This window comes from Lathyrus oleraceus, chromosome 6 (genome assembly GCF_024323335.1).
Source record: "Lathyrus oleraceus cultivar Zhongwan6 chromosome 6, CAAS_Psat_ZW6_1.0, whole genome shotgun sequence".
NCBI lineage: Eukaryota > Viridiplantae > Streptophyta > Magnoliopsida > Fabales > Fabaceae > Lathyrus > Lathyrus oleraceus.
This window is the reverse complement of record NC_066584.1, coordinates 417,451,954-417,596,132: the sequence shown is the minus strand read 5'-3', so window position 1 is coordinate 417,596,132 and position 144,179 is coordinate 417,451,954. Positions and strand designations below refer to the sequence as shown.

The 144,179-nt window shown below is 39.2% G+C and overlaps 2 protein-coding genes, 1 non-coding gene and 1 pseudogene across 4 annotated transcripts; all 4 read left to right on the top strand.

Moving 5' to 3' along the window:
* The first annotated feature begins 17,152 nt into the window (after positions 1-17,152).
* Positions 17,153-17,259, top strand: LOC127099811 (small nucleolar RNA R71). Its single transcript, XR_007794279.1, has one exon. It is a non-coding gene; the product is annotated as a small nucleolar RNA R71 (small nucleolar RNA).
* Positions 17,260-41,500: 24,241 nt separating this feature from the next.
* LOC127091131 (histone-lysine N-methyltransferase ASHH1) lies at positions 41,501-46,922 on the top strand. Of its 2 annotated transcripts, none has more exons than XM_051029690.1 (10): positions 41,501-41,809; positions 41,889-41,953; positions 43,085-43,241; positions 43,797-43,883; positions 44,035-44,119; positions 44,201-44,294; positions 44,434-44,632; positions 45,114-45,148; positions 45,529-45,979; positions 46,517-46,922. In XM_051029690.1, the coding sequence occupies exons 1-10, from the start codon at positions 41,807-41,809 to the stop codon at positions 46,541-46,543; spliced, it is 1,203 nt and encodes a 400-aa protein (XP_050885647.1). In that variant the 5' UTR covers positions 41,501-41,806; the 3' UTR covers positions 46,544-46,922. The 2 variants fall into 2 exon arrangements, with proteins under 2 accessions (XP_050885647.1, XP_050885646.1); XM_051029689.1 differs by having other exon boundaries at positions 41,503-41,809; positions 46,512-46,922.
* A 153-nt stretch (positions 46,923-47,075) lies between these two features.
* On the top strand, positions 47,076-49,089 carry LOC127091132 (phytosulfokine receptor 2). Its single transcript, XM_051029691.1, has one exon. It carries the CDS (start codon positions 47,076-47,078, stop codon positions 48,384-48,386), a length of 1,311 nt encoding a protein of 436 aa, XP_050885648.1. The 3' UTR covers positions 48,387-49,089.
* Positions 49,090-56,091: 7,002 nt separating this feature from the next.
* LOC127091130 (NAD(P)H-quinone oxidoreductase subunit K, chloroplastic-like) lies at positions 56,092-132,075 on the top strand (annotated as a pseudogene).
* Positions 132,076-144,179: the final 12,104 nt, after the last annotated feature.

The window sequence follows — 144,179 nt, the reverse complement described above, 5'->3', positions numbered from 1 at the left end:
AGTTGCAAAGATCACTGCTATGAGAACATTGTTTTCTATAGCTTCCATCAATTCATGTCATTTACATTAGTTAGATGTAAACAATGTCTTCTTGCATGGAGAGTTTCATGAAGAAGTGTACTTGTCCATTCCTTAAGGAGTTACAAGTCCCAAACCAAATTAAGTGTGTAAACTACTAAAGTCACTATATGGACTGAAACAGGCAAACATGAAGTGGTATGAGAAGTTATCAGGTTTCTTAATCACTCGATGCTACAAACTATCCACCTCTATCATTCTTTGTCCATTCTCTACAAGGTAACATTTTTCACTACATTCTTAGTGTATGTGTATGATGTAATTCTAGCTGGTAACAGTTTGGAAGAGATTGAGATGATCAAATCCACACTTGATCATGAGTTTAAAATCAAAGATCTTGGAAAGCTCAAATATTTTCTAGGCATATGAGTTGTATATTCTAAAATTGGAACTAACATATGTCAAATAAATTATTGTTTGGATCTCTTAAAAGACACGGGTCTCCTTGGTTGTAAAACTGCCAAAACTCCCCTTGATCCATGTGTAAAACTACACATAGACTCATCTGCAGCATATGAAAACATACTTGGCTATAGGAGATTGGTAGGAAAATTGTTGTATATGACAACTACCAGGCGTGATATCAACTTTACAACATAACAGATCAGTCAGTTTGTATCAGCACCAACAATTACACACGATGACACATCATGTAGAGTTGTCAAATACCTCAAAGGATCGCATGGTAAAGGCCTCATATTCAGAAGAGATTCCAATCTCAAATTGCTTGGTTTCATAGATGCAGATTGGGCAGGGTGCATTGACACTCGACGGTCAACCTTAGGTTATTGTTTTTTCGTTGTATCATCATTGGTTTCTTGGAGAGCAAGGAAACAACAAACGATTTCTAGTAGCTCATCAGAAGCAAAATATAAGGATTTATCTTCTGCTAGTTGTGAACTTTAATGGTTGATTTTTTTGCTACAAGACTTGGGAACTCAATACAACAAACCACATATGATCTATTGTGACAACCAGAGCGCCATTCACATTGCAAACTAACCCAATTTTCCACTAACAAACAAAGCACCTTGAAATTGATTGTCACTTTGTGCGAGAAAGAATCATGCAAGGCACCAAGTTTCTCCTTATCAAGTCACAAGCTCGGGTGGCTAATTTCTTCACTAAACCTTTGCCACCAAATAACTTTAATTCTTTCACTTCCAAGCTTAACAAGAATGATATATATCATGCTAAAACAGAGGTGGGTGTTAAGGCTATTAGTAAAGCAATAACTTAAAGGTCAAGTAATTGTAATCCCACAATTATTGAGGTGTACCTCATGTAGTGTATTATGGCCATCTGAAGTTACTTAGTCGGTTAGAAGGTTGTTAAGGTCAGTTATAAAGCTTAGCAATTGTATAAATATCAAGTGTAAACTCACAAAGTAGATTCAATAAGAAAGTTTCCACCTTTACTCTCTTCTTCTCCATTGAACTCTCACTTTTTCTTCACTTTCATCGTGTTCATTCAAAACTTCACGAACTTGTTTTATCCAACTTTATTTTTCATTCATTGAACCTAAAATTACATTAAACATTAAGTAACATAGAACATCAAGTTCTATAGTAGGTACATCTAAAAAATAACAAAATAAACCCAAGAACAAATAATAACTAGGATGAGAAACTTCATCTCTTCGTCACGCTCTCAACCTTCTTTTTTATCTTCCCAATCTCTTTTGAACGCATTTGTTTCCCAAATTCATTTCCAAATTCCTTTTCAAATCATTGTTGAAACGCCTCAAGTAATTTATCATTATGTCACACCTATTGCATTCATCATCATCTTTTGTAGTAAATGTTTTTCTTTCATTTACACCAAATAGCTCGTCATCTCAGTGAAACAATTCAAAATCTTCTTCTTTCTGCAAAAAAATAAATAAATTGAATTCCACATAATGGAGATGAAAATTTAGAATTGATTTATGGTAGAAAATAGAGAGAAAAATAATGACACTCGTTAGACAACTATTCCCCAATACGTGTACTTCCAATATTCCCTTTATGGATTTGCATTAGGCCTAGAGGCTAACAACTTCATCGAAAGTCCATGTCCGCATTTGATAGTGATTCGTCCATTTGAATGCACGCTTAAGGTCGAACTAGCTCCTATTTTCTTTCTCAAGCAAATGAAAGGTTAAAGGGCGTGAAGCAGATACAAACACGAGTAAAGTTGGAGGATGAAGGTCCAACAATGATGCGATATAGAGATTTTAGGTATTCGTCAATGATAGGGGTGGAAAGTGAAGAAGTGAATGTGTGTTTAGGTGGATTTAGGTTTTGAGGGAGAAAATTATAATTATAGTGTGATTAATCTAATTAATTTTTGACTAATAATGTTAGTGTTATCGCATAATTTACATTTAAATATAAACTAATAAAATAATATAATATGTCAACGTTACCTTGATTATTTTAATGATAAATTAAAATTTAAAAAAAAAAACTTCAAAAGTCATATAAAAATATGTTTTACCCATTTTCTTCTAAAATGACTCAAATAACATAGAAAAGTAAATATTAATTCTATTTAATTTAATCTAGGATATATATCTAATAAAAAAAAGACGGGGAGTATTAATTTTTTATATGTAATTGTTGCCATAAAAGAATTTTAGCAAACAAGAAATAAATTTAGAAATATTTTACCACATAAATTGACATTAATACACATGCCTTTAATTGATCAACTATCTACATTTTTTTTAAAATTAAATAAATGGCATATTAAAAATATTAAAATTATTTGTTTAAACATTATTTATTTAAAAATTATTTTATTTTATTTTTAGCCGTGATCAAACTTTAACAAGAAAAATTAATAGTGATTGGAGAGAGAGTAATACATGTAATTTATTCTCTTTTTATAGGTCTCCTTTTCTTAGATTTGGTTTATAACTTTATATCACCACAAGCTTTTGTTTTTTCTCTTCTTTCTAAATAAATTGTTAGCTTCAAAAAAATCAATTAATTATAAACTAGTTTCTATTCACAATTAAAAAAAAAACTACTGGCATATTTTATTTGTACTATTTTTTTTTATCAGTATGATTTTCCTTTTTAGATGAAATCTTATACCTTTTTGTAAAAATAAAGAAAATAAATAACTATTTGAGATGGCAATAGATGATGGGTCCAGAAAAAAAGCAGAAGAGGCAATGGACAAAAGAGAAGTTCCAACCTGGCTTAGCTTGACTGTGGCAGATTTAGATGCTTTTAACGTCCTTCGCTTGCCAAAAATTGTTGCTTTTTCCTCGTAATAATAATCCTTGTCCAACAACTTGTTGTTTAAAGCATTACAAAAACCAATGTATTCTTCTCATACCAAAGTCAGCTTTTTTAAGCATAGCAGATCTTCCATTCTTAATTGTTCCTTTCTTGTTCTCTAATCTGGATACAACACTCCTATACAATGCTTTTCCTTTTATTTACGTTACTAGTAGATTTTTGCATCAAGTTAAAGAAGTCGTGAAAAACCAAATGTAGTCAAATTGGTTTCTTCTGTTTCGGCACTAAGCATAATTGGTGTTACCTCTTTCAACAGATAAGACAATATGGCCAAAATCCAATAATAAAGAAGATTTGTCTTATTAAAATATACTTAGTAAACAATTGTCTCCGGGTGGTTGTTGACACTGTGGCACTTCATCTTCAAATAGATGGTGGATATGAGTGTGTACATGGCAAAAAGTATATGGGTGTCAGGTATTTCTATGCTCTTAGAGAATACTCAAGAGGCATTTGTAATTAAAGGTAGTTAGGATTTTCTCACAATGCCGAGAAATCTTGTTTAGTGATATTTATAGTGATAAGAGAGAGTCAGCTCACGTAAAGTGAGAGACTATGTGTATAAATGTTATGTTGAAGATATTATTATATGTTTTCTCTCCGGTTAGATAAGAGATATTTATAGAGGCCTTTGGACCTAAGATTTTCTAAGGACCGATAATCGCTCACTTTATCAATGGGAAACCATTGAATCCCTATTTCTTAGAGAGGGAGAGATTAATCAATTGACTCAGACTTCCCTTCATTCGAGAAATATCTTTTCTAATGTTTCCCCTAATGGGGCGAGTATGAGACTCTTAGAGCAAAATATATGTCGTCCCTCTTGAAGGTCACCACTCTCATGTCCTTACTAGGTCCTTCACAAATATAACACTACACAGTTTCTTAACCACAAGGGTTTTAACAAAGGGTGAAGTGATTGAAGCTACGGAGACTTAGGGCATCACGAGTTCTTGAATTTCTCAAACTAGTTATACATTGGTCATGATTGACTAGACTACAAGTCCCACAGGCGCGCTGGACCTCTCGGGCGGAACTTCTATCAAGCTTTTAGACAAGACTTTAAGTTAAGTCTCTTGGTTAGACTTCAGCTGCGTCTGTCGCGACAAAAAAAATACCTAAGCGTAACAATCGCTCGAAATACAGCAGAGTCGTCACCGAAGTTTATTTATTCCAAAAGGAACGAGAAAATATCTATAAAACCCTAAAAATTAAAAATTAAATGGTCATCAAAACCAAATCGAGTTCGGGAGTTAGTTATGCGAAGGAAAGATACTATCACCCATCACATACTCAACGAGAACCATTTAGTCAGTTTTGCGAATAAGTGTTAGCGTGATGTTATTTGTTTTCTTCTAGTTATTATCATGCATTATTTAAATAAAGAAAGAGAGACTAAATATATATATTTTTATTAGGGTGCTTGACAAGATTGTGAGTCTTCCTCCTACGCATCCTCAGGTGCGATGGGGAATTCAAAGCTATCTAGTTCTAGCAAAAAAAATATTTTTAGATTTTTTATTATAGTGTTTGACAAGACGTTGAATTTCGCTCCTACCTATCCTCTTGTGCGATGAGGAATTCAAAATTATGTAGTTCTTGGAGAAAATGTATGTTTGTTGGTTGATTTTAGTGAACAATGTTTAGGTCGCCTTCTAGCGGTTAAACTTTGCTTGTATGCTTGTGTGTGAGAGACTTAAGCGTTTGTTTGTATTGCGTTAGAATGGATAAAACATCATTCGTTTGTGAAAATGCTTATTTTTTTATTTGCATCGGGGAAAAATGAGTTTGATTGGTTGGAGTGATTTTTTAGATGAAAGACGAGTATTTGAAAGACAAACTATACAACAGGTATCCGAATACTCGGGAAAAAAAGGGGCATACGCCTAACTAGTCCTTTTTCATCCAAACTAATTGTGAAAAGGTTGGATATGATTAAAGTATTTTGAAGATGATAAGAACTTGAAAGGCAAGCTATACAACATGTATCCAAGTACTCGAGGAAAAAGGAGGCATACGTCTAACTAGTCCTTTTTCATCCAATTTAATTGCGGAAAACATTTGATTGAATTACCATATTTTAAAGATGACAAGTACTTAAAAGGCAAGTTATACATAAGGTATCCAAGTATTCAGGAAAAAGAGGGACATATGCCTAACTAGTTCTTTTTCATCTGATTTAATTACGAAAAAATTTAATCAAATTAGAGACTTTTAAATATGACAAATACTTGAAAGGAAGGCTATACATCATGTATCCAAGTACTCGGAGAAAAGAAGAGCATACACCTAACTAATCTTTTTTCATCCAATTTATTGCAAAAAAGATTCTTGAAGCGTTTTTTTTATTAAGTTTGCAAAAGACTTAATTTGATCGAGTATTTGATTCGCATTTGATTGAAATTTATTTGGTTTGAAATGATTTTAAAAAGTTTTTGATTTGTTGGTGAAGAGATTTTGAATTCGATGAAGGATTTATGAAATATTTTTGTCTTAAAAATTAACTTGATGTTGATAAAATATTTTTGATTTTGAAAATTAATTGACTAAATTAAAAATTAATTAAGCTAAAAAAGAAAAAACGAAAAAAAAAGGGTTGTGTAAAAACACAAGTGTGATGATGAAGTAAAAACCTAAGTGGGCTTGAGCCCCCCCCCCCCCCCCCCCCCCCCCCCCGATCGCGACTTTATGAGTCGAATTTGGGGTACAAACTGCAAGTGCACAGTTCTATCGCGTAGTTTTAAAAGATATCGATCCCACAAGGACTTATGAATCGATATACCGTTATCTAAGGTTACTTCGTAAAGCTAAGGCGGATGATACTTTGATTGTTCGGGGGAAAAGTTGAAACTAAAATAAGATCTAGATTAAATATCAATTAAGCGGATATCAGTATGTAGTTCGTCGTAATTAGGGAATCAAATCTTCGTTGGTTTCTTGGTTTTTTAAAATAAATCTTTTCAGTAAATACTATTGATTAAAAGTCTTTTCTCAAACTCTCGCTCTGTTGAATAGACTATGACCTTATATTAACGCATCTGTCACTTATTGGTTAAGTCCAAAATCACCTTTTGAAAACAACAGAATCTATAGAAACTCTTTTTAAGAAAACACTAATCGTTTAAATACCCTCGTCTCAAACTCTCGCTCTGTTGACTTAGATTATATAATTAAATTCAAATGCTTAACTCTCGTCCTCACATTTAACTTTAAAAAATACTTTTTGAAAAATATTAGAATTTAATTAACTCTAAAAATTGCTTTCGCCATGATTTAGAATTAATGCTCAATTTACTATGTCCAGTTAAAAACTCAAACTCTCGTTCTATTGAATTTAACTTCTTTATGTCTTTTACTCTCGTACAAAAACTTTGTTATTAAACCTGTAAATTGAGACCATAAAAAGAGTGACTTTATTTTTAAACGTAATTTAACCAACTTAGTTTTGATTCCTTCATTCCGCTTACTTTACATACCGATACTTAAATAAATTAGCCAGACATGCTAAACAGATCTAAACAATCATTATGCTTAAATAAATTCATCTCAGGCAAATAATATAAATAAACAATATAGCAGGGCATATATAAATTCAAACAATAATTAAAGAACCTGAGTAATTAATAGCAGTCTTGAACACTCCACCACAGACCGGTTGGATTTGTTCTTGAATTCTTCAATCGGACAGGAAAATAAAAATGAAGGAATAAAAATCTAGGATCTAACGTAAGGTTGGATCTAGTAAAAAGGTACACAATAATTTCCGGTGTGGAAACTATTGTGTGAAAAAGTAATTAAGTGCTTAAAGGAATTGCTGGAAAAGAAAATAGGAATTGCAAATAAAAGTAAAAACTGTAAAAACAATGCTGTAAAATATTGCTTGCACGGCTGGAAAAGAAAAATTGAACGAAGCAGAGAGACGGCGGCGAGAGAGCTCCAGGGTTTTCCCAAAAACCACTATTTATATTGTTTACTTTTTGTAACGGTCTCCAAAGGCTTTCCGTGTAAAGATCCTCACGTTCCACTAGTCAAGCGTAACAATAGGCTTCAACGTGTCTCTGTTGCGCTTCTGAGGCCAAAAATATAGGAGAATGGTGTGACGTCCGTCACACCATGTGTTACGCTCGTAACACAAGTGGGTAGGGCGTGACGCTCGTCACACCTTGTGTGGCGCTCGTCACAGGTGCAACGCCTGTGCTTTTGGGCTGGGCCTTGGCTTGGTGGCTTTTGCTTCTTTTCATTTCTTTTTGCACCTCCTTTTCTTCCTTTTTCACTTGTGCTTCAAATAAACTACCTGAGATAAATTGAAGGCAAAATACCAAGTAGTATCGAATAAAATGAAATAAATTAGAGTGAATAATAATATAATTTAATTAAATCGAGTCCTAGAATGTGATATAGTTTCATGTTATCAAACTCCCCCAGACTTAAACCTTTGCTTGTCCTCAAGCAAAATACAGTATATAAATCGTTTAAAAATTAGCCAGATGAAATTTCAAAACACACATCAATTCGTACTAGGCTGCAAGTAGATTTTGTTTAGGAGTAACTTGAGTTTAATCTTGACATCAACAACCACCGTTACAACCTCAGGTAACCTCTCCTTATGCAAGCCAGTTCGAGTCATGCCATTATAGCTAGCCTAGTTCTTTTACTCTTATTTCACCCGTTTTCATTCTAGCGAAATCACATTAAGCCCTTTATCGTTTCGCGCACATAGTGGAGTGACCGGTTAGTGATTCTGATCCCCTTTTTAGCTAGAAGTTCTGGTACATTAGTCAGATAACTTCGTTATTTGGTCCATTGCAAATTGCGGGGGATCGGACCGTAGTCCGCCCTACCAAGTTCAGCACCAGATACCTGCTGAACCAACTCATAATGGATCTTTCGTATTATGTTTTGTATGATCTGCAACCTTTAGATTAAATGATCTGGTAAGGGTCACCTAACTTAGTTAGTGCATTTCCTGATATATATATATATATATATATATATATATATATATATATATATATATATATATATTTTATTTTTATTTTGGGAATCATTCACTTATATTCATCAGTCATCCACGTAGTTTGCTATTAAGATGGTGCTGACTTCTTGTATAAACTACTCGGGGTTACTATAAAGTTAAAAGTCCAGGGACTTGTATAACAGGTACCTTTCTGATCTAACATGTTGAGGTTTGTTTAGAGTGTTGGGGCGGTAATAATTTTTTTGTCTTAATTTTTCTCAAGTTTGATGAAATAGGCAACCTTTATACTTACTGAGTGTGTTGAATTTTTGTTATGGCTCATGAAAATTTGAGGGAATAGATAAATAGAAATTTCTCACACTAGGGACTTAATTTAGAATAATTATAATAAGTATTTTTTTTTATAATAGAAAGGGAAATAACATTGAAAGGAAAGATAACGTACTTGAAAAGGGGAAGTTTAAAGAACAAGGTTTTCCCCCCCACACTTAAATGAAACATTGTCCCCAATGTTTCGGAGAAAACAAAAGAAATACAAAAAGGAAGAAAAGAAAAGGAAACTAAAGTCAATGCTGCTTTCCGCCTCGTGTTCTTGGACCTGGTGATCTTTGACGTACTTCCAAATCATCAAACCTGCTGAGCAACTGAGCGAACCGCTGATCGGTGATTGCATTCCTTGCTTCCTGTTGTTGCTGCATCTGGCGCATCATCTGCATCACTTCGAGATTCTGCGCTTGCATACCATCGATAGTATCCATGATGTCGTCGTTGGTTGCTGGCCTTCTTCGTCGACGACGTCGTGAGGATGGACCAGTTGCATTATCGGAAGGGTTGAGCGGGACTGATTGTTGTGCAGGAACTTGATCACCCTGCTCTATTTCGGCGAACTCGTCTGAAGGCGGGTTGGCTTGTGTAGGTTCGGTGGCTTCGGGAGCATTCAGATCATAGATGTGGCGGTTGGGATTGGTGACATCTGTTAGGGCAACGTTTGGTAGGACAACACTTGGGACTTCCTGGTTGTTCACCATAAGGTAATACCCTCCGCCTACTCTGTTTTTGATTAGACGGCTGGACCAACAGTAACTTATATCCATAGATAAGGGAGGTAAAGATTCTAAATTTTGTAGTCGGTCCCCTAGGTTTAAGCCAAGTGCTATGGTGGTTATTAATCCGCCTATTACAAAAGGTTGACGGCCTCTAGCACATAGGGTGCGGATGTGATGAAATAAGAAGGAGGCAGCGTTTACCTGAGTGTCGCTTTCAAAGACGCATTGGAGGAAGAATAATTCCTTGGCGTTTACTTTGCTGTTGTTCGGTCTTCCAAAAACTGTGTTTTGCAGGATGCGGATAAAGTACCGGATTGTTGGGTTATGTATATGGGAAGCAAGGAGAACATCCCAGTTGTTGGTTTCTACACCGGATATTTTCCTAAAGAGGTCGAAGGCGTGTATGTGCCACGGGGAGTTCGGAGGTATCCTAGGGTGGACTTGACCTTCTACGGGGAACTGTAGCATGGTACTCAATTGGTTTTGGGATATGGAGTACTCGGTGTTGAACAAACGGAAGGTTGCGGTACCGGTTAAGTACTCGTCGTCACCGGTGGGAGTGTTGTACGAATAGGAACTTAAAAATTCTAAGGTTAGGGATGGATAGGTAGGTTGGTCGTGAGTGCACAGAAAGGTTAAACCAGCAAGGCGGAGCATCCATTCTATTCCTTGAAGTAATCCTAATTGTTGTAAACAAGTTAAATCAGGGTACCTGGTGGATTGGACGCCTCGCTGTTGGAAACGTTCGAATTGCTCCCTTTGATAATTATCATCTTCGGATCGGAAGATGATATTTCCGAAAGCTTGGTTGCCCGCCATATCGATAAGTGGTTTGAAAGAAGTAAAGGTAATAGGAAGAAATGTAGTTTATAGAATGATTTGTGGTGTATGAAGAAAGGTATGGTGGGTTTTTATAGGAAAAATTTGGAAGTTGGAAAGGGAGTGGTTGAAAAGTGAATAAATATGGGTAAATGTGAATAAACGGGGAAGGTAAAAAGGTGAAGTGATGTAACGGTCGGGTCTCCAACGGTTGGTAACGTTCACATAGCCAGACGGTGTCACGCTCGTGACAGGGGCGTTACGGGCGTCACAAGCACTTGGTGTGACGACCGTGATAGCGTGTGTGACGTTCGTCACACGGTAAGCTGCAACGGTCAATGCTTGCGTTCTTCATAATAATTTATAGTAATATATTTTTATTATTTTGTTTTGCTTCAGTTTATTTTATTCTGCTATTGTGATATTTTTAGATTGCCTTGCATACCATTCTACTACCATAATATTGCATAAATATATTTTTCTCTAAAAAGTTATGTAAGTAGCATACAGTAGAGAGCATTATTGCTAGATATTGCATAAGCCATAGTAAAGTAAACTAATTCAATAGCTTCATAAAATAATCATAATGTAACATTGGAAGGCAAAAGTAAACATGCGAAAGAAAAACAAATACTAACATAATTTGAAACAACATTAATGAATAATCTAACTAAAACTAAATGACTAAGAAAAACAACTTCTATCCCTCCGCACGATCTCTGGCCGGATGAGCAAAGGAGTTAACATGGTTTAGCAAATCGTGGAATTGAGTTGTCATAGTGCTCATGTATCCCAAAAATTCTTGTCCCATATTAGCTAGCTCTTCTCTGAGGGCGTCCTGTTCTGACATCAAGGCTTGAATGATGGTGTTATAATTATCTCCAGGCATATGATGTCTAGGATCAGGTATTGCCGACTCTTCGGTCGGGACAGGTTGAGGAGGAGGGTCGATATCATAATAACCAGATGGTGTCTGAGGGTCAGATTCAGCATAAGGGACCTGGTCATCACAAATCTCATAATCCTGGATGGATTCAGTGGATCTAGCAGGAGAGGGTGTTCTGTTCAGGTTGTAGAGCCAGTTACTGCGGTTATGAACACTAGTCCTCGGACTAGGCAAGGTGAATAGGCAAAGAACTTGGTTGTTCATTATAAGCTCAAACTCTTCAGACCCTAGGTTTGCTATAAACATAGTGTTGAAGAGGAAGGGTATACTCATAGTCGCAATGCCACAAAAAGGGCTTAAGTCAAGCATAGGCTGACGTAATCCGACCAATCATGGTTATTAAACCGCCTATTTGAATTGGTGCTCGTTCATCTTGGATAAGGTGGTCAAAGTTTGCCAACATAAAAGTGGCACCGTTTACTGGACGGTTCTGGGAAGCACAAAATATGATGAAGAGTTCATCACGTGAAACTGAGGTACTATTTGACTTCTTCCCGAAAAGGGTGTGGGTCAGGATCTTATGGAAATAACGAAAGGCCGGGTTATGTATGTTTCCAGAAAGAAACTCATATTCCTCGAGATCGTCATTTTCAGTCAAGCTTCCCCAAAAAATGTTCAAGTTTTCTATATTCAAAAAGGTCTTCTTGGCTCACTGTGAATGTATCAAGGGAGGTAGGGAAACCTAAAAGGTTGGTAAAGTCTCGGATGTTAAATTGATACTCCATGTTGAACATTCTGAACTGGATGAAACCTCTGCTTATTCCTTTTCCATGGCTGGGTAGATAGATCAGAGAACTAAGGAATTCTAGAGTCAGTCTCCGATAAGTGACGAATTGTCTACGGATAGGAGTGGTTTCCCATCCTATCTGACTCAGCAAATACAAGACACTCTCTCTTAGTCCAAGGGCAGTCATTGCCCAGTCATCAGCATACAAACTAGGTAGCATCTCTCTTTCTGCTAGTTCCTCAAACTTTTGTTTCTGAGCTTTCCCTCTGAATTTGATACCCATACGATCAATTTGTCCCATCAGGTTAGTGTTAGCTAGAGAAAACAAGAGTTTTAGTCAGGATTTGGCCAAATGCCGAAAGAATAGAAGAAGAAAAATTAAAATAGATTAAGAATGAATACTAAATAAAATTTTAAAAGAATAATTAAGTAAGAAATGAAAATATAAATATTTGTGGGTTGTCTCCCACTAAGCGCTTTGTTTAATGTCGCAAGCTCGACAAAAACTATCAAATATAATCTATAAATTCTGGAGGCACTACGTCTAAATGCAGGACTTGTGAGTCTTCAATGTTCTCTGTATGATGATAATGTTTTAGACGCTGCCCGTTTACGATAAACGGTTCAATGGATTTTCCTTTAATTTCCACCGCTCCACTGGGGAAAACATTGGTAATTTGAAATGGACCTGACCATCTAGATCGTAGTTTTCCCGGGAATAACTTTAGTCTAGAGTTAAATAACAGGACTGTATCGCCTTGTTTGAAGATTTTTCTTGCTATGCGCTTGTCATTCCATTGCTTTGTTCTTTCTTTGTAGATTCTGGCATTTTCGTAAGCGTCTCGTCTGAGTTCCTCTAGTTCGTTTATATCAAGGATTCGCTTTTCACCGGCGGCCTTATAGTTTAAATTTAGATTTTTAATAGCCCAGTAGGCTTTGTGTTCTAATTCTACCGGGAGGTGGCAAGATTTTCCATAGATAAGCTTAAATGGGGTTGTCCCTATGGGAGTTTTGTAAGCAGTTCGATACGCCCATAAAGCTTCTGGTAATTTCAATGACCAGTCTTTCCTTGAGGTGGCGACTGTTTTTTCCAATATTTATTTGATTTCTCTGTTAGACACTTCCACTTGCCCACTGGTTTGAGGGTGGTAAGGTGTCGCTACTCTATGTCTCACACCATACTTAAACAGTAGTTTTTCGAGTATCTTAGATATGAAATGCGATCCACCATCACTGACTACTATTCTCGGGACACCAAATCTTGGAAATATTATATTCTTAAAGAGTCTAGTTACTACTCGCGTGTCGTTTGTTGGAGAAGTTATAGCTTCAATCCATTTTGATACGTAGTCAACCGCTACGAGTATGTACTTGTTACCGAAAGAAGGTGGAAAAGGTCCCATGAAGTCTATTCCCCACACGTCGAAAATCTCTACTTCCAAAATGCATTTTTGTGGCATCTCGTCACGTCTAGATATGTTTCCTGTGTGTTGACATCTATCACATTTCTTGATAGCCGCATGCACATCCTTCCATATATTCGACCAATAGAAACCGGCTTGTAGGATTTTGGAGCAGGTTTTGGATGTACTTGCATGTCCACCATAAGGAGCGGAGTGACAGTGTTGGATTATATTTTCTACCTCTTCTTCGGGTATACACCGACGAAAAATACTGTCGGGGCCTCTTTTTAAAAGTAAAGGGTCATCCCAGTAATAGTGTTTTATGTCATAGAAGAGTCGTTTCTTTTGCTGGTAGGATAAAGTAGGAGGAACTATTCCGGCAGCTAAATAATTGACGAGATCAGCGTACCATGGTGTAACAGATATAGCTAAGGTGGTTTCTACCTGTTTATCAGCTTTATTTTCCTCCAAAGTAGCTATAAGTTTATCGTACGAGAAATCATCGTTGATCGATGTTCTTTCCGGTTCCAGGTTTTCGAGTCTAGAGAGGTGATCTACTACTACGTTTTCAGTTCCTTTCTTGTCTTTGATTTCCAAATCGAACTCTTGTAGCAGCAGGATCCACCTTAGGAGTATAGGTTTAGCATCCTTTTTTGTTAAGAGGTACTTGATAGCAGCGTGGTCAGTGTAAATGATTATTTTGGCTCCGACCAAGTAAGAACGAAATTTATCTAGCGCAAATACTACTGCTAAAAGTTCTTTCTCGGTTGTGGCGTAATTCATTTGTGCTTCATCTAGAGTTCTACTTGCGTAGTATATGACGTGAAGCTTTTTATCCTTTCGTTGTCCTAAAACAGCACCCACAGCGTAATCACTAGCATCACACATTATTTCGAACGGTTCGTTCCAATCTGGTGTCTGCATTATGGGCGCAGAGATCAATGCTTGTTTAAGCGTTTGAAATGCTTCTAAACATTTATTATCGAATATGAATTCAGCATCTTTCATCAATAGTCCGGTTAAAGGTTTAGTTATTTTAGAGAAGTCTTTAATGAATCGTCGGTAAAAATCGGCATGTCCTAAGAAGCTTCGTACTTCTCTCATAGTTTTCGGAGGTTGAAGGTTTTCGATTACCTCTATTTTGGCTTTGTCTACTTCAATTCTTCTATTTGAGATGATATGTCCTAAAACAATTCCTTCTTGTACCATAAAGTGACATTTTTCCCAATTAAGTACTAGGTTTACTTTTACACATCGCTCTAGAACTCTTTCTAGGTTTTCAAGACATTCTTCAAAGCTTTGTCCGCATACGGAGAAATCGTCCATAAATACCTCCATGATGTTTTCGAGAAAATCGGCGAATATCGCCATCATGCACCTTTGGAAGGTTGCAGAAGCATTGCACAAGCCAAACGACATTCGTCGATAAGCGAAGGTACCAAAAGGACATGTGAACGTTGTTTTTTCTTGGTCATCAGGATGAATTGGTATTTGAAAGAAGCCTGAATAACCGTCTAGATAGCAGAAATGAGAATGTTTTGCTAATCGTTCTAACATCTGGTCAATGAATGGTAAAGGGAAATGATCTTTTCGGGTTGCTTTGTTTAGTTTCCTATAGTCAATGCACATTCTCCATCCCGACTCGATTCGTTTGGTTATAGTTTCTCCTTTTTCATTTTCAATAACTGTTATACCTCATTTCTTCGGTACTACGTGTACAGGACTAACCCATTTGCTATCAGATATAGGATATATGATACCTGCCTCTAATAACTTGGTTATTTCCTTCTTCACTACCTCACTCAGGATCGGGTTTAGTCTCCTCTGGTGTTCCCTAGAAGTTTTACAGTCTTCTTCTAGCTTGATGCGGTGCATACAAATAGAAGGACGTATTCCTTTAAGGTCGGTGATGTTGTATCCTAGTGCGGTTGGATATTTTCTTAAGATATGCAGGAGTTTTTCTGTTTCGAGTTTTCCTAGGTCTGCATTAACTATCACTGGTCGTTCGAGTTCTAAGTCTAGGAATTCATATCTCAGATTTTTGGGAAGTGTTTTCAGGTCTAGGGTTTGTTTCTTAAGGCATTGCGTAGGATCCGGTGTTATTGCCAAACATTGACTAAGTTTGTCTTCTACAAGATAGTCAGATGATTTGTGATTTTCTAACTCTGTTTCTTTTATGCATTCATCAATGATATCCATGAAGTAACACGTGTCTTCTATTGCAGGTGCTTTCAAAAATTGGGAAAGAATGAACTCAATTTTCTCTTCTCCCACTTCGAAAGTGAGTCGTCCTCGTTTTACGTCTATGATTGCACCGGCAGTTGCTAAGAACGGTCTTCCCAGTATAATGGGTGTAACTTCATCTTCTCTAATGTCCATAATTATAAAATCAGTTGGAATGTAGAATTGACCTATGCGCACGGGAACGTTTTCAAGAATTCCTACAGGATATTTAACAGAACGATCCGCTAGTTGCACAGACATTTTAGTTGGTCTTAATTCTCCCATTTCAAGTTTCTTGCATATGGATAAAGGCATAACACTAATACCGGCTCCTAAATCGCATAAGGCCTTGTCTATGACAAATTTTCCTATGTGACAGGGTATAGAGAAACTACCTGGATCTTTAAGTTTAGGAGGCATATTCTGGATTATAGCGCTACATTCGGCAGTGAGTGTAACGGTTTCGCTATCTTCAAGTTTCCTTTTATTAGAAAGAATTTCTTTTAAGAACTTAGCATATGAGGGCATTTGCGTAATAGCTTCTGTAAAAGGAATTGTGACGTTTAATTGTTTCAGTAGGTCAACAAATTTTTTAAATTGGCCCGCATCTTTGGTTTTAATAAGCCTTTGAGGGTAAGGAATAGGTGGCTTATAGGGCGGTGGAGGTATATAAGGTTCTTTCTTTTCTACGGTTTCCTTATTACTCTCTTCCTTTTCCTTAGGTTTATTTTCTTCCTCAGTTGACTTTTTAGAGTTTTGGTTCTCAGTTCTTGGATCAGACGGTCCTTCCACTTCCGTTCCACTTCTTAGTATGATTGCATGAGTGTGGCTTCTCGGGTTAGGTTGGGGCTGTCCAGGAAATATACCAGTTGGGGCAGCAGTAGGCGCTTGTTGTTGAGCTACTTGTGATATTTGTGTTTCCAGCATTTTGTTATGAGTAGCCAGGGCATCTACTTTACTTGCTAGTTGTTTGATTTGTTCGCCAGTGTGTACATTCTGGTTTAAGAAATCTTTATTGGTTTGCTGTTGAGAAGCTATGAAGTTCTCCATCATGATTTCCAAGTTGGATTTCCTAGGAACGTTATTGTTAGGTGTAGATGGGATCGGCTTTTGATATCCCGGAGGTATAGTTGGGGCTTGATTTGGAGCTTGTCCAGGCGCGTATAAGGCATTATTACTCTTATATGAAAAATTAGGATGATTCTTCCAGTTGGAGTTATAGGTATGCGAGTAGGGATTTCCTTGAGCATAGTTTACTTGCTCTGCTTGGATTCCTGTTAGGAGCTGACAATCTGCAGGAGTGTGACCTTGGATTCCACAGACCTCGCAATTCTGAGTTATGGCAACCACGGTGGCTGGAGGTGATACATTTAAACTTTCAATTTTCTGGACCAGAATATCCACTTTTGCATTAACATGATCAAGGTTACTTATCTCGTACATGCCACTTTTCGTTTGAGGTTTTTCTACCATTGTTCTTTCGCTTCCCCACTGATAGTGGTTTTGGGCCATGCTCTCGATAAGTTGATAAGCATCAGCGTAAGGTTTGTTCATAAGTGCACCACCTGCGGCGGCGTCTATTGTTAACCTCGTGTTGTACAAGAGACCATTATAGAAGGTATGAATCACTAACCAGTCCTCTAAACCATGGTGTGGACAAAGTCTCATCATGTCTTTGTATCTTTCCCATGCTTCGAAAAGAGACTCGTTATCTTTCTGTTTAAATCCATTTATCTGGGCTCTTAACATAGTTGTTTTGCTCGGCGGAAAATATCGAGCAAGGAAGACTTTCTTCAACTCGTTCCACGTGGTGACTGAGTTGGAAGGAAGAGACTGAAGCCATCTTCTAGCGCTATCTCTTAACGAGAAAGGAAAGATACGAAGTCGGATTGCCTCTGAAGTGACACCATTAGCTTTAACAGTATCAGCGTATTGGACAAATACGGATAAGTGAAGGTTTGGATCCTCGGTAGGATTTCCAGAGAATTGGTTCTGTTGCACTGCTTGCAATAGTGAAAGTTTAAGTTCGAAGTTGTTTGCTTCGATTGCGGGTGGAGCAATACTCGAATGCGGCTCATCTTGCGATGGAGCGGCGTAATCTCGAAGAGCACGAGCTGGTTCTGCCATCTCGGGTATCGGTGAAGGAAGAAGATTTTTGAGGTCAGGAATTTCAATAGGAGGGAGATTGTTTGCAGCACGATATTCCCGAATTCGTCGTAAGACTCGGAGATATAGTTCGATGTCGTTGATTCGTAAATAGAACGGCTCGCCTTGTGAGCGAGTGTGTGGCATACAAATCAACGAAAGAAATATAAAAAAATAAACCTTAGTCTCTACAGCGTAACAGAAGAGTTACGATATCGACTAAATAAAAATCCCCGGCAACGGCGCCAAAAACTTGATCGCGACTTTATGAGTCGAATTTGGGGTACAAACTACAAGTGCACAGTTCTATCGCGTAGTTTTAAAAGATATCGATCCCACAGGGACTTATGAATCGATATACCGTTATCTAAGGTTACTTCGTAAAGCTAAGGCGGATGATACTTTGATTGTTCAGGGGAAAAGTTGAAACTAAAATAAGATCTAGATTAAATATCAATTAAGCGGATATCAGTATGTAGTTCGTCGTAATTAGGGAATCAAATCTTCGTTGGTTTCTTGGTTTTTTAAAATAAATCTTTTCAGTAAATACTATTGATTAAAAGTCTTTTCTCAAACTCTCGCTCTGTTGAATAGACTATGACCTTATATTAACGCAGCTGTCACTTATTGGTTAAGTCCAAAATCACCTTTTGAAAACAACAGAATCTATAGAAACTCTTTTTAAGAAAACACTAATCGTTTAAATACCCTCGTCTCAAACTCTCGCTCTGTTGACTTAGATTATATAATTAAATTCAAATGCTTAACTCTCGTCCTCACATTTAACTTTAAAAAATACTTTTTGAAAAAGATTAGAATTTAATTAACTCTAAAAATTGCTTTCGCCCTGATTTAGAATTAATGCTCAATTTACTATGTCCAGTTAAAAACTCAAACTCTCGTTCTATTGAATTTAACTTCTTTATGTCTTTTACTCTCGTACAAAAACTTTGTTATTAAACCTGTAAATTGAGACCATAAAAAGAGTGACTTTATTTTTAAACGTAATTTAACCAACTTAGTTTTGATTCCTTCATTCCGCTTACTTTACATACCGATATCTAAATAAATTAGCCAGACATGCTAAACAGATCTAAACAATCATTATGCTTAAATAAATTCATCTCAGGCAAATAATATAAATAAACAATATAGCAGGGCATATATAAATTCAAACAATAATTAAAGAACATGAGTAATTAATAACAGTCTTGAACACTCCACCACAGACCGGTTGGATTTGTTCTTGAATTCTTCAATCGGACAGGAAAATAAAAATGAAGGAATAAAAATCTAGGATCTAACGTAAGGTTGGATCTAGTAAAAAGGTACACAATAATTTCCGGTGTGGAAACTATTGTGTGAAAAAGTAATTAAGTGCTTAAAGGAATTGCTGGAAAAGAAAATAGGAATTGCAAATAAAAGTAAAAACTGTAAAAATAATTTTGTAAAATATTGCTTGCACGGTTGGAAAAGAAAAATTGAACGAAGCAGAGAGACGGCGGCGAGAGAGCTCCAGGGTTTTCCCAAAAACCACTATTTATATTGTTTACTTTTTGTAACGGTCTCCAAAGGCTTTCCGTGTAAAGATCCTCACGTTCCACTAGTCAAGTGTAACAATAGGCTTCAACGTGCCTCTGTTGCGCTTCTGAGGCCAAAAATATAGGAGAATGGTGTGACGTCCGTCACACCATGTGTTACGCTCGTAACACAAGTGGGCAGGGCATGACGCTCGTCACACCTTGTGTGGCGCTCGTCACAGGTGCATCGCCTGTGCTTTTGGGCTGGGCCTTGGCTTGGTTGCGTTTGCTTCTTTTCATTTCTTTTTGCACCTCCTTTTCTTCCTTTTTCACTTGTGCTTCAAATAAATTACCTGAGATAAATTGAAGGCAAAATACCAAGTAGTATCGAATAAAATGAAATAAATTGGAGTGAATAATAATATAATTTAATTAAATCGAGTCCTAGAATGTGATATAGTTTCATGTTATCACCCCCCAAAATAAGTAAAAATAAAAGGAGGGGGGGTATAACACCTAAAGGGTCCTTGAGCCCAAATTAGAGACCCAAAAGCTCCTAGTCAACTGGGAAGAAAAGTTGACTCCAATCAGAAGCATCTAATGAGTTTATTAGCGTGAGTCAACATGATCTGGTGGTTCATGGGAAGAGTGTACGCATGGTACATTGGGGACTCCTATGCAAGAGTCCCTAAGTCAAACAAAAAGTAGAAACATTACACGGATAAGGGATTGCCACATTACTTAATCAAAGGGCGAGATGAGAGAGTATTTGAGGGGAAGTCTTCGCTGACTCCGTCATTTCTCATCTTTGTTTCTCTCTCATCTCTCAAAACCCCCCTCACTCTCTCTGATCTCTCTCTTTTATAAACAACAACTATTTCTCATTTTTTCGGATCTACAACCCCTTTTTTCACAAGAACATACATGAACATCTCGAGAACACTCAAGAACACTATAAGTGTTCTTGAGTAAATTTCCAGAAAACCACCAAAATTCCTCAAAATAAAAAATAACAAACGCTAACCACAACTAAAAATATCTCCTAAATATGAATACAACATAAAAACAACAACATAAAACACATATCAAAACTTACCCCACATCTTACAAGCAAATTGATCAATAAACATGAGGGAATATATATTCAAGCATAATGCGACATTCAGCAAGCAGAAAACATGAAAAAAGAACTATGGAGATACCAAAATAGAGCTCCCACGACTTGTTCGAACTCCGATGAGCTGAAAAAATCAAGGTAACTTCTTCCTAATTCTCTCTTCTTCGTCTCTTTCTTTGCTTTCTTCTTCTACACTCTATTCCTTCTGATTTTTGCTTTTGGTCTTCTACTTCTCTGCTTTGATATGATGCGCTGCTGCTGAAGGTGTTATAGGAGTTGAGCTCAGCTAAGTTAAAGCTTCAATTAGAAGCTCTAATAACTTATGGGAAATGAGCTTTGGGTGAAGGTTTTTGAAGAATTTTGTGGCTGCAAATTTTCTCAGGGTCAGTGCTAATTAGTGGCTACCTCATTTTTGTATAAATAGGTGAATTTAAATATGGATAAATTAGGATAAATAGGTGAGTGTGTGAGTTGATGTAAGTGTGTGAAAATGAGAGTGAAACTCGTGTGATTAGTGAGATATTTTCATAATTTATTTGTAAAACTCGTGTAAGGCAATGTGAGGGAAATGTGAGATTGATGAGCTGTAATTGAGGATAAGAATGAAAAATTATGTGAGGTTTTGTTTTGAAGATTTTCCCCTAATTTTGTGGGATTCAAGCTTGAGGGATTTTCATGAGTGAAAATGTGTGAGCAAGTGCACATGGGAAAAACAATTTAATACAACTAAAACCATATAATTAAGAAGAATTATCTTAATTATTTTTGTTGATTTTGTTGTAATCAAATATGAACCAAAATCATATAATGGAAGATCAAATTTTTGATGGTTCGTTATCAAGATTGAACTAGGTGCATCCAAACAAAAGCACTGAACTAGTATAAGTTATATATATATATATATATATATATATATATATATATATATATATATATATATATATATATATATATATATATATATATATATATATAGCACTACTACTACAAATAGAAATGTCATGTCGGAGGCGAAATAGATTTCATATGTGTGTATTCTTACTCTAGGAGTAAGTTATTAAAATTTACTCCACATCTTACTTTAATAAATTAATTTGTTTAAAAACTACATTGTTTACATAAAATATTACATTATATACATATAATATTAAAATAAAAATATTGTTCTTCATCATCATCGTTGTCAATGAATAACAAATGCTGGATATCTTGGAGAAGAGCAAATGTTGGGGGATCCTCGTTTCATTGATCTTGAGAAAGATCAAATGCCTGATATAAAACAAAAAAATGTTACATAATAAAATAAATATTCAGTTAAGAGATTATGTTAAAACACAAACCTTTGAACCGATTTTTTTCTGTACTTGCAATCAATCACATAAATCTTTCGCAAAGTAAATACACCCTCATAAACCACATATTAAATAAACCTATTTTTATTTTGTTCTTCCAATCTATCACATTGATATTGTTACTTTGTAAAATCTCATGGCGCTATGATTAAACATAAAGGGGTTGACAACAATGTTTGGGTTTGTTGTGGATTCAGTACTATCAAGTTTTAATATTCAGAATGCTTTTATAATGAAGGTTTTAGGTTTCACGAGGATTACTAATGGTAGTGTCTTGAGCGTTGATACTCATTAAATGGATGACAAATATTTGTTTAACGACAGTGAAAAAACTGAATAAACGCGCTTATGTTTTACCTCGATTATTACTCAAAATCGAGGTAAAATGTGTTTCTTTTTAAGTAAAAAAAGAAGAAGAAGAAAGGTATCATTTGAGCTTCTCTGATTGTTTCACTTCCCCTTTTCCAATTTATTTATATACTAATTAGGTCTCATTTCATTTCCATATCTTTGCGTCTTCAAATCTAGTTTTAAAGTCTTTTCTTTTTATTCAAAAGATGTCTACAAAAACCTTCAACTGAGATGTAAATCTTTTGTTCATTATCATTGAAAAGTTTGTTGATTTCAATGAGTTGAAAGACAAATATTTTGATCTAATGAAGACTATTTCAAACAAAAGTTAAAAGGTTACTCTGACATGCTACATAGATCCATCTACACTAATCTCGTAATAGAGTTCTGGTTAAATGCCTCGGTTAGGCAATCTGGTCAGACAATACAATCCAATGTATATGACATGACATTGATATCAACATTACTCCACACCTATTTCTTAGACAATAAAATATGAAGATAAAGGTAGTTGTGTTGAACATTATAAATTCAACAATGTCTTCTCAACCCACTTTCGCCTAATTTATGTCAACTACAATAAGCTCACCAGTCTCGCTACTCTCATCCCAATTACAAAAGTTTAGCATCAACTTCTAGTGTCAAATCTTTGTCCAAGAGAGAAACAACTAGAAACATTTACTTTAGATGACAAACATCTTTTGTACTTCCTTATCCATAACATCAAAATTAATCTTCCTCTTACTATTTTTAACTTCTTAATAGAAATGGTTGCGACCTCTCGCGAGAAAATAACTTTCCTCATACCATATGGAAGAGTTCTTTATGAACTTCTCTCTCAGTTAGGGATAATTAAAAGGATAAAAAGAGCACGATTAGCTGTTGAAGTTGACTGAAGTCAGAAGTGTGAATATGTGGAATAGTTAATATTGTTCTGTTTTTTGTAATCTGTAATTGATTATCAATAAAAAAATCCTTTTCTTTTCAATCATATTAATGCCTAGTATTTTTTATGATAACAAAGATCTTGAGTTTTACTAATTAACTTAGAAAAAATGAAGAAAACAAATTTAACAAAGAAAAAATGGAATCTGGAAAGGCGTCAAGTGAGAAATACTAATTAAACCATTGTAAAAAACATAAAAATGAAGTAACCGGGATTCGAAGCGACCTCTCTAATATTTATATTCTATCCGTTTAAAAAAAAGGTAATAAGTTATATTAAAAATAAAATAACGCCCCCATATAGATATATTCCCTCGGTTTTATGGAAAATTGAGGTAACCGGTTGTTAGCTTGAAGCTACCAAGAACTATACTCTGGGTTTTTATAGTGATTAATTTTGTAAGCTTAGGTTTTATTAGATTTTTCTTTTCAAATGATCTTTGTGTTAATTAAACTGTTAAATTATGATTCTAAATTGTTTAAAGATTGATTAATCCATAAATATTGTTTCTTTGATCAAATTGTTTATTTGATATATTAAAGGTTAATTAACATATTATTTCTCATTATTTCCACATCATTGATTTTTTTTTTATAAGCAAAGATTCATTCAAAGCTGAGCATAATAGATACTCAAACCCAACAAACAAACAACACAGTTACTTCCTGCTCAAACAATTTAAGGGGGCAGTAAACCAATCGTAAAAGTTACAAAGTGAACTATATTTTGAACCTAAAACAGACCAGTTGCAAGTAAGAATTTTAATGGAAATTAAAGTCTATTATACATTGATACCTTGTTTTGAAAAAGAGTGTAGTTTCTCCCCGATCAAATATTCCAACGAGAAGCTATACAAATCGAGACCACCTTATCAGAACAAAGCGCTTTCCGCAACATTTTCTAATTCCTGTTGAAAATATCAATACAATTGGCATAAATATCCAAAGTAATTACTAACCATAATTCCACTCCTCTCCAAATTTCTTCGAAATTGGACAGTCGAAGAAGAGATGAGACAGATTATCGTTAGCTGCAAAACATAATATGCAAGACAAACCTCTACCGAAATTAAGGATGCCTCTTTTAAACAATTGATCTTCCGATGCAATGCGGTTCAAAATAATTCTCCACACACAAATATTTTTTTTGGATGGAATCTTGGTTTTCCACAACACAGTAAGAGCTGCACCTAAAGCTTCGTAAGAGGAGTATTCCTACACCTCTGATGACAACATCATGTAACACAAATTAACCATGAATTGGCCAGAATCTTCACTCATCTAGCCAAAGGTGTCACTCTCTACTGGATCTACAACAGACTCTAATAGAGAAAGTAAGAAATTCAACATTTACCAATCGACTTCTGCAGTCTCACCAACATTATTGATATGGAAGTTCCAAATTCAATTACTACCATTTCACTTTCCCATCTCTGCCACGCTACCATTAGGAAGACTAGAAAGAGCAAACAAATATGAGTATGTCTCCTTGATAATTTGGTTCCCTTCCCATTTGTTGGACCAAAACGCTATCTCCCAGCCACTACCAAGACCCTACGTAATGTTGTTAGCAAAATAATATTTGTTCATAATAGAATTATACCCCCAAATTAATGTGGTCCATTCACCATATTGAATCTCCTTTTCTCCCATTCAAACCTCCATTGCTCATCATAGTTACCCGTGATTGCGATACTTATGCTTTAAGATTCCTGCCCAAATAGCCTATTTTCTTCCAGTATTCTCCACTTCCATTTTAGTAAAAGAGACTTGTTGAAAAGCTCAATATTCTTAACACCTAAACCGCCGTTTTCTTTGGACATACAAACCTTGCTCCAGATAACCCAGTGAATATATTTTTTAAGATCTACACCATTCCATTGGAAATTACTCTGAATCTTAGTAATTTCTTTAAGAACAATCGTAGGTTCTTTATAGAAATACAATCTATAAGTAGGAATTGAGTTCAACATTGCATTAATCATGATAACCCTCCCACCCATTGACATACTCCTACTTTCCATCTAGACAGTCTTTTACGCATATTATCGATTACTTTCTTCCACTAACTAGCTCTTCTAGGACTGGAACCCACTGCACACCCAAAAAATTAAAGGGAAGATTGTCTATACAGCAACATAGAAATGCAGAGCCCGCTTGAAGAAATTTGTAATTCGCGTTAATTCCATAAATATTGCTTTTGAAGAAGTTAACTCAGAGGCCCGAGACCAACTCAAAACCTCTTAAAATAACCTTTACACTCCATATATTAGACCAACTACTTGTTAATTGAAAATTAAAATTCTGTTATTTTCCCTCCCAAAATTAACAGATTTTATTTTCTTTAGAGTCACTTTAGTTGTAGCTTTTATTCCCAATGTATAAATACATTTGTATCATTCCAATTCAAGGTTAATGCAAAAATACATACTCATCCAAATATTACTCTATTCTCTCTATTTTTCTCTCTCAACTTCATCTTCCCCAATCTTCTTTTCTTCCACCATTGTTGAACCTTCAATTTTCAGTATTATGTTTTATGTTCCAACATTTGGCATCAAGAGCCTTGGTTATCGATCCTAATCCGCTGCAACAATGGCAACCATTTCCAATGATCGAATTCCCACCAATCTCCCGATTCTTGATTCGAAGAGCTATGATAAATGGGCGAAACAGATGAGGGTTTTGTTTGGTTATCAATAGGTGCTTGAGATCGTCGTCAATGGAGTTACACAATTAGGGGCAGAGGCTACCGACACTCAAAGAGCTACACACAAAGAAGAGAAGAAGAAGGATTGCAAAACCCTATTCTTGATTCATTCTTGTGTGGATAACGACAATTTTGAGAAGGTTGGCAATTGTGAATCGGCGAAGCAAGCATGGGAAATCTTGGAGAAAGCATATGTACCATCAAAGCGAAGGTGGTAAGGTTACAAACTTACAAGCGACAATTCGAGTTAACACAAATGGAAGATAAAGAAACGATCAACGACTACATTACGCGCATTACCCGGTTAGTTAATGTAGATGTTTAATTGGCTGCATTGTATGGTAAAACACTAGCTGGATTCTAATATCTTGACTGATGTCATGACATGCTATGGAGATGTTTGTGTGACTGCATTGTATGTTAGAATATCTAGTTATACTCTGATGTCTTGGCTGATGTCATGACATACTTGAGTAGTATACTGCAGAATTAGCTAATACAGGATTTATTGAATGTCAAACTGGAAGTTATGACATTCATCCCTGTCAGCAGATACTGAGGAATAGAACAATTGGTGTTCTGTTAGAACTCAGTATTCATGTTCAGTCTGGTTGTCAAGGAAATACCAGACCTGGCATAAGGCCTTCCTGTCTGAATGTCAAACTGGATGTTATGACATTCATCATTGACAGCACATACTGAACAATAGGCAGAGTGGTTTTCTGCTACACATCAGTATGTATCTCAGTCTGTTCGTCAGGAGGATAACAGACCTGACATAAGGCTAATTGTGTAAATGTCAAATTGGATGTCTTGACATTTATTATTGTACGCTGATACTGAGGTATGGACAAATTGGTCCTGTACAGTTCAACAAATTTGTACAGTCTGTTTTCAGGAAAAACAGATTTAGCATATGGTCCTTGATTTGGATGTCAAACTGAATGTTGTGACATTCATTCCTGACAGCGTATGCTATATTGTAGGTTGTTTAGTTTTTCTGTTTCAGCATTTTTCTCAGGCTATTCTTCAGGGATTCAACAGCTAAGAGAAAATCCAGGAAACCAACAACCAAGCTACATTTAATGAACCTAACAAATAGCCTATTTGTTAGCAACCTAGATGTGGAATTTAGGGGAACTCGCGTGACCTTAAATTCAGGAGAATACAAGTACAAGGCCCAAGTGCTGCAATATAAAAGGATGGCAATCCTTCATTCAGAACTAGGGTTTTTAGGCGTGAAGATTTTATTTGTCCAATATACTTCACTACTGTATTTTTGTGAGTCTTGTATTAGACATATCTTGTAAGCCAAGTTATTATCACGTAGATGATTGCATTGGTATAGGGTGTTCATTGAGTTGTAAGTGTTATGTCACTCTAAGCTTTTAAGCGTGAGTGCTGTGTATCTTGATTAAAGTTTTTAAGCACAATCAAGAGTTGTTTGAAGTGTGACTTCATAATTGTCTTTAATATTGATTAAAGGTAGTAATCACTGAGGTGATTGAGGGGGAGTGAGTAGGAACTCTGATCTTAGTGTAAGGTTGAAATTGCATTGGGTAGGTATTAAGTGATAGGGTTAAACAGTTGGTTTAAGGTCTGAATTAATACTACTAATAGTGGATTTCCTCCCTGGCTTGGTAGCCCCCAGACGTAGGTCATGTTGGACCGAACTGGGTAAACAATTACTTGTGTTATTTACTGCACTTACTTTTTAAGTTCTGCATAATTCTTGTCCGCGCAGAATTGGATGTCATAACAACCCTTGTGACATCGGAAGTCTGTTAACTAGAATTTCAATTGGCATCAGAGCAGGCACCCTGCCTGTTAATTTCTGGGTGAGATCTAGGGAAGTTACTTTCTAGTACCATGGACAAGGATATAGGACACTCAAATAGACCACCCATGTTGGATGGCTCTAACTATGATGACTGGAAGCCTCGTATGATAGCCTTCTTAAGGTCTCTAGATAGCAAAGTCTGGAGAGCTGTCAATAAAGGATGGGAACATCCAATGAAGACAGGTGAAGATGGAGTCAGTGTGCAAATTCCTGAAGAAGAGTGGGACAGGGAGCAAGAGGCATTAGCCCTTGGAAACTCTAAGGCCTTGAATGCATTGTTCAATGGAATCAGTAAGAACATCTTCAGGCTGGTGCACCACTGTGAGCTGGCTAAGGAAGTTTGGGATACCCTCAAGATAACTCATGAAGGTACCTCCAAGGTGAAGATGTCCAAACTTCAGATGCTGACCACCAAGTTTGAAAATCTGAGGATGAAAGAGGATGAGACTATTCATGACTTTCACATGAATATTCTTGAGATTGCAAACACCTCTGGTGGCTTAGGTGAGAAAATGGCTGAAGAGAAACTTGTAAGAAAGATTCTCAGGTCATTACCTAAGAGATTTGCCATGAAGGTCACTGCAATAGAAGAGGCTCAAGATATCTGCATCATGAAGGTGGATGAGCTCATTGGTTCTCTCCAAACCTTTGAAATGGGCATGTGTGAGAATGTTGAAAATAAGAACAAAAGCGTAGCCTTTGTATCAAATACTGAAGAGGAGTCAGAAGCAGGATACACTGGAAGTGATGAAAGCATATCAGAAGCCATAGCCATGCTTGGGAGACAGTTCAACAAGTTCGTGAAGAAGATTGATCAAAGAGGTAGACCAAATGTCAAGAACATCTTGTCTGACATCAGGAAAAGATCAACTTCTGAAGAAAAGTTCAACCAAGGCAAGGGAATCCAATGTCATGGATGTGAAGGCTATGGACACATTAAAGCTGAATGCCCTACTTACCTCAAGATGCAAAAGAAGGGGCTAGCTGTCACATGGTCTGAGGGAGATTCTGAAAGTGAATCTGAAGGAGAATCTGCTAAACATGTCACTGCACTAACGAGTGTTTGTGCCACTGATGATGACTCAAGTGCAGATGAACTGACCTTTGATGAACTTGCTGCAACTTATAAGAAGCTATGTGTTACCAGTGCAGAAGTATGTGTACAAGGAGAAAAGCAGAAGAAGATCATCAAGGAGCTGGAAGATGAGAGACAGAAGCATCTGACAGTCATAGAGGGTCTAAATGGTGAGATAACCTTGCTGACCTCCAAGCTGGATCAAATGACTAAATCCATCAGAATGTTGAATAAAGGAACTGACACCTTGGAAGAGATCTTAAAGGTGGGACAAAAGTCTGGAACCATATCTGGATTAGGTTTTGTGAAAAAATCCTCAGCTGAACTCAAACGCCCAAAGGCTAAAGTTCAGAAATTCAAGCGGAGGTCACACCCAATGTCTCAACATCAGGGAACCAGGATGAATAATCATCAGAAGAGGAAATTCCAGAAATGGAGATGTCACCACTGTGGTAGGCTTGGCCATATAAAAGCCTTCTGCTACAGGCTTCATGGTTACCCTAACCAAGCCCCTCATGTCACACCTAAGCATAAGACATATATGCACTATGTCCCCCATCAAGAAGCGACAATGGTATGCTAGGTTAGCTCACACAGCTCTAAGGGCATCTACCAGAGAAGACTGGTACTTTGACAGTGGCTGCTCAAGACATATGACTGGTATGGAGAATATATTGGTGGATATACAACCTCACACTACCAGTTATGTGACCTTTGGTGATGGTGCTAAAGGAAAAATAAAAGGTGTGGGTAAGTTGGACTGCTCTGGAGTCCCAGAACTGAATAATGTACTGCTAGTAAAAGGACTGACGGCCAACCTCATCAGCATAAGCCAACTATGTGATCAAGGATACCATGTTCAGTTCACTAAGGAGCTATGTGTTGTGACAAATGGAGATAATCAAGAAGTTATGAGAGGATCCAGATCCAAAGATAATTGTTATCTGTGGGAACCTAAGCTCTCAAACTTTTCCACAATGTGCTCCTCTGCCAAGGAAGAACAGGAGGTGAAGCTGTGGCATAGACGCCTTGGTCATCTACACTTAAGGGGAATGAAAAAGATCATATCCAAGGAAGCAGTTAGAGGAATCCCAAAGCTGCTTATTGATGAAGGAAGAGTCTGTGGAGAATGCCAGGTGGGCAAGCAAACCAAGATGTCACATCCGAAGCTGGGACATCCTACAACTTCCAGAGTTCTGGAACTGTTACACATGGACTTAATGGGACCTATGCAGGTTGAAAGTCTGGGTGGAAAGAGATATGCATATGTGGTGGTTGATGATCATTCTAGATACACGTGGATAAGCTTCATCAGAGAGAAGTCAGATACATTTGATTCTTCAAAGACCTGTGCATCAGACTTCAAAGGGAAAAGGACAGTTGTGTTGTCCGAATTAGGAGTGATCATGGTACGGAGTTCAAAAATTCCAAGTTTGATGAGTTTTGCTCGTCTGAAGGAATAAGCCATGAGTTCTCCTCTCCTATAACTCCTCAGTAGAATGGGATAGTTGAAAGAAAAAATAGAACTATTCAAGAATCTGCCAGAGCTATGATTCATGTAAAGAAGCTCCCTATGCACTTTTGGGCTGAAGCTATGAATACCGCTTGCTATGTTCACAATAGAGTCACCTTGAGAAAAGGAACCTCCTCCACTCTGTATGAAATATGGAAAGGCAGAAAACCCACTGTGAAGTACTTTCATATCTTTGGAAGTAAATGCTACATTCTCACAGATCGTGAACAGAGAAGGAAAATGGATCCCAAAAGTGATGAGGGTATATTCCTAGGATACTCAACTAACAGCAGAGCGTACAGAGTGTTCAACTACAGGACCAATGTCCTGATGGAATCCATAAATGTTATTGTGGATGATAAAGAGGAAGGAATCAATGTCATAGAGGATTTTGGAACATTCCTTGATACTACAACAGACATACCAGTCAAGTCTGAAGAAGTACAGGAGACTCCTACTGAATGTGAGGTAGAGGCACCCACCAAAATGCCATCTATCAGAATTCAGAAAGACCACCCTAAGGATCTTATCATAGGAGATCCCAATAGTGGTGTGACTACCCGATCAAGGGAAATTAGTTCAAATTCCTGTTTTGTATCCAAGGTTGAACCAAAAAATGTGAAAGAAGCCCTGACTGATGAATATTGGATCAATGCCATGCAAGATGAACTGGAGCAGTTTAAAAGGAATGAAGTATGGGAGCTAGTTCCACGACCTGAAGGGACTAACATAATTGGTACCAAGTGGATCTACAAAAACAAGTCTGATGAGAAAGGAGTAATTACTAGGAATAAAGCAAGACTAGTAGCTCAAGGATACACTCAAGTTGAAGGGGTTGATTTTGATGAGACGTTTGCACCCGTTGCTAGGCTTGAGTCAATCAGATTGTTGTTAGGTGTAGCATGCATTCTGAAGTTCAAATTGTTCCAAATGGATGTGAAGAGTGCATTCTTAAACGACTACTTAAATGAAGAAGTCTATGTGGAACAACCGAAAGGGTTCTGTGATCCTAACCAACCTACACATATGTACAAGTTGAGGAAAGCCTTGTATGGGTTGAAGCAAGCACCTAGAGCTTGGTATGAAAGGTTGACTGAATTTCTGACCTCAAATGGATACAGAAAAGGTGGGATAGATAAGACCTTGTTTGTGAAGGATGAAGATGGCAAAATCATGATTGCTCAAATCTATGTGGATGATATAGTTTTTGGTGGAATGTCAGAGCAAATGGCAAAACATTTTGTTCACCAAATGCAATCTGAGTTTGAAATGAGTCTGGTTGGGGAACTGACTTATTTTCTTGGAATGCAAGTCAACCAAATGGAGGATTCTATGTTTCTCTCCCAAAGCATGTATGCCAAAAACATAGTTAAGAAGTTTGGTATGGATAATGCTAGGCACAAGATAACTTCTGCACCTACTCATCTAAAGTTAACCAAAGATGATGGAGGGCCTAGTGTTGATCAATGTTTGTATAGAAGCATGATAGGTAGTCTTCTATACCTAACTGCAAGTAGACCTGGCATTTCCTATGCAGTTGGAGTGTGTGCTAGATACCAAGCAGAGCCCAAAGTGAGCCACTTGAATCAAGTCAAGAGGATTCTCAAGTACATCAATGGGACTTGTGATTATGGGATGCTGTACTCACATGGTTCTGAGCCTGTCCTATCTAGGTACTGTGATGCTGACTGGGCTGGGAGTGCTGATGACAGAAAAAGTACATCAGGAGGATGTTTCTTCTTGGGAAACAATCTCATATCATGGTTCAGCAAGAAGCAGAATTGTGTATCTCTGTCCACTGCAGAGGCTGAATACATAGCAGCTGGAAGCAGTTGTTCCCAACTGGTTTGGATGAAACAGATGCTCACTGAGTACAATGTCTCTCAAAATGTCATGACATTATTCTGTGATAATCTCAGTGCCATCAATATTTCCAAGAATCCCATCCAACACAGCAGGACCAAACATATTGACATTAGACATCACTTCATCAGAGATCTGGTGGAAGACAAAGTGATTACCTTGGAACATGTAGCCACTGAACTCCAACTGGCTGACATATTTACAAAGGCTCTGGATGCTACTCAGTTTGAAAACTTAAGGGGCAAACTGGGAATATGTCTCTCTGAGAACTTATAGCAACCAATGATGTTTGGGATGTATTGTTTAATATCTCTGCCTATTAAACAATTGGAAGTGTGCTATGATTGGTCAACAAATCATAGCTATGTCACTTGCAACAAGTGTGGCAACAAGAGGTTAAGGAGATATCCTAACTTGAGGCAGCCTATGCACCTGCAGGAGTTCAAGGACAATGTTCATGCAGGAGTGGTTCTGGATGTCAGACACAAAGTCATGGCATCTGATATGGTGGTACCTACTGTAAAGCAAGAGTGTGTGACTACTTGATCAAAGCTGTGAAGCAAGATCAAGTGGGTGTTGACTTGGTTGAAACTGTGAAGTAAAACCAAGTCTATAATTCTGTCTTTTGTGTGTAATTCTGTTTATGTTATGTGGATCTGTAATTTAAAGTGTTGCTTTGGCAACATTTTTGACAAAAAGGGGGAGTAACAGGTGATACCCCAGGACAACAGATTGTTTTGCTTATTGCTAAACAGATATTCAAGACAGTTATTCAAGATCCTCTAATCCAGAGGTTGTGCTGCAGCTGTTGTTCCACTTCTAATGAGTGTGAGTATGTATGTGTGTGCTGCAATTAGAAGTATTTATTTAACTTCTGTATGTGTGCTGATATGTGAAGTTTTTATTTAACTTCCATGTGTGTGAGTGTGCTGCAACTCTGAGTGTATTAGCTAGGTTAATTTCCTGCTAGATGTATGTTTTCCGCTGCTATGGACTCTGTTGTGAGACCAAAGTGTTTTAGCCAAAAATTTGCCAAAGGGGGAGTTTGTAGATGTTTAATTGGCTGCATTGTATGGTAAAACACTAGCTGGATTCTAATGTCTTGACTGATGTCATGACATGCTGTGGAGATGTTTGTGTGACTGCATTGTATGTTAGAATATCTAGTTGTACTCTGATGTCTTGGCTGATGTCATGACATACTTGAGTAGTATACTGCAGGATTAGCTAATACATGATTTATTGAATGTCAAACTGGAAGTTATGACATTCATCCCTGTCAGCAGATACTGAGGAATAGAACAGTTGGTGTTCTGTTAGAACTCAGTATTCATGTTCAGTCTGGTTGTCAAGGAAATACCAGACCTGGCATAAGGCCTACTGTCTGAATGTCAAACTGGATGTTATGACATTCATCATTGACAACACATACTGAACAATAAGCAGAGTAGTTTTCTGCTACACGTCAGTATGTATCTCAGTCTGTTCGTCAGGAGGATAACAGACCTGACATAAGGCTAATTGTGTAAATGTCAAATTGGATGTCTTGACATTTATTATTGTACGCTGATACTGAGGTATGGACAAATTGGTCCTGTACAGTTCAGCAAATTTGTACAGTCTGTTTTCAGGAAAAACAGACTTAGCATATGGTCCTTGATTTGGATGTCAAACTGAATGTTGTGACATTCAGTCCTGACAGCGTATGCTATATTGTAGGTTGTTTAGTTTTTCTGTTTCAGCATTTTTCTCAGGCTATTCTTCAGGGATTCAACAGCTAAGAGAAAATCCAGGAAACCAACAACCAAGCTACATTTAATGAACCTAACAAATAGCCTATTTGTTAGCAACCTAGATGTGGAATTTAGGGGAACTCGCGTGACCTTAAATTCAGGAGAATACAAGTACAAGGCCCAAGTGCTGCAATATAAAAGGATGGCAATCCTTCATTCAGAACTAGGGTTTTTAGGCGTGAAAATTTTATTTGTCCAATATACTTCACTGCTGTATTTTTGTGAGTCTTGTATTAGACATATCTTGTAAGCCAAGCTATTATCACGTAGATGATTGCATTGGTATAGGGTGTTCATTGAGTTGTAAGTGTGTGTCACTCTAAGCTTTTAAGCGTGAGTGTTGTGTATCTTGATTAAAGTTGTTAAGCACAATCAAGAGTTGTTTGAAGTGTGACTTCATAATTGTCTTTAATATTGATTAAAGGTAGTAATCACTGAGGTGATTGAGGGGGAGTGAGTAGGAACTCAGATCTTAGTGTAAGATTGAAATTGCATTGGATAGATATTAAGTGATAGGGTTAAACGGTTGGTTTAAGGTCTGAATTAATACTACTAATAATGGATTTCCTCCCTGGCTTGGTAGCCCCCAGACGTAGGTCATGTTGGACCGAACTGGGTAAACAATTACTTGTGTTATTTACTGCACTTACTTTTTAAGTTCTGCATAATTCTTGTCTGTGCAGAATTGGATGTCATAACAACCCTTGTGACATCGGAAGTCTGTTAACTAAAATTTCAGTTAATCAAATCAAATCTTGTGGGGAAACGATTCTTGAGCAGAATATTGTATCGAAAGTATTGCATTCGTTAACGCCGCGTTTCGACAACATAGTTGTGGCTATTGAAGAATCAAAGGATCTAACAACTTTGAGCAAGGATGAATTGCAAAGTTCGCTAGAGGCACATGAATAAAGGATGAATGAGAGAGGCGCCAACAAAGCCAAAGTGGAGATTGCTTTGCAAGCGCGTTTCAATGAGAAGAATAAGAGGTCGAAAGGAAAATTTGCAGCGAGAGGTAAATCAAATTTTCAGAATTTTGGTTCAAATGATTCGCAAAATTCAAATAATTTGACGAGTGAAAAGGGTGAATGTAGCTCCAAGGATAGTGGTCATAGCAACGGTTTCAAGAAGTGTGATGTGAGTAAGGTGCAATGCTATAAGTGCAGAAAGTTTGGACACTTTGCAGATTCGTGTCGTGGTAAATCGAACGAGAATCACAATAATGAAGCCAAGGTTGCTAGGGAAGAGGTAGATGATGAGGACACACTTCTAGTAATGATCACGGAGGGGAGTTATGGCATTACGGATGTTCCGGGCAGCAGCTACAACAGTGAAAGTTTGCGGGACAGCAACTGTACCGTTCCGGAAAATAGCGAGAAAATGCATTCGGATCGAAATGCGTTGGTTACCGTTCGTGATGCAGTCTAAGGGAGAGATGAGTGGTACTTGGATTCCGGTTGTTCAACATATATGACGGGTCGAAAAGATTGGTTTGTGCAAATCAATCAAGCGGCAAAAAGTAAAGTCAAATTTGCCGACGACACCACTTTAAGCGCCGAAGGGGTAGGAGATGTTTTGATCGGAAAGAGGAATGGTGGAAATTAAAGGATCAAAGATGTCTTGTATATACCGGGAATTAAGTGTAATCTTTTAAGTATTGGCCAATTACTTGAAAGAGGATACAAAATTCGGTTGGAGGACAAGATTTTACGCGTTTTGGATTCAAATGGTGTGTTGATTCTAAAAGCGCTGATGGCTGCCAACAGAACCTTTAAGGTTGAGTTAAAGGTTATGGAGCATCGTTGTCTAGCTACCGCGGCAAGTAGAGATGAGTGGTTATGGCATTACCGTCTTGGTCACCTTAATTTTAGGGATCTAAGAAAGTTGCAACAAAGTGAAATGGTAACGGGGGCTGCCACACATTAGTATTCCAACTGAATTGTGTGAGGAATGTGTGAAGGCTAAACAACACAAGAATGTGTTTAGCAAAGATGCAGGTCGAAGAACCAAAGGCTTACTTGAGGTGGTATGTTCCGACGTTTGCGGACCGGTGCAAGTAGAGACTTATGGAGGCAATCGATGTTTTGTTACGTTCATTGACGATTTTAGTAGGAAGCTTTGGACATATCTTATCAAGAGAAAAGATGAGGTATTTGGAGTTTTCAAGAATTTCAAATCCATGGTGGAGCGCCAAAGCGGTCAGAAGCTCAAAATTCTCAAAATGGATGGTGGAGGTGAGTATGCCTCTAGTGAGTTTGGGAAGTTTTGTGATCTTGAGGGAATTGTACGTGAGGTGGTGCCTCCGTATACACCTCAACAAAACGGGGCTACCGAGAGGAAAAATCGTACAATAATGAACATGGTGCGTAGTATGCTTTATGGGAAGAAGTTGCCTAAGGAATTGTGGGGTGAGGCCATGTCTACAACCACCTACTTATTGAATAGGTGTCCCACTAAGAAGCTGAAGAAACTCGCACCGGAAGAGGCTTGGAGTGGCTTCAAACCAAATTTGAATCATTTACGCGTTTTTGGATCGATTGCATATCGTCATGTACCAAACCAACTTCGGAAGAAATTGGATGATAAGGGTGAGAAGCTGATATTTGTAGGATATCACTCTACTGGAGGGTACAAGTTGTTCGATGGAAGAAATCGGAAGGTCGTCATAACCCGGGATGTGACTTTTGATGAAGTAAAAAATGCAGAAAATGCTGAAGTAACCGGTTACCCAAATAGCAGTAACCGGTTACTCACAGAAAATGCAGCAGTAACCGGTTACCCAAATTGCAGTAACCGGTTACATAGAGAAGATTTGCAGCAACAATAGTTTTTTGAATTCTCTGATCCTGAGGCTAATGACACAACTGTACCAGCACCTACAGTAGCGCAAAATGATGTTGTTAATGATGGTAGACCAGTGAGGTAAAGAGCCTTGCCTCATAGACTCCGAGATTACGAAAGATTCCAAGATAACAAAGTGAATAACGATGGTGACTTTGTTCATTTCACGCTTATGGCCGAATCCGAACCGGTAAATGAGGAAGAAGCCTTAAGTGATCCTAAGTGGATATGTGCAATGAAAAAGGAGCTGGAATCTATTGAGAAAAACGGTACTTGGGAGTTGGTCGATTTACAACTTGGAAAGAAACCGATAGGTGTGCGATGGGTCTATAAGGTTAAAGCAAATCCCAAAGGTGAAGTAATTAAGCACAAAGCTCGATTAGTGGCGAAGGGGTTCTTGCAACGAGAAGGTATAGACTATGATGAGGTATTCGCACCGGTGGCTAGATTAGAGACTATTCATTTGGTTGTTGGTATTGCGCTTAACAATAATTGGATGGTTTACCAAATGGATGTCAAATCTGCGTTTTTGAATGGTCTTCTTGTTGAGGAGGTCTATGTGAGGCAGCCACCCGATTTCGTGATAAAAGATCAAGAGATGAAGTATTACAAGCTACATAAGGCGTTGTATGGTTTGAAACAAGCTCCAAGAGCTTGGAACAAACGTATTGACGAATTTCTTATTGACATTGGTTTCAAACGATGTGTATCCAAACATGGAGTTTATGTGAGATCGGATACAAATGATGGTGTGATTATACTTTGCTTGTATGTTGATGATCTCTTGATTACGGGCAGCCATGACAAGAGTGTTTCAAGGTTCAAAAGTGAGCTCATGAGAGAGTTTGAAATGACGGACCTTGGTGTCATGAATTACTTCCTTGGCATAGAGTTTCACAAGTCAAAAGTGGGGTTGCTTATGCACCAAAGAAGGTATGCTCTAGATATTTTGAAGAAGTGTGATATGGAGCATTGTAATGCTTGTATTACACCTTGTGAGGCTAGAGTGCAGTTGTCCAAAAGTGATGAGGATGATGATGTCGATCCAACGCTTTACCGGAGCTTGATTGGATCGTTACAATATTTGTGCAATACACGACCAGATTTGGCTTTTAGTGTCGGTATTGCGAGTAGATTCATGGAGAGACCAAAGGTGTCTCACTTGGCGGCGGTCAAGAGAATCCTTAGATATGTGAAAGGTACTCTTGGTTGCGGAATTCTCTTTCCCGCATCGGACACGGGGCGTAAGTGCAATTTACTTGGCTACACCGATTCCAATTGGTGCGGAGATAAAGATGATCGAAAATCGACGGCGGGGTACATCTTTTTGTTTGGTAGTACACCAATCTCTTGGTGTTCGAAAAAGGAACCTGTTGTAGCACTCTCTTCTTGTGAGGCCGAGTACATTGCGGCGTCGTTAGGTGCGTGCCAAGCTATGTGGCTTATGAATCTATTAAAGGAATTGGGATGTGGTGATGATGATGCCACCACACTATTTATAGACAATATTTTCACAATAAATCTTGCGAAGAATCCGATTGCACACGGAAGGAGCAAGCATATTGAGATGCGGTTTCATTATTTGAGGGAATTGGTTGGTGATGGAAAGCTTAGATTGAGCTATTGCCGAAGCGAAGACCAAGTTGCGGACTTGTTGACAAAGGGTGTGACAAATGATGTGTTCAAGAGGCTAAAGAAGTGCTTGAGCATGGTGGACTTGGAGCAACTAAAGTGAGGTGGTGTGTTGATTGAAAATTAAAATTCTGTTTTTTTCCCTCCCAAAATTAACAGATTTTATTTTCTTTAGAGTCACTTTAGTTGTAGCTTTTATTCCCAATGTATAAATACATTTGTATCATTCCAATTCAAGGTTAATGCAAAAATACATACTCATCCAAATATTACTCTATTCTCTCTATTTTTCTCTCTCAACTTCATCTTCCCCAATCTTCTTTTCTTCCCCATTGTTGAACCTTTAATTTTCAGTTTTATGTTTTATGTTCCAACACTACTCGCCCCTAGAATGAGGGTATCGTCTCCAAATTGGAGAATGTAAAAAAGAATCTCTTCATTGACAGAAAACCCTATAAATTTGTTCAGGTCTACTGCCTTTTTTACGAGACCCGTGAGGCCCTCCATAACCAACACAAAAAGAAAAGGAGACAAGGTATCTCATTGTCTCAGGTGTGCGTCCTGTTTTGAAATCAATTTTCACCAGAAAGGATTCCACAAGGTACTCTGATTTTTTGAAAATAATATAAGAATTTTTGTTGTCTATTCAACCCGTATTATAAATAGTTAACACCATATTCAACCAACAATAGTTTCATCAAAGAGTTAATTGAGTTATCTTTAAAGGCTTTTAACCATGTCATGACAACACTTTTGAGGTTTAACACAAATGTTTTGCATTTCACGACACTCTTAGCTTGATGATAGTAAAGTACGGTATCCACATGATCGCCGTGTTCATCAGGATCTCCAGTCCCTTCATATGTCTCTAGCTTTTGGGGCTTATCAAAATACTTAGGGTTACGACAGTCAATGACATGCTCTGTGAACAAGTTTATTTGACTGTGTGAAAAGGCATGATCCATGTGGTCATGCTCGTGTCCGTTCTAAAAATGGTAACAGGAAGATCTTTTAGGAGGATGATATTATTGTAATGTATATATTCTATCTCTGCTCCTATATTTATGGGGAATGGAGTTGTTACCATGGTGATAACAATGATGCCTCTTGGGTAAATCTCTAACTCTTGATAGTTGTGACCCAATGTTGAAAGGAGCATTCCTTGGGAGGGCTCTGAAGTGGTCGTGTTGCAACACTTCTAGTTGAGTTTCTATTTGAGTTGGAATATTTTTTTGGTTCTCTTCGACACGGAGGAGCCTCATATTTTGCTATTATATTGAAGATGTTTAACATGAGTTCGTTCACATCTAGTGCTCTGAACAATGCTTGTAGTTGTTAAAGATCACACAACAATGGTGAAACTAACCATTAAGAAGGAGGAACTTGATGTTGCGGAAGAGGAATGGAAAATTGAGGAGGAGAAGTGTGATGGTGTAACGAAGGTATTGAATGAGATTCTTGAACAATCAGTTGAGAAGTAGTGGCGAGGTTAAGGAATTGCGATCAATTGAGGAATTGTGATTGAAAATGTAGATCTTGGTGTTCTGGAGGATTTACATTGACTGGAGCGATAACTAGTGAAACATTGTTGTGGAGGATGGAATCGTTGATCAGACAATGGTGTTACGATTACAAGTTGCTTTAGAATTGACCATCGAAGAAAATATCAGAAAAAGTGTTTGCGAAACGGTTACAATTGTCAGAACGGTACCAGAAAATGGACGCAGAGGCGTAACAATGAAGATTGAAGAATATTAGTGAAGAATTCGTGAGAATCAGAAGATAATTCCTACAGACGACACCGTTATTCCGTACCAGAACATGAGTAGATGAAAATTTGAAGAAGACCACCATAATAAGACTTCTAGTACGATGATTATGTCTCTGATGATCATATAGGGGATGCGTACCTACAAAGTTAACACTCTAACGCTCAAGTAAGTATTGTGAGACATATAACTATTACAAGTGTGAATGAGGAGAATACCTTGACCTCACTCAGAGCTATATGATAGAAGATTGGAAGTCGATGTGGGCAACAACTTGCCATTCACTTTGGTTTTGGAGGAACAAGAAACTCTATGACGGGAACTATGGCATGCCCATAGTGATGGTGAATGATATCAGAACTCGGACGATGCATTACAACATGAGCATCAAGCCTTATAAGTGTTTCAATGTCAGATGTCAAATCTTGCATCATATTAGTTGGATGCCGCCTCAGGAGGGTTGGAGAGTGAGCAGTGTTGATGGAACTACTAAGAAAAATGGGAAGGCTGGTTGTGAGGGCCTTATTAGGGACTATTCATGCATTTGGATTTGAGAATTCTCCAAGAACATTGACCTTTGTAGTAGTCCGGTTGATGAGTTATGAGGTGTTCTTTAGGGTCTCAGATTTGCTATGCGAAGTGGTTGCGAGAAAATCAAGCTTCAAACGTATAACTAGATAATTTCGGAGATGGTGAAATCCAGAAAACCAATCATCAAGGAAGAAAGTGACATTATACACCAAAATAAAGAGAGAGGATGATAATTAGGAGGTCATCATAAAGCATGTGCATAGAGAGACCAATCAATACGAAGATGTTATGACTAATATGAGCTTACACCACGATCTCGGCCTGCAGATTTACCATGAGTATCCAGATGATATTGTAGGTCTTCTTGTTAGGGACAACTTTGGGCTTGCAGTCCCCAATGTTTTTGTTGTTTAATTTTGTTTTCCTTTGGGCCTTGCCCTCCATTTTCTAAAAAAACCATTCACACCCGACATGGAGTGCAAATGACGTTGGATGTGATCAACGTTAAAGATGAGGGAGAAAACCATGCTCTTATGCGATATGGCAAAGTGAAAGTTCACCTATTCGTTAATGAGTGAAATGCTTTTTGCTGAATTGAATCTATGAATTGAGCCGATTTTAATATCCTTTAATCAAACCCAAAACATAAACTAAATCTTATTCGGATACACTTTCTAACGACTCTCAATCGTGAAAGATTTCTGATTATACTAATCTCACGGTGTTTTGAATATATTTGATTTTTCTAAAGACCAAATTACCTATAATTCTAATAATTATATATTTAAAATTAATTTTAATCCATCTTTTTCAACCACCTGAATTTATAAAAAATTAAAAAATCTAAATCTAAAATAATTTACATTCTTTTTTTATTGTTAGGAATAATTGTTCATTTTTAACGGTGCTGGGATTAAGTTATTTTATTTATGATGTCAAAATATCATTTTTCATTTTAAAAATACAAATCAGCATAATTAACCACAATGATCAAAATATAGGGGTTCATTCTTCGTCTAAAAAAATTGTGTTCTTTGTGTTAATATGACCAAATTGGGTCTCCATTACTTTCTTCCAAAGAACCAGAAAACTGGATATTTTGGTCCGTAGAAGTTAGAATTTGAACTAATTAAAGCGAAGTGAGGAAAGTGCCGCAGTCACTACAGTTACAAACGCAGTGGTTTAGTTTCTACCGGAAATCAATTTCTCCTTTGAAATTGCTTCGATCATTACCCGTTTCGGACCTTTTCTCACCGGCGGCGAATCTAGCCCTATCCTTCACTTTCTCAGGTTATTCATATGGTAATTTCCTTTTCCTCTTTATTGCAATCTTTTGTTCATCTTTGAGTCAAGTTCTAACAAGTTCTTCATTGATTTGAAGGATACTCATCCTGAAGGTTTGCCTCAATTCATTCACATAAATCAGAATGATTTTTTCATGCGAAGGTTAGTAATTTTCTTACTACGTGTTTGTTTTCAACTCCATTTTTAGTGGTTAACTGGTTACAGTATATTTCAATGCCAGCTGATTATGATTTAGGTCATTCAATCCATCTTCCTTTTTTGTGGTAATTATAAGGTTAGGTTTATTCAGCATTGTTAAATAGCCGCAATACTGCGGTAGTAAAGTGGAATTTGGACAAACCGCTATTGTTCTGCGAAATGCTAAAAGTCCTTATAAGCTCATATATGTTTGTAGAGAAGGTAGATGCAGCAAACTCTTTGTAGGACCATCAGGATAGCTTTATAAAGTTAGCACCATCTTTCTTATGGGCTATCAATTTCCCCTCACTTAGGCTTGATCTATGGTGAAACCACTTTGGAGAATTCTACATTTTTATAGGACAAATACAACTAATTGTTTGTGCTGAAATTTCGGTTTTTTAGCTTTTAATTGAGTTAACAGGCTCTCTAAATTTTCTTGTTTATAATAGCCATAAAGAGTAAACTCTCTAGAAAATGCAGCTGACTTCGGCCTTGTGGGATATTTTGTAGTGAGTTTGAGTTGGATAGAATGAAAGGAGCTCTGCCGTATATATTTGTATGGATATTTAACACTGGCACGGAGAAAAGTTTTCATTTCATTATTTGGAAGTTGTAGTGGAAGTGAATGGAATGGTACAACAATAACAACAACCAACTCTTATCTCACTAAGTGGGGTTGGCTACATGGATCAACTTCCGCCATAGTGTTTTACTTAGGACCATGCTTCTATTCAAATCGTTAATCTCTAGATCTTTCTTATTAAATTTGTTGCTTCAATGTTGTTCTTATTCCCATTTTTCCCCCTATTTGTTATCTTGAGATCTTTCTTAATAAATTTGTTGCTTCAATATTGCTTCAGTATTGTTCTATCCAAATAGTTAATATCCTGATCAACTTCTGCCATAGTTGTTTTCATATCGCCATTTGTTTTTTAATAAAATGTTGACATATTATTCCTATTTTTTTAAAAGTATAAAATGAATACCAGTAATTCATGAAAGTTTTCCAATAATTTGCTTTATTGTATCCAATATAAATTAATGTCTAACAAGTATAGTGATGCATTTGCACTTCACTTTATTTCTTGTCAGGCATAAGAAGCAGAAGGAGGAGGATATTGCTGTATGTGAATGCAGGTATAATGAAGATGACCCTTACAGTGCCTGTGCAGATGGGTGTCTAAATGTATTAACCAGCACTGAATGCACCCCTGGTCATTGCCCTTGTGGCATCCTCTGTAAAAATCAGGTGAGTTAATGGTGGGTTTCTGTTTAATGATATATTTTTATCTTTCTTACCATAACCATCCTGCAGGTAATTGAAAGTTGATTGAGAGAAGTTATTAGTTATCACTATTTGTTTTAACCTGCGTCTCCGAGGGAACTTGTCATAATTTGTTGCATATTTATATTCTGCTTTCCACAGTTATTTTGTCCTATAAGTTTCTCAGTAGCATTCAAGTTTGCCTGTCTTGAGTTTTTTCATTTCATATTCTCATTGCATATGTTTTTTCAACCTTTCACCTACTTAAACTTTGCTTTGCATTGCATGTTGAAGCTTACAAGCTTAAATCAATTCAAATATGATATATTCTGAAAGAGTATTTAACTGTTGGTACCAAGAAAGGTTTCTATTAGGTTAAGTTAGCTGGCATAACTGACATTCAGTTATCAATGAACTAGTTAGTAACTTGCAGTTGGTAGTTACAGTTCGGTTTCTCTGTACAACCTTTTGAAAATTTCTCATTTTCTTTCTCTCTTTTCTAGATTAAATATATTCATGTCCCATATCTGCTGCCTGCAGAAATTTCAAAAGTGTGAGTATGCAAAAACAAAGTTATTTAAAACTGAAGGCCGAGGGTGGGGTCTTTTGGCTGATGAGGACATTAAGGTAATCATATTACGAATTCCTGTGAAATTTAGAGAAAAGGAACTTTCTAAAATTGATGAATGTCATTGAATTTTCTGCCTTAATATGGCTATTTTTCTAGTAATTTTTTTATTGCAGTAGTGCCACTCTTTTATTTATTTATTTCATGCAGGCAGGACAGTTTGTCATTGAATACTGTGGAGAAGTAATATCATGTAAAGAAGCCAAACGCAGATCCCATACATATGAAACTCAAGGTCAAATGTCAATAAAATCAAAGTTTCTATCTGATTACTAGTATTTAACTCTTTTAATCAAACTTTTGTTTGCTTTTGCAGGTCTTAAGGATGCATATATCATTTCTCTTAATGCGTCTGAATCCATCGATGCAACTAGAAAGGGAAGCATTGCCAGATTTATTAATCATTCCTGGTAATCACTTAAAACAAAAATGCTATGATTAAGTGAAGTGGACCTGCTTATATATGCAAATATTGTAGACCTGCTTTGTTATCCTTCTGTTTCCCACTGCCCAAGGTTTGGCATCAACTGAACGCTTTTATATTTGCAGTCAACCAAATTGTGAAACAAGAAAATGGAATGTCATGGGCGAAATAAGAGTTGGTATATTCGCAAGGCATGATATTCCTATTGGAACTGAATTGGCATATGACTATAATTTTGAATGGTTTGGAGGTGCAAAGGTTCGCTGCCTCTGTGGTGCACTCAAATGTTCTGGATTCCTTGGAGCAAAATCTCGTGGTTTTCAAGTGAGTTTTAACCAGTGGTACTAGTAACCTATAAAAGTCGAAGTGCTTGAATGCAAATTTAATGATCTTTTTTATTGGCTAAACCTTTCAAATGCACGGGCATGGTGTGGATTGTTGTAGACCGTGGGTTTTTAAGATCCACCAATAGCTTGAAAGATGATGACTAGGTTTTTTTAATTTATTTGATTTTTTACTGTTGAAATTAATCCATAATGAAAAACGAAAATTTTAGTGTTGATAAATAGAGAGGCAGGCTCTTCTATTTGATTTAATTATGCAAGTTTAGATACAGTGGAATGCATGCCGGAGTTATTTTTATAATGTGAAAAAGAGCAGTTGTTATAATTGAAAATAGCTTGCAGCATCCATGTTCGGCTTTTGTATTTGCTTTTACCCCCCTTTTTCATTTCATTCTCTTTTTCATTGATTATTATTGGTTTTAATCATCTATTCTTCCTCATGTTGGGAAAAATCTGAGCAGGAGGATACTTATCTATGGGAAGATGATGATGACAGGTAATTTATAATTTATTTTTTTCTGGGATGTATTCATCCCTAAAAGGCAGCTTTCATTTTATCTGTTACAGACACAACTTGGATATCTTTGTCTATCTCCATCCTTCCCCACTCCTAGACCCCACAATGATGAAATCCTTGCGCAGGAACCTGTGCTTGATTGAATATGACCCCATTTTTGTGCTTAGTCTTTTTGTATCAGATCATTGTATCAAACATAAAAGAAATTCAAAGTCTTCTAATTAATCTCTTTCCTTCCTCTTTATCCGAGATACCAAGCTTTATTCTAATTTTACTTGGTCGTTTTTGCATGGTTACTTCAGTTCCTATTTTTTGTGATATCTCGGTTTATAAGTTTTTGTTTATTTTGTTGACTATAGATACTCAATTGAGAAAATTCCTTTATATGACTCTGCGGAGGATGAACCGATGTCAAATGCTGATGAACAAAGTGAACAATCCATGGATATTATACTTAAAGTTGAGGAACTATCAGAGGCCACTGCTTTTAATGTTCAACCAGTCGATTCAGTTGAGTTTAAGGATTTAGATGTTCAAAAAATTAAAACTGAAATAGTAAGCGAGGACATGAAGTTGTACTCCCAAGATACTGGACACGACCTTCCACAAAAGAACGCAATGATATCACGCATTCGAAGTAACACTGCAGGAAGAAACTATCGCATTGGACCTAGGTCCATCTCTACCAAAAGATCAAAGGCGCAGAGTGGGGGAAAGTTTAAAAATCGCATCCAGAAGAAAGTTGATGCAAAGTATGCAGCTGGCCTTTTAGCATCAAAGGAAGCACAAGAAGAGATCTTAGATTATGAGGTATGATGTTCATATCTATTTCTATTAAGTGCCTATTGCTGAATATCACCACCTAGCTTTAAATTATGTTACTAGTGAACTAAATCATCTTTACCTTGGTATCTTAACTCAGTACTTTCAAAAAAGATGTTTATAAAATGTAGTTATCATTTCATTAGGTCAATATGGAGGACCTTTATTATCATTTCTAAAGGGACTTATAATATGGGAAGAAAGAGTAATTTGTAGGAACATAGACCTGTTACAATTTCTGCATAATGAATACATAATTTTACCTTATCTGTCACAATTTCTGCATAAGGCACACATCATTATACCCTTAACTGTCACAAATAACAGAACATCAATTGTAACATTATAACCAAATTAATTTAATTATCAGGCATAGCTTGGATATGTCAGAAATCACCATCGTTGTTGCTTAATCTGAAAATGCTTCATTGTCATTTCATTATATGGAGCATGTGAATGTCATTTATATATCTCCATGTCTGGTTTATGTTCATCTCACATTTGAAGACTTTCCATGTAGAAAAGAAAAGACAACGCCACAGACACTCTTGATTCTTTATACAACGAAATACGGCCTGCCATTGAAGAACACGAGAGGGATACCCAAGACAGTGTATCTACAACCGTAGCCGAGAAGTGGATTCAGGCATGCTGTCTAAAACTGAAAGCGGAGTTTGATCTTTACTCATCAATTGTTAAAAATGTTGCTTGTACTGCTCAAAAGGCACCTGGTCCAGCAAAAGCAACCGAAGTAGATAACGAAAACAAAAATAAGCTTTTGAGTGATTGAAATTCCTATCACATTTCACCCTAATCTAATCTAATCTAATCTGTAATCGACGATTTACATAACATATGGACAACTTTGAGACAACAAATCATAATCTTGTTCATTACAGTATAATTTTGACATGTTATTGCTAGTTACAAATCCTTTTTTGTTATGCTACTTGTAATTTTGTCACTTTCATGAAATTCTATCAGTACTTACAGGGAAATTCACCCATTCCCTCTTCCAGTCAAGTTTTTTTAAATATTTTTTTATAAAAGAAACATAACAGAGTATGGATGATTTAGTCTAGAGATGCAAACAAAATCAGTTGACCAGTCAGGTCAACTCTCTCACAAATATCACCTTCCACGAAACCATCTCTTATTCTTTCCACTTAAATTACACCATTCAATTCAATTCATTTCCATTCATGCCCTTTTTTTCTTTCTCTCAATCATTTCACTTTTTCTCTTTGCTTTTATGGATCACGTCACCGAAGCTCTCCTGGCTGCCATAGGCAGCTTCATCGTCGTCACAATCATATTCGCCGCCATCATACTCGTCTGTCAGCACCGCAAAACCACCCAATCCCGCCGCAATAACCAGATTCGAACCCGACCACTTCGAAACCCAAATCATTATCCTACCAGCTCAAACTCCCTCCCGGTGGACGCCAGCTGGTCAGAAGACCCCAATCTCAAGATCTCCATGGAAGAACTCTCCCGCGCCACAAATGACTTCTCCCCAAACCTCATCGTCGGCGACGGCAGCTTCGGTCTCGTCTACAAAGCTCGTCTCTCCAACGGCGCAATCGTCGCTGTAAAAAAACTATCCCCCGACGCCTTCCAAGGCTTTCGCGAATTCGCGGCGGAGATGGAAACCCTAAGCAAGCTTCGTCACCAAAACATCGTCAAGATCATCGGTTACTGGGCCTCAGGACCTGAACGGTTACTCGTTTACGAGTTCATCGAAAAAGGAAACCTCGATCAGTGGCTTCACGAATCTTCTTCCTCTACTCGCCAAAACGACAACGTATCAACTTCAATCGATCTAATTCGTTCTCCTTTGCCTTGGGAAACAAGAGTCAACATCATGCGAGGCGTTGCTCACGGGCTTTGCTATTTACACGGGCTAGAAAAGCCCATTATTCACCGTGACATCAAAGCTAGCAATGTGTTGCTGGACTCTGATTTTCAGGCCTATATAGCTGATTTCGGGCTCGCACGTAGGATGGATAAATCACATTCGCACGTGTCAACGCAGGTGGCGGGTACTACTGGTTACATGCCCCCTGAGTATTGGCAAGGGTCTAATGTAGCATACCCGAAAGTAGATGTGTATAGTTTTGGAGTGTTGATGATTGAAACTATGGCGGGCCACAGGCCCAATTTGTCAGTGAAATTAGAAGGAACCGATATTGGGCTTGTTAATTGGGCCAGGAAGATGAAGGAACGGAACACTGAAATGGAGATGCTGGATGTAAATATTCCAAGAGAAGAAGGGTTGAAGGAGGAGAGTGTTAGGGAGTATGTACACATTGCTTGTATGTGCACTAATGAGTTACAGAAAAATAGACCCCAAATGGAAGAGGTTGTCAAATTATTGGATTCAATGCCCCTATAAACAATCCAATCCTACGTGCCATAGTATGAAGCATGATTTATTGAGAATTGATCATCATCATATTCATGTAAATATATACATTCAGGCCAAATACTATGGCAAATAGGATTGGATTGATGTAATTAAATTGTATTGCTACAAAATTAATTAGATTAGTTTTCATTCGGGTGAAGCACATTTATTGTTGTTGCCAATTAAGTTGTAAGTTTTGCGTTAGGTTTATTTTAGTAAGTTTTATCTAAATATGTACCAAGATAAATATGGAATTTCTTTCCTCTATTTATTTTTATACTTACTGATGAAGTCTCTATTGTGTGACGTGTATGGTATCAGTCACCTTTTTGAAGATACTTGTGGTATGTACATGCGATAAAATCGATACAAGTCCCACATCGATTGATCTAAAACTCTTCCAAGGGTTTATATATAAGCAGTGAGGGACGTTGAGGTACCGGGCATGGTAACGCGTGCTTGTTACCCAAGTGGGGGTATTAAAGTGTAGGAAGCTATCCACGATTGGATTGAGCGTGATGTCAATTTGGTCGAAGCAGCGTTTAAAGAGAGAGCCCTAAGATTGGTTTTGAAATAATTCGGACTGTAGGCTTAGGGTGTATTGACCTGAAGTGTTCAGGTTAACGTTGGCTTTATAGAGCAGCGCTCTCAATAAGTGGAGGTGATTCCAGTTGCGTCGGCCAAATCTGATCTCTCTCCCAAACCCTTCGTTGGATATTACCTACATTTTTTTTATAATTAATTATATAATAATAGCTAGCTAAAAAAAAATGGCTTCAAGTGAAATTTGGAATTTAGCCGACGCAACTGGATCATATCCATACGATTCCAAATTTCAAATATAATTTGTTTTTTTTTTTCAATTCCAATTCAGTCATTCCTGGAATGGAATTGAATCATAAATCAATACAAGCGACGGAGATACACGATTTAAATAACGAAAAATCCAGTATTTAAAAATTGTATCTAAAATGGCTGGCAAAATAGAAACAAGAAAAGATATAATATGATCATTCGGAATAAATCCAAAATCTTTATACACATACCCAATCATTAGTTCCCAACCATCAGTCGAATGGTATCCTACACAGAACTCAATTAAGAAAAGAATAGAAAAAGCTTTGATTGTGTCACTTAAATTATATAGAAATTCTTGAACCCAAGAGTTAAGAATAATGAGTTCTTGATTACCCCTAATAGAATAAACACTTAGAATAAGGAAACATATTATATTTGTACAGAAATGCAAAATCGTATGGATATGATCTTGGTTGTTCGTCTGGATCAATCGGATGGTCTCTTTGTAGATTTCGATACGAAGGTTTTGTAAACGTGTTTCCGAGATCATGATAATATATGTATATATTAAGGTTATTTTACTAGGCTTCAGTGATGGAGATCATGATAATATATAATAATATATGTAGTATATATATATATATATATATATATATATATATATATATATATATATATATATATATATATATATATATATATATATATATATATATATATATATATATATTAAGGCTATTTTACTAGAGAAGAGAGAAGGCTTCGTTCCCGAGTGGACGAGAAGAAGGAGCAAGCCATATTAAGGTTAAGGGCCTCAAGACAACTTCGGCAACAGAAAGTCGAGCTGAGGAATACGGAAGAGAAGCGGATTCAACTCAATCTAAGAGCTGTTCAGAGAAGAGAATCAAAGGTCAATGACCAATGGAGGATTTATCCCTCCCCCAGATTCATCTTAAACCGACCGATATACCGAGATGACATCCAACACGAGAGCAAGAAAAGGAAATGGTCTCCGTGCAGCTTCAAGTCACGACACTCTCACCAAGATAGAATCATGGTCACATCTGTAGTGTATATAGAAGAGGAATGCCAATCGACACTGGTAGTCATCGGGATTGAGTTCAGTTGCTTTGACGATACTGACGAATGGAAGAATGAATGAGTCAGACGAGCTCCAGTCTGGACTCTCATTGGTCAAATAGGCGCAACGGGCCAAGAGATAATAAAAGGACACCAGAAGAGCAAGAAAAAGAGTTGTATGATAAGAGTCCTTATCCTACTACCCACCCAATTTATTTAGTTTATGGGAGTAGCAAGAACAACTCCATTTAAAAAGGTTAGCCACATACCAAAGAGCTCGATCAGCTATTCTATTTTTCAGTCCGGTTGACGCCACTCGATAGGAAGAAAAGAGCATAAAGGTTTTTCGAAGGCTTCAAGCCTCGTTTCAGCTGAGAGCATTGATTCCCCTGTCACCTCTCTTCCACAACTTGGCACGTTTAAAGAAGGTGCCTACACTAAAGTGTACAAAATGCCATAAAGTTATTCTTTTCGGGTTCGGTCAGCTGAGATGCTTTCTATCAGTCAAAAGCGGATATTGCCCCCCTCATGCTCCCACGATCCGCTTACCGAGGGAGGACCCGGGGCCAGAGCAAGTTGGGTTGGGTTATAGAGCCGTAAGCGCGGTGGGGGGTGGGGGGTTATAGAGGACGTGCTCGTACGGTTCAAAGAAGGGTATGATCAACTCGTTGTTGGGAACTTTAACTCCTCTATATTCGAAATATGCCTTTCTAGGAGCATTACGATCTGCAGCTCAAATGGTCTCTTATGAAGTGTCTATTGGTCTTATTCTTATTGTGCGCCTTGTGAGCGCGTTTGGATCCACGAAGGCAATCGCTCGGATGTTCCCCTAACCCAACCCGGAAACGGACCGGAGGGAACCGCAACATGGGGGATGTCCGCGTCTCGTCGCAAGGCTCATTTTAGTTTTTGGTTTAAGGGCGGATTTATCTGATCAAGGGCCGGGGCACAAAGGTCCTGGTACTATCCAGGTGCGAAGACCCCGGAGGTGACTGCAATGAGCAGAAATCTCACTCACCGACCTAAATGATGAGCAAACACTCGAACGTGAGAGCAAGGGATCACCTAACGAATGGACGAGCTCCAAGGAGGGAGGAAAGAGGAAGGCAAGAACCTGCTTTCAGAGAAGTGGCAGTCCGAATCTTATCTGAACTGCAAGAATAACTGACTAAGCCATGCCATAAGGGTCATTCTCCAAACGGGACGGGGTCAAGCCTTTAGATTTTTGAGTAGGTCGGGTGACAAATCGACCATAAGAGTACTCCGGGATATAAACTTGGTCAACCAATGTCGAGCATACGATGATGCCGCCCGTTTTCATTTTGTGGAAGTCCCTGGCAGAGGAAAGGGCTGTAGGTGATGTCGCGTTCTGCTTCATATCTAGATAGGGGCGGTGAAATCGTTCCTATTGGTGCGTGGGGCAGCTGGTATAGATTAATAAAGGTGGGCCGCTTGAACGAGACCTATTCTCTTAATAGGCGACAAAGTTGAATAGGAAAGGGGCCGAGCTGACTGATGAGTTTTTAGCCTTAAAAAATGGCTCTCTCATGTGAAGCTAACATGGTTGGCTATATACAAGTATAGCCAAATCCAGATGAGACGTAATGGACGGTCAGAGGCCGCAGTGGGACTATCATAGGAAAGCCTGCCCCCACTAGCTAACATAGAAAGAGATTCCCGGACAGCAAAAGTATTTATGTGAATCTCTTCCCGACCAGGCCAGGCCGAATCAGGCCACCACTTGGGGTGGGAATATATGCATCATTTGATGAAAGCACTCCAGTCGCTTCCTCGAAGTGGCTTGTCAACCACATTTTCCCTCCCTCAAAACCATGCTCCTCACCAACCTTAACGGCCTTGGGTTGGGACAAGACTGCAATGAGTAGTTACCTCCAGGATCCCACCCCCTCGAGAGTTGGATGTCGGCCGAGATTGAGCTGGGAGCCAGACTTTTCTAGGGCTTGCCTTTCCCCTACATCTAAAAAAAATGCGGGCGCCGAAAAGGAACCAGCCTCTTCAAGAAAGCTTTGCTTGGTAGGCGTTGCCTATTCACTCGGACAATGCTCTAAACACGAAAGTGTGACGTGACGCCCTCTTATCCCATGCTGAGTCACATGCAGCGCCTCAGAAAGCGCGGACAAGCCACATGCAGGGAAACTTGCACGTGTGGTTCTGGCCAGGGACCCCGGTATACTGTACTAATATGTGTAGGTCCCCGTAATTCGAGTGAGATTGTCATGGCGCAAAAGCAAATATGGTCTGATATTCCCTTGTTCCCTATATTGGTTATGTTCTTCATTTCTCGTCTAGCAGAAACTAATCGAGCTCCGTTTGATCTCCCAGAAGCGGAAGCTGAATCAGTTGTAGGTTATAAACCGGAGTAATCAGTTGCATCAGTTGCAGTCCCAGAAGCGGACCGAATCGGTTGGACCAAGAACCGATGATGAATTAGTGGGTTAAAACCGGAGTAAAATCAGAAAAGTCAGATTGAACCGTCTAAAACCATTCGAACCAAAGAATTGAAGTCGGTTTTGTTAAACCATCCGGTTCAAAAAAATACATCAAATTGACCATTTTATAATTATTATTTTTAAAATTAATATGTCGTCAATATTAAAACTTAACATGCATTCCCCAATCACAAAAAAGAATTACATGTTTTTTACAACCATACAAATTTGTAAGTTTTGTCACACCGTTATAGTTTTTCTTTCAACTGCACTCCATCATCATCACGTCGTCTCTTTCAAACATAATCATGATATCTAGCTCAATGTTAATTATCGTTCAAATCAATATTGTTTATTGTTGTCAATTATGACTTGTTTGTCGTAGTTCAACTCGATTTTTTAATTAAGTATATTGTATTCTTTATTTTTGGTATTCTATCTTATTTAATTTAATTTATGTATTCTTAGATATTTGAACTTTATTTTAGTTATTATCTTCTATAATTTTAATTTTGATTTGAATTAGTTTAACTTATTTTATTGTAATTTTTTAATTTGTTCAAATCTTTCTTAAATGAAGATTGAAATTAAGTATACAACTATATTGCGTTATTATATGTGTTATTGATATTGTTGTTGTATTAAGTTTGTAATTGATTTTTAAAATATTTATTTTATTAAGTTGTGAGTGAACATATGATTATGTATGACATATCTATGAATATTAGTTTCATATTATTAGTTTCTTTAATAAACGGTTCGACTGTAGATTTAACCGATTGAATCAATTGAATCTTAAATCAAAAGTTTCACCGACTCGATCTTTGATTCGGTTTTTAAAATATTGATTTCTTCGTCTTTAAGAAATAAGCAATTTACTATGAGATTATATCATTTTCTTTTTTTTAGAGATTCTATATTTTTAAAATTTTGAAATATAAAATATAAGAGAAAAAATTCATTTTTTAAACAAATTATAAGAGGAATAATTAACAACTATGACACGAAAAAAATCCTTTTGTAGCTAATCATTTATTAAGAAAAATAAAGAAGCTTAACACAAGAGAAAAGACAATAATAAAAGCTTGGTCTAAAATATCTACCATTATACCTATAATGATTGAACATACCATTGCTAACCATAATGGAAAGAAACATTTATCTTTTTATATAACAGATAGTATGGTAGGCCATAAATTGAGAGAATTTTCACTTACTCTAAATTTTAGAGGCTTTGCAAAAAATGATAATAGATATCGTCATTATGATTTTTGTTAACCTATTGTTACCCTTCATTGATTTGATGATTGAGTGGTTCTTAATCACCAACATGAATGTTGACCTATATTTTGTAGAATTAGTAATCATCATTAATGATGATTAATTAAGAAATTACTCAATTTGTGTCGAGTCACCACATAAACAAAGCGTGAATGATAATTAATATTAATAATATTAAAAAATTGAAAGAGTTATGATAATTGAATTTATGTTTTATAGAGTTGGGCATCTTATTCTATTTTTTTTGAATTGTTTTATTTTGCAGCAGAAAAAAAGAAAGATATAGATTAATAAAAAAATAGACAAATAAGACAAATCATTTAATATAGAGCAGTGAGGGGTTATGGGGCAAAAAATACATCCGCTTGGTTTTAGACTTGGTTCAACTCAAAGTCATGATTCTATTTGGTGTGTACAACTAAGAATTTATTCCAAGAATGTAAAAGAAGATAAAATGATACGACATTGTATCGTGCATTATATACTAAACACGATATATGTATCCTTGGAATTCGATGTCGATATCTCTGGCTATGGAATTAGACGATTAAAGATTAAAAAAAAAAGCCGATCAGATTCAAGTGATAATCTATATGGGACTTTCAAGCTTATTAAAAGAAAGGTTAAGGTTCAAAGAATCGAAGAATTAAAGACTCATGTGCAAAAAAAAGTAAAGTGTGTGATTATTCCGAATTTCTAACGAAATAAGGATCTTACTTTGATATATAACGAAATAAGAATACATATTTCATTATATATCAAAGCAAGACTCAAAAATTTATAGTAGATCGATAGATTCTATTAAATGTCAAAAAATCCCGCGATTATATTCTATTTCATTTTCTATTTTATTAAACATATGTATCTTATTGTATATTATTTTAATTATTTATTTTTTATCGAATCAATATTTTTCAATCGATTTATTTGCGAGGAGCCGTATGAGGTAAAAATCTCATGTACGATTCTGTAATAGAGATGTAATTGAGAAATAATCATCAACTATAACCCAAAAAGAATGAGATTTCACAAACATCATAGAGGAAGAATGAAAGGAAAAGTCTCTCGCAATAATAAAATTTGCTTCGGAAAATATGCTCTTCAGGCACTTGAGTCCGCTTGGATCACATCTAGACAACTAGAAGCGGGTCGACGGGAAATGTTACAAAATGTTCGCTGGGGTGGACAAATATGGGTACATATATTTCCTGACAAACCTGTTACAACAAGACCTACTGAAATGCGTATGGGTTTGGAAAAAGGATCGTCCGCATATTGGGTAGTTGTCGTTAAACCCGACAAAATACTTTATGAAATGGGAGGGATCCCAGAAAATATCGCTAGAAAGGAGATTTCAATAGCGGCATCCAAAATGCCTATACGAACTCAATTCATTATTTTCAAATAATCATTAGAACGAAAGAGGTCTTTAGTATGAAAAAAGGCAATTCTCTGTTTTTTTTAACATATAATATTTTTTTACTTCAACTTTTTGACTCAAAGATAAGAAAAAAGGATATGATTCAACCTCAAGCCTATTTAAATGTAGCCAATAATAGTGGAGTGCGTGAATTGATGTGTATTCGAATCATAAGAGCTAATAATCGACGATATGCTTATATTGGTGACATTGTTGTTGCTGTAATAAAAAAACCAGTGCCAAATTCATCTTTAGAGAGATCTCAAATCATCAGAGCTATAATTGTATGTACTTGTAAAGAACTAAGACGTCGTAATGATATAATAATAAAGTATGGTGATAACGCAAAAGTTCTCATTGATAAAGAAGGAAATCCAAAAGGAATTCAAATTTTTCTCGCAATAGCCCGAGAATTGAGGCAGTTAAATTTCACGAAAATAGTTTCATTAGCATCCGAGGTATTATAATAAGAGATCATGATATAGATATATTATTTATAACTTGAATGAATAGGAAGGAAATAGATTAGAATACAAATGAAATATATATTCTATATTCAAAATAAAAATTAGAATTCTATTTGTATATAAAAAAAAATTGAATTCGAATTCAATATAAGATTATTTATATAGTTTCGAATATGTATTCTTACATTTTCTTCGTCTTAGTACTTATCCTAATTGTTGGTTTAGTTTATGCATGACGAAATGGAGCATTAGGATGATCTTAATTCTTGAATATTTAGACAATTAAACAAAACATCGAGACAATTATGAATTCTATTGAGTTTCCCTTACTTGATCAAAAAACCAAAATTCAATTATTTTTACTACATTAAATGATCTTTTAAATTGGTCAAGACTATCCCGTTTATGGTCGCTTCTCTATGGTACTAGTTGTTGCTTCATTGAATTTACTTCATTAATAGGACATCGATTTGACTTCAGTCGTTATGGACTGGTACCACGCTCTAGTCCTAGGCAGACATACTTCATTTTAAAAGTGAGCACCATAACTATGAAAATGACTCCTTCTTTAGCAGTGACGGAACTGAGGGGGGACGTGGGAAGGCCACAGCCACCCCTCAATTTTTTTTTAATTCATATATATTAAATTACTAAAACATCCTTATTTTAAATTAAAATTAATTTTTATTTTTTCTTTTTCATTCAAAGTTAGGTTAAAATACAGATAAGGTAAAAAGCTCATACCTTTCCTTTCTTTCTCATATGGGTTTGCTACCGGTACGGTGACACCGGAATCGAAACAGATTAAAGTGATCGGCATCTAACAGGTAAAAAACTTTATTCATTCTTCTTTTATAAAAAGTAACAAATTAAAGTGATTGCTTGATTTGTGTTTTTGAGATTTTTAGGGTTCTTCTTTCTTGATGTGTTAAAATAATCTATATGAGGTTTATTAAGCCAATTCATAACACTGTCATTTACAAATATAGTTATACACAGTAATAAGGTTTATTTAATCATTGTTGCTGCTAATTTCTAATAGTGAAGTTAACGGTATTTGAAAACGGATTAACGGTGATTAATTAAGTTTATTAATTTTTTTCTCTTTTAATTTTTATGTTCTCTAAATTGATTTTTGGATTTGATATGATATTATAGGAAGAGTAAAGATGAATAATAGGAAAATTGATTCTTTTTTCAAAAGGAAAGCATGTGAAATTGAAAGAGAAGAGAGAGATGAAGAAATTATAATCCTGACATCCGAATCTGAAACAGTTCTTGAGAATCCAACAATTGAAGAGCATCATGGTTTTGAAAATTCTTTGGAACGCGATCCTGGAAAGCGTCCTCTGATTTGGCAATATCCACCAAATCAAGTGGATGCAATACGAAAAGCTTATCTAAAATGGGGTCCATATCAAATTCATTTAGAAAACTATCCTTTGTCCGGTAACGAGGATCATCCGAGAAGGTTTCAACATACTTGGTTTAACATATTTCCATCATGGTTAGAATATTCACCATATGAAGATGCCGCATATTGCTCACCATGTTACCTTTTTAGCAAAAAATTAAGTGGACGTCCCGAATCACTTGTCTTTATTTCTATGGGTTTTAGAAATTGGAAGAAAGTTAGGAATGGAAAACATTGTTCCTTTCTTAAACACATAGGGAAGGATCCTTGCTCACCACACAACAATGCAATGAAAGCTTGTCAAGACTTATTAAATCAAGAGTGTCATATTAGAAATGTTATTCAAATGCAAAGTTCAAGTCAAAGAATGAATAATCGGTTATGACTCAAGACTTCAATTGACACTGTTCGTTGGTTAACACTACAAGCTTGTGCTTTTAGGGGTCACGACGAAGGTAGCAAATCAAGAAATCAAGGTAACTTTCTTGAGTTATTGAAACTTTTAGCATCCTACAATGATGAAGTTGCAAAAGTTGTGTTGGAAAATGCTCCACAAAATTGCAAGTATACTTCACATCAAATTCAAAAAGATCTCTTGCAAATTCTTTCTAGTAGGGTGAAAAAGAGTATTCGTAAGGAAATTGGTGATTCCAAATTTTGTATCGTTGTTGATGAAGCTCGTGATGAGTCAAAAAAGGAACAAATGGCTCTTCTATTAAGATTTGTTGATAAAGTTGGTTTAATACAAGAGAGATTTTTTGATGTGGCACATGTTAAAGACACCAGATCTTTAACTCTTAAGGAAGCAATATGTGATATACTTTCTCGGCATAACCTTGATGTTTTTAACATTCGCGGCCAAGGGTATGATGGTGCTAGCAATATGAGAGGAGAATGGAATGGTTTACAAGCCCTCTTTATGAAGGATTATCCTTATGCATACTATGTTCATTGTTTTGTTCATCGATTGCAACTTGCATTAGTTACATCATCAAGAGAAGTCAAACATGTTCATAAATTTTTTGAGAAGCTGATTTTTATTGTGAATGTTGTTTGTTCTTCTACAAAGCGTCATGATGAGTTACAAGCTGCCCAATTAGAAGAAATTGCTTATTTGTTAGAGATTGATGAGATTGTAACTGGTAAAGGTGCAAATCAAGTTGGTACATTGAAACGAGTTGGAGATACTCGTTGGGGATCACATTACGATTCAATTTCTAGCTTGATAAACATGTATGAAGCAACTTGTTTAGTTTTAAAAAAAATTGCAAAAGATAGAGGGAGTTATGCTACACGTGGGGATGCAGATAGTTGTTACAATTACTTGAAGGCATTTGATTTTATATTTATTTTGCACTTGATGAAAGAAATCATGGGAATAACAGATATGCTTTGTCAAGCCTTACAAAAAAAATCAAGATGTAGTTAATGCTATGAACTTGGTTCGTTCAACAAAACATCTTATTCAAGGTTTAAGAGAAAATGGTTGGGATATATTGTTTACTAAAGTGATATCTTTTTGTGAAAAACATGGTATTGAGATTCCTGATCTTAATGATGTTCATTCAACAACAAGATTTGGACGCTCCCGTCTTGAAGAGAATCAAGTCACAATTCAACATTACTTTAAAGTTGAAATCTTTTTCACTATCATTGACAAACAATTACAAGAGTTTAATAGTAGATTCAGTGAGCAGGCAATGGATTTGTTAACTCTTTATTGTTCTTTATCTCCTAAGGATGGATATAAAGCTTTTAGCATTGATACTATTTGTTCTTTAGTTGAAAAATATTATCCTATGGATTTTAGTGATCAAGAGAAGAATAATTTGCAATTTCAACTCCAACATTTTCTATTTGTTGCTCGTCAAACATCAAACTTGAATAATTTATCAACTATTCAAGAACTATGTTCATGTTTGGTTGCATCTGGACAGGCTGAAACTTACTTCTTGATTGATAGACTACTTCGTCTTATCATGACTCTTCCCGTTTCTACGGTCACAACTGAGAGGTCTTTTTCAGCAATGAAAATTATTAAGACTAAGTTGAGAAACAAGATGGATGATGGGTTTCTTGGAGATAGCATGTGTCATACCCCAAAATTTGCCCGTTAACATTACAAGGCATTTTTTAAGGCACCCAACTTATTTTTCAAGGCATTAATCTCAAAAGAACAAAGGCCCAGCACCCAGATGGCCAAATCCAGAAAATGGCCCAAACTGGCTTGCTCGCTAGGCGAGCAAATCCTTCGCCTAGCGAACCCTTCGCTACAATACTCGCCTAGCGAAGCTTGCGAATACCAGAAAATTCTGGGCTTCATTCTGAGCCCATTAGGTCACAAAAACTATTATAAATACCAAGGACTTCATTCAGAAAGAGAAGACGAAAACAAAGAAAGGAGAACCCTAGCAAGCAAACCCTAACGCTCACAAACGGCAAACCCCGGAGGCAAACCTTGAAGGAACTCAGCGGCATCAAGGTTACCTCTGCCCAATTCAATCCGATTTTCCAATCCAAGGTCGCAATTCAATTTGCAAACAGGTTTGCATCGCTATTGTCGCGTTACGCGAAAAACCGGCGGGAAAACAGGACAACAGAGCCGCCACCGTGCGTTATTTATCCCAAAAGAGGGAAAGGAAACGCTCAGAGTAAACCTGGAAAAGACATGGTCTCGCGACCAAAGAGAATGGGATCGGGAGTCGGTTACGCAAGGGGAAGGTATTAGCACCCCTCACGTCCGTCGTACTCGACGGGATCCACGCTCTAAGAAAGAAAAGGTTGCTAAAACAAACACCACACACACACACACTGGCTGAAAGAGACACAAGAAAACAAACAAGACTGAAACTGACTCGGCAGGATATCGCATCCTGGGCCTACTTAGTCTATCAGGCATAGACATCAGAGTCGAAGTAGTTCGGACTGGGGAAACGACACGTGCTCGCTAGGATGTCGCATCCTATGCATACGTATCTCCTTTGGACGAAGGAGAATCAGAGCATTCGTAGCTCGGCTGACACGCACACAAACAAACACAGGCAAAGGCAAATCGTGGAGCCTGAATGCCAATCACTGGACTTACATCAGCATCCAAACCAACACACGCACACTGGAACCCAGATGCCACTTGATGGACTTATACCGGCTTCCAAGCACACGACAAGAACAAACAGACAACAAATTGCTAAGGAGTCGGGAACTCGAGCCTAGCAATCGTCAAACAACACACACAAAAAGAAAAAAGGTGCCCGGAGAGACCTCGCACGGTCTCCTGCCTACATACCTCGTCTGGAACGAGGATCAGGGCGATGTAGTTCCCCTACAGAGGGGAGAAAGACTAGCCTAACCAGATAACAGAGGGAGACACAACTAGGGAGACTACGACTCGAGCCTAGATGTTATCATGCAAATCATCCCTAAGTTAAGGTTTCTAGCTAACTTGCACAGGAAGCAAGCCTATCCTAACCCTGACTTGCACAGGAAGCAAGCCAAACTAAACCTAACTTGCACAGGAAGCAAGCTAAACTAAACCTAACTTGCACAAGAAGCAAGTCAAACAAACACACAAGCAACAGTAGCACACACTATTGTCGCATCCGCGAAAAAACAACCGGCGGGCTGAAACAAAAACAACACAGAGCCGCCACTGCGCGTTATTTATCCCAAGATAGGGAAAGGAAACGCTCAGAGAAACCGGGAAAGGAAATGGTCTCGCGACCAAAGAGAAAGGGTAAGGGAGTCGGTTACGCAAGGGGAAGGTATTAGCACCCCTCACGTCCGTCGTACTCGACGGGATCCACGTTCTAAGAAAAGAAAAGGTTGCTAAAACATCACACACACACACACACCGAAGACAACACAGGTGGGGTTAAGGGGGAGAGAGCTCGATAGGACGTCGCATCCTATGCCTACGTATCTCGTCTGGAACGAGAATCAGAGCTGCCGTAGTTCGGCTCACGCACGCCAAACAAGCAAACAAACACACCGGCAAACATGGAGCCTGAATGCCAATCACTAGACTTACATCAGCATCCGAACCAAAACACGCACAAAACGGCAAACGTGGAGCCCGACCGCCAATCACTGGACTTACGTCGGCATCCGAACCAAACATACACAAGAAGATAACAAGCAAACGCACGCAAAAAAGAAAAAAAAGTGCCCGGAGAGACCTCGCACGGTCTCCTGCCTACATACCTCGTCTGGAACGAGGATCAGGGCGATGTAGTTCCCCCTCAAGGGAAAGAAAATCTAGCCAGAAACCAAGGGAAAACACACTACCAGGGAGCTGTACTCGAGCCTAGTGTTGTCATGCATCATTACCCTATGTTCAGGTTTCTACCTACTTGCACAACTGCAAGCTAATCCTATCCAGGAAGAAAGCAAGCATACAAGCATCAACAGATCAAAACAAGCATTTCAAGCAAATATTCACATAGCACACACTATAACCAGTCAAGTGAGGCTCAAACAATGGGTTTGACTGCCGAAGCAAGTCATCTGTACATGGGTAGTATTCGCTCTTAACCTTGCCATTGCGGGGCTAAGGTGAAGCAGATGAAAGGTGAGTGAAGATTAGACTTCACAGCTCTTATCCCTGTCCAGGGAGAGCTTCAGACAAAGGAGCGTGGGTCCAGAATGGAGGGACCCTTCTACGCTCAAAGACTCTGACTCGATTGTGCAACAGCACAAGATCTTGGGTTTGTGTCCCAATGCATCAACACACAGCCGTGTGAGCAGAGGGACGACTCACTGAATAGTGGGGGATAGATTACATATCCCTTTGATCCACCAATTGCCTCATAGAGGTCTTTACCTGCTTGGCACAAATGTAAACAACCACAAACATCGCCTCTTAAGGAGGACTTCAGACAGTTGCCTGGCCAAGTAACAGGCCAGGTCTTCCAGACTACATGAAGATTAGAAGTCCTACCTCAAGTGGTTTAAAAACCAAGCAGCAGCAAGCAAGTTCTTAAAGAACTGTAAGCAACTTAATGTACCTGAAATCAATCAAGTATCATCAGTACTCAGACAGACAAACAATAAACAGCAAATGTTAATCAGTTAATCTGTACAAACAACACAAATTAATGCACACAAGTGCAAGCTATAATCCCAAGCTCAAGCTTTAATCCCTACAACACAAAGTCAAGTTAGTTTATAAACATCAACCAACCTCAATTCAAATTGCCTTGAAGCAATCTCCTTAAGCATTGTGCACTTCATCCTGAAAATCCACACCAAATGTGAGAAACTAGACCACTAGGCCAAGCCTAGGGTCCAAAAGGGAGAAAAAAATCTAAACAGCAAGCAATACCAATCCAAAATCAACTTAAAACAATTCAAAAGCAAATGCAATTGGTCCCATGCTCATACCATTCACCATTATCATTTCATGCACAATTTATCATCAATCATGCAATTTGCAACTTCAAAAGACCAAACAGAACTATTTCACTCAAAAGCATACCAAAACAATTCCAAAAATCCTCAAATAATTCACACCTAAACAGGACACAATCAACAAGTAGCATGTAAATTTTCAGCTCAATTGGACAAAAGAAACTAGGTCAATGAAAATCAAGAAATCCAGACACAATTATTCAAGCCAATTCATAGCACCAACACATGCATTCACTTCAAAAATTCACAAAACAGTGAGAACAATTAAGAAATGAATGGGACCAAAAGCATGATGTCCTACCATGTGTCTATAATCAGCATACCAAATTTCATCTTCATCCAAAACCATATGAGAATTTCACAAAAGATATACCAACATGTGTCACACAAGCTTGTAAAATGAGCATACAGTGAAGAAAATTATCAATCAAATGGAAAATGTCATAGAAAAATTCAGAACAATTCACATGTTATCTTGACAAATCGATGATCATTCATGCAAAATTTCAATTCAATCCAACAATCATAGATCATGCAAATAAATTCATGAAGTTGACCTAGCTAGGTGTGACACAAATTGTCACACCTAGATTCAAAAAATCATATCTCAATCATCAGGTATCCAAAAATCATAAACTTTACATGGAAATCACCATCAACATGTCCAGAATAAGCACACAAATTTTCAATCATTTCTTTACAAGTATGAGCATTTCATGATAGATATGGTGAAACATGCAAAATAGGCACACAAGTCAAAGATCAATAGGCCAGGTCAACATTTCTCCATGCACAACTTATGGTATCATACCTATAAAAAATTAGAGAGAATTTGGGATCTATCAAAAAAAATCTCACTATTTTTGGATTAATAATTAATTTTTTATGATTTTTCTAAGTTTTGTTAATTATTGAAAAAATTATTAAGTGTTTTAATTAATTAAAACGGATTCAGTGGCATAATTGTAATTATGCGCTCAGGATGCAAAACGCCGCGTTTTCATTTTTTCGCTGGCACGCTGTGAGTGGCTGGAAACGGAGGGAAACAAAGATTCAAATTGGCACGCGATACAAATGGATCAAACACCACAAATTTCCAGAAATCTTCATCGTTCTTCATCTTTTTTCCAGAAAATCTCAAGAACACAAGAACAACAAATCTCAACAACAATTAACATGCTTATAGTCATTGGAAAGGTCTGAGCATGAGGATCACAAATATGCTAACGATTCATCCTAATTCTAACTGTAGCTCACGGATCGATCAATTAAAGTTTCGTATTCAAATCTTAAAATCAACATATCTCTTTCTACAGTTCACTAAATCAAAAACTACCTACATCATGACGATCTACATGCAACGATCTTTCAAACGCATATAATAATTTAAGAAATCATGAGATTCGAAAACTAACCGATTGATGAAGGCAACAATGATTCTTGATGATTCACGATGTAATTCTCCAAAACAGGTGAAGAAGAAGGTTGAGGAAGGTGATTGGAACAGTTGTAGTGGCTCAGCAACGCTTCAATTGCAAAAAATCACAAAACTCCATGAATGCACATGCCTTGGACAGTCACGAATGGGAGGTTTTCTTGCACAATTTCCTCAAAACAGTTGGAGAGGAAGATGATTGGAGCACGAAGCAAATTTTTTTTTGGATTTTGGTGGAGAATTGGTTGAGTTTTGATCCAAAATGTGAAAATGAGATTCTTGAGATTCTTGAGATTTGGAGGGAAAGTTTGTTGTGAATTCTTGCAAATTGTGATTCTCATCCAAAGTTAGTTATGATTAGGCTCTTATACTTCCCTTTAATCACATCCTTAATCATGAATTAGCAAAATGCAATGTGATTAGCAAAATGTGACTTTACTAAGCAAGGGCAAATATGTCTTTTCACACAGGCCCTGTGACAGCTGTATGACAGCTCACACACTCTCCAAATATCAGTTATGATGAGTTGGCATTGGTCTCATGGTCATTGGACTTGTAATTCTCATTTTCACCATGTCATGGCACTTTATGCATTTTCAAGTGCAAGTTCAAAAATGAATTGTTCAAATATTGCACCTTGAATGTTTATGACCATTCAAACCATCTCTAATTGTCATTTGTGAGGTGTTGCAAAAATCCCCATTCCAAAATTCTCATTATTTCTCAACTTGGACCATTTTGCCCTTGGGTCTTTAACTGTACACTTGAAAATTGACTTTTTGCATTGACCATTTTTGATGAATTCCAATTGTGCACCATGAAAGTACATGTCAAATGGAGTTTGCTCATAAAAAGATCACTCAATTTGGACACTCCATGTGGAAGTTATGCCACTTTGATTATGGGTCATTTTTGAAATTGAATGGACCATAACTTGCCAACCATACATGGGAATTTCAAGTTCTTGGACTTTTTGGAAAGGTGAGACCAAGATCTACAATTTTCATGTTGAACAAATTTCCATTTGAAGCTTCCTTGGACATGTAATTTTGAGGTCAAAAACTTTCCATTTTTGGAAACTTCCAATACAAGTCACTTTCTATTTTTGACAATTTCTGTCCTGACTTGATTTTCTCCATTCTTGAGCTTTGACATGTCCAATAACACTTGTTTCAACATGAATGAAGTGTATCCAACTCTCTCCCACCTCCAAATCCATAAAATCAAGCACAGTTGACCACAATTGACTTTTTCAACTGATAGATGAATTTGGCAATGCATTGATCAATCTGAGCCCCAATTCTCTGATGAAATGGCCCAAGGACGAAACCCTAGCCTCCATAAGCTCAATAAAATCATGGAATGATCCTCATATCCATCATAGACCCCATCTCCTAGCCATGCCCTGATTGGCCTAATGCAACTGATTAGGGTTGACCAGTGGTCAAAACCCTAATCTCAAGGAATGTGCTTCAACACTTGAATCTTCTGATGATAAACCATGATGATGACAATGAATCATTGTAATCAAGATGAAGACCAATATCCTTTGAGAATCACAAAACCCTAAATTGGACCTCCACATCCTCAGATGATTGATGACCAGTCCAATGAAACCCTAGCTTGCACATGACCTCCCATCTTCTGATCAAGACTTGTGAGGATGACTTGCACAATGTAACCACATGATATGCAATATGCAATGCCTAATGACCTAAAAATGTTATGCAATATGATATGCTAGTCCCAAGAGAGGAGGGCAAATTTTGAGGTGTTACAACTATATGCAAACAATGGGCTCAATCAAGGTTAGGTTTTAGTCGAGGGGTCATATCAACCTCAACAAACAAACCTCTGTAACTGGGTTAATGATGCTCTTAACCTTGACATTGAGAGCCAAGGTGAAGCAGATGAAAGGATATGAGGGGTGTGCCTCATTGCTCTTATCCCTGGTCAGGGAGAACATTTGAATATCAGAAGGTGTGGGAGTTCAGAAAGTAGGAACTCTCTCCACAGATTATTGACTCGATAGATCTTGGGTTAGGATCTCAATGCTACAACCATGTCATGGGAGCAAGGAGAAGACTCACAGAATAGTGGGAGATAGACTACATATCTCTTATATCCACCAATTGCCTTATTTAAAGGACTTTTCCTGCTTGGGACAAATGTAAACACACACAAGCATTGCCTCTTAAGGAGGACTTCAGACAGTTGCTTGGCCAAGTAACAGGCCAGGTCTTCCAGACTACATGGAGTAAGGAATTATACCTCAATGCAAATTGCTTATCAAGCAAAGCAAAGCAAAGTTCACAAGGAACTAAAAGCAACTAAAGTACCTGAAATCAGTCAAGCACAGTTAGTATATCAGACACAAAGTTAGAACAAACAACATAAACCAAACAGATAATACAGTCAATCAGTTGTGCAAAGCACAAGCTCAAAGCAAGTGAGCTAAACAACCTACAAAACACACAAGTTAGTCCATGATAAAACATCAAACTCAAGCAACTGGTATTAATCTCTTTGAAGCATTTGTTGCTTAACCTGAAACAACAAGCTTAAACATGAGCAACAAGACCACTAGGACAAGCCTAGGGTCCAAAAAAAGAGATAAGAAAGTCAAAACAGCAAGTGGCAAGTGTCCAAAATCAAGTTCAAACAATCAAGAAACAAACTCAATTGGTTTCACAATCATATCACTCATCATCATCATTTTATAAGCAAAAGAAGTCAAAGCATGGCATATGGAAGCTCATAGAAGTCAACAGCAAGACTCAACTCAAAACCAATCATAAACAATTCCAAAAATCATCAAATAATTCATGCTCAAACATAATCCATAACATGATATGCATATCAAATTTCATCTCATTTGGATCAAAGGAAGTTGGTCAATGAAAATCAGAAAGGCAAGGCAAGTTCAAGCATACTCAAAGAAGTCAACCAAACATGCACCAACTTGAATAATTCATAAAACAGTGATAGCATATGAGAAATGAATGGGATCAAAACCATGGCAAAACTTAAGATGTCTACTAATCACATGTCAAATTTCATGTTCATCCAATAAAGTATGAGAATTTCACAAATGAAATGGGAACATGTGTCACAAAAAGTCAACATATGACTAAACAGGGGAGAAAATCCCAAACAATTAGGAAATGCCACAAATAATTCCAAGAAAAATCACATGTAAACTAGACATACTCAAGTGCATTCATGCAAAAATTCAAAGCAATTTGAGGTCAAGAAGCATGGTAAAGAAAATCATGAAGTTGCACATCAATGGTGTGACACAAATTGTCACACCCTGCTTCAAAAAATCATAACTCTCACACCAGAAATGATAAATTCATAAACTCTAAACCAAAATCACCATGAATGTGTCTAGTTTGTGCAGAAAAAATTTGGAAGCCATTGGACAAAGCATCATCATTTCACAAATGTTTTGGAAAAAGGTACAAAAAATGGTCACATGTCACAAACCCTAATACCAATTAAAAACCATTTATCAAAAAAATCAGGAAAAATTATGACAAATAAGTAGAGGTCCAGATGAATCAAATGCAAAAAATCCCATTAAAATTGGATTAAAACTGATGATGTTATGAATTTTGCAAAATGATGTATCAAATTGAAATAAATATTAAGACATAACATGAAAATAATGGGACACATGCCACGGCCGATGGCAATTTTGAAATTACTGAAGCCACTAATCAAAACGCAGTGTTTTGGCAATGCAGATGAAATGATTTGATTGGCCAATATGAACGTACAGTAGCATGCACACGTGAATGAACAAAAAAAATCTGGGCAGCTACAATGAACATTAGGGTTTATGTTGAACAGTGCTATCATCTTCATCCTCAAGAAATCGCGAAAATGAAATTGCCCAAAAATACAAATTGGACACACCATCATGACCAGCAAACATCCAGCATGCATAATCCAAACATATTTTCCATTGAATCAACTTAAATAACACGAATCAAACCAAAACAAATTTCAACAACAAACTTAAAAGCTAGATTTCTCAGCCAATATGCAATCATTTTCAACCATTCAAAGTTCATTGTGACCAGGGTAATGAGATCTACATATTGCATAGCATGATTTTGGAAAAGGATGGATTCGAAATCTTACTTGTTTTTGAAGAAACTGATGCAACAGTGATGATTAGGTGATGTAAGTTCCAAACAGATGCGCAAAAGGCTTCCAAATGATGAATACTTGAAGACCCTAGCTCAGCAAGGCATGAGATGACTCAAACAAAAATCTGCCATGGATGAATGCTTGAAGAAACAGAGCTTGCTCCTTGGTTCCAGTTGGTTTATGATGGTTGGAATCAGCTCAAAATGGATGTTGAATGATGAAGCAACAATAGCCAGCTCGTGTGCTTTACAAGTTTGCAAGGAAAAGTTCAAAAATGCAAAAATGGAAATTTGAGAGAGTGAGAGAATTCTGTGATAATGTTGGCTGCTAGGGTTGCAAATGAGCAGAAAATAAGTCTATATACTTCTGTTTATGATTGCTAAGCATGGTGCTAATCACAATTTGGTTTTAAAATGAAATTTGCTAATTGGTCATTTTTGTTCAAATGGTGAGGTGCAAGGGCTGTAGCACGAAAATGGGCTTTGTAACATGACCAAAATGCAATTTCAGAACATATTTGAATGGCCAAATGGATTGGAATTGGTTAATTCAAAAAGTCAAATTTCCACTTCACTTAAAATTAATTCAAGTAAGTCAAAAAATGCCATTTTGATCTATGATGTTTTGGTGCATGAGGGTTACATTTTTGGAAAGAGGAGGTCAAATGTGACTTGTTGCAAAAAAACCCCACCCAATTTGGCCAAATGGTTTGAGAGATATGGCCTTTTGAAGTTCAAGAATTTTTGAAAATGAATTGATCATAACTTGCCAACCATACATGGGAATTGAGTGTTCTTGGACTTTTTGGAAATGGGAGAACAAGATATTCAACTTTCATGTTGGGCAAAAATTTATTTGAAGCTTGTATCATGATGTAAGTTTAGGATCAAGAAGTTTCCATTTTTGGCAAGTTTCAATTACAGGTCAAGTTTCTATTTTTGGAAATTTCTTGTCTGGCTTCAAATTCTTCCATGATGATGTTTGACATGTTATATGAGGCTTATATGGACATGAATGAGCCTTCTCAAACCAATTCCCACCATCCAATCACTGATTAAATGCACAGTTGACCAACAGTTGACTTTTTAGGGTTTCTGGTGAACTGAGCCATGACTGATGACTTATGAGCAATCAAACCTTGACCAAAACACTTCAAAAGGACCCCTAGGTCATGTGAACATGTTGGACCAACCCTAGGGCCTTGGCTCAATGAAAATTGCACTTGTTTGCTTGATTGACTGATCTCCTGACCAGTTTGACCTAACTTGTCAGCTGAACTTGCACTTGGGCAAATGGACAATGCAATGTTATGCAGTGGACTATATTATGTTAATGAACTAATGATGAAAATGTATGTACAAAATGTAGGTGCAAATTTGAGGTGCTACAGCTGCCCCTATTCAATCAGCTGGGAACCCGAATGGATGAGAGCAACGGCTGTCAGACTTTCAGGGTACACAGGGATTGAATACCAAAGAACCGTAGAAATTTGCACTCTGCTGGGAAAATAATTAACAACGCCTGTCATAATCGGCAAAGGAACAATCTTGAAACAAGAATCCGTCTGGAACGGAAAAAGTCGGCCTGATCACCGAAATAGTAACGTCGACCTGGATACCAAAATAAACGGTAACGCAGGGATAACCATGGCCTGAACACCACACGTCCGTTGGGGATTATTATCTCTCCTTTTCATGCTTTTCTTGAACCCCGAGATTTTTCTTTTGCGCAAATGATCCCCGATCGCTGCAGTTGAACCCCAACATCTTGTTTTGCCAAAATAATGAACCCCATTCTCCAATTTGAACCCCAGTCGCCTGACGATAACTCGCGATCGCCATTGTGAACCCCATTCTCCAGAAAATGCCGCGACATCTCCCTTTCTCCATTCGAACCCCGCTCTCTAGAAAATGCCTCAACATTTCCCTTTCTCCATTTGAACCCCGTTCCCAGAAAATGCCTCAACATTTCCTTTTCTCCGTTTGAACCCCGCTCTCCAATTTCTCGTGATAATTCCGCTGGCAACGTCGGAAATAACACCAACACCACTCTGAGGGCGACATATCAGAGGGTATACCTTCACAAAAGGAAGGTAACATGTGCGTCTCTTCCCTGGAAGACACCTATAACGACCTCCATTGGCCTCAGCCAAAGTCTAAGGTGACACATGAACAGAAGATAATCCTGAGGACCTCATCCCGGATATAATCTTCAACTCCAATCTCCATTTGAACCCCAGAAAATGCCGCAACATCTCCTTTTCTCCAGTTGAACCTCGATCTCCAAAAAAATGTCTCAACATTTCCTTTTCTCCAGTTAAACCCCATAATCGCGCTGATCGCGTAACGTCCTTTGATTCCATTTCCTTCTCCGCTTGACAGAAAAATTTCCTCCAATATCGCACTACTGGGGAACATTGCTGATCTGACGTCATGATGCTAGACTCCTCAGAGTAACATCTTCCAATCACTGTCTCGCACGACAGAAAACTCCTCCAGTATCGCACTACTGAGGAACACCTCTGATTCAAAATCAAGATACTAAACTCCGCGGAGCAACACCTTCACTTCTGATAAAACCACCTCCCCAAACGGTAACCACGACTTCAGCCTAGCTTATGCGTGCAATATGATGCATGATTGACTTTTCTGCGTAATGCTCCATAATGCTACACGATTTATTATGCAATATGCTATGCTTATTCTTCATGATGAATGCATAAAAAATGTCCCCCTCAAGGGACTCTCCTGGGGAGCTCGAGACACTCTGCCGAGGAACTCGTCAATACTCCGATTCCACCCTACTGGGGAATGACGCTGCTGTTGGGAAAAGGTAACCCTTGCTGGGGAAAGCCTCCTTTGCACCCAATCCGCTTGGGGAATTGCTGAGGGATAGGAACCACCAACACTCAGTGGGGACTCGATCTTTGACTTGCGGGGGATATCAATCCCGACTCTGCTTGGAGAACCCTCACAGATACCTGACGACTTCACTGGGAAATGCTCACAGATACTCCGCTAGGAAACAGCAACCTCCAGGCCTGGCAACTGGGGAAGCATCGATCTAAAACCTGCTGGGGATAACCATCCTGACTCTGCCAGGGGAAACGAATGCTACTCCGCTGGGGACAACCCATGCAATCCACAGGTAGAATCAACTCAGCTGGGGATGCAGATATCAGTCTGCTACGGAAACTCGTCCAATCCACTGGTAGGATGAGCACCGCTGGAGATATATTTCATTGCAACCCGCTCCACTCGGGGATAGCAACCTTCGGGCCTGCTGCTGAGGAAACATCGTTTTAAACCTGCCTGGGATAACCATCCTGACTCGACTAGGGGACCCACAGACCTTGGATCCGCTGGGGAGTTAGCTCTCACGAATCTGTTTGGAGACTACGCTGGGGAAATGAGAAAAGTTGGTACAGAACACCCGTCGACTTGTCGAACCATAGTATCTGCCTCCTAATCTCGTATCAGCTTTCCACTTTTGAGAATTTCCAGACTCGTCTGGACCTTTTCTGCTCCATCATCTTGTATTCCCAATCGCTCTGCACTCGACGAAGATCGAACTCCTGGGACTTATACAGAAATTTCAATTTTCCGACTTTGAAGAGTCTTCTTGATTAATTTCAAAGGCCCTCGGACGTCCTTCGCCGTCTCTTCACCGTTCCTCCAACTCGCCTGTCCCTGATTGGACTCTGCGGGGAATTTCCACAGACTTTCCAGTCTTCCGACTTTGAAGAGTCTTCTTGATTAATTTCAAAGGCCCTCGGACGTCCTTCGCCGTCTCTTCACCGTTCCTCCAACTCGCCTGTCCCTGATTGGACTCTGCGGGGAATTGTCTTGTCAAAAGCTTCCACATCACAACCTGCAAGTGAGCAAAAATATCTAACAGCACCTGCAAAAGGAGATCGTCAGATAAAACCATGCCCCAGGCGTGTCAAGATTTCAACACTTGGGTCCCTCAACCTTCCGAATAAGATTTCAAGCTCTCAATCTTATAAACATGCATTGGAAGGGACCTGTATGTCTCAAAATGCAAGATTCTTTATCAAAAATAATTGGATGTTTTTGCAATCAAAGCGGTAATGAAAAACAAAAACAAAATTATTTGACTGAATATGCATTTTATTGATTGAAAAAAAGTGTGGCTCAAATGAGCAATACAAAGGAAGCAATTCCTGAAAAGAGGTAATTGCGCACAAAAGGAAAAATCTATCCTAATGGCAATGTGAAACCCGTGATCTCATCGAGTTCCAACTCAGTTACACCCCATATATCCTCAGACTCTCCATGCTTTCTGCCTTCTGAACAAGACGTTTCTGATTGATCCCCACCGGGTATTATCCATGATGCCTTAACCAAAGCGCAAACGATCATGCTAGACGCAGTTGTTCGTTTCAATCCCTCTTTTGCCTGGACCGCCCTTTCGGGTTTTCAGTCCACCGGGATACCCTTTTTTTTTGCCCAAGCCGCCTTTCCAGGTTTTCGACTTGCCGGGTGTACAATTTTCATTTTATCCCTAATTTTTGCCCGAACCTTTCTTTCTGTTTTTGGTTCGCCGGGATGCCCATTTTTGCCTGAACTGTTTTATTCTTTTCGTCCAGCGGGTCTCTTTACACGAAGTATTTTTTAACTGCGTCCGCATTCACAGGGGATGGAAAATCCTCGCCATCCATGGTCGTTAGCAACAAGGCTCCGCCAGAGAAGACCTTCTTGACCACGAATGGACCTTCATAATTCGGTGTCCATTTGCCCCTTCGATCGTTTTGAGGAGGAAGGATCCTTTTCAGCACCATATCACCTACGTGATATACCCGAGGTCGCACCTTTTTGTCAAAAGCACGCTTCATCCTTTGCTGGTATAATTGCCCATGACAGATGGCCGCCAGCCTCTTTTCCTCAATTAGGCTCAACTCCTCGTATCGGGTTCTTACCCATTCAGCCTCTTGCAATTTCACGTCCATCAGGACTCTCAAAGAGGGAATCTGAACCTCAATAGGTAATACAGCCTCCATCCCATACACCAATGAGAAAGGAGTTGCCCCAGTAGATGTACGCACCGACGTTCGATACCCGTGCAATACAAACGGCAACATCTCATGCCAGTCTTTATAGGTTACCACCATTTTCTGCACAATCTTCTTGATATTCTTGTTGGCTGCCTCAACCGCCCCATTCATCTTCGGACGATAAGGAGAAGAATTATGATGCTCGATCTTGAATTCCCGGCACAGTTCTGCCATCATCTTATTGTTCAAATTAGAACCATTATCAGTAATGATTCTCTCGGGAACCCCATATCTGCAAATGATGTCTCTCTTGAGAAACCTGGCCACAACCTGCTTCGTCACGTTCGTATAAGAGGCTGCTTCAACCCACTTGGTGAAGTAATCAATAGCCACTAATATGAACCGATGCCCATTCGAAGCTGTAGGCTCAATCTTTCCGATCATATCAATGCCCCACATAGCAAACGGCCATGGAGACGACATTAAGCTCAAAGGATTTGGAGGCACGTGCACCTTATCAGCATAAATCTGGCATTTATGACACTTCCGCACGAAATTAAAACATTGGGCCTCCATTGTCATCCAATAATAACCTGCCATCAGCAGCTTCCTTACCATTGCATTCCCACTGGCATGGGTACCGAACGATCCTTCATGAACCTCTTTCATCAATTGGCTTGCTTCTTTATCATCAACACATCTTAGCAAGACCCAATCAAAGTTCCTCTTATACAAAACCCCATCCTTATTCAGGTAGAACACCATGGCCAACCTCCGCAGAGTCTTTCGGTCCTTTTTAGATGCTCCCTCGGGATACTCTTGAGTCTCCAGATAGCGCTTGATATCGTAATACCACGGCTTCTCATCATCAGGCGCTGTATCAACAGCAAACACATAAGCCGGCCTATCCAAACGTCCAACCTCAACACTGGGGAACTGATTCCACCACTGCACCTTAATCAAGGCGGCTAGAGTAGCCAAAGCATCTGCCAAAGGATTCTCCTCTCTAGGCACATGATGCATCTTCACCTTGGTGAAAAACGTCAACAATCTCCTCGTATAATCTCGGTACGGCACTAAATGAGATTGATGCGTATACCACTTCCCGTTAACCTGATTTATCACCAGAGCTGAATCTCCATATATGACAAGGTTCTTGATCCTCAAATCAATCGCCTCCTCAATTCCCAATATACAAGCTTCATATTCAGCCACGTTGTTGGTGCACTCAAATGTTAGCCGGGCAGCAAAAGGAATGTGGGATCCTTTCGGCGTAACCAAAACAGCACCAACACCGCTTCCATTCACGTTAACGGCCCCATCAAACATCAAAATCCATTCGGATTCAGGGTCAGGCCCCTCCTCCGGGATTGGTTCCTCGCAATCTTTCGATTTGAGAAACATGATGTCCTCATCGGGGAATTCAAACTTCATCGGTTGATAATCATCAATGGGTTGCTGAGCGAGGTAATCAGACAGTACACTCCCCTTGATAGCCTTCTGAGAGGTATACTGTATATCATATTCAGTCAAAATCATTTGCCATCTCGCAACCCGTCCGGTCAATGCTGGCTTTTCGAAAATGTACTTGATTGGATCCATCTTGGAAATCAATAAAGTGGTATGAACCAGCATGTACTGCCTTAGTCGGCGAGCAGCCCAGACCAAAGCACATCAAGTTTTCTCGAGCAGTGAATATCTTGTTTCACAGTCGGTAAACTTTTTGCTAAGGTAGTATATGGCATGCTCTTTTCGACCAGACTCGTCATGCTGCCCCAATACACACCCCATAGACCCCTCAAGGACCGTCAAGTACAGAATTAACGGTCTTCCCTCCACAGGAGGCATCAGAATCGGAGGCTCCTGCAAATATTCTTTTATTTTTTCAAATGCCGCTTGGCAATCATCATTCCACCTGACCGTTTGATCCTTTTTCAACAGCTTGAATATCGGTTCGCACGTGGCTGTTAGATGAGATATGAACCGTGAAATGTAGTTCAATCTACCTAAGAAACCACGAACCTCCTTCTCCGTTCTCGGTTCAGGCATTTCTCTTATTGCTTTTACTTTTGCAGGATCAACCTCGATTCCTTTCTCACTTACAATAAACCCCAGCAATTTACCGGACCGCACTCCGAACGTGCACTTGTTCGGATTCAACCTCAGTCTAAACTGTCTCAGCCGGTCGAACAACTTGGCCAAATCTACCAAATGCCCCTCTTCTGTCTGGGACTTTGCTATCATGTCATCAACATAGCATTCGATTTCATGATGAATCATATCATGAAACAAAGTCACCATGGCCCTCTGATAAGTAGCACCGGCGTTCTTGAGACCGAATGGCATCACCTTGTAACAAAAGGTACCCCACGGTGTGATGAACGTTGTTTTCTCCATATCATCTGGCGACATTTTAATTTGATTATAGCCAGAAAAGCCATCCATGAAGGAAAACACCGAGAATTGAGCTGTATTATCTACCAACACATCGATGTGAGGTAGCGGAAAATCATCTTTCGGACTAGCTCTGTTCAGATCTCGGTAGTCCACACACATTCTCACCTTCCCATCCTTCTTCGGAACTGGCACGATATTTGCAACCCACGGCGGATAATTAGTGACAGCAAGGAAACCAGCATCCCACTGCTTCTGCACTTCTTCTTTGATTTTCATCGCCATGTCAGGTCGAGTTCTGCGCAATTTCTGCTTCACTGGAGGACAATCTGCTCTCAACGGTAGCTTGTGCACAACAATATCGGTATCCAACCCTGGCATATCTTGATAAGACCAGGCAAAGATGTCGACATACTCTTTCAACAGTGCTACCATTCTGCTCTTGACACTTTCCTCCAAAGCAGCCCCGATTTTCACTTCTTTTTTGACCTCGTCGGTACCCAAGTTCACAACCTCAATCTGCTCTTCATGCGGCTGAATCACCTTCTCCTCTTGTTTTAACAACCTGGATAATTCCCCTGGCAGTTCACAATCTTCTTCGCCTTCTTCTTCAGCATGATAGATTGGATTGTCGAAGTCATACGAGGGTGTAACAGGATTGTTATCAATGAGATCCGGAGAAGAATCACATCTGCATGAATGTTGATTCATGCATTGCTTTAGAACCGGTGTGTGACAAATTGAAAAAGAAAAATGAAAACATTGCCATTTTTATTTTATTTTTATTTTTAAACTGCAAAAATAAATGAAAAACCGGGAACACCGCTTTTAATTGAAAAACATCCTTTTATTAATGATGCGAACTTGCAAATTTAAACATGAGGTGGCCCTTACAATGGACCATTACGTGTCGGGCAACGCGTATGGCTTTCATGCACATAAAATCAAAACAAGAAAAATATTACTCTTCCAGCAGAGTGACCCGGATGATCTTTTCAGTCTTCCAGTTTTGGATTCCCATCCCTGGTGCGCACGGCTTTATCCACCGGTCAATGTCGCAGTCGCTATCAGCTTCCTCACTCATCATGCAGATGTGATCCGGATCCAGCATTCCGGTGCTTGTGAATGTTACTGACGTACGACGTCCTCTGCCTTGTCCTGAGCCTCGGCCCGGCTGGTAACCCACTCCGAAGCGATCTTTCTTTGCGGAGATATCCATCATCCTGCCCCAACCAGGAGCCTCTCCATTCTTTACCACCTCGGCGGCCTGTTTGTACGAAGCAATGGACGATTTCTCCTCCTCTTTGGCAAACAGAGCATTCTCCACCTTAACGGTTTCAAAAGCTTGACTTGGCGTCTCCCAGATTTTGCCATCCATCTCCACATATTTGAATGAGGACAGGTGGCTGACAAAGATATCCTCCTCTCCGCAGACAGTGACGACCTGTCCCTCCCAGATGTATTTCAACTTTTGGTGTAAAGTCGAGGTCACTGCGCCAGCAGCATGGATCCATGGTCGACCCAACAGGCAACTATATGCCGGCTGGATATCCATGACGTAAAAAGTCGACTTGAACACCTCTGGGCCTATCTTCACAGGAAGCTCAACCTCTCCAAACACGGCCCGCTTCGACCCATCGAATGCCCGCACCATTAAATCAGTCGGAGTCAGAATCAGCCCATCACAATTCAACTTTGCCGGAGCCTTCTTCGGCAACACATTCAAAGAGGAGCCGGTATCAACCAGCACATGCGAAAGCACGGCTCCTTTACATTCCATCGCTATGTGTAACGCCCGATTGTGATTTCTCCCATCCACAGTCAAGTCCATGTCTGTAAAACCCAACCCATGGTTGGCATGCATGTTAGACACGACCGTCTCCAACTGGTTAATGGTAATCTCTTGAGGAACATAGGCTTTCCTCAAAATCTTCAACAAAGCCTCCCTGTGACCCTCAGAGCTTAACAGCAAGGACAAAATGGATATTTTGGAAGGAGTCTGCTGCAGATGGTCAACCAATTTGTACTCAGACTTCTTGATGATTCTCAAGAATTCCTCTACATCATCATCAAGTTTTTCTTCCGACCCAAGCGGCGCCGGTGTCACCACTGGAGTACTATCACTCACCACTGCTTTCCCTTTTGCCCTGGCTAAAGCCTCAGCCTTTTCTTTTTTCTCTTTTTCTCCTTCTTCTCTCCTTAAGGCATCCGGAGCAAACAGTCTGCCACTGCGAGTGAAACCGCTAGGACCGGCATTATCCACCTTCGAAACGGTGGTTTCATCCGCAGTCTGATCCTCTACCCTCTCACCATTGCAGTATACCTCTCCACCATAATGCCATGGTACGACATCCTCTTTGTCATACGGAATGGGTCCAGGTACCGTGACGGTAACTGGAGCCGCCTCCGCCAGGGTAGACAAATCTACCGGGTCAAAATAAATTGTTATGGTGGAGACCTCTTCTTTTCCCATATCAACCTTCTCAATCAAAATACTCCCATCATCCATCAAACTCTGGACAGTCTTCCTTAAGAGTTCACACCCATCAGGGGCACCAACGCACTCAGCACATTGCTCATCACAGCCTGGATAATCCCCATTCTTTAACAACTGCCTCTTGACCTCAGCCAGAGGAGCCTTCAACTGATTAACACTTGACAACCCAACTCTGCCCTCCTCAGAGATAGCATTCACCCCCCTTTGACCATGCGCGGGCATGGGATTAGCATTCACGTTGGGAGATGGTGCAAAGTTGATAGCTTTCGAATCCACCAGGTCTTGAACTGTGTGCTTAAAAGCTTTACAGTTCTCTATATTATGCCCAGGAGCACCCGAATGGAATTCACACTTTGCATTTTCATCATAGTTGGTTGGCCTTTGATCAGGTCTCAAAGGTGCCAGAGTCCTTAGCTGTACCAGCCCCAAGTCCATCAACTTTTTAAACAGAAAAGAATAAGTCACAGGCGGCCTGTCAAACTGCCTATCAACTGCTCTCCCCCACACCTGATAACCAGCCCTCTGAGGCCTCTGCTGAAATGGTTGTCTTTGCTGTTGAGGTTGTTGTTGTTGTTGTTGCTGTGCAGGCTGATGCTCAGCAGGAATGGTTACCGCAGCAGTATGCTGGAAGTAACGATCCCTACTGGGTCCTCTTTGTGCGTATACTGCACTGGTATCACCCTCCTTCTTCCTCTGTCCATTCCGAAAGGGCTTCTTTGACCCAGACGACGAAGCTACACCCTGAATCTTCCCGAGCTTCAACCAGCTCTCAATTCTCTCCCCAGCCACAACTATATCTGAAAAGTTGGTCACCGGACAACCAACCATCCTCTCAGCATACGCCCCCTGCAAAGTCCCCATAAAGAGATCAGACATCTCTCTGTCAACTAGTGGAGGTTGCACTCTGGCAGCCAACTCCCTCCACCTCTGAGCGTATTCTTTAAACCCTTCGTTATTCTTTTGAGACATACCCTGCAGCTGGGTACGACTCGGGGCCATATCAGCATTGAACTGATACTGTTTAAAGAAGGCATCCCTAAGATCTTGCCAACTCTTGATGTCAGAAGACTTCAGCTTGGTGTACCACTCCAAGGATCCTCCGGACAGACTGTCCTGGAAGAAGTACATCCAGAGCTTCTGATCTGTTGTATATGCAGAGATCTTACAGACGAAAGCCTGCAGATGAGTCTCGGGGCAGGAACTCCCATTATAGCGATCAAACGCGGGCGCTTTAAACTTTTGCGGGATCACAATCCCCTCCACTAGCCCCATGTTTGACATGTTTACCACCCCAGGAGTGGCATAGCTCTCCAGAGCTCTGATCTTTTCAGCCAGCAGCTGAATCTCTTTGTTCTGTGGCGGAGCACTGTACGGACCAAATGGTTCATTGTGCATCGAGAACTGATCAGCCTCCCTATCTTCCTCTCTGTCGTCATCGACCCCAAAGAAAGGCGGGAAAAGACTGTCTTTCAGATTCTGACCCGGCCCAGGTTGACCACCAGCAGCACCAAAACCAGCGTTGTTATTCACTATACCCACTGTTGCTCTTTTTTCACCGTCCCTGGATCCACCGAGCCCCTGGTTGGAGACACCATCCAGATTAACCCCACTGTTCGCTGCTGAAGCCCGCTCGAGCTTCTCAACCTTATCAGCCAAAGCTTTCTGACCAACTGCAAAACCCTGCATGATGTTGATCAGCTCAGTCATCTTGTCCTTCAGCTCGAGGATGTCAGTATTTGGAAGATCCATCAGTCGAGGAGTGTTGCGTCTGGTGAAGTATCTGTGAGGACGAGTTGAGTGCAAAGGTACAGTTCTGCGAGCACGAGCAATGATTCCTGCAAAACAGCAAACAGGTTAATATGCATGAATGCAACGTCTATCCATATGAGGAAGCTTCTGTCCTTTGATTCTGGTTTCATCGAGACAGATAATATTTCACCAATAACATTTTGACATCCAGATGTCTCTCAACCAGATTCTCAATCAATAATACTCCCCATATGGCTAGACATAGGTTCGATGCAGATGAATGCAAAATGAGAATGATGCAGATGAATGAATGCAATGCATTGCTGTTAGATGCCCAAAAGTGCTTATTAGAGCTATCATATGTGGGCATCTTTCACTCTTTTTCCTTGCTAAAACTGTCAAAACCACATTTGTTTTACATGGAATGCATTACATTGATAAACAAGCTTGGTGCCTTTGATTTGTGTGTTATTGTGCAGGAAAGACATGAACTAATTGAAAATGAAGACACAAGAAAATTGGCAAAGGAACCAAAGAATACAAGCATTTCATCAGCCTGCTCGCTAGGCGAGGCTGTGGCGAAGCATTGGTTCGCTAGGCGAGTTCCAGGCGAACAGCTCCAGTAAATTGTCAAATTAATTCGCTAGGCGAGTTCAAGGCGAAGGTGGTAGCGAGTTCATTCTGTTTTGGTGAAAAACGCAGCCAACACTCACTCGCTAGGCGAAGCTCTAGCGAGTCCCCAGCGAGCATTCCAGTAGCAAAACCTCTCAACCTCGCTGGGGCGAAGGTTGAAGCGTGTCCTTCGCTAGGCGAAGGTATGTTCGCTAGGCGAACATGACAGTTCAGCAGGCCCTGTTTTCTCTGGGCGCAGGGGCCTTTTGTGCCCATTTTAGACCCTCGCTAGGCGAGCCATTCTGCTCGCCTAGCGAACATGACTGCCCAGCAGTGGTCTATAAGTAGCAGGTGCCACTTTTGAGCACCATACCTCATTTTTACCAACTTTTTCCACTTTTGTACTTTCTTCTAGATATTTTTGCAGCATTGTTCTTGGGATCTTTATGCCCTAGTTTTTCATTTCTCTTCATCTTAGAACCATCTTCTACAAAAAGAAGGTGGATTCCCATCCAACTTCGATTATCCGACTTGGATGTTGATCAACCTTCTTTCCTTACTTGCCGACCAAGCTACCATGAAAATGAGTAGCTAAGTCATCCATTTGTCAAGGTTAGATGTAGGTGATTACTAGCTTTGTGTGTAAATGTAAGGATCCTCATATGTAAACTCTTTAACGGTAAATATATGATGAAAACTTTGTTTCTATTTAAAACTCTTTGTGTTGGTTTATGATCGAGAGATGTTTACCGACTCTTGACCTAGGTTTTCATCCAAACTTGTTTGTTAGCTAGAGATAGTAACGAATGATTTTGTTCACCATAAGGTTGAACCAAAAAGTTGTCATTTTGATAGATTGTGTTCGAGAGAAACAATGGATCAAAATGGCAAAACTCACAATATGTGTTCGAGAGAAACATATTGAGAGGACTTTGTGAAATGATTTATCATCTAAAGGAGTTTATTAGATTGTTGACCGAGCAAATACATGCAAAGTGATCATTGAAACCTAACTTTGACAATATTTCTCATTTAATCAAACCATAACTTTTACCGCAATTTATTACTTTTTATGCAAGATAACTTGATTAAAACCAAAACCCTATTGTTACATTGAGCTAAGATTAATACAACCATCGAACGGCGGTGATATCTTACAATCCCTGTGGATACGATAACAAAAACCCGACACGAAATATACCTTTCAACAAAATGGCGCCGTTGCCGGGGATTGTAAATTGATATTGCGAGCATCGCAATGGTTGTTTAAGTTTTAGCTTGTGAATTTTTGACTTGTGCTTGTAATTTGTTTGGTTTAGTGTGCAGCTTACGTTTTATGCGAGGGCAAATCCCTGTGGACGAACTTCTTTTTGATCCTGAGATCGAGAGAACCGCAAGGAGGCTCAATAGCAAAACGAGACGTAGGAGGCAACAGGCTAGACAACGCCAAGAGCAAGGAGAAAGTTCTTCAACTACAAATCCACACCCATTCATACCAAACATGGAGCCACAACCACCACCACCTATTTCTACTCCATGTATCAATAGTCCAAGGAACACCGCTCAGTTTGCCAACCACACAGGAAGGCAAGCTGAGATGAAGACAGGAACTCTGAATTTATTATATGGGAGTCCATTCACCGGAATGGACCATGAAGACCCATTTGCTTTCCTCACAAAATTTTATGAGATAGCATTGGCTGTCGGAGTGGATCAGGCTCAGGAGCTTCCGTTGTTCAGACGTTTATTTCCCCACGCTTTGCTCGGTAAAGCAAAGGATTGGTACCTCGATCAAACACCAGCCGTAATGACAGACTGGAACGTGTTAGAAGAGAAATTCATTGAAAGATTTTTCTCCCATAACCGATTCATGGAATCAAAGACGGCCATCTCGGTGTTTTCTCAAGGAACCAGTGAATCTTTGAATGAAGCGTGGGAGAGATTCAAGTCCATGCTTAGGAAATGTAAAGGGCATGGATTTGATGAATTAACTCAAATCCATATCTTCAGAAATGGACTTCAACCAAACTGCAAAACGTTGTTGGATGCCACCTCGGGTGGCTCGTTGATGTCAAAAAGTGCCGAAGAAGCCACCAACATTATCAATCGAATGGCTTTGAATGATCTTCAGAGTCAAAGTCGTGGAAATTCTTTGAAGAAGGCGGGAGTGCTTGAGTTAGGGACGAATGATGCCATCCTTGCCCAAAACAAGCTCATCTCACAACAAGTGGAACTCTTAACGCAACAAATCAAAGAGTTAAGAGAACCGTCAAAAGCTAAACAAATAGCTTGTTGTGAACTTTGTAAAGGTGAACATGACACCGGATTTTGTCCACCTCCCGGTTTTGACGAAGTAAACTACATGGCCAATCAACGGGACTATCAACCGAGACAACAACAACCTTATCAACCGCACCCTCAACAACAACAACAACAACAATTCCAAGGGAACCAAGGGTTCCAACCTAGAAGCAACTATTATCATAACCAAGGTTATGGGGTGGTTCTTCTAGCCGTCAAAACCCTCCCCAAAATCCGTATCAATCTCAACAACCGCCGGTAGTCAATTCTAAATTGGAAGAGACATTGACGCAATTCATGCAAATGTCAATGGCCAATCAAAAGAGTAATGACGCGGCCATAAAAAATCTTGAAACTCAAGTTGGGCAACTTGCCAAGCAACTCGCTGAACAACAAACCGGTCCTTCTTTTTCGGCTAATACGCAAACAAATCCTAAGGAGCATTGTAAGGCGATTATGACGAGAAGTGGGAGGGAGTTGGGTAGTGAGAATGAAAAAAGAGTTGAGAGTGAACAAAGAGAGAAAGAGAAAGAAATTGAGGAGGAAATAGTGGAGGAAAATGTTGATGGTGAAATAGGAGTGTGGAGTGATGAGGAAGTAGTTGAAAAGAATAAAAATAATGGTGAAGTTGAAAAAGAAAAAGGTGTGGAGATTGAGGAAAATAAAAGTGATGAGGTAATAAGGGAGGTAGTGAAGAAGCCTAGATGGAAAAGTGCTAGAATTGCAAAGGGAAAGGAGGTAGTGAGCGCTACTCCGGTCCAAAATCTTCCTTATCCTCATGCTCCTTCCAAAAGGGAGAATGAACGGCATTACGCCCGGTTCATGGATATTTTTAAACAGTTGCAAATCAACATTCCGTTTGCTGAAGCCTTGGAACAAATGCCAAAGTATGCCAAATTCATGAAGGACATACTAACCAAAAAGCGGAGGTATACGGAACCGGAGACCATCGTCCTTGATGCGAGCTGTAGTGCCATTATTCAAAGGACGCTTCCTAAGAAAGAGGTTGATCCGGGAAGAGTTACATTGCCGGTTAAAATTGGTGACGTGTATGTCGGAAAGGGACTTATTGACTTGGGGTCGAGCATTAATCTTATACCTTTGTCAATTATCAAGAGGCTTGGCAACATCGAGATTAAGTCCATCCGAATGACATTGCAATTGGCGGATAAGTCGACGACCCATCCTCATGGCGTAGCCCAAGATGTGTTGGTGAAGGTCGACAAATTCTTTTTCCCGGTGGATTTTATTGTAATTGATATGGAGGAAGATGATGATGCTCCGCTCATATTGGGCCGACCATTCATGAAGACCGCAAGAATGATGATAGATGTTGATGACGGTTTAATGAAGGTGCGAGTTCAAAATGAGGAAGTCACATTTGATCTATTCGAGGCGATGAAGCATTCCAAGGATAGAAATGATAGCTTCGCATCGATGTGATCGAAGACGCTATTATAGAGGTTTCAAAGCATATTCATGAGATATCTCCTATGGAGTTAGCTCTTGACGACTCATTGGAGGTTTTCACTGTTGAAGAGGAGCTAGCTCTTGAGGAATGCCTAAAGGAACTTGATAGTTTGGAAGACCTACAACCGTGGGAAGTAGAGGAAGAAAACTTGAAGAAGGAGGTCATTGACGAGAAAGCGCCAATTGAACTAAAAGAGTTACCTTCGACTTTGAAATATGTGTTTCTAGATGAGACCGAGGCAAAGCCGGTCATCATAAGCAACCTCTTGACAAAAGAAGAAGAAGCCCGTCTAATCATTGTGCTAAAAACCAATCAAGAAGCTATGGGTTGGACTCTTTCCGATCTAAAAGGAATTAGTCCATCCTATTGTATGCACAAGATTTTGATGGAGGAAGATTTTAAGCCGGTGGCTCAACCACAACGCCGCTTAAATCCTACGATGAAGGAGGTTGTAAGAAAGGAAGTGGTGAAGCTATTGGATGCGGGAATGATTTACCCGATCTCGGATAGTCCGTGGGTTAGTCCTGTGCACGTGGTTCCGAAGAAGGGTGGAATGACCGTAATCCGAAATGACAAAGACGAATTGATCCCGACTAAAGTTGCCACGGGGTGGAGAATGTGTATAGATTATAGACGGTTGAATACCGCGACTCGTAAGGACCATTTCCCACTCCCATTTATGGATCAAATGCTTGAAAGACTATCGGGCCAACAATACTATTGTTTTTTGGACGGCTACTCCGGGTACAACCAAATTGCGGTTGACCCGGTTGATCATGAGAAGACGGCTTTCACGTGTCCGTTTGGAGTGTTCGCATACAGAAAAATGCCCTTTGGGCTGTGCAATGCACCGGCGACCTTCCAACGATGTGTCCAAGCCATTTTTGCCGATCTGATAGAGAAAACAATGGAAGTCTTCATGGATGACTTCTCGGTATTTGGTGGGACGTTTAGTCTATGCTTGGCAAATTTGAAGACGGTGTTGGAAAGGTGTGTGAAGACCAATTTGGTGCTAAATTGGGAAAAGTGTCACTTCATGGTGACCGAGGGGATCGTGCTAGGCCACAAAGTCTCTAAAAGGGGGCTTGAAGTGGATAGAGCTAAGGTTGAAGTAATTGAAAAATTACCCCCTCCGGTGAATGTGAAGGGCATCCGTAGCTTTTTGGGGCACGCGGGGTTCTACCGGCGCTTCATCAAGGACTTCTCAAAGGTGGCTAAACCTTTGAGCAATTTGCTCGCCAAAGACCAGGTATTTCTCTTCACCAAAGATTGTTTGCAAGCTTTTGAGGTTTTAAAAGAAAAATTGGTTACCGCTCCAATAATAGTCGCTCCCGATTGGAATGAAAATTTTGAACTAATGTGTGACGCGAGTGACTATGCTGTTGGAGCGGTACTTGGCCAAAGAAAAGACAAAACTTTTCATGCGATACATTATGTGAGTAAGGTTCTTAACGAGGCTCAAATAAATTATGCCACAACGGAAAAAGAACTACTCGCAATAGTGTATGCGCTAGAAAAGTTTAGGTCTTATCTTATAGGGTCTAAAGTCATTGTGTATACCGACCACGCGGCGATTAAGTATCTGCTAACCAAGCCGGATTCGAAGCAAAGGCTCATCCGTTGGATCCTCTTGTTACAAGAATTCGATGTCGAAATCAAAGACAAGAAGGGGTCGGAAAACTTGGTAGCGGATCATTTATCCCGCTTAGTGAATGTCGAGGTTACCGCATCTGAAAAGGAAATCCGGGAAGAATTTCCTGATGAAAAACTGTTTAAGGTTCAAGTTAGGCCGTGGTTTGCAGACTTTGCAAACCACAAGGCTAGTGGTTTTGTGCCTGCCGACCTAACTTCGAACCAAAAGAGGAAGTTCCTTTCGGATGCGAAGTATTATGTTTGGGATGACCCATACTTGTTTAAGTTGGGTAGCGATAACCTGTTAAGGAGATGCGTAACTGGTGATGAAGCCCAGAGCATCCTTTGGCATTGTCACAACTCGCCTTATGGCGGACATTATAATGGGGTTAGAACGGCCACTAAAATTCTTCAATCGGGATTTTATTGGCCAACTATTTTCAAAGACGCACATATCCATGCGCAAAGTTGTGACAGCTGCCAAAGAAGCGGTGGGATAGGTAAGAGAGATGAGATGCCTCTCCAAAATATCCAAGAAGTGGAAGTATTTGATTGTTGGGGCATAGATTTCGTAGGACCTTTTCCACCCTCTTATGGGAATGAGTACATGCTTGTTGTTGTTGATTATGTCTCTAAGTGGGTTGAGGCGATTGCCTCACCTCGGGCGGATGCCAAAACGGTGATAAATTTTTTAAAGAAAAACATATTTTCCCGTTTTGGAACCCCCCGAGTGTTGATAAGTGACGGAGGGTCACACTTTTGCAATGCACCTTTGGAAACAATTCTAAAACATTATGGTGTATCGCATAGGGTGACAACTCCGTACCACCCTCAGGCTAACGGGCAAGCGGAGGTCTCTAATCGAGAGATTAAGAGAATCCTAGAAAAAACCGTGTCTAATTCTAAAAAAGAGTGGTCCCAAAAATTGGACGAAGCATTATGGGCCTACCGTACGGCCTTTAAAGCTCCAATTGGCCTAACTCCCTTTCAATTGGTATTTGGTAAAACTTGCCATTTGCCGATTGAATTGGAACACAAGGCCTTGTGGGCCCTAAAGTTTTTAAATTTTGAACATGAGTTGGCCGGTAACAAAAGGAAAGTACAACTACTTGAGTTGGAGAAGATGCGCAATGCCGCATACCACTCAAGTTGGTTGTACAAGGAAAAAGCAAAGAAGTATCACGACAAGAAGATCCGTAACAAAGAATTTGTGCCCGGACAATTGGTCCTATTGTTCAACTCCCGGTTGAAGTTGTTTCCCGGGAAGTTGAAATCAAAATGGTCGGGGCCATTTCGGGTGAAAGAAGTAAAAGAGTACGGGGCCATTGTCATTGAAGACATGGACAAGAAAGATAGTTGGACCGTGAATGGCCAACGATTGAAAGTGTATCTCGGCGGTCATGTGGATCGCGAGAGTTGTGCTCAGCCGCTCGATGCTCCTCTGTGAGCATCGCACCGTCGAGCTTAGCCGACGTTAAACAAGCGCTAGTTGGGAGGCACCCCAACATTGTAAGTATTTACTGTTTTATGCTTTATGTTGTATTGAGTACACTGTGCTAAACCCATGCTGGATGACTTGCAAGTGCTGCATTTGCCAATGCACTTGCTGTCATGCTCGCTTGCAGCTCGCTAGGCGAGGCAGTAGCGAGCATGCTCGCTAGCTGCTCGCTAGGCGAGGCAGCAGCGAGCGCTGCAGTACTGTTTACTATTTAAATCTCAGCAGGGCCATTTTGCCCCAAACCTTCAAAAAAATTTCTGAACGGCTCTGCTGAGGAATTTGTGCTAGGCTTCTCAAACTCTCTCATTTGCATCTTTATCACCAACACTTGTTCGTTTCGGTCGATTGCGAACTCTTCTCACTTCACATTTCCGAATCTGTGTACCTAAGGTTTGCCCTACTACATTTTTCTTTTTGTTTGAACTCTTAATTTCCAAATGTGAATGGCAAATAGGATGAGTGTGGTATGGGAACATTGAGGTTGCATGTGGTATTTTGGAGTTTGCAATTTTTGGAGATTTAGGTTTTCAAATTGGGGATTTAGTGTTACTTTAGGTTTTGCATGCAATTAGGCAATCCCCAATAGCATAGAACGATTAATTTTCATGAGAAATCATTAGGTTCTGATGTGGGAACCATTAGAGTATGGGTATTGGGGGAAAAAACTTTGAAAATGCAGAAAACCCCAAAACCCGTAAGGTTCGCTAGCACTCGCTAGGCGAACCTGGGGCGAGCGTTCGCTGCCACTTCGCTTGGCGAAGCAGCAGCGAGCAAGGCAGTATTTTAAATTATGCTTTGTTGGCTAATCTGTTGTTTGGTGTGTGTTGTTTCTTTGTATATTTTGCAGATGGAGTCAAGGTCTGGAGCTGGTAAGAAAAGAAAGGGAGCAACTACTTCCCGGGCCGTGCCTATTCAATTCGATACCGACAAGTTTGTCGGTCCAAAACAGGTTGCATGGTACATCGCTCTGGAGAAGCGAAAAATACTTCCAGAGAAGCGCTTTCTGATCAACCCACAGGGCACTTACAGAACTTTCGCCGGGTTGATAGACGCAAAGAAGTGGGATAGGTTGATAAGTCCCATAGAGCATTACGACATTGCGACAGTGCGGGAGTTTTATGCTAACGCACTGCCCGACGACGACGAGCCCTTTACTTGGGTTTCTAGAGTTGCCAGGCGTGTAATTCCATTTGACTGGGATGCTATCAACCGAATCCTTGGGGAACCGCTCCAGTTGGGAGCTGACCAGAGAGACCAATACCACACCGACCTAAGGCTTCACCGAGATGTCCCTGCCATTACCGCCGACCTGCTTTTACCTGGGAAATCGGTTGAGCCGAACCCATCTGGGGTTCCAGTGAGGTATCACCGGGAGGACATGACTCCCATGGCTCAGCTGATACTGCTCTTGGTTTTGACCAACATCCAGCCTAAATCACACACCTCCACTGTGCCGATCCCAGTGGCACATTTGGTCCATTCCATCCTCACAAATGTCGAGATAGATGTGGCGAGGATAATCGCCAATGAGCTGAAGACCGTGGTCGAGAGCGGGCTTAAGTCGGGGGCTCGTGTTAATTGTCCCCTGGCTTTCCCGTGTTTGATCATGAGCTTATGCGTTCAGGCAAGGGTGAGACTTCCGTCTCGTGGGCAGGTTAGGATCCCGGCACCTATTGATGATCGGTATGTGGCTAAATATTGTAGACCAAAGACTACCGGTGGCAGTGGAGCCTCAGGAAGTACTCGGGCTTCTGATGGTCCTAGTGCTTCTACTCCCGGGCTTGATCCCTACCTACGAGCGGTGTGTGACTACAGTTTTGAGTGGATGGCGGCATCCCAGAGAGCTATGATTGATATGCACAACAGTATGCAGAGGTTGGAACTGCAAGGTAATGACCCCTCCGGTGCTCGAGCATTGTTGGCGCGTGAGCAGTTTATGCTTAACGCTAATTGGCCTGTGGACAGGCCAGTCTATGGTGAGGGGGTGGGCGCTGATGCTGATGATGCTGATGATGATGATGAGGCTACCGGTTCTGAGGCCGGTAGCGAGGAGGAGTCCTGAGCCCTTAGTGGGTTAAGTTTTTGTATTTTTTCAGTTTTTATGTTAATTCTATTTGTATCTTCGGATTTTGTATTTTGACCATGGTGTTGTACTATTGGGGTGTTTTGCCTCCCATGAACAAATTTATATTTTCAGTTAATGTTATTTATTTATGTTTTTAATTTTGTGTGTTTAATAAATTTTTGGTTGATTGAGTGGCAAACCCTTCTAGATTGGTTGCTCCTCAAGAAGTACCCAATGAAGGTGCATCCGAGCTTGGATGGCAATGATAAGAATAAACAAGTGAATGAAGCTAAGGTACATGGTTACCGTCGGCTAGAATTTTAGAATGCATTAGGAACTTTACTCTTTTTGGTAAATTGAATATTGTCTTTTTGCAACATAATTGAATGAATGCTTCATCTAGAACTTAAAACCACAAATTGTGAGGAAACCTCCATTGTTCACTTAAATGCTGGATTCTAATAAGTTTTGTTGATTCATGTGATTCATTATTTGTCTTTTATTATTGTGAAATTGTGGAAGCAATTAGAAATGATCAAGGCACTTGTTTTCTTTCGAGCACAACTACATCCAAAAACAACTTACCTGTGAGCAGAGAGAGTATTTGTTAACCCCTTTGAGCCTAAACAGTTGAATCTCGGCTTGAAATAAAGCGAGATCTCAAAAATCTTTTTTTTACAACCCGGAAAATCTTGATTATTGTTCTTTTGCCGTAAAAAGTTAAGAGCATTCACTTAGGGTGTGGAAGAAATAAATTGGGGAGAACAAAAAAAGAATTGGTAAGTACCACAACTCTTGAAAAAGAAAAGAAAAACCGAGCAAGCATAGAAAAATATATGTATAGAAAATATAGAAAAGAAACATCTGTTTTGTATATTTGATGTGAAAGAAAAGGACAAAAATAGAAAAAAATGAAAATGAGTGCTTGCTTGGAAGAAAAATAGTGAAAAATAAAAATTGAGTTGTGGAATTTGTGTTGTGAAGGTTTCAAATAAGAAACAAATGAAACAAAGTCGAGTAGTGTGAATAATACTGTGAATGTCTCTTTTGCATCGGCACTTTCGTTTCAATGGCCTTAGAAATGACCCTTGTTTGTTAACCTAACCAAGCTTCAACCGAAAAGCCCTTAGTGATCTTTATGCTTCCACAGTACCATTTTTAATTGTTAGACATTGTATGAATCTATTTGATTTCTTCATTATTTGTTAGAGAGTGAGATTAGTCCCGCGGTTGCAAACGCGCAAAATCTTCATTCCTTATTCGAAGAGGAGAGATAGGATGATTCATTCAGAATAGTATTGTTGTAGATAGATAAATATTTTGCATTGCTATTTAAGTTTTAGTTCTTATGTATTATTTTATTCGAACCGTTGGGAACTTGTATTTGCTGATTTCGCTTGTGTTTGAGCCATTTATCCAACTTCGGAGAAACCAGTTTCTTAAAGCAAATCCTCTTGTCCTTCAAGAGGCATACTTTGCTTGAGGACAAGCAAGAATCTAGTTGGGGAGAGTTGTTAGATGCCCAAAAGTGCTTATTAGAGCTATCATATGTGGGCATCTTTCACTCTTTTTCCTTGCTAAAACTGTCAAAACCACATTTGTTTTACATGGAATGCATTACATTGATAAACAAGCTTGGTGCCTTTGATTTGTGTGTTATTGTGCAGGAAAGACATGAACTAATTGAAAATGAAGACACAAGAAAATTGGCAAAGGAACCAAAGAATACAAGCATTTCATCAGCCTGCTCGCTAGGCGAGGCTGTGGCGAAGCATTGGTTCGCTAGGCGAGTTCCAGGCGAACAGCTCCAGTAAATTGTCAAATTAATTCGCTAGGCGAGTTCAAGGCGAAGGTGGTAGCGAGTTCATTCTGTTTTGGTGAAAAACGCAGCCAGCACTCACTCGCTAGGCGAAGCTCTAGCGAGTCCCCAGCGAGCATTCCAGTAGCAAAACCTCTCAACCTCGCTGGGGCGAAGGTTGAAGCGTGTCCTTCGCTAGGCGAAGGTATGTTCGCTAGGCGAACATGACAGTTCAGCAGGCCCTGTTTTCTCTGGGCGCAGGGGCCTTTTGTGCCCATTTTAGACCCTCGCTAGACGAGCCATTCTGCTCGCCTAGCGAACATGACTGCCCAGCAGTGGTCTATAAGTAGCAGGTGCCACTTTTGAGCACCATACCTCATTTTTACCAACTTTTTCCACTTTTGTACTTTCTTCTAGATATTTTTGCAGCATTGTTCTTGGGATCTTTATGCCCTAGTTTTTCATTTCTCTTCATCTTAGAACCATCTTCTACAAAAAGAAGGTGGATTCCCATCCAACTTCGATTATCCGACTTGGATGTTGATCAACCTTCTTTCCTTACTTGCCGACCAAGCTACCATGAAAATGAGTAGCTAAGTCATCCATTTGTCAAGGTTAGATGTAGGTGATTACTAGCTTTGTGTGTAAATGTAAGGATCCTCATATGTAAACTCTTTAAAGGTAAATATATGATGAAAACTTTGTTTCTATTTAAAACTCTTTGTGTTGGTTTATGATCGAGAGATGTTTACCGACTCTTGACCTAGGTTTTCATCCAAACTTGTTTGTTAGCTAGAGATAGTAACGAATGATTTTGTTCACCATAAGGTTGAACCAAAAAGTTGTCATTTTGATAGATTGTGTTCGAGAGAAACAATGGATCAAAATGGCAAAACTCACAATATGTGTTCGAGAGAAACATATTGAGAGGACTTTGTGAAATGATTTATCATCTAAAGGAGTTTATTAGATTGTTGACCGAGCAAATACATGCAAAGTGATCATTGAAACCTAACTTTGACAATATTTCTCATTTAATCAAACCATAACTTTTACCGCAATTTATTACTTTTTATGCAAGATAACTTGATTAAAACCAAAACCCTATTGTTACATTGAGCTAAGATTAATACAACCATCGAACGGCGGTGATATCTTACAATCCCTGTGGATACGATAACAAAAACCCGACACGAAATATACCTTTCAACAATTGCCATCCTCCAAGCCATCTAATCATCTGTTACTCTGAATCACAACCCTTATCTCTGAACCAATCACAACCATCTGAAGTCTGATTAACCATAAATCCGACTCAAGGGTTCCGAAATAAACGGAACTGAAAGATACACCATCATCATCATCACCAACCAATCTCTGATCAGATACCCATAACCTCTGAATCGGCCCGGGGAATCCTGAAATAAACGGATCCCCACTGATAAATAACTCGGACAGCACTCCGGCGTCTCGGCAATAAATGACCATAAATCCGACTGATAAATATGACTCTGATCAACGGAACCATTAGTCACCACCTGAGTCACCATCTGTACCTGTAATAAAGATCATTCCCTCCCCACTCACGGGTGTCATCTAGGCCAGGGTAAGGTCGAGAGAAACGCAACATAAATAACCTTTCGCAGAATATCATCCTGTGCACACCCGATGTATGCACCGATAATATCCCACCAGGGTCTGAACTGCTCGTGATATCAATGTTCCGCTAAGTGGCGTACACCACCCGCTTCCCATGAATCACTCTATTCCTAGGTTTCCTAGATTTCACTCATAGCCTGGGTATTGGGCCTTTTACCTCGAGTAACTCCCACCCCAAACAGAGAAACACAGCCAACACAGCAGAATGAAAATGAATGAATGCGAACATTAATGCAAATAGTAAATGCACATATATACAATGAATGCAATAAATAACAGCACCAAGCAACCAAAGCCCTAACCTAGAAAGCGCTAGGAGAGACTCGCTCAGGGAAGATGGACCAGCAAGAGGTCAACTTCTCTATTTCCCCAGCAGAGTCGCCAGCTGTCGCGTTACGCGAAAAACCGGAGGGAAAACAGGAAACAACAGAGCCGCCACCGTGCGTTTCCTCGCCTCTTAAGGTGACCAGTTCGATCCCCAGCAGAGTCGCCAGCTGTCGCGTTACGCGAAAAACCGGCGGGAAAACAGGACAACAGAGCCGCCACCGTGCGTTATTTATCCCAAAAGAGGGAAAGGAAACGCTCAGAGTAAACCTGGAAAAGACATGGTCTCGCGACCAAAGAGAATGGGATCGGGAGTCGGTTACGCAAGGGGAAGGTATTAGCACCCCTCACGTCCGTCGTACTCGACGGGATCCACGCTCTAAGAAAGAAAAGGTTGCTAAAACAAACACCACACACACACACACTGGCTGAAAGAGACACAAGAAAACAAACAAGACTGAAACTGACTCGGCAGGATATCGCATCCTGGGCCTACTTAGTCTATCAGGCATAGACATCAGAGTCGAAGTAGTTCGGACTGGGGAAACGACACGTGCTCGCTAGGATGTCGCATCCTATGCATATGTATCTCCTTTGGACGAAGGAGAATCAGAGCATTCGTAGCTCAGCTGACACGCACACAAACAAACACAGGCAAAGGCAAATCGTGGAGCCTGAATGCCAATCACTGGACTTACATCAGCATCCAAACCAACACACGCACACTGGAACCCAGATGCCACTCGATGGACTTATACCGGCTTCCAAGCACACGACAAGAACAAACAGGCAACAAATTGCTAAGGAGTCGGGAACTCGAGCCTAGCAATCGTCAAACAACACACACAAAAAGAAAAAAGGTGCCCGGAGAGACCTCGCACGGTCTCCTGCCTACATACCTCGTCTGGAACGAGGATCAGGGGGATGTAGTTCCCCTACAGAGGGGAGAAAGACTAGCCTAACCAGATAACAGAGGGAGACACAACTAGGGAGACTACGACTCGAGCCTAGATGTTATCATGCAAATCATCCCTAAGTTAAGGTTTCTAGCTAACTTGCACAGGAAGCAAGCCTATCCTAACCCTGACTTGCACAGGAAGCAAGCCAAACTAAACCTAACTTGCACAGGAAGCAAGCTAAACTAAACCTAACTTGCACAGGAAGCAAGTCAAACAAACACACAAGCACAAGTAGCACACACTATATGCAAACAATGGGCTCAATCAAGGTTAGGTTTTAGTCGAGGGGTCATATCAACCTCAACAAACAAACCTCTGTAACTGGGTTAATGGTGCTCTTAACCTTGACATTGAGAGCCAAGGTGGAGCAGATGAAAGGATATGAGGGGTGTGCCTCATTGCTCTTATCCCTGGTCAGGGAGAACATTTGAATATCAGAAGGTGTGGGAGTTCAGAAAGTAGGAACTCTCTCCACAGATTATTGACTCGATAGATCTTGGGTTAGGATCTCAATGCTACAACCATGTCATGGGAGCAAGGAGAAGACTCACAGAATAGTGGGAGATAGACTACATATCTCTTATATCCACCAATTGCCTTATTTAAAGGACTTTTCCTGCTTGGGACAAATGTAAACACACACAAGCATTGCCTCTTAAGGAGGACTTCAGACAGTTGCCTGGCCAAGTAACAGGCCAGGTCTTCCAGACTACATGGAGTAAGGAATTATACCTCAATGCAAATTGCTTATCAAGCAAAGCAAAGCAAAGTTCACAAGGAACTAAAAGCAACTAAAGTACCTGAAATCAGTCAAGCACAGTTAGTATATCAGACACAAAGTTAGAACAAACAACATAAACCAAACAGATAATACAGTCAATCAGTTGTGCAAAGCACAAGCTCAAAGCAAGTGAGCTAAACAACCTACAAAACACACAAGTTAGTCCATGATAAAACATCAAACTCAAGCAACTGGTATTAATCTCTTTGAAGCATTTGTTGCTTAACCTGAAACAACAAGCTTAAACATGAGCAACAAGACCACTAGGACAAGCCTAGGGTCAAAAAAAAGAGATAAGAAAGTCAAAACAGCAAGTGGCAAGTGTCCAAAATCAAGTTCAAACAATCAAGAAACAAACTCAATTGGTTTCACAATCATATCATTCATCATCATCATTTTATAAGCAAAAGAAGTCAAAGCATGGCATATGGAAGCTCATAGAAGTCAACAGCAAGACTCAACTCAAAACCAATCATAAACAATTCCAAAAATCATCAAATAATTCATGATCAAACATAATCCATAACATGATATGCATATCAAATTTCATCTCATTTGGATCAAAGGAAGTTGGTCAATGAAAATTAGAAAGGCAAGGCAAGTTCAAGCATACTCAAAGAAGTCAACCAAACATGCACCAACTTGAATAATTCATAAAACAGTGATAGCATATGAGAAATGAATGGGATCAAAACCATGGCAAAGCTTAAGATGTCTACTAATCACATGTCAAATTTCATGTTCATCCAATAAAGTATGAGAATTTCACAAATGAAATGGGAACATGTGTCACAAAAAGTCAACATATGACTAAACAGGGGAGAAAATCCCAAACAATTAGGAAATGCCACAAATAATTCCAAGAAAAATCACATGTAAACTAGACATACTCAAGTGCATTCATGCAAAAATTCAAAGCAATTTGAGGTCAAGAAGCATGGTAAAGAAAATCATGAAGTTTCACATCAATGGTGTGACACAAATTGTCACACCCTGCTTCAAAAAATCATAACTCTCACACCAGAAATGATAAATTCATAAACTCTAAACCAAAATCACCATGAATGTGTCTAGTTTGTGCAGAAAAAATTTGGAAGCCATTGGACAAAGCATCATCATTTCACAAATGTTTTGGAAAAAGGTACATAAAATGGTCACATGTCACAAACCCTAATACCAATTAAAAACCATTTATCAAAAAAATCAGGAAAAATTATGACAAATAAGTAGAGGTCCAGATGAATCAAATGCAAAAAATCCCATTAAAATTGGATTAAAACTGATGATGTTATGAATTTTGCAAAATGATGTATCAAATTGAAATAAATATTAAGACATAACATGAAAATAATGGGACACATGCCACGACCGATGGCAATTTTGAAATTACTGAAGCCACTAATCAAAACGCAGTGTTTTGGCAATGCAGATGAAATGATTTGATTGGCCAATATGAACGTACAGTAGCATGCACACGTGAATGAACAAAAAAATCTGGGCAGCTACAATGAACATTAGGGTTTATGTTGAACAGTGCTATCATCTTCATCCTCAAGAAATCGCGAAAATGAAATTGCCCAAAAATACAAATTGGACACACCATCATGACCAGCAAACATCCAGCATGCATAATCCAAACATATTTTCCATTGAATCAACTTAAATAACACGAATCAAACCAAAACAAATTTCAACAACAAACTTAAAAGCTAGATTTCTCAGCCAATATGCAATCATTTTCAACCATTCAAAGTTCATTGTGACCAGGGTAATGAGATCTACATATTGCATAGCATGATTTTGGAAAAGGATGGATTCGAAATCTTACTTGTTTTTGAAGAAACTGATGCAACAGTGATGATTAGGTGATGTAAGTTCCAAACAGATGCGCAAAAGGCTTCCAAATGATGAATACTTGAAGACCCTAGCTCAGCAAGGCATGAGATGACTCAAACAAAAATCTGCCATGGATGAATGCTTGAAGAAACAGAGCTTGCTCCTTGGTTCCAGTTGGTTTATGATGGTTGGAATCAGCTCAAAATGGATGTTGAATGATGAAGCAACAATAGCCAGCTCGTGTGCTTTACAAGTTTGCAAGGAAAAGTTCAAAAATGCAAAAATGGAAATTTGAGAGAGTGAGAGAATTCTGTGATAATGTTGGCTGCTAGGGTTGCAAATGAGCAGAAAATAAGTCTATATACTTCTGTTTATGATTGCTAAGCATGGTGCTAATCACAATTTGGTTTTAAAATGAAATTTGCTAATTGGTCATTTTTGTTCAAATGGTGAGGTGCAAGGGCTGTAGCACGAAAATGGGCTTTGTAACATGACCAAAATGCAATTTCAGAACATATTTGAATGGCCAAATGGATTGGAATTGGTTAATTCAAAAAGTCAAATTTCCACTTCACTTAAAATTAATTCAAGTAAGTCAAAAAATGCCATTTTGATCTATGATGTTTTGGTGCATGAGGGTTACATTTTTGGAAAGAGGAGGTCAAATGTGACTTGTTGCAAAAAAACCCCACCCAATTTGGCCAAATGGTTTGAGAGATATGGCCTTTTGAAGTTCAAGAATTTTTGAAAATGAATTGATCATAACTTGCCAACCATACATGGGAATTGAGTGTTCTTGGACTTTTTGGAAATGGGAGAACAAGATATTCAACTTTCATGTTGGGCAAAAATTCATTTGAAGCTTGTATCATGATGTAAGTTTAGGATCAAGAAGTTTCCATTTTTGGCAAGTTTCAATTACAGGTCAAGTTTCTATTTTTGGAAATTTCTTGTCTGGCTTCAAATTCTTCCATGATGATGTTTGACATGTTATATGAGGCTTATATGGACATGAATGAGCCTTCTCAAACCAATTCCCACCATCCAATCACTGATTAAATGCACAGTTGACCAACAGTTGACTTTTTAGGGTTTTTGGTGAACTGAGCCATGACTGATGACTTATGAGCAATCAAACCTTGACCAAAACACTTCAAAAGGACCCCTAGGTCATGTGAACATGTTGGACCAACCCTAGGGCCTTGGCTCAATGAAAATTGCACTTGTTTGCTTGATTGACTGATCTCCTGACCAGTTTGACCTAACTTGTCAGCTGAACTTGCACTTGGGCAAATGGACAATGCAATGTTATGCAGTGGACTATATTATGTTAATGAACTAATGATGAAAATGTATGTACAAAATGTAGGTGCAAATTTGAGGTGCTACAACTATTACCGCCTTATGTTCTTAATTTGCATATGGCATTATGAATAAATTTATGAAAATATCTTGAGTTTGACATGTGAATTTTAGTATGTATCTGAATACATTAAATGATTAACCATGTAATTGCTGTAATGAAAGCCATAAGGCATAAAATTGGCTGAAATTGTACTGTTATCATAACCGGAATCCGCAGCCGCTCGCTAGCACATCGCTAAGCGAGCATGCAGCGCGTATTCGCTAAGCCTTCGCTAGGCGAAGCAGGAGCGAACGTGACAGTAGCTGACTTTTCTGTTCTGATTTTTTTTGCCCATCTGACATGTTTTATCATAGCCATGCATTATTTATCTGATCCCATTACTATTGTGATTTCTTTTGTGGTGTAATTCTCGATTGCACCCGGATTTGGTATTCTGACATGTTTGCCGAGTTTTGTAAAGGTTCACATATCCCCGGAAAAGATAGCTTGATAGGTATTCCACTTTATTTGTGGGATACCCTTGTGGAGATTCACCCTAAATCACTTAACTGATTTCAATGTATTAATTTTAATGTGGAGACCCACTCTAAATTACCTAGCTGATATTAATGTATTGATTTCATTGTGGAGATTCATCCTAATTACCTAATTGATTGTAAAATATGGCCTTTGAATATGTGATCTTGGACCTCTCTTTGTTTCCTTACGGTATTACGGTCATGTCCCGCGAATGTGGGGATACCCTTAGCCAAGACCCTTCGATTAAATCATCATGTCCCTCTAAAATAAATCCTAGCCCCTCGGATGTTGCCTTCGAATATATGATTCTGTCCCTCGATGATCCTTCGGTGTAGCCTACGGTTAAATGATGATAATCCCTTCGAATGCTAAGGTATCCTTACAACCGTTGCTTTCAATGACCAATCGATGACCCTACGATGACCCTTTTACATCCAAAGGATAAAACTACTTATTTCTCAATAATAAGGACGGTTTTACCCTCACAAGGATAGGAAATGCCCATCAAGACCTTGGGTAGGTATAACTCTTAATTGCTTACTCATAATTTAAAAATACTTTTCACACTTCACAAATACTAGAAAATCACCACTTGGTATACATTCATACTAGAATCATTACTGAGTTATATTTTTCTAAACCATTTTCAAAACTAAACGAGATAACCACTTTGTATACATTCATACGAGAATCATTACAAAGTTAAATTCTCTTTTTCAAAACATTTAATAAACAATTCACGAACACTTTTTCAGACAAGAAAAATAATATAAGTGATCAAGCAATTAAGAGCCCATGGATAACCATGGATACAAAGGGTGCTAACACCTTCCCTTTGTATAATGTACCTCCCGAACCCAAAATCTAATTAAGGTCTTTCCTGTTCTTTTCCACCTTTCCTTATTGGATAAAAGAAAAGTCGGTGGCGACTCTTGCTATCCGCGACATTTGCTTTCCAAAGCAAAACACACCAAAGTCAGTTCACCTTATGACAGAACTGGCGACTCTGCTGGGGACTTAAAAAACAAGATCACTTATTCAAATTGTCTGATTTACTTTTAAGGGATTGCTTGGGTATTTCATGCTTGAGTGAAAGATCCTACACCCAGATCTAGTGTACCTTAGGTAAGTAGCAATAGATCATCGCGACTATCCGGCGTATACTGGAATGGTCAAAATGATGGCTACGGTTAATGTGACACTTTGGAGGTCCTGATGTTCCTCATGTTTACTTGAGGAAAAATTTGGCTTCCGCGTGGTGTCATCAAGGCATTAACCAGACCTTTAGAACCCTAATTGACTCATCCTAGCCATTAGAAAGTAGTGAGATGACTGACTTCGGTTCCGACTGGAGTTGGTTGAGACTCGATACTACACTCTTTGAGATTGGACTTTAGGGAAGCTTCGGTCAACCACTTGGTGTTGCACTGAAGTGGACTTAAAGGAAGGTCAATGATTTGAGATCCTTCTAGAACCCGGTTACTATTCTAGGACAGGTTGAACCAACCAAACTTCAGTGGGGAGGGTACTTACCTATGGAACTCATGCAAGCCTTAAAACCTAGGAATGATTGTTGTGTGACTTGCTTGTGCTTGCTATTTACATAACATCATAACATCATAACATCATAACATCATGGCATTATACTAACCATTTCAAGGACTTAGGGATTTAGCTTGGCTCTGTTAAACAGGTTATGGCTTCCAGGAAGACCATCCGGATCAATCTTGTAACGATCTCTCCTCAACTCAAGGACTTAGTGTCAGAACTTCCCGATCATGCTCAGTTCATCAAGAAACATGGTTCTCTCCTCAATTTGGTTACCACTGGTTTCAAAGAAGATATGATGAGGGTTCTATTCCAGTTCTTCGATCCTAAACATCATTGCTTCACCTTCCCAGATTATCAGTTGGTACCCACATTAGAAGAATTCTCCAGGATGCTTGGGATACCTATCCTTGATCAAACACCTTTCAGTGGTTTAGAAAAGATTCCGAAGTCCGAAGAAGTTGTCGCGGCTTTACACATGACAAAGTCCGATATTGAAACCAATTGGGTAACAAGAAGTGGAGTTAAGGGTTTACTTGCCAAGTTTCTGATAAATAAGGCCCGAGAAATCTTAAAGGTTATGAATGTCCATGCTTTCGAAGACGTTTTAGCATTACTAATCTATGGTTTGGTGTTATTTCCTAATCCAGACCAATTCGTAGATATGAATGCTATTAAGATATTTCTCACTCATAACCCTGTGCCTACCTTGCTTGGAGACATTCTGCATTCCCTTCACACCCGTACTATGAAAAGGCAAGGGACTCTCATGTGCTGCATACCGTTATTGTCTAGGTGGTTTATTTCTCACCTTCCTCAATCAATCTTGAAGAATGAGCAAAATCTGAAATGGTCTCAAAGGATAATGTCGCTCTCCCATTCAGACATCCGTTGGTGTCCTCATCTCAAAGAAAATGTTATCATCATTGACCGTTATGGAGAATTCCCTAACGTACCACTCCTGGGGATAAGAGGAGGTATTACTTATAACCCAGCTTTAGCCCTACGCCAGTTTGGTTATGCTCGAAGAGACGGTCCACATGAAAGAATTATTCAAGGCACTGTGTTTGACTATGACCCCGATTCCCGAGGTCTCCGTCAGAGATTTATGCGAGCCTGGGGCATGGTGAAAAGAAGCACTTTAGGACAGAAAAACTCTATTCCTATGGAACCTTATCTCAGATGGGTACGCGCCAGAGCTCGTGAACTTGTCATGCCATACCTTGCAGTCGGACCGCTGATTGTTGAACCAGGGGTTGAAGGAGGTACTCCTCAGATCATTCCTTATCCAGATATGCCTACCGAGGTTGAAGAATTAAAGAGATCCTGGATCCAGTTGAGAGAGGAAAGGGATACTTTTGAGACTCAGTTCTGTGCTAAAAGGAAGAAAGTGTTAGAGCTCACCAGCCAGCTTAATGAGGAACGAAGACTCAACACATATCTTCGCCCAAAAAGAAGCCGTCCCTGGGAGATTTGAGCTTTCATTGTATTTTATTATTTCCTTTTGTAATGAACATTGATTAAAAAAATTATTCCCTCTTTTTGGTGGTTTACGCAAAGTTAAATTCCAAATTCCAAAAGTCTTTGAAAACATTTCATACATTTGCATAGCATGACATAACATTGCATAACAGGTATTCTAAAGGATCTATGTTCTCACGGTCTTCCTGTTGCAAACAGAAAAATGGCTCTCGAACAAACTGTCAAAGATCTCCAGGCTCAGAATGCTCAATTCCAGGAGATGATGCTGAGCTTATCCAAGGGGCAGGAGGAACTGAAGGCTCTCTTGCTCGAGAAGAAGAAAGACCAGAAACCTGTGAGTTACATTAACCCGGGAAGAAGGCGTAAAGGACAGGCTGCGGGAATCAAGATTAGACTTCCGAAGGATCAAGAGGAGGAGACAGAAAATGATTCGGAAGATGAGGATGCTGATCCCCTCAACCAGGAGGACGACGATGAAGATTATGAAGATGAACAGTACTCTCCAAAAGAGGATAAGTACAAGTTGCTGGAAGAACGTATGCTAGCTATGGAGGGTCAGAAGGCGCCCGGTCTGGATTTCGAAAGCTTGGGACTGGTCTCTGATGTGGTCATTCCTCGCAAATTCAAGATTCCCACTTTCACTAAGTACGATGGTGCGTCTTGTCCTCAGATGCATCTGAGAGCTTATGTGAGAAAGATCCAGCCGTATACCACTGATAGGAAGCTATGGATCCATTTCTTCCAAGAGAGTCTATCTGGCACGCAGTTGGAGTGGTATTATCAGCTCGAGAGCTCTAACATCCGCACCTGGACTGATTTAGCGACAACTTTCTACAAGCACTACCAGTACAATTCTGAATTGGCGCCTACTCGGCTACAGTTGCAGAATATGACTATGGGATCTAAAGAAAGCTTCAAAGAATATGCTCAAAAGTGGAGAGATTTGGCTGGTAGAGTCAAACCCCCTATGACTGATCGAGAATTAGTGGACATGTTCATGGGTACACTGACTGGTCCATTCTACAGCCATCTACTGGGAAGTTCTTCATCAGGTTTCACTGACCTTATATTGACGGGTGAACGTGTTGAAAGTGGTATTCGAAGTGGAAAGATACAGGCAGCTATCTCCGCAAGCACCAGAAAGACCCATCAGGGAAAGAATGAATCAAATGCTGTGTACGGTGAAAGGAGTCATAACAAGAAAAACCGTGACCATACCATCGGAGCAGTTACAATTGCTGCCCCGCCAGCTCAAAACTTCCAGCACAGGCAAGACAGACCAAGAAGGCAGTTTACCAAGATCAATATGACTTTAGCACAAGCACTGTAGGGTATGCTGAAGGCGAATTTAATTACCCTCAGAGGCCCTCCTGCGAATGTCAACACTACTTCTCCTCGTTATAATCCCAATGCCAGGTGTGCATATCACTCCGATAGCCCCGGGCATGATACAAACGATTGTTGGTTGTTGAAGAATAAAATTTAGGATATGATCGACGCGGGAGAAATTGAATTTGATCCTCCGGAGACTCCTAATGTCATCACTGCTCCTATGCCTAACCATGACAAGACTGTTAATTCTGTGAATGACAATTCTCACATTGCTAATGTGGCGGACTTAACATCTCCTCTCCTGATCATCAAGAAGAATTTATTGCAAGCTGGTTTATTTCCAGGTTGTGCTGAAAGTTGCGATCTTTGTGTACTTCAACCCAACGAGTGCTTGAAGTTGAGGAATGGTATTCAACGGCTGATGGACGATCGTACAATTCTCTTCGAAAAGATTCCTAAGGTGGAAAACCATGTGGAAGAAGTATCTGTGATTGCCAGGTCCAAAGGTCCAGTGAAGATTACCGCTACTAGAGTACCTGTGAAGATTACTGCTGAGCCCAAGGTAGCTCCCCTAATCATTACTGCACCTGGCCCAGTACCGTATTCCTCAAGCAAAGCCATTCCGTGGAATTATGGAGGTGATGTTTACATTCATGGCGTAAAGTAAGTTGGTAATTCTGCTAATCCTAATGACATTGTTGGGACTAGTAAAGTTACTCGAAGTGGAAGGATCTTCTCTCCCGAAATCTCACCTCCCGCCCCTGAAACCCGAGGAAAGGAACCAATCAACCCTTCTCAGTCAAAGACACCAGTCGAAGTTACTACTGAAGATGTTGCCAAGCAGGAAGTGGAGGAAATGATGAAAATCATCCGTAAGAGTGATTTTGATGTGGTAGAACAGCTGGGGCATACTCCGTCTAAGATCTCGATGTTATCCTTGTTATTATCTTCTGAATCTCATGCCAAAGCGTTGATAAAATTCTTGAAGACTGCTCATGTACCTCAGGAGACCTCCGTCGATCAGTTCGAAAATTATGTTGCTCATCTGGCTGTTGACAATGGCCTAGGCTTTTCTGATGCTGACCTGACACCAGCAGGAAAGAATCACAATAAAGCTCTGCATATCTCCATTGAGTGTAAGGGGATCACCTTGTCTCATGTGTTGATCGATAATGGCTCTTCTTTGAATGTGCTACCGAAAGCCGTGCTCGATAAACTTGACTGTAAGAGCATTGAACTGAAGCCTAATGACATTGTGGTGCGTGCTTACGATGGTGCGAAGAGTGTCGTCCATGGTGAAGTGGTTCTCCCTATCAAGATAGGACCTCAAGTCTTCAACACTACCTTTCACGTGATGAACATCCGTCCTGCCTATTCATGCTTGCTGGGACGCCCTTGGATTCATGAGGCAAGTGCCGTAGCTTCATCTCTCCATCAAAAGCTGAAGTATCCAATAGAGGGTAAGATTGTCACGGTGTGTGGAGAAGAAGAGTACATTGTCAGTAGTGTGGAGGCCTTCAGATACGTCGAGATGGATGGTGAATTCTTTGAGACTCCTTCTCAGTCATTTGAAGTAGTTCCTCCGACTAATCCTGTCCTTAAGCCAACTTCCTGTGTGCCCAAGGGTATTAGTGCTCCTCCTGCCATGATTTCTCTGAAAGATGCTCAAGCCATGGTTGAAAATGGTGGTCGTACTGGTTGGGGTCAACTGATCAACGTATCATACAAGTCTGACAAGTCTGGTCTGGGATTTAACTCTGAAAAGATGGTCAAAGATCAGATTAATGCTGTAGTAGATGCTGATAGCGATTGCGATCTGGATAGCTGGATTTTCCCAACAATTGGTGACGGACTCAATAATTGGAAGGCTGAAGACACTATCCCGATTTCCTTTAGTCAGGAGTAATTGCTATTGTCTGTTTTAGTGTCGCAATTTTTTAAATTTTATAGTTGAACTTCTTAAAGCATTGTGTCTATGCCCGGGGCACAATAGCTAATTTGTTAAGGGTTTTGTCATTTTCATAAGCATATTCATATTCAATAAATCAATGGACTTTTTGCATTCAAATATTGCACTCTTTATCTTTCCTGTCATCTTCCAAAAAAGCTATGTTTTCTTACACACACTCACGTAACGAATTGCAGATCCATACCCACTCTGGATCCTGTTGATAATAGTTCTACTAATGTTCATCATGACTTTGAAAATCCGATCTACCAAGCCGAGGATGGAAGTGAGGAAGATTGTGAAGTACCTGGAGAACTTGCCAGACTGGTACTGCAAGAAGAGAAGACTATACAGCCGCATGAAGCGTCAATCGAAATTGTAAACCTGGGTACTGAAGTGGACAAGAAAGAAGTCAAAATAGGAGCAGGCTTGGAAAACAGTATTAAAGAAAGATTGATTCAGATGTTACATGACTATGTAGAGATTTTTGCTTGGTCTTATGAAGACATGCCAGGATTGGATACTGATATAGTAGTGCATCGTTTGCCAACGAAGGAAGATTGTCGTCCTGTTAAGCAAAAGGTTCGCCGCATGCGTCCTGAAATGTCTGAGAAAATCAAAGCCAAAGTTATGAAACAGTTCAATGCCGGTTTTCTGGCTGTTACTTCTTATCCTCAATGGGTTGCTAATGTGGTACCGGTACCGAAGAAGGATGGTAAGGTGCGAATGTGCGTCGATTACAGAGATTTGAATAAAGCGAGTCCCAAAGATGACTTTCCACTCCCGCACATTGATGTTCTGGTAGACAATACCGCTCAACACAAAGTATTCTCCTTCATGGATGGATTCTCGGGTTATAACCAGATTAAGATGGCACCTGAAGACATGGAGAAAACTACGTTTGTGACGCAATGGGGTACTTTCTGTTACAAAGTAATGCCATTCGGTTTAAAGAACGCCGAGGCAACGTACCAGCGTGCTATGGTGGTTTTGTTCCATGATATGATTCATCATGAAATAGAAGTATATGTGGATGACATGATAGCCAGATCTCATACTGAAGAAGAACATCTCGATCATTTGTATAAATTGTTTGAGAGGTTGAAGAAATACAAGCTGAGATTGAACCCGAACAAATGCACCTTTGGAGTAAGATCCGGTAAACTCTTGGGATTTATTGTCAGTGGTAAAGGAATTGAGGTTGACCCGGCTAAGGTGAGAGCTATCCAAGAAATGCCAGTGCCCTGTACAGATAAGGAAGTCAGAGGTTTCTTGGGACGTTTGAACTACATCGCCCGGTTTATCTCCCATTTAACTGCTACCTGCAAACCCATCTTCAAACTACTGAGGAAGAATCAAGAGATGATATGGAATGATGAATGTCAAGAAGCTTTTGACAAAATCAAGAAGTATCTCCAGGAACCTCCGATCCTAATGCCACCAGTTGAAGGAAGACCTCTAATCATGTATTTGACCGTGTTAGAAAATTCAATGGGGTGTGTGTTGGGGCAACATGACGAGTCTGGTCGAAAAGAGCATGCCATATACTACCTTAGCAAAAAGTTTACCGACTGTGAAACAAGATACTCACTGCTCGAGAGAACTTGCTGTGCTTTGGCCTGGGCTGCTCGCCGACTAAGACAGTATATGTTGAATCATACCACTTTGTTGATTTCTAAGATGGATCCTATCAAATACATATTTGAGAAACCTGCCCTCTCCGGAAGAATAGCAAGATGGCAAATGATTTTAACAGAGTATGATATCCAGTATACTACCCAGAAAGCAATCAAAGGAAGCGTGCTAGCTGATCATTTGGCTCATCAAGCAGTGGATGATTACCAATCTATGAATTTTGAGTTCCCAGATGAGGATGTCATGCTTGTTACTGATTACGAAGAACCTGGACCAGATGAAGGACCCGAACTAGGATCCCGATGGACTATGGTTTTCGATGGATCTTCTAATGCGTTGGGTAATGGTGTTGGTGTTGTAATTATTTCTCCCAAGGGTTGCCATACGCCTTTCACTGCTAGACTATGTTTCGATTGTACCAACAATATGGCCGAGTATGAAGCATGTATTTTGGGACTCAGAGCTGCTATAGACCTGAGAATCAAGTTTTTGAGTGTGTACGAAGACTCAGCATTAGTAATCAGTCAGATCAAAGGAGAATGGGACACTAAACATCCGAATCTCATCCCTTATCGAGAGCGGGTGTTGACATTAATCCCATACTTTGAAAAGATTACATTCGAACATATTCCACGGGAAGAGAATCAGTTGGCAGACGCCTTGGCCACCATGTCATCTATGTTCAGAGTCAGATGGGACAATGAAGCTCCCAGGATCACCATTGAACGACTAGAGGAACCAACATATTGTTATGAATTTAACGCTGATAAAGTAGAAGAGAAACCTTGGTTCCACGAAGTAAAAAGATATTTAGAAGCTCGGGAATACCCTGAAGGGGCGTCCATCAATGACAGAAAATTCCTGAGGAAGTTCTCCGCTAAATTCTTTTTGAGTAATGGAATATTATACAAACGTAATTGTAACACCTCAAAATTTGCCCTCCTCTCGTGGGACTAAGCATTAACATATTTGCATTTCATTTTAGGGCATTAGGCATTTCATGTTGCATATCATGTGGTTACATTGTGCAAGCCATCTTCCCAAGTCTTGATCAGAAGATGAGAAAGTCAAGTGCAAGCCTAGGGTTTACTGAATGATCATGGGTCATCTGAGGATTGGGCTGTGAATTAGGGTTTCACGATTCTCCAATGGATGTTGGTCTTCACTTTGATTGCAATGATACATCATCATCATCATGGTTTGGTGTCATCAGGAGATTGAAGAAGATTCCTTGAGATTAGGGTTTTGACCACTGGTCAACCCTAATCAGTTGTATTGGGCCAATAAGGGCATAATCAGAAGATGAGGTTTGTGATGGAGATGAGGATCATTTTGTGATTATATTGTGCTTATTGAGGCTAGGGTTTCACCCTTGAGCCATTTCAGTTGAAGATTGGGGTTCAATTTGATCTATGCATTGCCAAATTCATCTATCAGATGAAAAGTCAACTGTGGTCAACTGTACATGATCTGATGGATTTGGAGGTGGAAATGAGTTGGAGACACTTCATTCATGTTGGAACAAGTGATATATGACATCTCAAAGCTTAAGAATGAAGAAAATCAAGTCAGGACAAAAACAGCCAAAAATAGAAAGTGGCTTGTAATTGAAGTTTCTAAAAATGGAAAGTTTTGGACCTCAAAGCCACGTGTCCAAGGAAGCTTTAAATGAAAATTTGTTCAACATGAAAGTTGTAGATCTTGTTCTCACCTTTCCAAAAAGTCCAAGAACTTGAGAATCCCATGTATGGTTGGAAAGTTATGGCTCAGTGAAATTCAAAAATGACCTGTAATCAGGAGGCCATAACTTCCACATACTTTGTCCAAATTGCAAGTTCTTTATATGCACAAACTCCATTGGATATGTAATTCAAGGGTGCATCATTGGATTTTCCCAAAAATGGCCAAGGCAAAAAGTCACTTTTCAACTGGACAACTGAATTGGACCAGGGGCAAAATTGTCCAACTGTCAAAATAATTGGAATTTTGAGATGGGACTTTTTGCTACACCTCATAAATGGCATTTTAAACTTGTTGGAATCATCATTTCATGGCTAAAGCATATGGTATGAGATTTGGCTTGAAAAGTGAAAGTGCTAAAAATGGACAAATGCATCCACATGGTGATTTTGAGATTTACACATCCAATGGGCATGAGGAAAGTTCCTACAACTCACATATGATAATTGGAAGGTGTATGTGCTGTCAAAACAGGTGGCATGAGCTGTCATAGTGGAATTACATTTTTGCCCTTTCTTACAAATTACCATTTACACTAACAATGCTTTTGGCTAATTAAGTGGATTAAGGGATAATTAAGCTCATGTATATAAACCTAAACACTTGCTAATCATAACAGAATACACAATTCCCCAAATTGGATCTGAAAACCTCTCACATTCATCAATTTCATCAAGAACACTCCAAAGCCAAAACTCATCAAACTTCATCAATTTGCAACCAAATCACGAAATTCTTTTGGCATTCAACTCACATCATCTTCTCCTCCATCTGTTTGTGCTCAAGAGTCTCAAGAACTTGGCCAATCGCGAATGTTGCAAGTGAAGACATCAATGGCAAAATGCAATTCTTCATGACTGGAGCAGGTTCGAGCTAGGCAAAGGCTTCCAATCATCTTCCTCATCATTATACAACACCTGTTCGAAGGAATCAAGCGCAAAGAACCGCTCGATCTACACGGCCATAGCAGGTTTCTTCAAAATTCGATCTCAAGCTTTTGTTGAATTATTGTGTGCGTGTTGTAGAGCGTGGAATGTAGAGCATCGTGATATGTTTAGAATTGCAAATGATCAATCGTAGGCTTAGAAATCGTAACCTAAAGTTTGGATGTTAAACCCTAGCGCGAGTGATTCGTGAGTTTTAGGAACTGTTAGGTCGAATTGAGTTGATATTTGGATTCTACTTGTTCATACGGTTCTAATGACTATCTACTTGTCCATTTTGGTGACGATTTGATGTTCGTCGTGTTCAAGCGTTTCTGGAAATTTTTGAGGTTGATGATGAGTTTTCTGGGCAAATAGGGGTGTTTGATCCGAAAAGCCATTTGAAAATTCAAATAACATGTTTCCCTCCCGCGCCATTGGTATTTACAAGAATGCCATTGGCATTTTAATTAATTAAAATTAATTCACAAAAAATCCATAACACATTAAAAAATGCATAAAAAATAGGAGAAAAATCAGAAAATTGTGAGGATTTTTTCCTTGACTTTGTTGACTTGTGTAGAATTTTTTTTGACCTATTGGTCAAAGTTGTGCATGGCAAATATGTTGTTTGGCTTAGGGTTTTCTCACATGTGTTCATTTTTGATACATTTTGGCAATTTGATCATGAAATGCTCATATCATAAAATAAATTCTTGCCAATTTTTGTAGTGATTCTTGACTGGTTGATGTTCATTTATATGTAAATTTTGTGCATTTTTGATACCTGGCCATGGAGTTATGAATTTTAGAACTTAGGTGTGACAATTTGTGTCACACCTCTTGATGTCAATTTGCTGGAATTATTTGAGTGACCTATACAGGTTGAAATTGATTGAAATTTTGCATGATGATTGGTTGGCATGTTGAGATATTGTATGAATTTTTGTGGAATTTTTCATGTCATTTTCAATTTGATTGTGAATTTTCATTTCTGGTGATTAAATTTGCAAGCTCATGTGACATAGGTTGGTAGAATCATTGTGAAATGCTCATATGGTATTGGATAGCCATGAAATTTGATATGCTTGTAGTAGACACATGTTAGGACCTCCCTGTTTTGGTCTCACTCATTTCTTTACTGTTTTCATTGAGTTATGAATTTTTGAAGTGGAAGCATGTATTGATGATGTGATTTGGAGCATGAAATTGTGACTGTTTTTGTTGATTTTCATTGACATGGTTCCATTTGCCCAATTAAGCTCAAATTTGGTGTGCCATACCTGGATTAGCCCCTGTTTAGGTGTATTTAATTTGAGAATTTTTAGATTTATTTTGATGTGGATTTGAATGCAATAGTTCTGTTTGTATGCTTGGTGCTTCATTTGAACTAGTTTGCCTTGTTTTGTGCATAACATGAGCATGATGAATGATATAAACATGAGACCAATGATGTTTGCTCTTGTTTGACTTTAATTTGACTTTGGTTGGTGGATATCTTGCTGTTTAGGAGTTTTTATTGCCTTTGGACCCTAGGCTTAGCCTAGTGGTCTAGTTGCTAATGTTTGCTTGATTTTTCAGGATCAAAGGCATAATGCACATGGAGAATGATCCAAATCTATTTTAATTGATGTTGTTGATGTTGGTACACTAACATAACATTGTTTTGTAGGTTTTGAAGCTTGGGCTTAAGCTTTGAGCTTGCTTTGTTGTGCATTGCTTTGTATAGTTTGATTGATTGAACACTTGCTGTTTGGTTTTGTCTGTCTGAGTACTAACTGTGTTTGATTGTTTCCAGGTACTTTAGTTGCTCAGTTCCTTGTGAACTTTTGCTTTGCGTTGCTTAAGCAACTCGCATTGAGGTAAGTCCTCTTGACTTCATGTAGTCTGGAGACCCGGCTGTTACCGGGCCGGGCAAATAAATGTCTGAAGTCCTCCTTAAGAGGCAATGATTGTGGTTGTTTATTTTTCGTGCCAAGCAGGTGAAAGTCCTTTAAATAAGGCAATTGGTGGAAGGTAGGGGTATGCAGTCTACCCCCCACTATTCAGTTGAGTCTTCTCCTTGCTCCCATTACATGGTTGAAGCATTGAGATCCTAACCCAAGATCCTGTGCAGTGCACATTGAGTCAGAGTCTCCGAGTATAGAAGGGTCCCTCCATTCTGGACCCATGCTCATTTGTCAGACGCTCTCCCTGGTTAGGGATAAGAGCTGTGAGGTCTGATCCTCACTTCACCCATCATCTGCTTCACCTTAGCCTCGTAATGGCAAGGTTAAGAGCAAAACCAGCCTGTACAGACGACTCGCTTCGGCGGTCAAACCCCATTGATTGAGCCTCTTGTTTGGTTATAGTGGGTGTTTTGTGATTATTTGTCTAACATGCTTGATTGAGATGCTTGTTCTCATTTGATATATGATTGTATGCTTGTGTGCTAGCTTCTTTCCTGGTTAGGATTAGATCGCACTGATGCAAGTAGGTAGAAACCTGAACTTAGGGTGACTTTGCATGACAACATTAGGCTCGAGTCTCAGCTCCCTAGTGTCGTGTTTTCCCCTCGGTTTCTGGTTAGTAATTTAGTCCCTTTCAGGGGAACTACATCGCCCTGATCCTTGTTCCAGACAAGGTATGTAGGCAGGTGGTCGTGCGAGACCACTCCGGGCAGCCTTTTTCTTTTTTGCGTGTGTTTACTTGTTATCTGACTGTGTGTTTTGGCTCGGATGCCGACGTAAGCCCAGTGATTGGCAGTCGGGCTCCACGTTTGCCCTTTTGAGTGTGTTTTGGTTCGGATGCCGACGTAATTCCATCAAGTGGTTGTCGGGCTCCATGTTTGCCACCCTTGCTTGTTTGTATGTTTTGTGTTGTTTGGCGTGCGTAAGCCGAACTACAGTGGCTCTGATTCTTGTTCCAGACAAGATATGTAGGCATAAGGTGCGACGCCTTATCGAGCCCGTTTCTCCTAACCCCACCTGCGTTCCCCGTGTGTGTGTGTGATGTTTAGCAACCTATTCTTTATTCTAGGACGTGGATCCCGCCGAGTACGACGGACGTGAGGGGTGCTAATACCTTCCCCTCGCGTAACCGACTCCCGAACCCATTCTTTTGGTCGCGAGACCATGTCTTTCCAGGTTTCTCTGAGCGTTTCCTTTCCCTATCTTGGGATAAATAACGTTTAGTGGCGGCTCTGTGTGTGTTGTATTTTTATTTTGAGTCTCGCCGGTTGATTTTTCGCAGGATGCGACAGCTGGCGACTCTGCTGGGGACTCGATCTGATGTAGACCTATGCTGGTCCATCGTCCCTAAGCGAGTCCTTCCTAGCGTTCTAGGATTAGTTTAGGTTGCTTGTGTTGTTTGATTTATTGCATTTATTATTCTAACCAGTGTGTATCTATATTTGCATTAATGTCTGCATGCATCATACTATCATGTTGTTGCCGTCCTCTGTGCAGGTGGTTCATCTGATTGGGGGTGGGTGTTCTGAGTGGGGCTAAAACCCAGGCCCGAGTATACACCTAGGACTAGTGTGGTCTCCCGTTGCCTCTTTCATGTTAGATCAACATGTGCCTGGCGGCGTGATGTGCCACAAGCCGGACGAGGCTCAGTTGATAGTGCTCATCTTTGTGGAGTATCCACTTTGTTTGAGTCACTCCATCTGAGTTGTTGACTCTGGTGACCGATCATTTCCCGGATCTTTGGTTTAGACGATTTTAAGAGAGCTATAATGGCACACCCGAAAGGGCAAACCCATTGAGTATCTCTGCCTGATTGTCGAGACTATTATCCGCCTTAGGATGACCTGTTTAGAATTTACCTGTGAGGGGAGGGAGATTCTTTCAGATGCATGTTCAGATGTATGATCAGATGGTGACTTGTTGTTCAGTGGATCAGAGTCCTATTTATAAGTCGGATTTATGGCCGTTTATTTCTGAGACGCCGGAGTGCTGTCCGTGATTTATCAGTGGGGATCCGTTTATTTCAGGATTCCCCGGGCCGAGTTATTTATCAGTGGGGATCCGTTTATTTCAGGATTCCCCGGGCCGATTCAGATGATGATGGGTATCTGCTCAGAGATTGGTGATGGTGATGATGATGATGTATCTTTCTTCCGTTTATTTCGGAACCCGTGGGTCAGATTTGTGATGGTACATTCCTCAGATGGTTATGATCAGTTCAGAGACCAGATTCAGTGCAACAGAAGATCAGATGACTGGGAGGATGGCACAGTGCATTGCATTCATACATCATCCTCATTTTGCATCCATCTGCACCAGACTTACGTCTAGCCATATGGGGAGTATGATGGATTGAGAATCTGGTTGAGAGACATCTGAATGTCAGAATGTTATTGGTGAAATATTATCTGTCTCGATGAAACCAGAATCAAAAGACAGAATCTTCCTCATATGGACAGACGTTGCATTCATGCATATTAACCTGTTTGCTGTTTTGCAGGAATCATTGCTCGTGCTCGCAGAACCGTCCCTTTGCACTCAACTCGTCCTCACAGATACTTCACCAGACGCAATACTCCTAGGCTGATGGATCTTCCGAGTACTGATCTCCTTGAGCTGAAGGACAAGATGACTGAGCTGATCAACATCATGCAGGGTTTTGCAGTTGATCAGAAAGCTTTGGCTGATAAGGTTGAGAAGCTCGAGCGGGCTTCAGCTGCTAACAGTGTAGTTAACCTGGATGGGGCCTCCAATCAGGGGCTGGGTGGATCCAGAGACGGTGAAAAAAGAGCAACAGTTGGTGTGGTGAATAATGCTGGTGCTGGTGGCCAACCGGGGCAGAATCAGAAAGACAATCTTTTGCCTCCGTTCTATGGGTTTGATGAAGACCAGGAGGAAGACCGAGAAGCTGATCAATTCTCCATGCACAACGAGCCATTCGGTCAATATGCTGCTCAGCCACAAAGTAAAGAAATTCAGCTGCTGGCTGAGAAAATTAAAGTGCTTGAAAACCATGCTACTCCGGGGTTTGTCAACATGTCCAACATGGGGCTGGTTGAGGGGATTGTGATCCCACAGAAGTTCAAAGCGCCCGCATTTGACAAGTACAACGGGAGTTCTTGCCCAGAGACTCATCTTCAAGCTTTCGTCCGCAAGATCTCTGCATACACGACTGATCAGAAACTGTGGATATACTTTTTCCAGGACAGTCTGTCTGGAGGATCCTTGGAGTGGTACACCAAGTTGAAATCTGCTGACATCAAGAGTTGGCAGGATCTGGGAGATGCATTCTTTAAACAGTATCAGTTCAATGCTGATATGGCTCCGAGTCGTACCCAGCTGCAGGGTATGTCTCAGAAAAACAACGAGGGGTTTAAAGAGTATGCTCAGAGATGGAGGGAGTTGGCTGCCCGAGTTCAACCTCCGCTAGTGGACAGAGAGATGTCCGATCTCTTCATGGGTACCCTGCAAGGGGTTTTTGCTGAAAGAATGGTTGGATGCCCGGTTACCAACTTTGCTGATATTGTGGTGGCCGGAGAGAGAATTGAAAGTTGGCTGAAAATGGGGAAAATCCAGGGTGGTATTGCTTCATCATCAGGATCGAAGAAGCCATTCGGGAATGGTCAGCGCAAGAATGAGGGCGAATCAAGTGCTGTGTATGCCCAGGGAGGACACGGTAGGGATCGTTACTACCAGCACACTGCTGCTGTAACCATTCCTGCTGGTAATCAATCAGTCCGACAGCAACGTCGGCCACCTCAACAGAGAGCTGGGTATCAAGTAAGGGGAAGAGGGATTGATCGCCACTTTGACAAGCCGCCCGTGACTTACGCCTCTCTGTTTAAAAAGTTGATGGACCTTGGATTGGTACGGCCAAGGATGTTGACTCCGTTGAAACCTGATCAGAGGCCAGCCAATTTTGATGAAAATGTCAAATGTGAATTCCATTCGGGTGCTCCCGGGCACAGTGTAGAGGACTGCAAAGCTTTTAAGCACGTAGTCCAAGACCTGGTGGATTCCAAGGCTATTAACTTCGCACCATCTCCGAATGTTAATGCCAATCCTATGCCGGCACATGGTCAGGCGATGGTAAGTGCAATTGCTGAAGATTCGGATCACGCCTGTGCAATGGGTGGAGAGAACAACAGTGACTGCAAGTTCAGTGGTTGGATAAAGCCGTGCGTATCAGGGATGGGAATCCAGAACTGCAAGGCCTGAAAGGATCATCACTGTCACTCGTCCGGAAGAGTAATATTTCTTGTTTTCAGTTTTATTTGCATGAAAGCCATACGTGTTGCCCGACACGTAATGGTCCATTGTAAGGGCCACCTCATGTTCATAATTTGCATTTCTGCATCATTAATAAATGGATGTTTTTCAGTCAAAAAACGGTGTTCCCTGTCTTTCATTTATTTTTGCAGTTTAAAAACAAATAAAAATGGCAATGTTTATTTTCATTTTTCCTTTTTGTGATTTGTCTCGTCCCAACTTCAAAAATAATTCTCCGGATCTCGTTGATAACGATTTGGTTACACCTCATATGACTTCGACAAACCGATCTATCTTGCTGAAGAAGAAGACGAAGAAGACTGTGATCTGCTGGAATTAACCAGGTTGTTTAAACAAGAGGAGAAGGTGATTCAGCCGCACGAGGAGCGGGTTGAGGTTGTTATTCCACGCACCGCCGAGGTCAGGAAGGAGATGAAAATTAGAGCCGCTTCAGAGGCGAATCGAGAGCATAATGGTAGCCTTGTTGAAGGAGCGGGTGGACGCATTCACTTGGTCATGTCAGGATATGCCAAGGTCGAATACCGGTGTCGTTGTGCACAAGCTCCCATAGAAAGGAGACTGTCCTCTAGAGAAGCGAAACGCCAGTGCCTGTATCAGAGAGCCATGGTGACTTTGTTTCATGATATGATTCATCATGAAATCGAATGCTATGACATGATAGCAAAGTCCCAAACAGAAGAGGGGCATTTGGTAGATCTGGCCAAGTTGGTTAACTGGTTGAGACAATTCAAACTGAGGTTGAATTCGAGTAAGTGCACTATCAGAGTGTGGTCCGGTAAATCGTTGGGGTTCATTATAAGTGTCAGAGAGGAATCGAGGTTGCTCCTGCTTAAAAAAAAAAAAAAAAAAAAAAAAAAAATGCCTGAACCGAGGGAATAGAAGAGAGGTTCGTGGTTTCATAGATAGATTGAACTACCTGTCATGGTTCACATCTCATCTAACGGCCACGGGCGAACCTATATTCAAGTTGTTGAAAAAAAAAAGATCGAACGGTCAGGCGAATTAATGATTGCCAAGGGGCATTGAAAAATAAAAGAAAAGTTGCAGGAACCTCTGATTCTGATTCCCTGTGGGAGGAGTAGTTGTTAATCTGGTACTTGACAGCCTTCGAGGGTCTATGAGGTGTATTGGGTCAGCATGACGCGTCTTGTCGAAAAGAGCATGCAATTTACCTTAGCAAAAAGTTTATCGACTGTGAAACAGTACATTCACTGTTCGAGAAAACTTGCTGTACTTTGGCATAGGCTGCTCGCCGACTGAGACAGTATATGCTGATTCATGCCACTTTGTGGATTTCCGAGATGGATCCGATCGAGTATGTGTTTGAGAAGCCAGCATCGACCGGACGGGTTGCGGGAGAGCAAAAGAATGTTGACTGATTTGTGATCCGCTCAGAAAGCAATCAAGGGGTGTATTGTCTGATTACATCTCTCTGCAACCCGTGGAGGATAATCAACCGATGAAGTTTGAGTTCCCTGGTGAGGACATCTTGAGGTGCTCTAATCGAAAGATTGAGAGTGACCGATCCCAGAGGAGGGGCCTGACCCTGAATCCGAACGGATTCTGATGTCTGATGGGGAGGTTAAGGTGAACAAGCTTTTGCTGCCAGGATAACGTTTGAATGCACCGACGGTGTGATTGAGTACGAAGCTGGTATCCTGGGTACCGTACCGTGGTACGTACATCTGCCGGGGCACACGCCTTTCTCACTCAGAGAGCATGATTGAAGAAAAGAGGCTGGCAGCCATTTGTCATGGGCAGTTGTACCAGCAAAGGATGAAACGTGCTTTTGACAAGAAGGTGCGACCTCGGGTGTATCACGTAGGTGATATGGTGCTGAAAAGGATCCTTCCTCCTCAAAACGATCGAAGGGGCAAATGGACGCCGAATTATGAAGGTCCATTCGTGGTCAAGAAGGTTTTCTCTGGCGGAGCCTTGTTGTTAACGACCATGGATGGTGAAGATTTTCCATCCCCTGTGAATGCGGACGCAGTTAAAAAATACTTCGTATAAATAGACCCGCTGGACGAAAAGAACAAAATAGTCCAGGCAAAAAAGGGCATCCCGGCGAACCAAAAACAGAAGAAAGGTTCGGGCAAAAATTAGGGATAAAATGAAAAATTGTACACCCGGCAAGTCGAAAACCTGGAAAGGCGACTTGGGCAAAAATGGGTATCCCGGTGGACTGAAAACCCGAAAGGGCGGTCCAGGCAAAAGAGGGATTGAAACGAACAACTGCGTCTAGCATGATCGTTTGCGCTTTGGTTAAGGCATCATGGATAATACCCGGTGGGGATCAATCAGAAACGTCTTGTTCAGAAGGCAGAAAGCATGGAGAGTCTGAGGACATATGGGGTGTAACCGAGTTGGAACTTGATGAGATCACGGGTTTCACATTGCCATTAGGATAGATTTTTCCTTTTGAGCGCAATTACCTCTTTTCAGGAATTGCTTCCTTTTGTATTGCTCAATTTGAGCCACACACTTTTCAAATCAATAAAATGCACGTTCAGTCAAATGATTTTGTTTTTGTCTTTCATTACCGCTTTGATTGCAAAAACATCCAGATATTTTTGATAAAGAATCTTGCATTTTAAGACATACAGGTTCCTTCCAATGCATGTTTATAAGATTGAAAGCTTGAAATCTTATTCGGAAGGTTGAATGACCCAAGTGTTGAAATCTTGACACGCCTGGGGCACGGTTTTATCTAACGATCTGTTTTGCAGGAACTGTTAGATATTCTTCACTCACTTGCAGGTTGTGATGTGGAAGCTTTGTAACAGATCCCCAGAGAGTTCGCTCAGGAACGAATGAGTGAAAAACGACGAAGTGACGTTGAGGCGTACGACGATCCTTGATGTTAATCAAGAAGACTCTTCAAAGTCGGAAGACTTGAAAGTTTGTAATTCCCTGCAGAGTTCGATCAGGGACGAGTGCACGAAGAAGGGCGACGAAGAGACGACGAGAGACGTCCGGCGACCTTTGAAATTAATCAAGAAGACTCTTCAAAGTCGGAAAATCGAATTTCTGTATTAATTCCAGGAGTACATCTCTCGTCGAGCGCGGAGCGACTTGGAATATAAGATGATGGAGCAGAAAAGGTCCAGATGAGTCTGGCAATTCTCAAGCGAGGAAAGCTGATGCGAGATTGGGAGGTGGATACCGTGGTTCGATGAGTTGACGGGTGTTCTGAACCAACTTTTCTCATTTTCCAGCTAAATCCCCGAGCAGAATCGTAGGACTAACTCCCCAGCAGATTCCAGATCTGTAGACTTCTCCAGCCGAGTCAGGATGGTTATCCCGGTAGGTTTACAACGGTGTTTCCTCAGCAGCCAGGTCTGAAGGTTGCTAGTCCCCGAGTGGAGCGGGTTTCAAAGAAATATATCTCCAGCAGTTCCCCGAGTGGAGCGGGTTTCAATGAAATATATCTCCAGCAGTGTTCATCCTACCAGTGGATTGAACAAGTTCCCGTAGTGGACGAATTTCTGCATCCCCAGCTGTGATGATTCTACCTATGGATTGCATGGGTTGTCCCAGCGGAGTAGTATGCGGTTTCCTAGCAGGGTCAGGATGGTTATCCCCAGCAGGTTTCAGATCGATGCTTTCCCAGTCGTCACGACTGGAGGTTGCTGTTTCCCCAGTGAAGTCAACGGGTATCTGTGAGGGTTTTCCCGAAGTGGAGTCAGGATTGATATTCCCCAGCAAGTCAAAGATTGTTGTATCCCCACAGAGTGCATTGGTGGTTCTTATCCCCAGCAGTTTCTCGAGTGGATTGGGTGCAAAGGAGGTTTCCCCAGCAAGGGTTGCCTATTTCCCAGCAGCAGTGCTATTCCCCAGCAGGTTGGAGTTGGAGCAATGGCGAGTTCCTCAGCAGAGTGTCTCGTGCTTCCCAGAAGAGTCCCTTGAGGGGGATATTTCTTTTTATGCATTCATCATGTAGAGTAAGCATAGCATATTGCATAGAAAAAATAAATAATCGCGTAGCATTTCCATAATTATGGAGCATTACGCAGAAAAATCAATCATGCATCATTGCAAGCATAGGCTAGTCTCAAGCCGTGGTTACCGTTTGAGATATGGTTCTGCCAGTGGGTGAAGATGCAACTCGAGCCGTGATTACCGTTTGAGGAGTGGTTTCACTGGTTGGAAGATCAACATCAGCATTGCAAGCATCAGTTACTCGGGCCGTGGTTACCGCTTGAGATTTGTTGTACCCCAGTAGTGCGATACTGGAGGAACTTTTCCGTCGGACAGAGATGGAAATGTGACGCGATCAGCGCGATTCAAGCCGTGGGTACAGCTTGATATTTGGTTTCACCAGATGGTGAAGATGTTACTTGGATAAGTTCAACATCGTGACGCGATCAGCGTAATTCAAGCCGTGGATACCGCTTGATATTTGGTTTCACCGGATGGTGAAGATGTTACTTGGATAAGCTCAACATCATGACGCGATCAGCGCGATTCAAGCCGTGGGTACAGCTTGATATTTGGTTTCACCGGATGGTGAAGATGTTACTTGGATAAGTTCAACATCGTGACGCGATCAGCGCAATTCAAGCCGTGGATACCGCTTGATATTTGGTTTCACCGGATGGTGAAGATGTTACTTGGATAAGCTCAACATCATGACGCGATCAGCGCGATTCAAGCCGTGGGTACAGCTTGATATTTGGTTTCACCGGATGGTGAAGATGTTACTTGGATAAGTTCAACATCGTGACGCGATCAGCGCAATTCAAGCCGTGGATACCGCTTGATATTTGGTTTCACCGGATGGTGAAGATGTTACTTGGATAAGCTCAACATCATGACGCGATCAGCGCGATTCAAGCCGTGGATACCGCTTGATATTTGGTTTCACCGGATGGTGAAGATGTTACTTGGATAAGTTCAACATCATGACGCGTTCAGCATGACTCAAGCCGTGGTTACCGCTTGAAGGTTTGGTTTCACCAGATGGTGAAGATGTTACTCTGAGGAGTCTAGCATCATGACGTCAGATCAACAATGTTCCCCAGTAGTGCGATACTGGAGGAAAGGTTTCCGTCGAACAGAGATGGAAGTAAAATCAGAGGACGTTACGCGATCAGCGCGGTTCAGGGGTTCAAATGCAATGATTGGGGATCATTGGCGCAAGCAATTTTCCGGAGTTCAGACCGAAGCGGAGTTCAGACCGAAGTGGTGTTCAGACCAATTTTCCGGAGTTCAGACCGAACCGGAGTTCAGACCGAAGCGGAGATCAGACCGACGTGGTTTTCAGACCAAGAAGAAGAAAAGAAAATTTCGGGGTCCAAGAAAAGAAAAAAAAGGGGAGAATAATAATCCCGAGTGGATGTGTGGTGATCAGGCCATGGTTATCCCTGAGTTACCATTTATTTTGGTATCCAGGTCGACGTTTCAGAGTTTGTTTCTTCGCCGATGCTGACAGGCGTTAATTATATCCCATCAGAGTGCAAATTGTTCGTCTGTTCTTGGTATTCAATCACTCTTCATCCTGATCATCCGAAAGCCGAGGCTATTTCGTATCGACAGGTTCACAGTGGATTGAATAAGGGCAGCTGTAACACCTCAAAATTTGCCCTCCTCTCGTGGGACTAAGCATTAACATATTTGCATTTCATTTTAGGGCATTAGGCATTTCATGTTGCATATCATGTGGTTACATTGTGCAAGCCATCTTCCCAAGTCTTGATCAGAAGATGAGAAAGTCAAGTGCAAGCCTAGGGTTTACTGAATGATCATGGGTCATCTGAGGATTGGGCTGTGAATTAGGGTTTCATGATTCTCCAATGGATGTTGGTCTTCACTTTGATTGCAATGATACATCATCATCATCATGGTTTGGTGTCATCAGGAGATTGAAGAAGATTTCCTTGAGATTAGGGTTTTGACCACTGGTCAACCCTAATCAGTTGTATTGGGCCAATCAGGGCATAATCAGAAGATGAGGTTTGTGATGGAGATGAGGATCATTTTGTGATTATATTGTGCTTATTGAGGCTAGGGTTTCACCCTTGAGCCATTTCAGTTGAAGATTGGGGTTCAATTTGATCTATGCATTGCCAAATTCATCTATCAGATGAAAAGTCAACTGTGGTCAACTGTACATGATCTGATGGATTTGGAGGTGGAAATGAGTTGGAGACACTTCATTCATGTTGGAACAAGTGATATATGACATCTCAAAGCTTAAGAATGAAGAAAATCAAGTCAGGACAAAAACTGCCAAAAATAGAAAGTGGCTTGTAATTGAAGTTTCTAAAAATGGAAAGTTTTGGACCTCAAAGCCACGTGTCCAAGGAAGCTTCAAATGAAAATTTGTTCAACATGAAAGTTGTAGATCTTGTTCTCACCTTTCCAAAAAGTCCAAGAACTTGAGAATCCCATGTATGGTTGGAAAGTTATGGCTCAGTGAAATTCAAAAATGACCTGTAATCAGGAGGCCATAACTTCCACATACTTTGTCCAAATTGCAAGTTCTTTATATGCACAAACTCCATTGGATATGTACTTCAAGGGTGCATCATTGGATTTTCCCAAAAATGGCCAAGGCAAAAAGTCACTTTTCAACTGGACAACTGAATTGGACCAGGGGCAAAATTGTCCAACTGTCAAAATAATTGGAATTTTGAGATGGGACTTTTTGCTACACCTCATAAATGGCATTTTAAACTTGTTGGAATCATCATTTCATGGCTAAAGCATATGGTATGAGATTTGGCTTGAAAAGTGAAAGTGCTAAAAATGGACAAATGCATCCACATGGTGATTTTGAGATTTACACATCCAATGGGCATGAGGAAAGTTCCTACAACTCACATATGATAATTGGAAGGTGTATGTGCTGTCAAAACAGGTGGCATGAGCTGTCATAGTGGAATTACATTTTTGCCCTTTCTTACAAATTACCATTTACACTAACAATGCTTTTGGCTAATTAAGTGGATTAAGGGATAATTAAGCTCATGTATATAAACCTAAACACTTGCTAATCATAACAGAATACACAATTCCCCAAATTGGATCTGAAAACCTCTCACATTCATCAATTTCATCAAGAACACTCCAAAGCCAAAACTCATCAAACTTCATCAATTTGCAACCAAATCACGAAATTCTTTTGGCATTCAACTCACATCATCTTCTCCTCCATCTGTTTGTGCTCAAGAGTCTCAAGAACTTGGCCAATCGCGACTGTTGCAAGTGAAGACATCAATGGCAAAATGCAATTCTTCATGACTGGAGCAGGTTCGAGCTAGGCAAAGGCTTCCAATCATCTTCCTCATCATTATACAACACCTGTTCGAAGGAATCAAGCGCAAAGAACCGCTTGATCTACACGGCCATAGCAGGTTTCTTCAAAATTCGATCTCAAGCTTTTGTTGAATTATTGTGTGCGTGTTGTAGAGCGTGGAATGTAGAGCATCGTGATATGTTTAGAATTGCAAATGATCAATCGTAGGCTTAGAAATCGTAACCTGAAGTTTGGATGTTAAACCCTAGCGCGAGTGATTCGTGAGTTTTAGGAACTGTTAGGTCGAATTGAGTTGATATTTGGATTCTACTTGTTCATACGGTTCTAATGACTATCTACTTGTCCATTTTGGTGACGATTTGATGTTCGTCGTGTTCAAGCGTTTCTGGAAATTTTTGAGGTTGATGATGAGTTTTCTGGGCAAATAGGGGTGTTTGATCCGAAAAGCCATTTGAAAATTCAAATAACATGTTTCCCTCCCGCGCCATTGGTATTTACAAGAATGCCATTGGCATTTTAATTAATTAAAATTAATTCACAAAAAATCCATAACACATTAAAAAATGCATAAAAAATAGGAGAAAAATCAGAAAATTGTGAGGATTTTTTCCTTGACTTTGTTGACTTGTGTAGAATTTTTTTTGACCTATTGGTCAAAGTTGTGCATGGCAAATATGTTGTTTGGCTTAGGGTTTTCTCACATGTGTTCATTTTTGATACATTTTGGCAATTTGATCATGAAATGCTCATATCATAAAATAAATTCTTGCCAATTTTTGTAGTGATTCTTGACTGGTTGATGTTCATTTATATGTAAATTTTGTGCATTTTTGATACCTGGCCATGGAGTTATGAATTTTAGAACTTAGGTGTGACAATTTGTGTCACACCTCTTGATGTCAATTTGCTGGAATTATTTGAGTGACCTATACAGGTTGAAATTGATTGAAATTTTGCATGATGATTGGTTGGCATGTTGAGATATTGTATGAATTTTTGTGGAATTTTTCATGTCATTTTCAATTTGATTGTGAATTTTCATTTCTGGTGATTAAATTTGCAAGCTCATGTGACATAGGTTGGTAGAATCATTGTGAAATGCTCATATGGTATTGGATAGCCATGAAATTTGATATGCTTGTAGTAGACACATGTTAGGACCTCCCTGTTTTGGTCTCACTCATTTCTTTACTGTTTTCATTGAGTTATGAATTTTTGAAGTGGAAGCATGTATTGATGATGTGATTTGGAGCATGAAATTGTGACTGTTTTTGTTGATTTTCATTGACATGGTTCCATTTGCCCAATTAAGCTCAAATTTGGTGTGCCATACCTGGATTAGCCCCTGTTTAGGTGTATTTAATTTGAGAATTTTTAGATTTATTTTGATGTGGATTTGAATGCAATAGTTCTGTTTGTATGCTTGGTGCTTCATTTGAACTAGTTTGCCTTGTTTTGTGCATAACATGAGCATGATGAATGATATAAACATGAGACCAATGATGTTTGCTCTTGTTTGACTTTAATTTGACTTTGGTTGGTGGATATCTTGCTGTTTAGGAGTTTTTATTGCCTTTGGACCCTAGGCTTAGCCTAGTGGTCTAGTTGCTAATGTTTGCTTGATTTTTCAGGATCAAAGGCATAATGCACATGGAGAATGATCCAAATCTATTTTAATTGATGTTGTTGATGTTGGTACACTAACATAACATTGTTTTGTAGGTTTTGAAGCTTGGGCTTAAGCTTTGAGCTTGCTTTGTTGTGCATTGCTTTGTATAGTTTGATTGATTGAACACTTGCTGTTTGGTTTTGTCTGTCTGAGTACTAACTGTGTTTGATTGTTTCCAGGTACTTTAGTTGCTCAGTTCCTTGTGAACTTTTGCTTTGCGTTGCTTAAGCAACTCGCATTGAGGTAAGTCCTCTTGACTTCATGTAGTCTGGAGACCCGGCTGTTACCGGGCCGGGCAAATAAATGTCTGAAGTCCTCCTTAAGAGGCAATGATTGTGGTTGTTTATTTTTCGTGCCAAGCAGGTGAAAGTCCTTTAAATAAGGCAATTGGTGGAAGGTAGGGGTATGCAGTCTACCCCCCACTATTCAGTTGAGTCTTCTCCTTGCTCCCATTACATGGTTGAAGCATTGAGATCCTAACCCAAGATCCTGTGCAGTGCACATTGAGTCAGAGTCTCCGAGTATAGAAGGGTCCCCCCATTCTGGACCCATGCTCATTTGTCAGACGCTCTCCCTGGTTAGGGATAAGAGCTGTGAGGTCTGATCCTCACTTCACCCATCATCTGCTTCACCTTAGCCTCGTAATGGCAAGGTTAAGAGCAAAACCAGCCTGTACAGACGACTCGCTTCGGCGGTCAAACCCCATTGATTGAGCCTCTTGTTTGGTTATAGTGGGTGTTTTGTGATTATTTGTCTAACATGCTTGATTGAGATGCTTGTTCTCATTTGATATATGATTGTATGCTTGTGTGCTAGCTTCTTTCCTGGTTAGGATTAGATCGCACTGATGCAAGTAGGTAGAAACCTGAACTTAGGGTGACTTTGCATGACAACATTAGGCTCGAGTCTCAGCTCCCTAGTGTCGTGTTTTCCCCTCGGTTTCTGGTTAGCAATTTAGTCCCTTTCAGGGGAACTACATCGCCCTGATCCTTGTTCCAGACAAGGTATGTAGGCAGGTGGTCGTGCGAGACCACTCCGGGCAGCCTTTTTCTTTTTTGCGTGTGTTTACTTGTTATCTGACTGTGTGTTTTGGCTCGGATGCCGACGTAAGCCCAGTGATTGGCAGTCGGGCTCCACGTTTGCCCTTTTGAGTGTGTTTTGGTTCGGATGTCGACGTAATTCCATCAAGTGGTTGTCGGGCTCCATGTTTGCCACCCTTTCTTGTTTGTATGTTTTGTGTTGTTTGGCGTGCGTAAGCCGAACTACAGTGGCTCTGATTCTTGTTCCAGACAAGATATGTAGGCATAAGGTGCGACGCCTTATCGAGCCCGTTTCTCCTAACCCCACCTGCGTTCCCCGTGTGTGTGTGTGATGTTTAGCAACCTATTCTTTATTCTAGGACGTGGATCCCGTCGAGTACGACGGACGTGAGGGGTGCTAATACCTTCCCCTCGCGTAACCGACTCCCGAACCCATTCTTTTGGTCGCGAGACCATGTCTTTCCAGGTTTCTCTGAGCGTTTCCTTTCCCTATCTTGGGATAAATAACGTTTAGTGGCGGCTCTGTGTGTGTTGTATTTTTATTTTGAGTCTCGCCGGTTGATTTTTCGCAGGATGCGACAGTAATCATGATTCGACTTTGCTTCGTTGTATGGATAAAAAGGAAGCAGAAAAGATTATGGAAGACATGCATGACGATATTTTTGGGACTCACTCTAGTGGACATACAATGGCCAAGAAGATTCTGAGATCAGGGTATTATTGGTCTACCATGGAAGCTGATTGCCACCATCACTCCAGAACTTGTCACAAGTGCCAGATCTATGCGGATAAAGTACATGTGCCTCCTGCTCCTTTAAACGTGTTGACAGCCCCTTGGCCCTTTGCAATGTGGGGCATTGATATGATTGGGGAGATTAAACCTACTGCTTCTAACGGACATCGCTTCATTCTTGTTGCGATTGATTACTTTACAAAGTGGGTAGAGGCAGCCTCATTTGCTTCTATTATCAAGAATGTGGTGGCACGATTCATCAAGAGTAATCTCATTTGTCGATATGGCATCCCTGAAAGAGTTATCACTGACAATGGCACCAATTTGAACAACAAAATGATTACTGAACTCTGCACGCAGTTCAAGATAAAACACCATAACTCTTCTCCGTACCGGCCAAAGATGAACGACGCCGTGGAGGCTGCTAATAAGAATATCAAGAAGGTCATACAAAAGATGACAGTAACATACAAAGACTGGCATGAGATGTTACCATTTGCTCTTCATGGTTATCGCACTTCAGTACGCACTTCGACAGGGGCAACTCCTTTCTCTTTAGTCTACGGAATGGAAGCCGTCCTACCGGTAGAGGTTCAGATTCCCTCTCTAAGAATCATGAAAGAGACAGGTTTAGACGAGGATGAATGGATTCAGACTCGACTCGATCATATAAATTTGATTGATGAGAAGAGACTGGCGGCTGTTTGTCATGGGCAGATATATCAGAAGCGCATGACCCAGGCATTCAACAAAAAGGTCAAGAGACGGGTGTATCAAATCGGCGAATTGGTGATAAAGCGTATCATTCTACCACAAGGTGATCCCAGAGGCAAATGGACTCCCACATACGAAGGGCCATTTGTAGTTAAGAAGGTATTCTCTGGTGGAGCCATGATACTTGCTACGATGGATGGCGAAGACTTCCCACATCCCGTGAACGCAGACATAGTCAAAAAATACTACGCATAAAAGAGACCCGCTAGGTCGACGTACCTAGGCAAAAGTAAGGGCATCCCGACGAACCAAAAGGGTTCGGGCAAAAATTGGGGATAAACATATAAAAATGTACACCCGGCAAGTTGAAAACCTGAAAAGGCGGCTTGGGCAAAAAAGGGTATCCTGGTGGACTGAAAACCTGAAAAGGTGGTCCAGGCAAAAATTAGGGATTAAAAGCGTATGACTATGTCCCGTTCTCAGTCAACTTCACCCAAGTCAAAGGGACTGAACAAGCCAATCACTTCTATCCGACAGCAGGAGATGAGATGCTTGAAGACATAATGACAGTAGCAGAATTAAAATCAACAGGGCTTTTCCTTCATAGCTTTTCTTTATGTCCTCGACAATTTCCTCTTACTAGGATTTCTGTCTCTTTGTACACAAATTGCCTGTTTATAGGCCCTCTTTCAAACTCAATACAATTTTATTTCCAAAAAGATGCTTTTGTTTTACTTTTTCTGTTTTGTTTGCGTAAACGTCCATTGATTTAATTTGAATTAATATGTGCATTTGAATATGATCGATGTTTGTCAAAAATACATGCATAAAACGGAAATAGCGATTACTACAAGACTTCGGGATCGAGGACCAGGTCTAACCATGCCTTCCAATGAATCCGGGTGCTGATTCTATCCCCCAGCAAAGCCAGTTATTCCCCAGAAGCAATTGGCATTACTAGACAAAGGGGTCATCAATACAAGTATCTCCAACCAGAAGATGGGGATTTATTTTCCCCAGGGAGTCGCAAAAAAAAAAAAAAAAAACTTTTCAGACGCATAATTCATTCATTACATCATTTCACAACATACGCATGTATGCATTGTTTGCATTTATTCTCATAAGCATAAAACACCTCATGCATCATGACATGGCATGAAGCTAACCTTATTTTTCAGGTTAATTATCCTCCTGATACAGTCAAAACAAAGGTCCATTCAGACGGACGTCTTTATCAATTACATTCAAGATTCGCCTACATCTTAGATATTCGTTGCAAATACAACATACACAAATACTATCAGATATAGCCTAGCGTACGGTTCATTCTGACTCAGCTCAATATATGACTCATTCAACTCAGATACGATCTAACGTACGATCCATTCTGACCTTCAACAACTCAAATGCGGTCTAGCGTACGACCCAGTTGGATCTTCAAATCCTCAGATACTGCCTAGCGTACAGTACATTCCGGGGTGTAGTCTAGCGTACGACTACTTTCTTCTTCAGATACAGCCTAACGGACGGCTCATTCTGCAACTCAGATACGATCTAACGTACGATCCATTCTGACCTTCAAATCCTCAGATACTGCCTAGCGTACGGTACATTCCGGGGTGTAGTCTAGCGTACGACTACTTTCTTCTTCAGATACAGCCTAACGTACGGCTCATTCTGCAACTCAGATACGATCTAACGTACGATCCATTCTGACCTTCAACAACTCCAATGCGGTCTAGCGTACGACCCATTTGGATATTCAACTCAGATGCGATCTAACGTACGATCCATTCTGACTTTCAGCAACTCCAATACGGTCTAACGTACGACCCATTTGGATCTTCAACTCAGATACGATCTAGCGTATGATCCATTCTGATTCTACCTTCGTCAGATACAGCCTAACGTACGGCTCATTCTGCAACTCCAATACGGTCTAACGTACGACCCATTTGGATCTTCAACTCAGATACGATCTAGCGTATGATCCACTCTGATTCTACCTTCGTCAGTCATCCGCCTAATGAACAATTCACTCTGCTATTCAGATACGGTCTAGTGTATGATCCATTCTGATCCTTTATCCCCAGCAGCGTATGACACACTCTGACTCCCCAGCGAAGTCGACAACCTAATGGATGACTCACTATACGGTCTAACGTACGACCCAGTGTGGCACCCATGTCTTCAAATTGGTCTAACGTACGACGCAATATGAAGCTCTCATCATCAAACTTCCTGGATGGCATCTTTAAGCCCATCTCCATCAAGACTAATTGACAAGTGCAAATTTTTGGGGCATTCTAGTGTTCAATAATCTTCCACCTCCAGACCACGAATGGCATACATGCCATCCTAACTCTCTTGGTTCAAGAATATTGAACAGGGGCAGCTGTCATACCCCAAAATTTGCCCGTTAACATTACAAGGCATTTTTTAAGGCACCCAACTTATTTTTCAAGGCATTAATCTCAAAAGAACAAAGGCCCAGCACCCAGATGGCCAAATCCAGAAAATGGCCCAAACTGGCTTGCTCGCTAGGCGAGCAAATCCTTCGCCTAGCGAACCCTTCGCTACAATACTCGCCTAGCGAAGCTTGCGAATACCAGAAAATTCTGGGCTTCATTCTGAGCCCATTAGGTCACAAAAACTATTATAAATACCAAGGACTTCATTCAGAAAGAGAAGACGAAAACGGAGAAAGGAGAACCCTAGCAAGCAAACCCTAACGCTCACAAACGGCAAACCCCGGAGGCAAACCTTGAAGGAACTCAGCGGCATCAAGGTTACCTCTGCCCAATTCAATCCGATTTGCCAATCCAAGGTCGCAATTCAATTTGCAAACAGGTTTGCATCGCTATTACCGCCTTATGTTCTTAATTTGCATATGGCATTATGATTAAATTTATGAAAATATCTTGAGTTTGGCATGTGAATTTTAGTATGTATCTGAATACATTAAATGATTAACCATGTAATTGCTGTAATGAAAGCCATAAGGCATAAAATTGGCTGAAATTGTACTGTTATCATAACCGGAATCCGCAGCCGCTCGCTAGCACATCGCTAAGCGAGCATGCAGCGAGTATTCGCTAAGCCTTCGCTAGGCGAAGCAGGAGCGAACGTGACAGTAGCTGACTTTTCTGTTCTGATTTTTTTTTTGCCCATCTGACATGTTTTATCATAGCCATGCATTGTTTATCTGATCCCATTACTGTTGTGATTTCTTTTGTGGTGTAATTCTTGATTGCACCCGGATTTGGTATTCTGACATGTTTGCCGAGTTTTGTAAAGGTTCACATATCCCCGGAAAAGATAGCTTGATAGGTATTCCACTTTATTTGTGGGATACCCTTGTGGAGATTCACCCTAAATCACTTAACTGATTTCAATGTATTAATTTTAATGTGGAGACCCACCCTAAATTACCTAGCTGATATTAATGTATTGATTTCATTGTGGAGATTCATCATAATTACCTAATTGATTGTAAAATATGGCCTTTGAATATGTGATCTTGGACCTCTCTTTGTTGCCTTACGGTATTACGGTCATGTCCCGCGAATGTGGGGATACCCTTAGCCAAGACCCTTCGATTAAATCATCATGTCCCTCTAAAATAAATCCTAGCCCCTCGGATGTTGCCTTCGAATATATGATTCTGTCCCTCGATGACCCTTCGGTGTAGCCTACGGTTAAATGATGATAATCCCTTCGAATGCTAAGGTATCCTTACAACCGTTGCTTTCAATGACCAATCGATGACCCTACGATGACCCTTTTACATCCAAAGGATAAAACTACTTATTTCTCAATAATAAGGACGATTTTACCCTCACAATGATAGGAAATGCCCATCAAGACCTTGGGTAGGTATAACTCTTAATTGCTTACTCATAATTTAAAAATACTTTTCACACTTCACAAATACTAGAAAATCACCACTTGGTATACATTCATACTAGAATCATTACTGAGTTATATTTTTCTAAACCATTTTCAAAACTAAACGAGATAACCACTTTGTATACATTCATACGAGAATCATTACAAAGTTAAATTCTCTTTTTCAAAACATTTTCTAAATAATTCACGAACACTTTTTCAGACAAGAAAAATAATATAAGTGATCAAGCAATTAAGAGCCCATGGATAACCATGGATACAAAGGGTGCTAACACCTTCCCTTTGTATAATGTACCTCCCGAACCCAAAATCTAATTAAGGTCTTTCCTGTTCTTTTCCACCTTTCCTTATTGGATAAAAGAAAAGTCGGTGGCGACTCTTGCTATCCGCGACATTTGCTTTCCAAAGCAAAACACACCAAAGTCAGTTCACCGTATGACAGCATGACAATATATATTGAAAGGGAGATTAGTGCAAGCATTAGTTCGGAGTCAATTATTGACGATTTCAAGTCACTCGGAACGCGTAAAGCATTACTTTAAGGTAGTTTTAAGTCATGTAATTTAAATTTTTAGTAATTAACTTTGTATTTATTTTAACTTTAATGTTTTATTTAAAATACTATTTACATTTTATTTATAATCTTTATTTTACGTTAGCGGCCATCCCAATTTTTTTTATCTGGCTCCGCCACTGTTCTTTAGTTCGATTATATGAGCAAATGCCCGAACCAAAATATGTTATTGCCATGGGAGCTTGTACAATTACATGAGGTATGTTCAATACCAATTCTTATAGTACTGTTCGGGGCATGGATAAGCTAATTCCTATGGATGTCTATTTTCCAGGCTATCCACTTAAACCAAAAGCTGTTATAGACGCTATAACAAAACTTCGTAAGAAAATATCTCAAGAAATTGATGAAGATCCAATTAGTTATCAACGAGAGAATAAGTCTTTTACTACTAACCACAAATTCTATGTTGGACGCAGTACTCATATCGGGAATTCTAATCAAGGATTATTCTATAAACCATAATCTATTTCAAAGATAACCTCTAACACATTTTTGAAATATAAAAAAGTTCAGTATCCTCCGACGAACGAAAAAGTGAATTAAACAAGATCCTTTTGTACAAAATACAATAAGAAATAACAAGCAAGTCAATCTTAAAAAATTTCGTTGTAATGTAAATAAATGGTAAATACTTATACCAATCTGATAAAGAACTCGGAAGAAGTAAAAAAATGCAAGGTAACTTGTCTGCTTCGCTAGTCAAATAGGGAATAGTTCATAGATCTTTGGGTTTTGATTACCAAGGAATAAAGACTTTACAAATAAATCTTGGGGATTGGAATTCGATTGCTGTTGTAGTACCAGGATGACTATTAGTGAGTGTCTATCATCTTACGAGAATATAGTATAGTCTAGATCAACCCGAAGAGGTATGCATAAAAGTATTTACCCCAAGGTAAAATTTGAGAATTCCTTTTTTATTCTAGGTTTAGAAAAGTGCAGATTTTCAAGAAAGGGAATCTTATGATATGTTAGGAATCCATTATGATAATCATCTGCGTCTGAAACATATTTTAATGCCCGAAAGTTGGATATGATGGCCTTTGCGTAAATATTATATCGCCCCCAGTTTTTATGAAATACAAGATGCTCACTAAATGATAAAACTTCGACAACTCCAGATATTAAAGAAATATCTGTATGGACATTTTCTTTTTCTTATAGATTAGTCAAAATAATAAAAGTTTAATTCCTATCTTATTCTTGATTATGATAAATCAGAAAATTGATAAATAAAAAAGACAATAATATAGGGATTCATTGAGATTCAAAAATGGGATGGAGCAATACTTATTTCGGACGAGCCAATAGGATGAACTGAAAAAGTTCTAGATGCACATCAACATCAATTAGATATCTGGATGGCTACGAAAAAGAAAAAGTACGATTAAATAAAATACAAAGAAATGGACCAGATTTTTGGATAATGTATCTCAGATTTTTTTTGACTATTCTCACCTATGAACTCCCTTATATTCCACTTTTTGATATTTCAACCAACTAATTTAACCATTTAAAGTTTGTTTCAATTGAAATATTAACATTCTTTATTGCAACACACAAAAAATAGAAACAAACTTGAATCATTCATTTTCATACTTCCTTTTTATACCTACAATATACATCTATTCATTCTTCATCTAGAAAGAGCATATATCTCCGCACACCTACATAAATTATGTAGGATGATTAAGACCATTAATAAATATGTATCTATTCCCCCAATTTTTGAAAAAAAATATTAGAATAGATACTCATATATAATGAGTCGTCGGGAACCAGATTTGAATTGGTGACATAAGGATTTTCAGTCCCCTGCTCTACTGGCTGAGGTATCCCGACCATTCTTGATGCACCATCCTAATTTTAAAAATTAATTGAGTATATGTCAACTAAGTAAAAAAAGGGCCATCAAAATGAGAGAATTTAGTTGGCTTTCGGGGATATAGGGACTTGAACCCTCACGATTTCTAAAATCGACAAATTTTCCTCTTACTAAAAATTTCATTGATGTCGGAATTGACATGTAGAATGAGACTCTATCTTTATTCTCGTCTGATTAATCAGTTATTCAAAAGATCCATCAGATTATGGTGGAGTGACTGATTTGAACAATGAATATTCAGTCATATTTTCTCCCGGTTGTAATTGATTCTAATGTTTCAATTATGATAGAATCAAAATCGTTATAAATAGAAATTAGAAATCTTCATAATCAATTCAATGTTGTCAACTCCATTGAGTCTCTGCACCTATCCTTTTTTATTTTCACTTTCTGAACTTTTATTTATTTTCGGAAAGAAGGATTTGGCTCAGGATTGTCCATTTTGAATTCCAGGGTTTCTCGGAATTTGGAAGTTTTCACTTGGTAAGTTTCTATACCAAGGCTCAATCCAATTAAGTCCGTAGCATCTATTAATTTTTTCATATCCCCTGTTTTTTCTTTGAGATTGATGTCATATTGCATTAGGATGTTTTTTTTTATTTGTTTGTATTATAAGTATTGTATGCTGGAACTGTTGAATTTATTCGAAAGCTACTCCCAAATTTGGTGGGGAAAATTTTCCTTATATTTATTTTTTCTTGATTGATTTTCTTTCATCTATATAAGATATCCATAATTTCTTCGAATCAGAAATGATTCTATTATCTTTGTATTCACAATTCAATATACAAAGATATATCCAACATATATCTCTTTTTAGATGTCTCCCCTTCTATTCTTTTTTGATAGAATTTAAAATACTCTAACGTTCGATTCTTTTATTCCTTCGAATAGACAGATACATACCTTATAATAGCAAAACGAAAATTATAAAAATTTGTTTATTAATTTATAATTCGACATTTATTTAGAAATTCAATAGAAAGATCTAATTTTTAGTTACTTATCAAATCCAATTTCTTTTGATAATTCATCCATTTTTTTAGAATTAGAATGAATATATATTATATATATATATATATATATATATATATATATATATATATATATATATTATATATATATATATATATATATATATATATATATATATATATATATATATATATATATATATATATATATATATGAACTAATTTTAGAACATTAAAGAATACATAAATAGAAATAACCTTCCTATATAATTCTAATTTTAATAATTAAAATTATATAAAATAAATTAAAATAATAAGGATTGGGATAAATACATAATAAGGATCAGGATAAATACATATAATAAATATGAACTATCAATAATAAAAATATATAAAATATAATAAATAATAGAAATTTAAATAAAAAATATTTAAAAATGGGATTAAAAACTATAAAAAAAGAGAATCTTACTATATGGTCGAAAATTCTCATTTATCAAATTCATTTTTTATGAATAAAAAATATTGGATAAATAGATAATAAAAAGTATTCTAAGTAACTGGTAATTAAAATAATTTTTATTCGTATGATTTTGATTTTAATCATATTGTATACTAGAATATCAAATAAATATAGGATATTCTCTCTCTACATTTATTTGTATGTTTGTATTTATTTGATTATGTTATAGTGATTATGTTATGATATACTAGTAATTGTGTTGTTACATAAACAAGTAGTGAGGAAGGTTAAGAAAGCATCATTGAAATCAAGCTTGATGGACATTTGGGCGGGAGTGATAAATACAATGAAATCAAGGTTGTCTAAATGGAAGAACAAAGATCTTTCCGTCGGAGGTCGAAAAGTAATCCCGATTTATTTTCTCTCTTTCATCCGGGCTCCAGCAGGTATCATTTTAAAATTAGAATCCATTTTAAGCAATTTTTATGGGGGGATGCGAGGTCGGGAGGAAAATAAATTGGGTCAAGTGGGATAGAATGTGTAGACCAATCGAAGAAGAGGGTTGGGAATTAGAAGGTTATGAATTTTTAATTCAGCTTTACCAGGAAAATGAAAGTGGAGAATTAGAATAGAAAAAAAGGGGTATTTGGTTCTCCGCTTTAGTTAAAAGATACGGGTCGAATGCGGAGAGATTAAATCCAGTGGTGGAAAGATGTGTGTTCCTCGGAATTAGGAATCCAGCAGAGGTATTCAGTTGTTGTGCTAGTTATAATATTTTCTGCTTTTAGGTCACAAGGAGGTTAGGCGTTTAGCTCGATAGCGGCAGTTACAGTAGGTAGTTTGTCCCGTTGTTACAGCTTCTTCTGGACATGCAACAAATCTGTTGGTGTCTCTGAACAATGATAGTATGTTTGCTTCAATTTAGGTGTCTGGTACTGGTGTCTTGTTTTTCTACTTTAACAGTTTGTTATTGTGGTCCATGCAAAATTCTAGTAGCAGGGATTCTGTTTTTTCTGTATTGTTTGGCATAGCTTATGCCTTATATATATATATATATCATTGTTTTGCTGTTTAAAAAAAAGCATCATTGAAAACAAATTCTTTTTTTATTCATCTCAATCTCGTAGACAGATAACCTCTTTTTATTAAAATTACATGTGATAACTTCATATACTCTTTTGATTTATAAGAAGAATATATGTTCCTATTTATCAATATAAACATTTATCATTTTTTAAAAATGTTTGTTGTAAATCTTAATTTGAAGATCAATAATTATTGAATCTTCAGTGAAATCAATGTTTAAGAAAGATGTTTAAGTGACAATGTTTAAGAAAGATGTTTAATATTTGAGAAACCAATGTTTAAGAAAGATGTTTAATATTTGAGAAATCAATGGTTAAGAAAGATGTTTGATTGATCATCTCATTAGAAAATTAATGATATTTTAGATAGTGGCAATGATGATATTGATGTTTGTTGGAACAAAACTCAAGTTTAAACATACAAGCACATGAATGATTCATACCATTGGTTTAAGCTTTGTTCTCACACACATTTTGTATATTTTTTTTGGAATAAGATAGGCCAAAACCTAAATAAACTACAAAAAGACTATCCTCTTAGAGAATTTCTTAAGAGAGTGAGTTACATATAAATTTATAATTTCATGAGGACAACTATCATAATTCCTAAGACCTCTACTACGTGTAACTCCATGTTTTGGCTTCACAGTACACGAGCACTACTCTAACATTCTTAATGTGTCTCAACTCAACTCCTTACGGATTTTCTAAATTAGAGCCAAGCCTACTATAGACCTGTTAGTTTCCTGCAGAAGTGCATCTTGAATGTCCTTTGAGTCTACCTAAATTTCCATCTTCTGATAACCTTTACTCCTGATGAGTTTGACACACTTGTATCTTTGATTAGCATGAATCGAAGAAAGAGATGAAATTGAGAGGAAGAGAATGATGCGTATTTTCACCATTTCAAAAGGTCACGATACAAATCCCTAACTAACTATACACACTAATTGTCATACCTAACTTAGTTAAAACAAAATTTTATTACTAACCAATTATTGCTCTTATTCTAAGTAAGGACACACACAATGAATTACATTCAACACACCATCTAATTTATTATGTCCAAACTCTCTACACCTATTAAACTTCTAAATTTCTTGAACACTTCCACTTGCATTACCTTGGTCATGATGCCTGTAACTTGGTCTTCACTTCTACAATGCTCTAGACATAGAGCATACCATTGCTAACTTTCTCACTAAGATATTGGAATAACTCTTCTATATATTTGCTCCGACCATGTGCAACATGACTTTTGGCCAAATTTATGGCATATATGTTGTCAATCTTCACGGTCACAACTCCATGGAATTTTTCTCCAACTTCATCAATCAAATTCACCAACCATATAGATTGACAAATGAATAGTGACACTTGAAGCTACATGAAATATACCTGAGCGCGTTGCACGCTCAAAGATACAACAAAGTCGCCATCGGACTTTATTTATTCCCAAAGGAAAGGGAAAACATCGATAAAACCCGGGGGAAGAGAACAAGGGTAAGGAAGTCAATTATACAAGGGGAATATATTAGCATCCCTCACATCCGTTGTACTCAACAAAAACCATTTTGATTGCTCCTTGTAAAAACGAGTGTTACTACCTAAAGATTACTCACGAAAGGAGAAAAAATGTTAGTAATTAAGTGTGCTCGCGGAGGATTGGGGCCCTCGTGCCTACGTATCCTTATAGTGAAATAAGAAAATCAGAGCTCCGTAGTTCGTGGAACTAAGACGGATGTGTTAGTCGTTTTTAATGAACAATGTTAACGTTTGCGTTCTAAAGTCACATTTCTTGTACACTCGAGCATGAGAGACTTAAGCGTTTGTTTGTTTGCGATAGAATGGATACGTATGGATCATACTCTAGCAGTTAAACATTGCTTGTATGCTCACGCATGAAGGCTTAAGCTTCGTTTACGGTAGAACGGAAGTAACATGTCCTTTCCAAAAAGGTTTTAAACAGAAAATGATGCCCAAAAATAAAACTGAGTTTGATGAGGTGAATTTGCTTTTATTTTGAAAAGAAAGTCTTGATTAGAACTTTACTAAAGTCTATGAGCGAAGGCGAATACATTGAGTAGCTAGGGCCTACGCCCCGTACTCAAAGGTACTCTAGACAAAGGTAGGAGATACTCCATCTCATCATTCTCCGTTGCTTAAGGCTCGTTACGTATAATTCTAGTCATATTGTTAATTGTTTTGAGTTTATTCACAAAATGGTTTTAGTTTTACAGGAGAAACAAAGGAAGAGGAAGAGAAACCCTAAAAGGTTAAAGTCTGATCTTCATTCTGCAATCCACATCTGTGTAGAAGAGTACTTAACAATTGTTAGACTTGAATTGCACTAAAGTATATGAACGAAAGCAAATACTTTAAGTAGCTGGGACCTTCGCCCATACTCAAAGGTACTCTAGACAAGGGTAGGAGAAACTCTATCTCATCATTCTTCATTGCTTAAGGCTCATGGCACACAATTCGCGTCATAACGGTTAAATGTTGATACTCTTTTGCTTGTTGATCTTGATGTTGCAATACTTATTCTGAATAAGAGATTTGACAATCATTTGATTCGAGTTGTACTAAAGTTTATGAACGAAGGCGAATACTTTGAGTAGTTGGGGCCTACGCCCCGTACTCAAAGGTACTCTAGACAAGGGTAGGAGAAACTCCATCTCATCATTCCTCGTTGCTTAAGGCTCATGGCACATAACTTGAGTCATGATTGGAAAATGTTGATACACCTTTGCCGTGCTTGAACAATAGTCCACTCTGTCTTGTACTAAATGAAGTCTTGAATCTTGAAGTCTTGTACAACTCTTGAGATCCAATATATCCAGTACCTTTGCCACAAGCGGATTTTTCCTATCAAGGGTCTTTTGATTACTTGAACATGCTTGGGGAATTGAGCATAATGCAAAGGATTTGGTTGATCAAAGTAAACTTTGATCAACACAACCAATAGGAATGGAAGATCAGTTGAATCAAGTATACAACATCTAAAGGATTACCCAGTCATCCAAATGATTTTTACAATCCCTAAACTAGGGGAATACACATATCAAGATTCTAAACCCTAGGGGTACTAAAGTCAATTTGCACAAAATGTACAATTAGGGAATTAGTTCAAAAATCTAAAAATCTAATTAGCCACTAGTTAGCCTAATTAATTCTAATGATAAAAAATAATCTAAACATGGGTTATGGATCACATTAACAAATGGAAATCAACATGGATTACATATCATATCAACAAATGGACATCAACATGGATGATCATGCAAATTAATAAAACGTTCAACTAAACATGAATTGAAATCAACAAACTTTCTAACAATTAACAAGTATATCAAAATTTTCATGGTAACGAAATATCAAGGAAATAGTAAAATATAGTGCAAAAAAGATCAAGCAATCATGTTGAAAAAAATCAAGAAAAAAGCTTATTAAAAATGGGGGAAGAACCCAAAATATGGTGTAAATACAATTTTGGCGCATGGGCCCAGAGCTAAAATTCCAAACAAATGTTCATGGAGGCAGGGGGTGAACTAATAAACAATGCCATGTTCAGCACAATTCGCCTATAACCCAAGTATGAAAGGCCCAAAGAAATTCAGCTCATGGCAGTATTGGAAATGGATAAGGCAATAGTGATGTGGCATGTGAGTCATCATTGATGGAATAATGCACTTAATGGATTGAATGAAACAAAAACGAGCATGGTAAAAATTTAAATGAAACACTCAGACGCAAATTCGAATAAACACCATCAACTAGCTGTAAGACCCCAATTTTGACCCTAATATCCCTCATGTTACCTTATCATATGCACTGGCTTTGGGATCACACCTTGACACCATCCCCACCCCTTATTCATTGGATTTGCATTGAGAGAGGTCACCAAGCACATTTTATTGTATCATACTTTGTTTTTCATTATTTACTAACCAAAATACCAAAAAATGTCTATGTATAGCTTTGTTTCTTTTGTAGGTAGTGTGTGCATCCACCAATGCCTCATCAAGCTCATATCTAGGTTTGAGACCCTCAATGCAAGAAGAGAAATCAAGAGATGGTTCACATTGACTCTATACATCATATATGGGTCCCCCATGATCTTCATTTATCATTTTGATCAAGACTTCACAAAGAGCTTGAAGCTTGTTTGCCTTGGAAGCCCTAATTCATCTGGGTATCTTGTGTGACTTCCTTAACAAGTTTCTTCATCATTTGATCAAATATATCAAAGGGATACTTCATTATACATTATGCATATATTATCCTCCATGAGTCCAATAGATCAAGATAACTTCAAGTTTGCAAGTTGGTTCAAGGTGGTTGACTAGAGAAAGTTAACTGGTCAAAACTGGGGTTCCCTAAACCCTATCTCCTACAATATTTGTCATATGAAAATGATTCCAATAGAAACATTACTCCTTATGACATTCCAAACAATTTTCATGTTGAGGTCAAGAGCTTGTTTTGCTTGGAAAGTCATTTTTTATGGTAAACGATTATAGGTCATTTTGTTTGAACCCTAGTCAGGAGGTGAACTTCCAAGGACCATAACTTGCTCAATTTTTATGAGATGAAGGCCATCCAAGTTTCATGATAAATTTCAATATGTACTATCCAACTTTTATTCTTTTAGAAACTTCAAATTCAACTTGAAAGGGCATGTACCAAGAGGAAACATTATAGGTCATTTTGGGCCATTACCATTGAACAAGCAATTTTCCTCAACTTCTAAAATGCATTACTCCTTCATGCCAAATCCAAATGAGGTCAAATTTGTGACCTAAGTGAAGAGGTTTTAAAGAGATACAACTTTGATGAAGGAACTTTTCCATTTGAAGCTCATAGCAAAAATTATTCAAGGTGGAAGAAGTGAACATTTGACTTGGTACTTAGAAAAATTCCAAATATGTTTGATTTTCCAAACTTCCACCATGATACAAGCTTCAAATGGAAAAGTGTTCAACATGAAAGTTGTTCCCCTTGATCCCACCTTTCCAAAAAGTCCAAGATAACCTCATTTGGCCAAAGATTGAATGACTTGCGTATGGATTTTCTTCAAGGTTCCATTTGGATGAATCTCATGACCATTTTTCATTTCCAATTGCATGACTCCATGACACACTTTCAACATTGCTCATGATCAATTTTGGACCTTTTGACATCATTTAATGGGCCTATCACACGCCCATGCATCCATGCAAGTGAGAATTACTATTTTTGGCATTTTGATGGAAGTATGTGGAAATCAATTGCATTGCCTATAAATACAAGCCCTCTTGCTCAGAATTAGGGACACCTTGACCAAGCTTTGATCCTGCAACCATACCCCTCACCATTAGAGGATAAACTTGAAGGTTTTTAATTGAAAATTGAGTTTCAATTTCACTTCTGTTTTGAAGTTGAAACTCCAAGAATCCAAGCCATTCCTTGATCCAATTCAATTCCTACAAGCATATGAAGTCAAGCCAAGGCCATTTGGAAGCAAGATTCAAGCTTCCTTGAAGGTGATTTTTTAGAAACTTCATCTCTTCGATTCTATCTCAATTCTTCACCATTCTCTTTGATTTTTGGTTGGCAGAAGTCCTACCAATGTAGGCAACAAGATTGAGTTGCTTTGAGGTCAAATCGAAGCAACTCAATTCATGATCCTCAAAATTCAAATCCCTGTATCTTTTGATATACTTGGAATTGGAGAAAATTGAGGTCAGATTCGAGCTCTTGAGCATTTTTTCTTTGAAATAATGTCCTTATTTTTCATTTTCCATTGAGATGAAGGTGGACCAGTCCGATGAGGTTCACCGGAGCCCTAGCTCCGGTGGTGTATTGGTACGCCTCCCGACCATCTGATCATGTTTAGACGTTTTACTCTGAGCCATTCCTTTGAATTACCACACATTGCTTTGACTTGAGTCCATCATGGATAGTACGCGCGTGGCCATCAGATCTGCCACCTCAATTAATGAGGGAGATCTGATGGCCCTTGTTTTTACTAATTTCTTTTTAATTTCTGATTTTTCATTTAATCCATTTATTTTGTTTAATTCATAGAAATTTCATTTTTAATCCAAAAAATATGGGTTTTCACCAAAAATCTTTAAATATTTTTTGGATTAATTTTGATATTTTTCATGAATTAAATATTTTTGTGCATATTTTTAATTGTTTAAAAATACTTCTGACTTTTAAAAAATAGTGAAATTTTTTGTCTAAGCTCTTTGACCTTGTTTGACCTAGGATAAATCCCTTGGCCATTTATTTGGTGTTTTGAAGGGATTTTAGGTTTTGACCAAATTAAAATGTATTTTAATTCATTTTTAATGTGATTTTTAATTGATTAAATGTTTAGAAATATTGTTGAGCCATTTTTATGGTCTTGTGATGTTTGACTTTCTGTTTGGGCCTTGGTCAAGGTTGATTTGATTTTTGTTGGATCAAAACCATTGGATTTAGGGGATTGATGAAATGTACATTTCATCTTCCAAAATGAATGGATGATTTTGATTTGATGAAATTCCTCCCATGACCAATTTGTGTTTTTATCTTCCCCTCCCTCTTCATCTTCATTCCTATTCTTCCTCATTCCATCTTTTGACCAATAAAATCTCTAATGTCTAAAGGCTAATTAGTTCATCAATGACTTTGTGTCAGATGAATCAATACAAGTAAGACTGAGATAGGTCCCTCCATCTTGATATTTTCTTTTAGTGTGTGGTATGTTTAGGAGTTTGGTTCTTCATACCAAATCTCTAACATACATTAACACCTAAATTTTTATTGTCTGGCCTCAAATAGTTGTGACTTCTACATAAGTCAAATTACGATTGCTTAACATAGAGCTAAATTTGACCCTCAAGGCATAACATTCTAGTAAGTGAGATTGTAAGTCTCCCATTCTTCATGGCATTGTGTGGAGACTTGAACTTTTTTTCTTTCATGAGAGCTAGTGGCATACTTGTTGAATTATCCAAGTTGGAGCCCTTCTCATGGAAGATGTCTTGGTTTAAGGATTCATGCTTGTGAATGAATGGTTGAGTATTCTCCAAAGAATGATTTAATCAATAAAAAAACACTACTAATACTTGACTAACATTTGACTAACTCTTGTTAAATATTGCTTTATTTTCAAGTCATTTACTATTATACAATTTAAATTCCAGTCATTTATCATTCATTGTCATTTACATTTCATATAACTTGTTTATATTGATGCCATTTTCACTTTGCTCATTTGAGCCATATCTTGTGATTGTATATATTTGTTTGTGTGTTTTGATTTTGCTTGAGGTCTTAGGACCCCCTAAAACACTTAATAACAACAAAAAACACTAAAAAACATATGGTGGACTATTGATCTTGATCTTAGCTTTTGGACTTAGAATTAGGCAACCTTCCCTGGGCAAAAAAGACTTAGCCAATGCTAACATTTTGAGACCAAGCTATTGTGAACTGAGCCTTCATCTGGTGTAAGCCTTGGGATTTGTTTGAATTCATCTGCTACTCTGTCTTTATACTTAATTATTATTTTGATCTGGTGTCTGATGCTTTACTCTAAGTAGATCAAGGGATATTTCATCTGATACATGAGAAGACAAAGAAGACTGCTAGCTATGGGAGTTGCTTGCTTGGATGTGGCTATCTTTATTTGATGCCCTGGTCTTCATGATGTCTGAATATTGTTCATTACTAATTAATCATTGCTTGATTAAAGTCCAAAGAAAAATGAATTTCTATATGACATTCTTGTCTGTTGGATTGCATCCCATTGGTAAGATCTTTTCAACTCTTAACTTTTAATTTTGTGCTTAGGATAACCTCTTCATCTCCTCCCACTTCTTAAATTTCAAAATCTCTCCCTCCTTTTCAAAACCTTCTTTGATTTGTGATTTCAAACTTAGACTTTATTTTAATGATTAGAAACTTTGGCCTTATGCCATTGAATTTTCAAACTCTTTCTTAAATCAAATTTATAAATAAATTTAATCATATTGACTTAAAATTTCAAAAAGACAAAAAGAACTAACAACTTCATTCAACCTTTTGGGCACTTTGTGCCTTTTTCTTATTAAACTTTTATTAAAATCAATTCACCAACTTTGAAATTTTTACCACGGACTCCGAGGTTTTGATCCCTCATTTTATGTTGGAACGTAGGCACAAGACCGAAGGTCTTGGCAAACACAAAAATATAATAAATGAATTCTTTTCTCATCCCCACACTC

What these genes read in the sequence shown, in the direction of transcription:
- LOC127091131 (XM_051029689.1), top strand. An exon ending in TGGCTGATGAGGACATTAAG is followed by an intron (nt 43,884 to 44,034) that starts GTAATCATATTA and finishes TATTTCATGCAG; the next exon opens with GCAGGACAGTTTGTCATTGA. An exon ending in AAGAGATCTTAGATTATGAG is followed by an intron (nt 45,980 to 46,511) that starts GTATGATGTTCA and finishes CTTTCCATGTAG; the next exon opens with AAAAGAAAAGACAACGCCAC.
- LOC127091132 (XM_051029691.1), top strand. Translation starts at nt 47,076, where the DNA reads ATGCAAACAAAATCAGTTGACCAGTCAGGTCAACTCTCTCACAAATAT.